The sequence below is a fragment of the Pezoporus flaviventris genome, unplaced genomic scaffold (genome assembly GCF_033815535.1).
Source record: "Pezoporus flaviventris isolate CSIRO_AGI_PZ_B2104156 unplaced genomic scaffold, CSIRO_AGI_Pfla_v1 ptg000013l, whole genome shotgun sequence".
Taxonomy (NCBI): domain Eukaryota; kingdom Metazoa; phylum Chordata; class Aves; order Psittaciformes; family Psittacidae; genus Pezoporus; species Pezoporus flaviventris.
This window is the reverse complement of record NW_026892561.1, coordinates 22,449,553-22,571,448: the sequence shown is the minus strand read 5'-3', so window position 1 is coordinate 22,571,448 and position 121,896 is coordinate 22,449,553. Positions and strand designations below refer to the sequence as shown.

Here is a 121,896-nt window from a genome sequence, read left to right as displayed (position 1 = left end):
ACCGCGAGCTGCGGGAGGGAGGCCGCGGCAGCCCTTCCGCGTTGCAAACCCGCCTCTGCCCGCCCGCGCTCGCCACCCATCGAGTGGGGCTCCCCCCGCCACGGCTGCTACCAGTTCCCCGGAGTAACTCTCCCCGCCTCCCCTCCCTGCGCTGGGGATAAGGGGCGGCCGGTGAGAGTGGGGCGGAGTCTGGGGGACGAGGAAGAAGAAGAAGAAGAAGAAGGAGGAGGAAGAAGAAGAAGAGGACAGCGTGGAGGTCCCTGCACCCTCAGGTGAGGGGTACACGCGTGTACCCGTAGGCGGGGGTAGCGGGGGGCCCCGCTCCGCTCCCCTCCGCGAACTTCCCCTCACGCAGAGGTAAAGTTTCTGGCGGCAGAGGCAGCAGGTTCGATCCCGGCGGGGCACAGCCGGCAGCAGCCTCCGCTCGTCGGCCGGCCGGGAGGAAGCCTGGGGAAGCCCGGCGTCCTCGGGCAGAGAGAGAGGCGCTGCTCCAAGGTGAGAGAGAACTTGCGGGCAGGGGGTGTTGGGAGCGAGAGCCGGGACGGGCGCCCGTGCTCCCGGAGCCGTGCGGTGAAGGACGCGGCCGGTGTGAAGGCAGATGCGAGCCGCAGCGCCGTGGATGCGTGTCTCGCCGCCTGTGCAGCATCCCCGCCAGCGCCGTGCCTCCGCACCCGGGGTGCGGAGCGGTTTGCTTAAATTCTCTCCTTTGGGCTAGGGAGATTTGGATGCTCCGAGCTAGAGCGCTACGTGCACTGACGAATGCAACTTTAACTGTCGTCCGCATCGCAAGCTCGTGAGCTTCTGATACGTGCTCTCTTCCCCTGTTAAACGTGTTTTTTAAATGGAAGAGGGGAGAGGAAGGGATCAGACTTAAGCCACAGCAAGAAAATAAATGGGAAGAGATGCATCCAAGAAAAAAGCTGAAAGTGATTAGGTGCTGGCAGCAAGATGCCTTTTGCAGTGTGTTTGTTGGGGACAGCTGCCCCCTTATGCAAAGCATTTTTTTTTGGGGGGGGGGGGGCGGGGGGGGATATCTGGATGGAAACTGGGCAGTAGGAATGCTTTTCTGGGGAAAAAAAAAAAAAAAAAAAGGTGGGGGGAAGGGCAGAAAAGAGACCACCAGAGCTCCAGTGCTTCAGGTGGCCCTTTTCTGTGCCAGTGTCACTTCCCTTCATTACAGTGGCACTGCTTGTTTCTCAGCCCAGGCTGTTTCTCAGAGTGTGTCTGTGCAGTGCTTGGCACAACAGGATCCTCATCTCGGGGCCTTAGGATGTTTCTGTAAACTGGGTTATAAATACACCCTCTCACACACACTCTCTTCCCATCCCAGCCTCTGCTTTGTGAATAGCTGGTTATAATGTGTGGATAAAAATTCTGGTTTTCTGTACAGATCTTATTTTCTTGTAAAATGATGCTTTTGTTCCATGCATTTAGTTCTGTGTTCCTAGGAAAGGCTTTTTATTCCTGCATTTTGGAGATTGTAGCAAGCTCCTTTTGTAAAAAAAAATATTTGCTATATAATTAAAAAGTACTATTTTCCTGACACTCCGTTTTTAACTGTGGCCCTCTTGGGTAAGCAGGACTGTCACTAAACTTAAACTTCCATACACAGAAGGATTAGGGGTATTATTTATTAACTGTACTGTGGCAAGTCCATATCTCATAACTTAGAAGGCCATTTATAATGCTTTTGGCAGCTCCAGGAGATTTACTTGCTGTCTTGTGTTCCTTGCAGGCAAAGCTTCTCCTATTTGCATGGAAAGCATCACTCCAGCCCAGGGGCTTTCTGTTGGGAGGGCTTGGTGCTGGGAAGGGTCCTGCTTTCTGTCTCCACTGCCTGCCTGTGGTGAGCAGGGGAGGGCAAGCAGAGGGGATTAACCTCCAACACTCACTCTCCTTCCTTGGAAGTAGGTACGAAGTTGTTGCTGCCACTGGGAACACCTTCTCTGTTGGAGCAGTTAAGGATATGGGATAGCAAGGCATGCTGGGAAGGTGGGAGCTGCTGCATGGAGGTGAAGCAGGGGTCTGTGGGGTGGGAGGTTGTGTTTCAAACACAATGCCCTTTGTAAGGAAGAGGACAGGTCTACCTGCACACAGCTTCCCCTCACTGGATGTAGCTTGAGTTAAAGTGGTTATGAATTAGGAAGAACTGTGATTGCTCAAGTCTGCCTATGCCTGGTCCCTCCAGAGTCCGTGAAGGAAAGCTGGGTCTGAACTTCTATGGGATCTCTCCTTTCAGACCTTCATCACTCTGCAGAGGTATCCTGCATCTGAGTATTAGCTAGTGTGCATCAGGGATGAGTACTGAGATGGTCCAGATTTGAGAAAGCTCATGCTCTGGGTCAGGTAGTGCTACTCCAAAGTGCCTGGCAGGAACACATAAATAAGAGACTTCAGAGGTTTGAGAGAGTGATGTGGCAGCATGTTAGATGGTGCCTGGGTACATGGAGGTATGGGAAACACCTCCTTGCTGCCCTCAGTGCTGTAATTTTAAGCTCTGAGGTACATGTATGAGAAGGACGAGCCAGGGAATGTTTGTCCCAGCTTTATTTCATGAGGCCTGCATGTGCCAGCTGCTGGCACTAAGGAAGAAGCATTTCACTCCTTCAGAGTAAGAGGCCAGAACATGTTCTTTATTTCTTTTTCTCACTTATGTTTGGATTTTTATATTGGTTATTTTGGTAGGCACATTATTTATATTAATTTCCCCATCTGTCCTGAGTCCCCCACTGTTGTTAAATGTCCTCCCATTTCAGCAAGACTCCGACTTGCCAAAACCCACTACAGAGATAACCCTTGCAGCTGGCTGTGTGGGAGAGGTGTTTCACCTTGGCTCTCAGAGCACAAGTTGTACTAGCAAGGTGGACAGGCAGGAAGATTATGACCACTTTTGTAATGTGAATGTGTTCATGTATCTGTGAGCATCCGTGCTGTCCAGTCTTTGTTTTCATCATACAGCAACGCGGAATGCTTCAAGAATAAAAATAGATATATGGAAAAGCCTATATAAGCTGAAATCTGTGAACAGTGCCATATTATTTGGGAACTGAAATGCTTTCCACAGTGAAGCTCACAGTTCAGATATTGCCGGCTCTCCTCCTTCCTCCCCTGCCTTTCTCTTGACACAGCTCATGGATGTCACTGTCCAAATAAGCAAAGCCAAGAGCCGTCTCCTCTGTGGTGCCAGGCTGATCCAGCCCGGCTGGTAGCATCTCTGTACCTGCTGTACGAGAGGTGGTGCTCCTCCGGCTGCTTGAGGTGGGCCAGACGTAGAGGCAGAAGGAAGGCCAAGCTGGCTGTTATGTTTGCCTCGCTTGAATGACCCCCTGTTCTTGCACAAGCTTGGCAGTCTGGGTGTAGCTTGGGGGCCATGCACAGGCAGGTTTCTTTCCCTCCAGGGTTTGTAACTGCTTTGTTCTGTTCCACCATCAGCAGAATGTATGGCTGAGATCTGGTAACTGCTAAACTGCAACTAAACTGCTTCTTCTGGGAGGTATTTTAGGATTTCTCCCCACACCCCAATGTTTTCACGGAGCAGGCTTATCTCACGTTTCTCAGCCCCAGTGTTATATGCAGGGCTTTTGCATGTGACAGATCCATGTGTATCCTTAGAGAGTGTAAAATGGAAACTGATTTGGGGAAATTAGTTCAAATTCTGCCTACGCTTTTGGGAATTTTTATCTTAGCCAGTGCACTTGCTACCTTCAACCTCGGAGGTCCCAATGAGACACATGCACAGATCATTATGTTCATAAATTCAGAGTCTTATTTAACAGAAAATAAAATAGAGGAACCTGAATATACAAGTGTATGTATTTTGTTATAGGGTTCCTAAAAATAGTTGCTGGTAAAACAAGATTTCTACTGCAAGCCAAGAATTGTATTTAGTCAGTCCTTTGTTAATTTAGCAACTCTCAGTTTCATTAGATGGGGGCTTTATCCCCAGGGATTCCTCTTGACACCAGTTTCTCCCAAGTCTGGATGATTATCCAATTACAATTGTAAGATAATTACAGCAAAGAGAACTGGCTAAAGATAGAACTCTCTGAGAGTGTTGGGGAAAGAGAAGGAAGGAGTGTGAAAGAGTGAGAGCTTCACTTTCTCATATAAGAGACTAAAATGAGGAGCATTTTACCAGTCCTTAACTTTTGCAGTGAGTGGAATCAAGGTCCCAGGTGTTGGCTTTGGACTTTCTTGCTTTCCTTTTTTCTTTCTTTCTACTTTTCTGTCTTTTGTTATATTCCGACTCCACATTTATATGAGAAAGTTTTATTGATTCTAATGGAGTCTTTTTAGATTTACATGTGTTAACAAAAAGGGATTGTTAACTTAAAATTTCTGTGTGGGGCAAGGAATAAGAGATTGCTGTGAATTCTGAGCTGAGTCAGGGGAGTGGAAGGTGGCTTCTCCTGCGAACAGCCAGAGAACCATTACCCTGGAAATCCCACCCAGAGTAGTGTCATTAAGAGCTACCAGCTATCTCTAGGTGGCCACAGAAGAAGATCATATTGTCATGCCTGGAAGGAGAGCTAGATGCACTCCCATCCCATGCCCATCACGGGTATTAGCAACCCTGAGCTGGTGTGAGAGACTGTCTAGTTGATTCAGAAGCATTTGACATTGCCCTCAAGCCCATTTACTCTTCTTTATTGCTAACAGCTCGCTTAAATGGGACTGGGCAAGCTTTAGTGTTTAACCTTTGCAGCTTTGGATCTGGCTTCAGCCAGCGTGGCCACAGGGCAGCGGGTTGTCTGGGTGCAAGCTGCATTGCAGCCTGGAAATACCGCGGTAAAATGCTGGTAGCTTTGCACGAAGCTCCTTGGGCAGTTTTATTGTGTGACTGAAAGGCAAAGATACAACAGGAATCATGCACTTGCACAAATACTTAAGGAGCCTCTTCAGCTTTACTGAGGCAAGGCGTTATCAGAATTAGAAGACTTTAAAAAAGGAAAAAGTAAGTGTTAATACCTCTCTGCCTCTTTACCTAGAAAAGCTGCTGTGTGAGGTTTTTGTTTGTTTGGTCTTTTCTCCTCTCCTGGTTTTGCTTAATCCCTTGCATGACTGAAATTAAAGTGTAATGGAACATCTTGACTCTCTTAGGCCTGATGCTGTCCACTTCCAGCAATGTGATATTTTCAGATGTTCCGAATGTAATTCTTATCTATTCGATCAACTTGTGTATAAAAGCTTGTGAAAGTGTGACCTAAATGCTTATCCTTAGTGCTGACAGGATGCTGTGGAGCTGTTTAACTATGTATTTATAACAGTTATGCTGCTTGGTGAGAAAGACATGACGTTTTCCTCTCTGAGGGGTTGTTTTTTTGTTTGGGTTTTTTTTTTTTTCCTTTTGCCTTTTCCTGCCTGTGATTTGTGGTTATAGTTGCCTTTCTTTATCATTTTACCTTTGTCCTAAAAGTAAATAAAGAGCAAATTACAGTTAATCTCAGTGCAGAGGAGTGAATCTTTTAGAGTGAAAAATAACTCCCATCTGTTACATTTGCAGTAGCGTTTGGGGTTTGCCTTCTACTTGGAAGGAAGCCAAAACTTATCTTGCTCAATTTAAAGTTTTCCTTGGTAATATTTAAACTGGATTTTCAATAATTTAAAAAAACAAACAGAAATGGAAATAGCTTTTCAAATTATGTTTGGCCACGTTCTTAATGTGCTGGTTGCTAAAACCTGAACAGCTTTGTCGTATTCCTGCTGATATGAGTTGAAATCCCATTACCAGATTCTATAGGAACAGGTTTATGACCTTATTATGGAAAAGCATCTATTTTTCATAGTAGTTTATTGCATTTCTGTGTTTCCTGCCACTGGGGCTCCGTGTGCCCAGCCAACCAGGCCAAAAATGACTTGTTCCGAGCAAACTGCTGCTTAAGTAGTTACTATTTAAGACAGGCTCAAAGCCGAAGTTCTGCGTGGTGGGTGTGTGGTACATTTAGCCCCATCAGCTCCAGTGACTGCTGAGCTCAGGGAATTAATCTATACTTTGCACTCATATGTTATCTTTCATCTTGGAATCTCCAAGCACTTTAGAGACATTAAGATGCACAGCTGTGGTGTGAGGTGGAGAGAGGCTGTTATAAGTGTGGCTGGGGAAACAGATTTTAGAAACCTGTACTAATGCTCTCAGTTCAAGGGACAGCCATTTATAAGCTCTCTGACTCCTGATTATCAGCGAGGCACTACAGTTTTTCATGCACTACCATTGGTGATTGATGCCTCTGTAGGTTTCATGTAGATTAACCAGAAACTCATGTTGCTATCCTAAACTACTAGACTGTTTTAAAATCTTCAACCTTAGAGACTTACAGGAACATAGTAAATGGCAGTGGCAGGAGCCCAAATTTCTAGCTGTTTTTTTTTGCAGAGGTTAGCCTTGTTGTAAAAAGCAAATCCCACAGGGAACCAAAAGTAAAACAATCTTAGATCTGTCCCAGCATAGTAACATCCAGGGCCCCACCTACATAGATTTACCCGCAATCTGTTGATCCGGAGCTCTGTGATCTATAAAATACTTATTCTGACAGTAACATCCTTATAAATCCACTGTAATACAAATAGTTGGATTTGTTCTGTTGAGAAAAACTGCCTCCCTTCAAGAAATAGCTGCCTCCCTCGTCTTCCTTCAAGAACAGACACCTCTCAGCCCTTGTTTATAAGGAGGGATCCAGATAGCGGGAGGAGGATGTAGGTGTTGCTGCCCAGTGCAATAACATCATGATGTGAAGGTCTTGTAGGCATCCAACCTGTTTCAATGAGCACAGATGTGCTGCTGGATCTCAGAATGTGTTGCTCTAGCAAACTGTGCTGGTTGCATTTGATCAGGACAGGGCTGATGTGTTGAGGTGATTGATGAATGTTGCTAAACTTGGACTCCACTGGAGTAACATCACCATGGACTGGGTTGTCTTTCACCCTCATCCATTCTCCTGCAAAAATAGCCATAGCCTCAGTGCATTTACCTTTCTTCACCTTCCGTTGCTCTCTTTCATGTTGCTATGTGGACTTTATGGAGGCTCTGTTGCACACACACAGATACCCTTGACCTAAACCCATGGAGAGGTGAAAAAGCTTTTCTTGAGGTTTACTGTATTCTCTTCACATTGCACAGGGAATGTGCATCTAGGCATTTCTTGGCTGCTGAATAGCCCTGGTTTGTGGCTACCCAGGAAGGCAATGTTTTCCCCTTTCTAAGGTCCCCTCCATGGCCCTTGTCTGCAGGTGTAATGACTCTGTAGTTGGTGACAAGAAGTTTCAAAGAGCAAGAGGGAAACTCAACCCACCTTTCTAAAGACACTTGGTGATTGCTTCCTCTTAATGCAAAGAGGTGAGCCAGCCGAAGGCTAGAGTCAGTGCCTATTTGAGAATATGAAGGCTTCTGCTTCCTGGCACTGAAAGTATTCAGAAATGGAAATTTTTGAGACTTTTCAGATTTTTGTCCCTTTGTAGCAGGTTTTTACCACAGTGCGGTTTCCTCCTGTTGCTGCTCCTTGTAGCCCTTGGAAATGTCAGCAGTGCATATATTGCCTTTTGTTTGTCATTCAGCTGAAGAAAGGAATTCATTGCCCTCATGAGATCAATCTTATTCTCCCCAAATAATTAATATTGATGACAGTCACAGCATACTGCTGCCTGCAGCTCTCTCTCAAGCTTACCACTGTGTAGGTGCTGTGGGTCACAGAGCAGACCTTCTTGTAGGAGGCTCCTGGGCTTGAAAATTCGGGGTGCCATTTTTCAAAGGTTGAATTTAGAGCTGCAGTGATGGGATCAGTGCAGGCAGAGCCTGAGCAAGTTCCCTGTCATGGTGCAACCTAATATTTGCAGAAGGAAATGTTAGAGATGTGGGGAGCAAATGCGATACACATGACATGGGAAGGATTGTCTTGTTCTGTTCCTCTTTTCTTCCTTTTCTCTGTTTGTACCCAGCTTTTTCTAGTTCCCTTTTCAGACCACAGCTGTACTGTGCTGACCAGGAAGGGGCAGGCATGCAGAAAATTGCTCTGATAGTGACCAGTAGGACCAAGGTTAGGAATGTGGGGGTTTGAAAGGACCTCTGGATACCTGCTTGTAGGTGGCGTGTTGTCCTGGGCTTTCAGTGCCTTTGCTGTTCCTTCTTTGATTGCTTTAAATTTTGCAGTGGATTGATGTGTAAAGCACACTTACAGAGCAGCCTCAGCTGGAGGAGGGGGAATGAAGCATCCTCACATCTTATTCTTGTTTACTTTTTCTCATAAGGCTAAATGTGATTAGATTAACATGATTAATAAAAATGTTAGGTGTGGAAACACTGTGTGGCCCTAACTTGAAAAAGGAAAAAACTTGACTGACTTGCTTTTACCCCTGAATGTGTTGCTTATTCCAGGATACCTGGAGTCACTTGAGGAAATCCTCCTCTTATGCCACAAGGAGAGTTGGGGATCAGGCTTTCATTACTTGGCAGCAGCATGGGTAAACCTGCCAGCGGTGCTGAAGACATTGCAGTCTGCCTGGGGATTTTGTGGCAATGGCACAGTAAAAGAGATGCTTGGAAAGGGGAATGAAAGACAGTGGTGTTGTGCTTTGGAGCACAATTGTGCTTGGAGGCTTTTTTTCCTGCTGTGTCCCTCTCTAGGGGAAGAAGAAGGAGAAGGTGTTGTTTGAATACAGAGCAGCCACCCTGGGAAGCGTGTTTGCAAGCACTGAGGGCTGTAAAGGGGGGGAGATGAAGTGAAAGAGCAGGTATGTAGCTGGCAGAAACGGCTTGAACTTAAGGAAAGTAACTCTTGGAACTGAGAGCCTATAGCAGCTGGTGCTCAGCAAGGCCGGGTGCAGCCTTTGTGGCAATAGGGATGTGCAATGGGGCTGCAGAGCACTGGCTGTGCCAGGCTTGGCTTGTGAAGAGATGCCTCTCCTGGGAAAGCTGCTCTTGGGGTTAAGAGTCTCAGGTGAGTCCTGTGAAAGGCAGTAAGCCCAGGTGATAACTCTGCTCGAGTCTGCATTGTATTCTCTGGATTTAGTGACTTGGGCTGATCTAGCCTGGGGTTGCTGCTGTGCAATCTGTTGCACAATGTGGATGTGCTGATATGTCCACAGAGACAGTGGAATAACCTCATAGGGAGGGCATTAGAGTTGCTTACATCTAAAAGCTATTAAGGTTGGGAGGCAGAGTGTATGAATTAAATGCTTGTTCTCAGATGTCTCCAGGGACTCCATGAAAGCTAATCAGAACTCTTCCAGCTAGGGAGGAATCTTACTCTGGATTCCTTAAGTCTCCTCAGGTCTTTTGAGCCATGTTGGTTGCAGATTTCTTTTTTTTTTTCTAATCAAAGATTAGTTTGTCAGTTTATTTCCCGGTAGCACAATATGTGGGTATTTCTCAGAGCTCTCCTTTCACTCTAACATTGCCGTCCAAAATAGAAGTATTGTGTTTGGCTTCGTGGAAGGTCTCAGCTCTCTTTGAAGCTCTGTTGGAAGCTTTTCATTCCCTGGCTTATTCAGACTTAAAAAATAGACTGTCTTGGTTGGATACCTTTTTCTTGAGCACAGAAGTGCTCTTGTAGACTGGTGTTTGAACTGCTTGGTGGCCAGCATGTATGCATTTGTAATCTGTGCTGTTTGATTTCTTAGCTCTGGCTCTACCTGCCCCTCTTTAGCCCACTTCACAGATCTCTTGGTGGCAGTCCCAGTGGTTTATTTGTCTTGTCCAGGTGTGCATATATTTTGGAGAGGTGACAGATTATTGAGGTAGTGTATTTTAAATGCATGAAATGCAGCATGTTCTGCCTGCTGCCAGAGTATAATCAGCAGTACACTGGGCTCCAGCAGAGCAGTGTGCAAGATCTGTAGCATTTCTGCTTTGCCAAGCCCCGAGAAGACTGCAGGAGAACTGCAAAGGGAAGGAGGGGGAATACTGACTTTCTTCAGATATATTTTCAAGCTCCCCCGTCCTCTTCTTTCCACATGTCTATATGGTGCTTTTTGCTTTTCTCTTGATAGGGGCAAAAAATAGCTGCTTCTTCTAAATTCTGATTGTTAGTGTTAAATCTGTTGAGCGAAAAGGATGCCAGTGCTGTAGCTCCCCAGTGCTAGGAGCCAGCGCTTTCAGGTCCTGTGTGATGGTGGCCTGGAGAAGGAAGCTCTGGCAAATTAAGACAGAAGGTGCTTTGTGTTAAATGATGACTCCATCTGACTCCCACTAGTTATTTCCACCCCCTACAAAAGAAAGTGTTTAATAGATGCTGTGATTCTAAATGGCGAAAAAGTTTCAGTTTGCTCAAATGTAAATGTTTCCTTTGAATCTGATTATAGAAATTACTTTTATAATAGAGATGCTTCAGATCAAAAGCTTTTCGGCCTCCTGTCATTGGGCATGAGACAGCCTGATGAGTGCAGTCACCCTGGCAAAAGTAGGACTGACCATCCATCTTGCAGGTTTGTGCCTTGGTTGTGTCTCCATTAGATGCGCTGACTGCGTGGCATTCATGGCTCCTGTGATATCCCTGATTACAGGCCAGGCTTCAGCCCTGGCTGATTCCTGATGAAATGTGCCTGGCTGTTATGAAGCTGCTGCCAAGAGAAATTGGGCTCCCTGCTCTTAGGAGAGATGCGAGTGTTTTAACAAGGACAGCGCTGGGGACTCTTGTTTGGTCAGCATGTCTGCGTTTGAAGTGGTGAGCGTGGCATAGTGTGCACTACGGCAACGAAAGTGCTCTGAGCTGCTTATGACATTCATCATCAAATTGTCATTGGTTTCCACCCCATTCTGTTCCTGGAAGCTGCCTGGGAAGGAAATCTTTAATGAATGTGCTAATTCCTCCTAGGGGGAAAAGGCTGGACTGCTGAAACTTCTCGCCTGCCTTTCTACCCTGTCTCCAGGGATTTTGGTGTAACGCTGTGTTGCTCAGGAGGGCTGTCTGCAGGACTGGCCAGCTCAAAGCAGGAGTGGCCCTGCTCCAGGCAGGGATGCAAGTGGAAATGCTGAGGCTGCAGTGAAAAGCAGTGCCACATGGTACCCACACAGCCTCTGGAGGAGAGGCAGGTCAGAGAGATGCTGCGCAAATCCTGGCCAAGTGCCACCAAGATGGTTTATGCTACAGTAATTCCTTCTTTTGTCTGAATTACTCCTGCACATACTGAAAAGCAAAAGTGTTTCCTGGAGGGCTGAAGGGCCTTTTCCCACTTCCCATTAGTGTTTTTGCTATTACTTTTCTGCAGCTACTTTTGCAGGCTGCTCTTTGTCTGCCTTTTGGATTCTTTGAATTTACTTGGACTGTACATGCATTTTCTCCTTAATAAAACCCAGCAAACTCGCAGAGCAGCTTTCTCCAGTGCTGCTGTGTGATGATGCAGGAACCCAGGGCTCATGGGCATGCAGCAGTATGGGAGTAGAGAAGCTGTGCTCCTCTCCTGAACACCAGCCTTGTTCTACAGCCCTTCAGCTCTGTTCAGTGCCCTTCAATGCAGCATTGAAGCAAAGCATTTCTTAAGCTAAGGTTTCTGCTAACCTTCCTGTGTCTGCATCTTTTTCCTGAGGCCAGTCCTGTGCTCTTGAATGCTTTTGACTCAGAGGGCTTGGTACAGAATTACGTAAAGAAAATTATATGTAAACCCAGCTCTGGCTGATGTTATTTTTTTCCTCTTTCTGAAACTGCTTTATTTTAAATGTTCTTTCAGCCAGAGTACTTACTGGCAAGGTTTTGAAGGGGGCTTTTGTTCTACATGCTGTAGCATGACTTCTCACTGAAAAGCAAAAAACCTGTCAGCTCTCCCTAGGTGCTGGCGGTTAGGAGGGACAAAGGCATTTTCTTGGAAAATGCGGCTGTGTTCTCTAGAATTGGTACCGTGACTTTGAGAATAGGTGTACAGGAGTTACTTTGAGTGCAGCTCTCCTCCTTATTTATTTGGCATCTGTCTTGGTTTTTATAATTGCTTGGAAAGTGCGTAGGCTTTGTGGGGTCCATGCTGCTAAAGGCAGGAGTGAACAATTCCTTGCCTAGGTCTGCTTGGGATGGGTGTCTTATTAAAAGATGGTTTTTTATGAAAATGCTCATGACCTTTTCTGACATAAAGGCCACTTCTGGCCAGTATCAAATGAAAGCCCAAACTTTTCCACAGCCTCTGCTTTTAAGAGCATGAGACACTTCCATGGCTGTGTTTCCCTCCACCCTGCTTTTCTTCGCTGCCCAATATACAGAAGGTGAAAGTTTGAAGCATAAAATGCTCAGAAATGAAAAGGAAAGAATTTCTGATCTGAGGAAAAAGATAGCAAACAAAAAAGCAACACCCTCCCCCCCCCAAAAAAACCCACCCAACCAACCAAAAATAACCACCAAAAAACCCCACCACCAAACTAACAACAAAAACCATTTCAAATAAGTTCCTTAAAAAATTTCTAGCAACAGCACAACACCAGTGATGGATTGTTTTCCCTAACTGCTCTATGAATTATTGTTGGAATGTTAATTTATGGAGACATTAAGAACACTTCGGAGCGTACTAGTCTTGTGAGAAGTTTCTGGAGTGCTGAGGATGTATTGGAGCACTCACAGCCTTCTGGCTGCTCTGATTGCCTGCTTTTTAGACATGGTGGGATTTCTGAGCTGTTATGCTCCTCTGCTCTTTGATTTTATTCCTGGTTCCCTTTAGCGTTTACTTTTTATTTCATTTGCTTGTGTACTAGAGGTGAGGTCTGTGACCTTTTTGTGTGGATGCAGCTGTGTGAAACACTCCAGTGCAGATTGGGGTTTGCAGTCTCTTTGGTTGCAGCTAGGGGTACTCGAGTTTCAGTGCAGTGATACTCACTTGTGCAGGAAGTTAATCAGACACCACTGGAATTGCATTATATACAGACAAAATGCTTTCTGATGTCCCAGACAAAGAAGCAGGTTGCTGGAAAAGGTTGAGAAAACTTCTGTTCCTGGCAAGACTGGGGTGGGCTGTAGTCTTGTGGCATCAGGTTCTTACATGCATTGCAAAACCCACCCCACCTCTCTGTGGCTGAATGGATGCAATGCTCTTTACCTGGTGTCACTGGCAGAATCACATAATCTTCCTTGGGAGAAATGATGACATTATGTGACCACAGGGCTTCTGTGGAAAGACCTTTCTTTTGGGGGATATAGCACAGATTTTTGGGCCATTTAAAGCAAAGCTTCCTAGTAGCAGCAGCACTAGTGCATAAGAATTGGTCCCCCTGCTGTGTTAGTAGTACAAACCATCAGATCTTGTGGAAGTAATTGATTTGTTTTTTGAATAACCATGTGCTACAGGAACAAAGCTGGATGCAGAAGTCATCCTGCAGGAGCCATCCTGCCTTACAGTCCCCTTTATCTTCTTCATTGTGTGTACAACCTCACAATTTCTTTACCCAAGGGGAAAATCCTCTTCCTTCACCTTGCCTGGCAAATATTGGCATGGTCAGGGCATCCAGGAGGTTGTGGTGGCTCCCCTTGACCAGCCCTTGACTCTGTGCAGCATGCCTTCCATGGCCCCTTTTATTTTGTATAGCTGTGGTCAGCTGAGTCCCATTCCTATAGCAGAGAAATTGCTGTAACCTGACAGGCTCTGTGCCTGCCTAGCTCCACTGGAAACATCTCTGGGGAGCCTGGAATGAACCAGAAGTGAATCACACTGTTTAGAGCTTTTGATTTTATAGCTGGGTAGAGCAAGAAACAAGAATATTCCTACTAGCAGGCAAAGCATGGAACAAGAATATTCCTACTAGCAGGCAAAGCATGGAACTTTAGGATACCTTCCTTGTGGGAAGAGAAGCCTGGTGGCTCTTTGAGACAGTTGAGAGAAGCATATTCCTATGAGCATAGTTAATGGCTGTAAATATTAGCTGACTGCAGAGTTCATGTATCGCAGGGTAAAGCATAGTAGTTTATTTTGGCCTGGGGCCATGTAAATGGCCTTGCTCTAATCAAGAGAAACTCATCCAAAGTCAGTAGTTGTTCCTGCTTGCTTCAGGGCTGAATTCACTCCTATTTGTGCAAAATGCAGGAGAGAATCACTGGAAAATAAGGGCGAGTTAGGACATACTGTGCATTTATCTAATGACAAATGGAGAGGGACCCATGACAGATTTTTATGCTTACGCTCCTTCTCTTCTAGCATTTGAATTCTCAAAAGTTCCTAAATTCTTACCCAAAGTGTAGCGTGTTGGTTCTCTCTACCCGATCTGATGGCATAAAGAACTATCTTCAGCATTTTCAGAGTGTAGGAGTACTAAACCAAACAAATTTTATTACCTCCCTATGAAGTCTTCTTCAGTGATATTGAGAGCTGGTTGTAGATAGCAATAGAGAAAGGTTTGGTTAGCAGCTGGCACTTTGGTTTGGATGAAGGAGGTAGGAGACAAGCAGCCCTTTCAGCTGGAGCCCAGAAAGAAAACTCGTGTTCTTCCTAGTTTCTTGCCCATTTCTGAAGGCTGATGGCTTCTGCGGCAGTCTGCAGCCCTTTGTGTGGCCTGTGCAAAGAAGAACAGGCTTGCTCCGGGTTTCCTTTGTCTCTTTGAGATGAGCCCAGCAGAGGGAAAGCATCATACAAAGGCCTTTCAGAAGCAAGCATTGAAAAGGAAGGATTCAATATCCGCTGCGGGATTTTGAGTAGTGCAGTTCACATCTCCCATTCTTGTTAATCTCTGCAATTTTAGGTGCTCTCTGCTTATGCTCAAAGCCCTTCTATGTAATGCATATGTTATGGGCAGGTTTATAAGGGACATGATTAAGAGGGCTCTGTTACTTCTTTCCCCACCATTTTAGCTCATCCTGGTGGAGCAGATTCCCTCATGAGTCTGTATAGCAGCATCATGAGTGCACTCCTGACAGTATCACCATGCTTGTTACTGCATCTGCCTGTCAGAGCTAAGGTGCTTTAATGAAGTTCAGCCTTTTAACCATCTCTTCTCCCATCTCTGACAGCATCCAGGAATATGAAATGCAACCTTCACCCCATTAATGACACCATCTAGTAAATGTCAGCTTTCATGACTACTGGCTTATAAGTTGCATCCTGGAAAATCTAGAAACACAGGAAAATTTAATTCCAGTGTGTGAATGGCTGTGAGAGCTGAATGCCAGGTACCAGAGTGGATGGCGAGTAAAACTCTGGCAGTGTTCATTTATCCTGAATTTCAGAAAGCTGTGCTCTGTAGTCAGCATAGGGAAGTCTGGGATTGTTGTTTGTCTATCAGTGCCACTTTGAAAGCACAAACTTTTATTCAGATCATTTCCAAAAAGCGTACAAATCTGGCGATAGTTTACTCCTGTAAGGTGGCTGTTTGAAGGAGGGTTTGCCTGGAAAGAGCCGTGTCCTGCCTGCAGGTATGGGGTGAAGCAATCAGGACTCTGGCAGCAGGTCACCAGCAGCAGACGTTGTAAATTCAGACTGTACCAGCATGGTTGTCATGCTGAACTGTCAGATATGTGTTCAGTGCAAATGTTCTTCAGCTGCCCTGCCATTTGCCATTGTGCATACTTTCTGCACTCCTTCTCAGAAACCAGCAGAATGAGGTCTTGGCAAAGGACCTTGGTGTTTTGGAAGTAAAAGCTTGTGATTTCTAGCCTGCAAGTATCTACCTTACTCCTTGTGCTCATGGATATATAGGCTATTCCAGTGACTTAAGTCAATTAACTTGTTCTTTTTGGAGCCACTGCCTGCCAGGACTGTAGAGTGCATGCAGCTGCCTGCAGGCAGAGTGACTCTGCCATACAGACGCTGTTCTTAAGGAATATTAATGAAATACAAAAAGAACATACAAGAATTAAAGGATTACTGGGTGGAGGAATAAACAGATAAACTCAAAATTAAAAAGCTGTCTGCAGTGATGAAATAATAGAGGTTCTGGTTATTTGACGCTGTGTACTTTGTCTCAGCAGGATGAAGATGGTCAGTGTCATGCTGGTTGTGCTCTGGCTGTGGATGGTCACCTTTGGCAGCGGTTCTGGTAAGGACCTGGCATGCAATGGGTCTGCTCACTTATCATGGGAAGAGCTGGTCTGAGGCCAGAGAAAGAAAACTGGCTACAGTGATATTTTAGCATTTAAAATATTCCTGGATGAAATGTTCATGTATAAAACACTTCAGCAGAATGCATGAACATGATGTTAATTCTGTGTGGGTTTTGTATAATGCTCACCTATATAAGCATGGTGTAAATGGGTACGTTACCAAGTAGCAGTAAGTACCTCCTCAACCTAAAAGTACTTTGCAAATTCAAGCTGCCCACTTGGTCAGTGTTGTTATTCCCCTTCTGTGAGGGGTGAAACCAGGGCTTAGCAGGTGGTGCTGCTTTGTCACTGAGTTGCAAATAGGACCGCGGCTTGAACCTGAACTCTGCTATTCCTGCTTGGATCTGGAGGGGACTGAGATTCCAGCTCTTGATTCTGACTCATGCCTCAGCCATGCAAGGGGAGAGAGGAACTTCTCATAAGGCGAGCTCTCATACCCATCTCACTGAGTCACTTTCCTGACAGGAAATATGTTGTCATGCTTGCAGCTCCTCTGGCACACGTTCAGCCCAGCTCTTGTAAAGAGGCAGATTGTGCACGTCTCTGCTCTGGACTTCCTATTTGGGGGTGGAAAGAGACAGCATGATTTACAGGAGGCAAGTGGAAAGGGGGAGGGAGGAAAGAACAGACACAGGCTTTATAAGGGGAAATGTCGAAATAAGGGTTGTGCAGGGGATTGACAAGCTCCCCCATGAGCCTTTGCCCCTCTGCAGTGCTGGCAAACAAGCAGTTTTAATACCCTGAGCAGATGAACAGCTCTTGTATCATTATCTCTTGGACCACACTGAATATTTGGGCCAGATTCACAACATGCACTTCAGCAAGGTTCATCTCAGTGCAGGACTCATTGCAGAGGCTCAAGCCTGGGAGTCTTTTCTCCTTGTGTTGCCCAAGGGCTGCAGAATGCCCAAGGGCTGTGGAATGCCCAAGGCATTCACAGTAGGCTGTAGCGTTCAGTAGGGGATGTCCCATCCCGTCTGAAAGCGGCCTGGTGGAAATGATGAACAATGGGGAAGCAGCAAAGACCAGGTCTCCTTCACTAAGCCCTAGGTAGTAGGAGTTCTTGCCATTAATCACTGGGAAAATCCCTGCTTTGCATGTATCTCTGGATGTGCTGTTCCGCTCTCCACCAACGCAATATCCTCCTCCTGCTGAGGCAGCGTTACAACACCCCACTTTCAGTCATCTTGGACTTCTTCAGAAATGGGAGGTAGGTGCAATTGAATCAGGATTGCCTGGGAAATGTTAGAGCAACTCTGAAAGCTGAGTGTGTCAGCTGGGAGCTGTGAAAAGGGAACTCTGGTGGTTGGGTCACACTGGCTTGTGCCAGCTGATCAGGCAGAACCCTCCATGCATTTCTGTGAGGTATTTAATGCTTTTAAAATATCCTTTAGGGGAGTTCTTCTCTATGGTTAGAGCCCTTCTAGAGTGCCCCAAGAATGTAAGTGTCAAAGTGTGGCACATGGGACATTTGGTGAGTTAAAGTACATTTCTTCTGCAAATCCACTCTAGTGTATGTATTTCATTTCTGCAGGTCTACAGGCAACAGACTCACTTTTCAGTTCAGAGCTCCTTTTTTGTTCCATGGACATCATAAACCACTTTGGACTGTCAAAATGTCTTTTGTTATTCATGACAGACTTGGATGGCTAGTTTGTACTTGGATGGAGAGGCAACCGTCTGTGCAGCCCTCTGTTACACTGCAGGGTTTCCTGAGACTGGTACCAAAATGCAACTGCAGCTTGTTTCACCCTTACAAAGTTGTAAATACAGAGCTGTGTGGGAGACTGGACATGCTCTGATAATGTTACAGCACCTGTAACGTAACTTGCTTTTTCTTCTTGGAGCAGGGAGTGAAGGTGGAGGAAACACAACAGAGGTTATTTGGAGTGAATATACACAGTCTGTAGCTGCCACAGTGATCTCCTGACAATGTGTGAGGCAATGGGTATGCGGAGCTCTCACTAGGGAACCTGGCTCCTGGGATAGTTAAGATGTGTAACTTGGTAGGGATTTGTCATTTCAGCTGTGTCTTTTTCTGTGATTTGCTATTAGAGACATCTAATGCTGTATTGTCAGGACCAATTCTCTCTTCAGCCCAGGCTGGCAGGGGACTGGGGAAGACTGGAGCCAGAGGCACGAGACCTGTCATGGTTTGCTGTCCCTTTTCCTGCCTGCCCCTGCAGCCCTTCCCAGGGCAGCAGCATGATCAGCAACACTGACCAGGGACCACCCAAGCCAGGGGTACTGGCTTGGCTGAATCCCAAGCTCTCAGAGTTTACAGAGGGGATGAGGAGCCAACACTCGATAAAATCCAGCTATAAAACACCAGCACTGCTCCGGCTCTAATGCAGATGGCCTTTCCGTCCAGTTCAGCCAGTATGACAATCTCCCTGGCAGTGTGTCAGAAAGCTCCAGCATTGCACTTCACCCTATTTCTTCTTACTGAAGAGACAAATCTGCAAACTTTATTTGCCCCCTGCAGATTTTGCCAACAGCACTGTGGTTGTAAACATCTGGTCTTTGGGCTCTGCTGTCTATGGAGGCTGGTGCTGAAAGAAAGTCATTTGCTGCAAGGGAGCCACAAGCTGGAAGAGGAAAGAAATGTGGTCTGAGTAGTGTAGAGTAAGAGACTTGAGAATGAATTTGTGCCAGAGTCTGCTACTCACTCCTGTTTTATGCAAGGCCAAATCTTTTCTGGTCTTGAGAGTATACGTGATATGCAGGTACTGGGTTTGAATGCCTTTCTTGTGACCTTTGGGAGTTTGTTTGCAATGATACTTGGGGTCTTCTGCTTTCCTTCCTTCAGCTAAGCCATCCTTAAGATGGAAAATAAAGCCTAGGTCTCTGCACTTGTGTTGTAGGATGCTTAATCAACCCAGCTGTTCTGATACCCATTGAAGGATAGCAAGGCCTGATAGATCCAGTTTTGGTCTTAAAATGATTTCATTGGCACTGCTGAGGTAATATAAATATACAGTGGCTCAAAAGAGACTAAAAACCAGTTAGACAAAAAAAAACCCACCAAAACACAAACGTAATGTTATCTTGTTTCCAAATAAAGCTGGCCTATGTTAGATACTGACTTACATAGAAGATGTAGCTGTAGTTGTGCACCTTGTTTCATTTTTCCCTTTCTGCTAATCAGGCTGCTCTCTCTTTGTGTAAGAGCTTCCAGCTTTTGAAGGGTGAGTGCTGGGAAGAGTACTGTCTTAGGGAGTTAGAAAAGCAGAAAGATATTGCTGCCAGGAGAGGAGGAGCAGCCTCATGCTGATTATCTGAAGGACCCACCTAGTGTGAACAGGTAACTGCTGCGCATAAATAGCCCTTTGGTGGGAGGCAGCATCATGTTTGCATAGGAAACTCCTCTGACAGCTCCCTTGAGGGCTATCAGACAGGCTGTGTGGTATGATGAGCCTGGGACTGGGGCCAGCTTCTGCCCAGAGTGACGCCCCAGCATGGCAGGCAGTGTCTGGAAGGCCCCCAGGAGCCTCTGTCCTGGGGATTTTATTTCAGGCTTTGCTGTTGTTTGCTGGATTGTGAGAATGTCTCTTACACTCCCCTGTACCAGAGGCTTTCAGATACTGCTGTTGTCCCCCTTGAAGTCAGCTCCAGAGTGCTGGATGTCACCAGTGCTTCTGGATTCAGGTGGTGGCTGGAGCTACAAAGTGACTGCAGTGAGTCAGAAACTGAAGTCTGGCTCTGGAGGTCAGAGCTACTGCCAGCACCCCCAAGTGCTGATCTGAGCTGCGTGTCTTGTGCTTAGCAGAGAGGCAGAGCATTTGCTTATGGCCAGGGGAAATTTGCAGATTAAAAAAGTACTGTCTGTAAAACACTTTGAAGATGGAAAGCACTGCACACCTCCTCAAGATTATTACTGTATAGCTCTTATTCTACTGATGGGGTTCCAGTGGCCTTATTTTCCTTATGATTTGTGACAGCTCCAGAAGCTGAGAAGCTTATTTTAGTGTGTAAAGTGGAAAGAAAAATAGATTAAACTGCATTATTGTTTTCTGAAAAGACTAAATCCCTCCCCCATCATCTTCTGGGATTTCCTGACTTTCTCCTACTCTTCCAATCTCAGGTCCTAGTTTAGGACATGATTTCATAGCCATCCTTACCCTGTAAGTTACTGTGGTTGCAGAAGTTTATGGTGCTTGTGGGCATGAAGTTACTCAACACTGAGGGTGCTGAAAGGCTTGTAACCCTGAAGCAAATAGCGATAAAACCAGCAGAGCAGAGTTGGCCTGGGTGCAGATGTGTAACCGCAGCCACCAGTGTCCCTCTGTGCCAGCCAGAATTGTGCCCACTAAGGTGATAACACCTCATGTCTGCTTCTTGTCAGCTGAGGAAATAGGTTGTGAGAGGTGAGTTTTGAGCAGGTGTCAATATGATGTGACCCAACTGTACTGAAGTGCAGAAACATGTGGAGGAAAGCAGCTCATTTTGAGTATGTTGTTGATGTGCTATTGGATGGTCACTTTTGCTCCTCTGTGTGTATCAAATAGGGGGTCAGGGGACACTGGAGGTGTGTCTCCTACCTTCCTTATCCATCACGTCTCATTGCTGCACCTGCTGCTGCACAGTCGTGTGCTCAAGTCTCGTATGTTTTATTGCATACAAGTGATTGCTGCCAGGCTTACAGGCTTGTAGACCCTTATGGGGCATTTTACTGCTTGTTCTATTTTTTCAGTTCCTGCCTTCATCCAACAATGCTGCAGTGCTTGGGGTATTTTTTTGTTTGTGTGTTTGTTTGGGGTTTTGGTTGGCTTTTTTTGGTGGTTTTTTTTTTTTTGTTGTTGTTGTTTGTTTGTGGCTTTTTTTGGTTTTTTTTTTTGTATGCAGACATCCCTGTGGATGCTTGTGGTGGGCAGTGCAGAATTGTTGACTGTATTTTAAAGCAGGCAACAGAGACCCTGGCTAAGTACAATAACTGGTCTGCATGGCTTTAACTAAGCAAGCCTGTGGCAGAGCCAAGAGTTGAGTCTGGACCTTTTCAAGTCCCAGTGTGATATCTTAGACACACAGAAGAGGCCCTGCCAGCTTGAGAACAGGTCTGCGCTGGTGCTAGTCAGATGAACCTCCTTTTCGTGCTGCCTCTCCTACAGATGATTTTGCAATAGGCTGTTCTGTTTTCTGTCCCTCTCTCTCTTCCTCCTGTGCTGCTCTGCTTTGCTTTATGCAGCAGTTTCCTCGGTGAAGTGGGGTAGAAAGCAGCTACTTGCTCCTTTTCTCCTTCAGGCTTTGAAGCAGTTTTTATCCCTACCTTTTTTGTTTTGATCTCAATTTAACAAAAAAACCAAAAACAAAACAAACAAAAAAAAACTAAAAAACCCAAACAACCTCCAGGCAAACATGTCAAGCTTGATAGAGAAAAACAGATAACTTTTTTTTTTTGGCCCAGTTGCTGGAGGGTACCAAAATGCTCTGTGCCACATACAGTAAACAGTTTTACACACAGATAAAGAGTGAAGGCATGGAGCTCACTGTGGAGTTTTAAAAAACCCTTTCCCATGTTACAGGCTGTGCTCGATTAGATAATGAAACTTGGAGTCAGGAGACATGGGTTCCATTACAGAGTCATCGTTTTTGGATGTTTTGCCTTGGCTGCTGCTTCTGAAGTCAACAGAAGTTTACACAGTCAGCTTGTTTTTTGTGAATTTGGCAGAGAGGCAGACCATCTCACCTGTTTAAACTAGACTTTTTATTATCTGAACTTACACAACCACAGTGTGTAAATGCTTCTGGAAATGATGAGCTGTTCTGCAACAGAAAGCCCTTTTCCTTCTTCCTTTCTTGGCTGTTCTATCTATTTAAATGACAAAAGTAGTTGAAGAGAGTGAGACAGACACTTCATCCTCAGGTACAGTAACTAGTGGGTCTCCTCCATGGAAGCATCACAGCTCAGTGTCAACACAGGATGAATATGGTGAGACTTGGGAGAAGCGTGAAACCGCATTGCCAGTGCCATTGTAGCAGAGCCACGTGAATAGGACTGGGCTGTGTGCTGTATGTCAGAGCTGGTCACAGGGAGGTTTGTCCCAGGACCACTTCAATTTACTTGCTGTATTGGGAGGAAAGCAATGAGGGTAGGACAGGGTTTTTTTGATGTATTTCCACTGGAAGTAAGATTATAAATTCCTGCAGAGTTCATGCAGCTTCCAGACTGAGCCTCCAAGACAGCAATGGGCTACAACCAGTTTTTAGGCATTCTCTGACCACTGTTGCTGCTGTAGAGATAGCAAATAGTGAGAGCTAGCTTATCTTGGCTAGGGCTAACCCAAGTTCTCTGTCATTTGCACCAATTTCAGTGCATTTGCATCTGTGCCTCTTCTCCCAGTTCAGGAAAGATGTTCTCATTTGTTTCATTCCATGCTATGTTCCCTTTGCTGTATTGTACAGTCAGATGGGATACAGACTTCATGGGAACCACTGCCCTGCTCTGCTGAGTAAAGTACACAGCCTCACAGCACAGGGTGGTCTTGTGCAAGGTGCATATGTGACAGCACAAACAGTGGAAGAGTGGGTGCTCCTGGAACTGGTATTAATGGGAATCTGTGTGTGGCTGCTGGTACCTCCCATGCTCAGTGCAACTCCTCTATTCAGCCTGGCTTCCTCTGCTTCCTTCTCACTGACTGCTGTGATCTTGAAAGACAGTGGGGGGAATTTTTTTTAAGGTAGTAATGATTAATTCTCACTTAATCACTTTGCGTGACCAGCTTTTTCTGCCTTATTGATGCCGATTCTTGCATCAAGCTAACCACTGGCCTGTCTGCACTCCCTGAGTGGAGGCTGACTCATACCAGCTTTGCTTTAAGATAATGCAGCAGGGGTGGCCGAAGAAAGTAGGAAGCTGTTGAGATTGTGCAACCCCATCTGATGTTGCTGCTGAAAGTGGATGGGGAAGAGGGGTCTGCCATGTCGTTCAACCAGCATTCAGGGTTGAGTTGCAGCATTGGTGGTTTTGTGTCCTCCTGTGTCTGCATGGTCTCAGCCTGTGTGCAAGGCAGGTCCCCTCCCAAATTTAGAGGCAATAGAGAAGGGCACATCAATTTGCAAATGGTGGGATAATTTGTGCCAGCATGACAGATGGCTTCTCCTAAGGATGACTTTTCATTATTTCTTCACAGAAATTTCAACTAGGGGAAACCTTTGTTTGTAGCCTCAGGGGAGGGAAGGGCTGGAGGCAGTGCGGAGCTGGTAGAGTTCTGGTACTTGAGATATTATTATTATTTTTCTTTTAAATGGCGTTATTTAAAATAGCTATGTAGAAATGCCAAACTGTTGACAAAATGGAATGGCATTTCTTGATGTGGCCTTACTCTAGTTTTCTTTTTTGATCCATGGTTTAAGCAGTTTGTCTCTTCTTGAAAAATGCAAATAATTGCACCAATCTAATCTCTGTTTTGGCTGTGTGGGTGTTTGTAATGGGTGTTGCAGATGCATCTCAAGAGCATTACAGATGTGTGTATTCAGAGCTCTTTTCAAAAGGGCATAAATCAGTGCAAGAAGTGAAAGGTTTGGAAAGGTTTCCAGAAATGCCTGGTTTCACCTTTATGCAACTGCACCACTGTCCTGGGTTCAGCAGTAGTAGTCATTTTTCTCCTCCTTGGTAGCTGGTGCAGTGCAGTGTTTTGACTTTCGGCCTGGGAACAGAGCTGATAACAAGGATGTTTTGGTTTGGCCAAGGACTTTGTGAGCCTCATGCTCTGCCAGGGAGGAGGGAAAGCCGGGAGGAAGCAGAGACAGGACACCTGACCCAAGCTAGCCAAAGAGGTATTCCATACCACAGCACGTCATGCCCAGGATGTAACTGGGAGTTAGGCAGAAGGGCTGGTAGACTGCGGGGTTGGAGGAGGTATGGGTCGGTGCTTGGTCAGGCTGGGGGGGGGCGAGTTATTGGTTGTCTGGTGCTGAGGTGTTGTATTCTCTTCCCTTGTTATTTCCTTTATCATTATTATTATTGGTGGTAGCAGTAGTGATTTGTGTTATACCTTAGTTACTAAACTGTTCTTATCTCAACCCGTGGGAGTTGCATTCTTTTTGACTCTCCTCTCTGTCCCTCTGGGAGTAGGGGGAGGGCAAGAAGGGGGGGGGAAGTGAGTGAACGAGTTGTCTGGTTTGGTTTAAACCATGGCAACCACATAGCTATTTTATTCTTTCCTTTCATTTAATTTTCTACTTTGCATCTAGGGAAGCCACTTTTTTCAGCTTGCTTTGGCTTCTGAGGAGTCTGGTTTGGGGTACCTGGTGTTTAAGGGCATTGCAGCACCAGATTCAGAAATAAGAGACCTGTTTGTATAACAGAAGATGTTTCTGTGCCTTGTATCAGTAGAAAATATCCCTGTGAACAGATTGCAACATACAGTCCAAGCACTGAAGACATTTGGAGTTGACTTTGCCACTCCACTTAGTTCCCAGTGTTCACCAAGGAGGAGAAATAGGGCAGCAGCCCGCTCATATCTTTATCTCAAGGCACACGAAATCAAGATGGGCATCCTTACCCTGACCTTTCCGTCTGTGCTTTCTCTTCCAGTGCTGGAGGTGGGTGCTTCCTTCTACCATGCAGCCTCTCACCAGCATGTATAATCCCTTTTCCTAAGCAGGGCTCTAGAAACAAGACTGTTTCTTGCCTTTTTCCTGCATTGTCAGTCATGGGTAGGTATTATGGGTCGCAGATTGCCTTGCTGTGTGATTACAGAGTAGCAGTAAGAGGGGTCAATTGAGGCATTTACAGTGCGCCTCCTTTGTTATGAGAAAAAGATGGATTATTTCAAAGTGTTTTGCAGAAGCATTTCTAGGAAGATGCATTTGTGGAATGGTGGATTTTTAGAGATTTTTATTGTATACTTTGGTTGTGTGTGTTGTTCCTTTTGCTGTAGCATGGAAGGGACAATGGAGTTGCATATAGCTCCTCATCTCTTTGGTGGTTTCCATTTATTGCTGAACCTCTGAAGTCAGAGCATGAATACTGATTCCACTCAATTTATTCAGAAGCTGCTCTAAACTCCAGCAGCTGTTTTGTGCAGGAAACATTTCAAGAGAAGAAACTCACGTCCTAGGCTTAGCCAGTGAAAACAAGTGTGACTTGCTGCAAATGGACACAGCAAAATTACCACTGTTTCTCACAATTAGAACTAGGTCCTGAAATCTTCTTTCTGCGATGCTTCCTCAAATACTGTTGCTGGAGTCACGATATATCAAGATACGTGTGTACTTTTTCTTTTATAGTGGGAGTTGCTTTATGCCAGTGAGGTTCACTGTGAAGTCATGCCACTTTTTCAGGTTATCTCCAGTTCAGACTGATGTCCAAGTAGTTGCATGCTGCTGTTAGCAGCAAATAGGCTCTGAATATCTAGTAAAGGTTAAAACACTGGAAATAACACAAAAATGTTGCAGGGAGCTGTTGGATGCAAATAAAGTTATAGCAATAATAATGTGAGTATCCCTTCTGCTTTACACACACATGGGGAGTGCAGCTGGCTGTCTGGGCTTGATCTAGCTGCTGGGGTCTGCATTGAAAGGGCACAGGGACAAGAGCCACATCACAGCCAAGGAGGAAGAGGCTCACAAAGGTGTGTGTGAGTATTGTCCTGAAGTTCCCTCACATTCTGTGTCAGGCAGAGACCACCTATCTCATGCATGAGACACCGCCATGGCATGGGGAGGAGGGAAGTTGTGTGAAGCGCCACAACTTCTGTCCTCAGTGTTTTATGCATAAAGGAGGTCTCACTCAGGCCTGTGGCATTTCTGTAGTCTCTGCTGTGAGCAATGGGTTGTGGCTTTGATCCTTGAGCCCTCGAAGCCATGCTGGGCTGGCTTTGCCCTGGAAGCCTAGAGGAGTCTTTGCCAGCAGGGTGGCAAGCACAGCCTGTGATCTCAAGCTGCATGGCTTCTCCTGCAGCGTAGCTGCTCATTACACAGCATGGTTATGTGCTGTGTTTGGGGTTCAGCTCAGAGCACGCAGCACCCCAAGACATGTTGTACATAGGGAACCTTAGCACTAGCTGTTCAGTGTGACAGTGTTCCTGAAGGCAGGTGAATTAGCCAGCTCTGGTACAAAATCTCCATGTACAGATAGTGAAAAAAACAGTAGCAGTTATCTCTTCCCTGGTCAAGAAGACAAAATCTGTACATTGCTTTTGGTTAATCTAGGAAGAAAAAAAAATAAATAGTTTTATTTATTTTCAGTAACTCATTCAGGTAGAACGGGTAAGTAGTTTTAGTGTTGATTTATGAGCTGTTGCAAAATGCAAGAGCTGTTTATGATGGCAAATTTAATTGATCTTGACTCCAAGAATTTCAGTACTGCAGTGTTTTATTACAGAAGAATTTTCTTCATCTTCAGTCCTGCCATTTGAAGTAATAAAGACAGTTCACCTTTATGCAGCCCAAGAGGAGACTGAAAAGTCAGGTGGTGGGAAGAGAACCCAGATGTCCTGATTCACAGTACCAGGTCTGCTCTTCCAGAGGAAAAACCTTTCTTCATTAAAAAAAATAAAAAAATAATAATGCCTCCACCCGTCATGAATAATAATCCATGTTTTATCATGCAAATAGCAAGTAGTGTCTGGTAGGCTCATTTGTCTCATTTACCCCTCCATGGGAATTTGACCATGCCGGTAACTTGACCCCACCAGCCTACAGCAGTATACTTGTCCCAGTGGGCCTTGACCATGGTGCTGACTGGTATCTATGCACCTTCCCATGGTGCAAAGCTTCCAGTAGTATTTTGGTCTTTCAAAACGAGTCTTGGTGCTGGCTGTAATAGCAACTGTACTGGATGATGCAGTCTTGAAAGAAGGATCTGTGTGTTTCTTAGATGTCAAGTGATGACATTCTCCAGTCATTTAGATTTGGGGTTCCCGCTAGCAAATACTTGTACTCTGTGTAGCTTCACTACCTCTTCCTAACCCAGTTCATTCTCTTTCTCCAGAAGTAGCACTCTCATATGGGTGTTTGGCATAGCACAGGAGGAGCAGTGCAGTTTGTGTTTGCATTTATGTGTAAATCCACCAGAAAACCTTTTTATTCTTAACAGTTCAGATTCCTCCTCAGTGCGACTGAGTATTGCTGAACCACAGGATTTAGCATTGCTGCCTTTAAGTGCTGTGGGCCCATTTTCTCAAAGGTTTACTTCTTTGCTTTTTCTAATTAAGTATGAGTTCAGGGCCAAGCTACATCCCACTGTCTATTTAAGAAAGATAAAATGCCAGAAATCCTGCTTTGGGCCTGTGAAGTCAGGTCAGAAGAATAGGGCTCAAAGAACATACTGTATCCTGTTTTTCCTCTCTGAGTGTTTTAATATCTGCAGGCTGGAGAGGCTTTGCAGTGTCATCTCTGGTGTGCTGTGATATGCTGAGACACTGCTCCTGGGCACTGCTGCAGGCAGTATATTCTTCTCCTGTTCAACCCATTTTGGGCTCTTGGACATCAGGCTGCCCTAGCTAATGCCTCTCAGCAGCTACAAGAGATGTGCTGGGAAGCGTGCTGTGCCACACTCTGCCTTGTCAGTGTGGGGAGACAGGAGATGCAGTGACAGTGGCTTCTCTGTGTGTCTCAGCTGGCACTGGAAATGCAGGTTGCTCTTACATTTGCTGACATGCTGGTACCATGTTTTGCTTGCACCAAGTCCCTTCATGACTAGGCATTTTGATGGTAGGAGGAATGGAGTGGAAAGGAGCACTCGGAAGGAAGGTTTCAACTGTGCTCTTTGTACTGAAACTATTCACTAATGACAAGAAAAAAATAATAATAATAAAAAAGAAAGCACAAGGCACCACATAGCTTTTTCCACACAGCTCAGTTTCTGTGTCAGCCTGGGTGTGCTGTGAGTCACACTGCGCCTGTTGACTGTACTTGGGAATTGTGCCTGGGAGCTGCCCAGGGATCCCCAAGAGAACCTGCTGCTGCTGCCACTTCTTCCATACTGTCTGTTCTGCCCCTCAGCCTTCCTTCCCCAACTTCACTGCAAACAGTCACTCTGTGTCAATTATTACTGCTTGTGCTCTTTGTGTTATTATGCCTCTGCACAGGCGACACATGAATCCATCACAGCAAAGACGGTCCTCACTTCCCAAAACCCACAGTCCAGCTGCTTCTTGCAGTGTCAATAGTCTGTAGCTCTAAGGGAGGATTGATGTTTGCTTTGGTTTTCTTTTTTTATCTCTTATTTAGACACCTCTATCTTTCTTGTCACTGTGTGGGGATGCACATGCACCTCTAGCAGTGTTTTCATCCAAATTTTATCTTCCCACACAAGATTTGAGGGTTGAATTTTCTTGGAGCTCTCTAGGAAGCCTGGTGTTGTGCAGGAATATCATATCCTATTGTCCTAATGGGAGATAAATAGCTTAGAAGAAATGTAAAAGGTATACAAATGAAAGCAGAAGTTTGCAGGTTCTCTAGAAATGGATATAGAATTCTTGCCCTCCTTTATAAAACTATAGTTTGCTTCCACTGAAAACTACGTTTTTTCCTCTGATTTTAATGGAGGCAGGACCAAGGGCTGTGGAGAGCAGAACTTATTTTCTCCTTCAGACTTGCAGGCTAAGTTACCTTTTTCTTTCTGGCTGCAGAACGCTGTGATGACTGGGGTGTGGACACCATGAAGCAGATCCAGATTTATGAAGGGGAACCTGCCAAGATCAAATGCCCACTTTTTGAGACCTTCTTAAAGTACAACTACAGCACAGCCCATTCTGCAGGCTTAACCCTGATCTGGTACAGGATTGCACAGGACCGGGATCTGGAGGAGCCCATTAATTTTCGTCTCCCAGACAATCACATAAGTAAGGAGAAAGACACCCTTTGGTTCTGGCCTGCTCTTCTCAATGACACTGGGAATTATACATGCATGCTCAGGTAGGTTGTATGGTGCAGCTTCTATAAGTCTCCAGTGTAACTGAAGGAAGCAGGAAAATTATGCTGTTAGCACCAGATCTTTCTACAGGGAGAAGACCATTTACAAAAGCATTAATGGGGAAAGAATGTTACAATTATGAGACCACTCAGTGTTGAGCCAATTTACTTTGTAATAATGCTTGGAGCTTTGCAAACACTAATGAGCATGCCTCTCCTTGCTAGCTGCAAGTGTCCGTGAAAATATTATTGCTGAGCTCATGGCAAATTCCACAGGCACTCACCATTAAGAAGTGATCTGTATGTCTAGAGTAAAAATAGCTTCAGATGCAGGGGTAATGTTTTGACTGCATGCTAATTTGGCTAAGATTTATAAGGTTCAGACTTCTAGGAAATTAAGTGTCTCTAAGTGTGGTACAAGACGAACATAGCATCTGCTATGCAACTGAGCATAAGAGCTCTTTTTGATCTTCGTCACGTTGTCTCTTGTTCATTGTATCTTTGACCTTATTATCTGCTTTACCAGTAGGGGAGTGGATGTTGCTTCTTAGTCATCTTTATAGGCTTTTCTGAGCTGTGTGGCCATCTCTGATGGCGTTTTTTCCCATATATAAATGAGTCAACTGAAGTTGTATATACCGTATCAGCACTATGATGCTCATTATTGCAGATGTGATTTTTAGTTCATTGAACTGCTATAGGAATAAACAAGTTTTAGCTGATCATCAGCCCTATTTATTCTCCTCTGTCCTTAGAAATACAACCTACTGCAGCAAAGTTGCATTTCCCTTGGAGGTTGTTCCGAAAGACCAAAACTCTTGTGTGAGCCATTCAATAAAACCCATTGAGGAGATGTTCTACTTGGAGCATACCAATGAGATCATATGTCCAGACATCGATGGGTTTTACCCCGCTAGTGTAACACCAACTGTCAAGTGGTACTTGGTAAGAAAGACTTATTTGGTCAGTTGGGGAGTGCAGAGTTACATCTGAAAAAGCAATGGCTGTCATGAGGATTATAGAGCTAAGTTTTAGAGCCTCCACAGTGACAAAGCTGTTAATGAAGCTTTGTAATTTTAAGAACTTTTTTTTTTTCTATTGAGTTCAAGAGTAAAACTGCTCTTGGATGGGAGTTGAGAGCTATCACTGAAACCTTTTTGACCAGCATGAATAAGTGGAGAATAGCAGGAATTTAGATACCTCAGTTCAGCTGTGGGCAGTATATCTAACCTGTTGTATGAGCCAGTGGCTATCCCTGTAAAGGACACTGTGATTCATATTCCCACTTCTGTAAAAACACAAAACTAGTGAAAATCGCATTCTTTCCAAAATTTCAAAATCTCCAAGGTCAGGAAATGAAGTTTGTACATCAGGCTGCTGCAAGGACCATAAGTGCCTATTTGACACAATTCAGCAAACCTCTTTTCTGAAGATTGAGACATTCCTGGCCCACCCTCCGTACTGCTCTGGTAATTAGGCTGTCTCCAGTCATCCTCAGACTCTTGCCTAAAGAATCACTGCTCAATGTTATTAAATTTTGATTTCAGCATTTTTCTCTAGGTGGATGCCTTTGGTCAAGAGAGAATAAGAATTCTCAGGGGATGTGCAGCCAGAGGGTTATGGGTCTCAATTCTCTATCCACTTTTAAAGAGCTTCTGGAATTCTAGATAGAAGGTTCTTTATGAGTGGATTTAATTATAAAGGATGTTGACAACAAGTATATCTTCTGATTAGAAAAAAAAACAAACCAACAAAACACACACACACAAAAACCAGATAAAATGCCGAACAAAAACAACAACAAAACACAACAAACCAACCAAACAAAAAACTCCAACCACCCCAAAAGAATAAAAACAATTCTAAAACCTTTCAAGAAAAAGTTCCTTTTGTATCCAAGTGGAGCACTTTCACTCCAATAGTTGAAATCCTTTACTTGTCCCATTCAGTGAAATTCACATCTCAGCAGTCAATTAGCAGGATGAAACAAAAAGCCCCAAGGAAGTAATTTTTCAGGCAGCAAGTCATCCCATGCCTAATAAAAATCATTAAAAATGGTATATGACCCCTGTCTTAAACTGCACCATTAGGATGTATCTGATTTAGAAATGTACCATTCAGAAATAATCTCTTATAAAATATGCACATCTTTGGGTTTTACGACAATCAAGATGTCATCTACGTAATCCCTTCTGAAAAGAGATCTCTAGCTTGGTATTTGGCAGAGGTTTCCTGCCTCACCTGACAGAAAGAGAAGAGTTATTAAAGTTTTGGTGCTACAGATTCTCATTTGCCAGTTGCCTCACCTGACAGAAAGAGAAGAGTTATTAAAGTTTTGGTGCTACAGATTCTCATTTGCCAGTTGCCAATTTTGGGGCCTCATCCTCAGCTAAAGTCAGTCAGGGTAGCTTGATTAGTCCCGAAAGACTGACATCAACAGGGGACATGTCCTTTAGTCTTAGTATCCATTTGTGAATGCATCATCATTTTCTTCCACTCTCTTCTTACTTTCATTCTGCTGAGGTGCTCACCTTGACTGCAAATGTACTTCTGAATCAGAGATCTGTCTTTTATAAAATTGTCTGTATTTGAGGTGGGATAAAACTATTAGGGTCATCTGTTTCTTCACCTCATTTTCAAGGTGAATACCAGTTTGTATTCCAACAGGCCTAAGTATTTAGGTCTGACCTACAACACAATCCCAAGTATCATATTCATAGTTTAAAAAATATCTTTGTAGTAGTGTTTAAGCCAATATATTTACTTTTGGATCCCAAAACTCAAGTATTTTTCTATCTGACTCCAGAACTGCAACTTGGTGGATGGCTTCTATGAGCGATACCCTCAAGGGACAAGGCTTGTCATCGGCATTGTCCGCAGTGTGTATAGAGGGAATTACACTTGTATTGTGACATTCAAGGACCACGGAAGAACCTATAATCTCACCAGAACCATAAACATGAAGGTGGTGGGTAAGAATGTTTTTATAATGTGTAAAATGCAGGTGGACAACTGCAGAAGTGGTGAAAACAGCTGGAAGAATCTGTCACAGGATCCATTTGTAGTTGTGCTCAATCTGCATTACCCAACTGACCTGGTATATTTTTGCTTGTTGGGGTCAGCCTTGTGTTACTGCCCATAGCATGTTGCATTGGAGGTCCTACCCACCACCATGTCTAAAGCCCCAAGAGACACAGCTTGTGACCAGGCTTAGGCTGGTGAGACACAGCCCATGAGATGGCCAGGGGTACCCTCTGCTGGCATATGAATGCGTAACCCAGGCATTTTTGCTCAGTTTTTGTCTCCAGTGCCCTTTTCTTATCATTATTTGTGAGATTGTTCCATTATAGCCACCTTGCCTTGGTTTTCTTGGAATCCCCAAGCTTTATGTGCTGCGGCCGAGATTGTAAATTGGCCAGGCAGGGCTCCAGTTACCCAGCCCAGTGTCTAGACAGACATATCCCAGGCACAAGGGCTCAGCCAACCTGCCAGGGAATTGTAGACAGAATTTAAAAACCTAGGGAACAGTAGAGCACCTGCTGAGTCCCATGGCAACTGCTCCTTTAATAGCTGAATTAAATACTTGCAACAGGAAGTGATGAATTTATTCTGTTTTTCAGAAGCACCAGTAAAAAGAAACCAATACAGGTTGTGCCTTATGGGAGATGAGATGGTTGTGGAGCTCTTCTGATGTCAAAGGCACAAAAACTTGTATATAGACTTACCTAAAATTTGGTGGAGCCTCAAAATCTGGGTCTGGCCAAGTCTGGGGACTAGGATTAGATTTCTCTTTGCACAGAACTCTGCAGCAGGATGATATCACAGGCTGAATTGGAGCGTGTGGAGTGGGGTGCAAAGCCGTCATGAGTGAGGCTGCAAGGACACCAGGTTCTCATGAAGTCCGATTCCCCATGGAGGGCTCTCTGTTCTCTCCTGCAGGATCTCCAAACAAGGCTTTGCCACCACAATTTGTCTCTCCAAATGAGAAAGTTGTCTACGAACTGGAAGCAGGTAAATTACAATGCTTGCTGCCTTCTGCTGTTGTTCTGGCAGCCTGCCTGCTGGGACAGGATGGGAAGACCCAGCCAGGCACAGAAGCTCTGTCCTTCCCCTGCATCCCCAGTGCTTTTGCTTTGCAGGGCACATGAACTGCCACAAAGATGCCTGACAGACAGGGTGGTGTGCCAGTTCTCGGTGCCAGAATAGGAAAGCTTTAAAAGTTTCTTTTTGCAAGAATAAATAAACAGCCATGGAGATGCAGGACTGCAGCTTTGGAGGTGGATGAAATGGGGATCCTCAGCTGCTTAAAGAAATTCCTGTAGGAGCATTTCTGAGCCCTGTCCCTGGATGTACTTTGCTCCAATCCTCCCTCATTCAGTCCCACAGTGGCTCCAGCATCCTGGCCACATCTTGCTCATCTCCTCTCCCTCTTCGGCAATTACTTCCCAACTAATGACAGCTCTCCTTTTGCTGGCCTCACAGCATTGTGTAATGGGGTACCACACCACTTCCCCCACCCCATCAGTTTATACTGATAGCTCTTTGGAGCAATTCCCTTTGGAGCAGTGTCCCGTTACACTGCTGTAATAAATGTGGTGCCAATGATGGTTAACAGCACTCTTCACTTTAAAGCACAGGTTTTTTTTGCTTAGGTCAGACTTCTTCTGTAGCATTGTGTAAGATAAAATCACTTATGGGGTGATCATAAAGATATTCATGCTCCCAGGCATGGTCTTGAAGTAAAGTTAAATGGCTGAACAAGTGTTCCCATACCAAAATGTTTTTGTGGAGCTGGATCCTTTGCCTTATGGCATCTGTCTCATGTGCAGTGGGGATGATTAACACTGCCTGGCTTTCGAAGGAAGTGGTTGGCATGGAGCACCTCCCTTCAGATGTGTCACTTGGTGCTGTCAAGGAATTTGTAACACATTTGAGAAGGCAGAATATTTTCTCCTATTTATTTAACAGTTTAACACCCTGTACATGTTGATTTATCAGATGTCTGAAGGTGGATGCTGCCCTCATTCCCCTATAAAGAGAGGCAGAGCTCAGGATGGTAGGACCATTGGAAACCACAAAAGTCAGCTTGATGCTGTTCCTGCTTTGCCATATCACACCGTTTTCCTTTCTTCCCAGGAGATGACCTTGTTCTGTCCTGTGAGGTCTTCTTCACCTTCCTGAAGGAATCCCGGACTGAGGTGTGGTGGACCATAGATGGGAAAAACACAGGTGACATCACGGACCCGAAGATAAAAGTCACACAAAGGTAACACAGTAATGTGAGCCTTCATTTGTATCTAAACCTCTCTTGGGTCCTGCCAAGGGGAATGGACACAGACATGTGACGGTCCCATTTTCCCTTGCAAGGGAGTATGGGGTCCCCCAGTTCCCTGTTAATCAGAAACCCTTGAGCTTGCACTGTGCCGTGATGAGCCAGGAGCTCCAGGGAGGAGGCCTGCAGACCTGGATAGTGTCATGTCTTACAGAAGAATTTGAGGGAACTTTGTTTACCGATTCACATCCTTGTCCAGGTCTTGGTAGTGGTGCCAACAGCTTGTGCTATTGTGGAACTGCTAAAACAGGAGCAGACACTATTTTATTTAGAGAAATGTTCCCAAATAGCTTTAATTATAAAAAGGTTTCAAAAAACAGAGGCTGAAAACAGAAATGTAGTATTATAGATAGTATTGATTAGAAGGAATAGGGATTCATTTATATGAAGAACTCATATGAGGTTCAGAATCCCATTTGCTGTGTGCTGAATTACAAGTGGATGGCAGTTTTTGCGCCAACAGGTTTGCAAACCTATGTAGAAAAAAGAAAGGCAAAAGTAAATACTATTATCCCCATCTTGCAGATGAACAATTCAGGCAGAGAGACACAAACTGACTCATTCAGGATTGCACAGGGAATGTGATGTGGGCTCTAAATCCTGAGTTCACAAGATCTTGTTGCTTTGCAAGCAAGAAATTCCTTTCTCTAAAATGCAACGTGACACAGCTGCAATGAGAAAATTGAGGGGCAAAATAAATATTAAGGCAAATCAGATAAAGAAACAGCCCCAGCTCTGTTAAAATCTGAAGTGTGTATCAGTTCATAAGTATCAGTTTAGGTGGTTTGTGGTTTTGGGGTTTTTTTTGGTTTGTTTTTGTTTTTGAAAGAAAGAATTGGGTTACCTGAAGGAAAGGAGTGTTTGTCACTAAGAACATGCTGCACTTTCACATATGTAATGCTCCAGTTTTTCTCTTACAGTGAAATTACTAGAGATTTTGAAGACAAAACTATCATAAGGACTCTAACAGTTGCAAAAGCCACACCAGAGGACTTGAAACGGAATTATACTTGTTATGCCAGAAATGCCAAAGGCGAGGACCGCAGCCAGGCCATAGTGCGCATGAAAGGTAAAATACATGCAGATCATGGGTGTGAAATGAGGCATGCTCAAAAGCCATTGGTTCTGCCTTGAGCCTTACCTTGCAAAACAGCAGGGGAACAAATAATTCCATGAGGCCTTTTTCCCCAGCACACTGTTCTGTATGTGCTGCTGTCTTACTGCTGTCATACTGCACCGCTTCTTGGAGGCAGGGAGCCAAGGATGCATGTCACATATACCCTGATGCAGTCAAGTGCGTGGGAAGAGAGAGGGGTGGATAGACCTGTTTCATCCCGTCCATGTACCACAATTGAAGCAGATCTGTGGGGACAGGCTACTTGAAATTATTTTGGGTTACTTGATTGTGTGAGGGTTTTGTGTGACACAACACCAGAAGGCAGACTGCACCCATTGATTTTGCTCAGGGAGTGAGACTGTCTAACCATGATGCTCTGATTTTACTCCTTGCCATGATGATGCTCCAGTCTAGATACTGTCATCTCAGCATGGATGGTATGGACTGATACAGGTGGACTGATTCAGTGTGGGGTTTTCCCTACATCTTTCATCAAAGATTTTGTTCCTGTTTCCCAGGCCACTTCTCAGTAATAAAAACTGAGTCTTCACTATAGATATGTGAGGTTTCCTGATAAAGGTGGATACTTCTACCTCCTTATCAACCTCATCAGAGCTTCCATACTTGCTTGCTGTAGGTTGAACCTCCCCTCTCCCATAAGGGATGTTGCCCTGCCTTGTGTACCTTCTTCCCCTGACTCTGCCTTATTAACATGGGAAGGCTTACAAAGAGATCTTTCTCTTCCTTCTTGGTACCTGTCTTTCTTCCTTTTTAGTCCCATTCTGTTGATACAAAACTTTTCTGGATCATTAGCAAGGAACAACAGAACAAACACAACTGAGTCTGAAACCATCTGACAGTGTATTCATCCTACAAATGTAATTAATCTGGGATGTTGTTTATGCATGTAGCAGAAGTGAATCTAAAAACTTCAGATTCTTTCTCTATACACCACTGCCTAAATGCTGTTTTCTAGTGGGCTGATCTGTACTCTCTTCTTCCACTGTCGAGTGGGTTTGCTCTGAGCAGACCTGGTTACTCACCATGCCTCCTTTCTGCTCTGTTCTACAGCAAAATCTAAGAACAATCCCTAACCACTGCTGGCAGGGCAACCTTAAACTAAGTTCACTGTAGACCATCCCACAGTACACAAGAACATCAAGCATGCCAGAACCTAACCCCTTAGCACTTGTCTTCCAGGTTTTAGTGAGTAACTGTATATATTTTCTGTATATAACTATATATATTATATAGTATATATTATAGTATATTCTGTATATATATATATATATATATATACATACACAAGAACAGGAAAATGGATGACCTGGGAAATTACAGACTAGTCAGTCTCACCTCCATGCCTGACAAAATCTTGGAGCAGATTCTCTTGGAAGGCATGCTAAGGCACATGAAAAACAACAAGGTGCTTGGTGACAGCCAGCATGGCTTCACTAAGGGGAAATCCTGCCTGACCAATTTGGTGGCCTTCTGTGATAGGGCTACAGAACTGATGGACAGGGGTAGAGCAGTTGATGTCATCTATCTGGACTTGTGCAAAGCGTTCGACACTGTCCCACACAACATCCTTGTCTCTAAATTGGAGAGATATCAATTTGATAGGTGGACCACTTTATCCACCACAGTGGATAAAGAACTGGCTGGATGGCCGCATGCAAAGAGTTGTGGTCAATGTCCAGCTGGAGACCAGTAATGTGTGGTGTCCTTCAGGGATTGGTGTTGGGACCGGTCTTGTTCAACATCTTTGTCGCTGACATGGACAGTGGGATTGAGTGCGCCCTCAGCAGGTTTGCTGATGACACCAAGCTGTGTGGTTTGGTTGATACGCTGGAGGGAAGGAATGCCATCCAGAGGGACCTTGACACACTTGTGAGGTGGGCTGATGCCAACCTCATGAAGTTTAACCATGCCAAGTGCAAGGTCCTGCACCTGGGTTGAAGCAATCCCAGGCACAGCTACAGGTTGGGCAGAGAAGAGATTCAGAGCAGCACTGCAGAGAAGGACTTGGGGGTGCTGGTCGATGAGAAAATGAACATGAGCCAGCAGTGTGCGCTTGCAGCCCAGAAAGCCAGCCGTATCCTGGGCTGCATCAAAAGGAGTGTGACCAGCAGATAGAAGGAGGTGATCCTGCCTCTCTACTCTGCTCTCGTGAGACCTCACCTGGAGTATTGTGTGCAGTTCTGGTGTCCTCAACATAAGAAGGACGTGGAACTGTTGGAACAAGTCCAGAGAAGGGCCATGAGGATGATCAGGGGACTGGAGCACCTCCCGTATGAAGACAGGCTGAGAAAGTTGGGGCTGTTCAGCCTGGAGAAGAGAAGACTGCGTGGAGACCTCATAGCAGCCTTCCAGTATCTGAAGGGGGGCTATAGGGATGCTGAGGATGGACTCTTCATTAGGGACTGTACTGACAGGACAAGGGATAATGGGTTAAAACTTAAACAGGGAAAGTTTAGATTGGATATAAGGAAGAAATTCTTTCCTGTTAGGGTGGTGAGGCACTGGAATGGGTCGCCCAGGGACGTTGTGAATGCTCCATCCCTGGCGGTGTTCAAGGCCAGGTTGCACGAAGCCTTGGGTGAGATGGTTTAGTGTGAGGTGTCCCTGCCTGTGGCAGGGGGTTGGAACTAGATGATCTTGAGGTCCTTTCCAACCCTAACTATTCTATGATTCTATGATTGGCTCCAACTCCTTCATTAATTGGGTTATATAAGTTTCCTGCTTTTTCTGGATTAACTTCCCTCTTTCTCATGTACTTCTGCTGCTCATCACCTGTTGAAAGTTTCTTCCTTTCCTCCTAAATTTCTTCCATTTTCTTTCTTGTAATCCAGTTTCTAACAAAACTTATTAAATCTTGGAATTTGGTGGTTTCTAGTCACTGCTGTTCTTTTATCATGTAGTTTGCCAGTATGCATGTCAGCTGCCATCTGAATTGCCATAAAAACAGAGTTGCCCAGGGATACAGTTAGAAGAGTTGTTTTCTGTCCTTAACACAAAGAAGCAGCAGTGGTGTAATAGACACTGTATGAGTTGAAGGGGGGCCTGTAATGTTCTGGCTTGACGTCCACAGGTTTTCCTATTTATTTTGAAATATTTCAGCTTTTCTGTCATGAACTCTGATTCATCTTTCCTGGTAGAAAACAATCAGACTGTAGCTAGTTACATCCTTGCTGTCAGTCTGAGACAAGCTACAAGAACTTTATGGCTTTGATGGGCTAAGAAAATGGTGGCCATTGCCTTCGTTTTACAGCAAGTCAGCTTTGGCTGGCTGTCCTATAAGTAAGTGCTGTAGTGTTGTCCCAGGGGTTTGCATGTACTGCTGAGAAGGTTATGTTCACCAACTGGCTTTGGACCATGCAAGTGGTTTCCATCAACAGATCATTCTACCATCTGGCTGCTCGCATGGTCTTGCTCAGAGACAGAAGTCCAGCCTGTGCTTTGCCTTGCTCTGCCAGGCCAACCAGACCTAGTAACCCCAAATGGGGACTCCAACACTGCCGTCCATTATGTCCTGCCAGAAAAGTCTTGGCTTGGCCAGCTTGACTCCTGTCTGTTCCTCTGTGGTGTTTGGCTACATGTGACACAAGCGTTCTCCTGCTTAGCTGAAGGCCTAACCTGCTCTGTAAACCATACCTCCTATTTGTTTTTGAACCCAGCTGTAGCACCGAAGTACACCGTGGAGCTGGCCTGTGGACTGGGAGCAACCATCCTGCTCATTGTGGTACTTATAGTCATCTATCACGTTTATTGGCTTGAAATGGTCCTCTTCTATCGGGCTCATTTTGGAACAGATGAAACCATTCTAGGTAAGGAGCTAAAGGGCTTGCATTTATTTTACCCTGCTACAGGCCAGACCCTTTGTTTTCATAAAGAAGTGTTCATATAAGCTATTTTTAACCCTTTTCACAGCATAATGACATTTTGACCTTCTATTTCTATACCTGTATTCATCTGTGTGGGTCATTTTAGAGCAAGAGAAGTCAGGTTTGGGTCAGGGGAAAGGAGAGAGAAGTCCTCTGTATTCCCTGCAGTGGTAAAGCATGGATGTATCAGGCTCCCTGGGGCACTGCCCTGCTGATGGCTAGCTGTTTCATCTGATCTAGATCTATCTGATCAAATAAGTTGACAAGTTTCAGTAAGTCCCTGGTTTCTTTGATGAAAGGATTCTTTGAAATCCAGGATTTGCTTTAAAATGTGAGAAGGCATCCAAAGGGATGGATCTGGAATAACTTTTCTGTCCTCAGTTCTTCCACAGCTTCCCTGTGTTGCTGGGAGTTCATCTCTTAGGACTCAGAGCTGAGATTTCTGACTCTGTAGGATAAGGAGGGTGTTCAATTCCTTGCAGCTTGGGGTGTGAACCTGCCATGGGGGCGCTTGGAGGGTGTAGGCAGGGTGCAAGTCTCTGTCTGATGGAACTGCTCATGTGGATAGACAGCAGTGAGAAAAAGCAATGTCAGAGATGTCAAAAGACAAAAGGACCCTGAACAGAATGTGTTAGTCATCTTGCTGTGGTCTCATGCCTTCAGTGACCCATCAGAGTCTGAGTACCTGCATGTTCATGGGGGGTAGTTAAAGAGGCAGTGCTGCTGCCTTGTAACTATGTGTCTTAATGTAAGGTGCCCAGGCTTAAAGTGAGCCTTCATATATTTAGTGAGTTTTTACTGCTTTTCCCATGAAACAAGTCAAAGGCTCAGCATGTGCAGTATTACAGGTGTATCTTCTGCTATTTGTGTTTCTCTGCACTTCCAATGCTCAGACGGGAAGGAGTATGATGTGTACGTGTCCTACGCACGCAATGCTGAGGAGGAGGAATTTGTGCTGCTGACACTGCGGGGAGTCTTGGAGAATGAGTTTGGGTACAAGCTGTGTATCTTTGACAGAGACAGCCTCCCCGGGGGAAGTGAGTATTTCACAGGAGCTGTGCTCCATGCACACCCTCTCTTTATTGTTCTTTGATGTACTGAAAACTGATAGGAACTGGCCTATCCAGATTAATTTTATTCTTTATTTTTTTCCCCATCTCTATTAATGATCTCTTTTTGATATCTTCTAATGTGTTTGCTTCACGTGACAATGTTGCAGATGCTCCAGACCACCAAAAAGGCTGTGGTGGGCAAGTGGTGGTGGTTAGTTGTTTTAGTTGCTCTTCCCAGGAGTGATGTGCAGGAGTGATTTATCTATCAGCATGAGGGGATCAGACCACTGACCATGCAAACCGCTGATCTGCCTTAAAAAAAGGGAATAAGGTCAAAGCTAGAAAGGAGGCTGGGGATGTGTGATACTGACCAGACTGGTAGCTCACAGAGTGCCTGCAAAACCCAGGAATGTCTGTTTCAGGAAGGTGTGGAAAGCACCTTGCCAACATCAGTGGCAAGATAAAATGCCCTCCCAGAAGGCCTCCTACTCAATTTCATTAGAGAGTCTATATCTTGACATGGCATACAATTGAGTTGCTATGATTAAGAGTACTTTGCAGGTAGTGAGATTCATCTCTTCACTAAGATGTAGGATTTTCACTGTTTCAAGCTAAATCGTACAAGCTTCTGGGCACAGCATCTCCTCAAGGGGTGCAGGGAATCACCAAGAATGGAAGTTTGTGAAGCTCTCCAGATATGCATACAGTTACACAGGTGACACAGAAAGGGCACAAATCTAGCCAAGACTCTCAGTTTCCAGTGTCCTGACTGTATTATCCCTGATGCCTACTAAAAATTCAAAACCCGAGCTTTTGCCAGTGCAGACTGCCCTACTTTGAATTCATGTGCTTTGGGTCAGGTCCCCACAGATGACAACCTGTGCTGATAAAGTTCACTGGGGTCCCTTTTGGGTAGGACAGGGGGACTGCTGGGAGTCCCAACCCAGCTGTGTGACAGAGGGAGCAGAATCAGTCTGGGATCTGCGATCTGTTATCTATCTCCTAGACTGTTGCCAGGACACAGCATCTCTAAGTTTGAAGGAAAATAAATATATGTGCCTCAGGGGACAGGCACACAGCTGCAGTCCTGGTAGTGTTCCTTCTAGCGAGAGCCTGGACGACATGGCAGGGCACCCTCCAGGCTCTATTTGCTTGATGCCAAGGTCAGGCTCAGAGCCAGTGAGCTGTTCTCACAAATTCCTCCTCAAGTCATACATCTCCCTCCTGTTCTTTTTGCCACTTCTTGCCATCCTTCCCTTCTCTCTTTGTAGAGTCTCCTTTTCCTCCCAGTGCATCATTTCTGGGTTCCCTGCCCTTCAGCCTCACCCCTGGAGACTCCCACCCCTGATCAGTGGCAGTGACTGCCAGTCTCAATCCAGCACCAGCCCTCCAGGGCACTGCAGGGGTGGCTTGTCATTGCACTGCCATTTGCAACACTGCTGGGGGTTTCCCATTGCTTCTTAGCTAGGATTTGACTCATTTTCTTGGGGAAGCATGGTGGCCAGGAAATAAATAGCTTTTGGCAGCCGGTGTCATGCCTCCAGAGTGTGCATCTGTGTCACAGGAAGAGCTATGTTGTCATTGATGAAGAAACAGTGGGAAATGGATTATCCTGCAAGTTTGCTAATGGGAACTAATCAAACTTGCTTGACAGCTAAATGAAGTTGCCTGTCAGCGTTATTCTATTCTTCATTGTATTTTCTAATCAGTCAAGAGCGTTCCCTTGTCAATGAAGTGTGGGAGATCCTGCAGCAAAGAGTGCAAAGAGGATTTGCACTTGAAAGGGATTTTCACATTAATTATGGAAAAGTGCCTAAGGACAGTCTACCTGCTGATGTTAGAAAATCCAAGAGGATCCACAGTTACCATGACATGTGTCCAGCTTGAACGGTGTCATTTTTGGGACACTTTATTAACAGTCCTCAGAGCTTCTAGCAACTTCTCACTTCTAGCAACACTCAAATCTGCGTTCATCAGTGATAGCAACAGGAACAGCTGGATGAGTAGCAGGAGTTAGGATGGTAGTATTTCCAAAGCAAATTAACCCATGAGGGCACTCAGGGAGGGTGTGAATACTTAGAGTTTGGTGTGGGTAAACCGAGGCAAGATGAGTGAAGGGAGAACCCAGAGTCATTCTGGACATCTGCCAGAGAAGGATATAAGTAGGCATTTGGGCTTCCTGATGCCTCTTCAGGCCGAGTCTTTTCCAGCTGGCATTTTTTCTGTTTTGCTTCAGAACCTCTTTTTCTACTCTCACTACAAGGAAGCTAAATCTGAGCCTACCAGAGCAGCCCTCTTGGCCCCATAGCATTCTTGTAGCATTGGGTAGTGTCATTGATGCATAGCTACATCTAAAAGGTACTGTTCTATCTCAGGCATCTGTGTGGCATGGGGGGAAAGAAACACATATGCAGGCAGCCTGGGGCTGGGAGTAGAAGATGTTGTTGAAGATGTCACTGTATGGGGCAGTGGGTACCAGTGATGGTGTAGGAGGCCCTACCTGGAATCACTTGCAGGGCTGGGAAACACCAGTATAGTATCTAGAGAGTGCCTCCAAGGGACTTGATTTTCGTCTTCAAGAGACAACCGGGGTGACACTAGCAGCTCAGCAGCATGTTCTCATCCATCACTAACCACCTCAATGTTTCTTTCTCCCAGTTGTCACAGATGAAACCCTGAGCTTCATCCAGAAAAGTCGACGTCTGCTTGTTGTCCTGAGCCCCAACTACGTCTTGCAGGGAACACAGGCCCTGCTGGAGCTTAAAGCTGGTCTAGAGAATATGGCCTCCAAGGGCAACATCAAAGTCATTCTAGTGCAGTACAAAGCCATCAAGCAAAGCAAAGTGAAGGAGCTGAAGAAGGCCATGGCAGCCTTGACTGTCATTAAATGGAAAGGCGAGAAATCCAAATTCCCAAAGGGCAGGTTCTGGAATCAGTTGTGGGTGGAAATGCCAGTGACAAAAATTAGCAGGAGTCTGAGCCTTGATGGGCTCATCTGTACCCCTGAAAAATGTTTGACACCATCAGAAATCAAAACAAAACAAACCCCAGAAATCCACAAGTTAGGCCAGGGAGTGCAAAGGAACTCAGCCTTTTTCCCATAAAGGACTGCCCCGAAGCATTTCAGAGGATAGTTGTGCCTCCCTGCAGCTCTTCTACTGCCCTGACAGTAGAGACACCAAAGATACATACACCTCCTCTCTGCAAATGCATGTCCTTGTCATTAACCACAAAAGCCCTCAGCTCAGGGTTGAAATTTGGGCTGTCCAGGTGGGATGCAGTCAGCACCTTGTGACAGCATGGTATTTGTATAGGCCAGTGCTCCTAGATCCAAATCCTATGGGACCTTCATTAGCCTCCAGGACAGAACTCCTTTTTTCTCTGAAGTGGCTTCACTCTGTCCTGGTCTTTGGTCCCTGTTGCAGAGGCTAGGGAGAACAGTTTGAAAGGTGGCTCCAGTATAGAGCCTTTCATACATGTCCCAGCTATATAGTCCTGATTACTGTGAGATCACAGTTCCACTTCAGTGGCAGGATTGCAGACTCTTGAGGCTCCTTATCTTTGCTCCTCACATTTCTGAAGGAGCAGGTGCATTCAGATAGTTTGGCAATCTGAAATGGCTGTTACAAATGCATTTAAAAAACAAAACCCAAAAAAAAGCTCTGTACTGTAGCATTTCTACTAGTAAGTGGTCAGTCTCTGTGGCTCTGCAGTCTCCCGAGTATCTCACATCTTTCAGAGCTGTAATGCTCAGAATCCAGGGGAAATTTCTTGTTAGTACAAACCATGGAGCATGTCTAAGGCGTGCATCTTTGTAGAGTAAACTCAGGGATTTCACAGGCACTGTAAGGAACTCCCATTTACTACTTGCCCACTGTCCCTGTGCAGCTGGCTGGGGGAAAGCATCATGCAAGGTGCTGCCAAGGCCTCTGGGATGGCACTGGTATGTGTCCAACTCCCCAGGAGACCCTAAAAACTTATTTGAACTTACTAAAAACTACACTAGCTCTATCCAGCTGGGTAAGACTATGAAGAAAAGCTGAGAGAGCTGGGGTTGTTCAGCCTGGAGAGGTCCAGAGACCTTATTGTGGTCTTTCAGTACTTAAATGGGGCTTATAAGAAAGATGGGCATACACTTTTTAGTGGGGCCTGTTCCAATAAGACAAGGGGTAGAGGTTTAAACTGAAAGAGAGGAGATTCAGACTAGATTTAAGGAAGAAAATTTTACAGTGAGGGTAGTGAAACACTGGCACAGGTTGTCCAGAGAGGTGGTAGTTGCCTCATCCCTGGAAACATTCAAGGTTAGGTTGGATGAGACTCTAAGCAATGCAGTGATCTAGTTGTCCCTGCTCATTGTAGGGTGGTTGGACTAGATAACCTTTGAAAGTCCCTTCCAACCCAAACTATTTTATGATTCTGTGATGATTTGGTGTTCTCTGCCTGCATATGAAAAACATCACCATTCCTAATGCAGGGCTCAGGTTTAACCTATACTTAGCTTTACAAAGTAAGTCTCCACCTATCCTATTTCAAGCCCAGAGTAGCAGAATAGAGGATGTATCTCAGTTTCATTAATCTTTGCACAAAACACAAATATGAAAGTCACTGAGTACCAGTCCTTGCTTCAATGGGAGGCAGCAGGCACAGGAGGGGATCTAGTGAGTTAACCCTGCAAGACCAAGGAAGGAAGTGTCCCTTCCCCTGTAGGACAGACAAAGCACAGCGGGATCCTGACATTGTCTGGTACTGTTGTTGACAATGTTTTCACATAAAACTATAAGCTCTGGGGGTGTCTCCATACTCCTACAGCTCCCAATGCAAGGTCCTGCCCACTTAACTGTGAATTTAGTATTACGCACACTAAGTCCATGCTTTTTTTTTATTGATAATGATTGCTCCTGAGTCACCTCTGACTCATGCTTTCACTCTGTTGGTGTCTGTCAGGTGAAGCATATCCATTCATAATGGCATTAAAAAAGCACTATGATTTGCAATCTACATGTTATTCGCCCAGCTGAGCAGGAAGGTTTGAGGGCATCCCCATAAACAGCCCAGTCTTAAAGGTGTGGGCTGGATCCTGACATCAGTGAAGCCTCTTGCTCTTAGCATCTTATGATTATAATGTTATTCCAGGGCACCAGGGAGCTGCCATTGGGCAAGTACTGTACAAATATGGAAAAATAGGGCTTCTTTCTCACCTTCTTCATCCTCCCCACCCCAAGTAAGCTTTGCTTTAAGCAGGTTAAATTGCAGTTAGCTTCACTGAAGGCAGTGGAGCTTCTCATCTGCTCAGAGATGCTTGAAAGCTTTGCTGTTACAAGCTTTTCTACTATGTCTGTGGAGGGACAGAGATGCCTCCCACACTCCAGAAAGCTTCATTTGTATTAGATAACACCCAAAACCATGCTCAGTTTTATGAATCCCTTGCAACATGTCATTTTGCCCAGCTTCCCCTTTTTTGTGTTTTCAGCATCTCTGTGATCGGCTGCCCAGTCTGCAGGCAGAGGGAACGCCCTGAGGCTAAAGCAGAACTGTGTTAGATTCCAATTTGATTTTTAAAAAATTGTCACAAAAATACGCATGAATTCAATTAACATCCCAGACCTCACCACATCACATCTCATTTGTGGCTGAGTTACCAAGAGAACTGCTGATGTTTTAGTAAGTCTGATTATTTTAGGAAGTTAAATCCACCTCATTTGTTTGGCTGATTTTATTCAAGGGATTTTCCAAATAAGTAGTAGACCAGGATTTTCTCCAGCATACGTTGCTTTGGTCCTTGGTGCCATTGCAACCCCAGAACAGGATTACTGAGAGGCATCAGAAGAGCACCCAGAAGGCAAAAGGTGTGATGGTCTTAAGGGAGCCTGAGAGGTCCAGAGGGAGCAGCATAGAAGGAATACCACTGGAGCAGGCTCTGCTCCCTGGAAGCTTTACCTCTGGCTTTTCTGGGAGCTGTCAAGCCAAGGGTACAGCCCAGTCCCAGCTGTAACGCAGATCTGCAAAGCACCTCATATATGCTTGCCGTTTCATTGTATGCCATGTATGGTTTCCATTGTGGGATTCTGTCACAGCATGTTTACTTCAGTTGATTCATTCGAATTCCTGTGCTCTAATCTAACGTTTATCAATATGCAGCTCATACAAAGTTCCTCATTGTTATTTCATGGGGAAGCAGCGTGGCATAAATTGCAAAAAATACTTTCCCCATGCCATTTGATGTTGTACAGATGTTCCAGAGTTTTCCATTCCATTTCTGTATGTTTTTGCCTTTTTGTTATTTGGTCTCTGACGTGTCAGTATTATAGAATCATAGAACAGTTAAGGTTGGAAAGGACCTCAAGATCATCTACTTCCAGCCCCCCTGCCACGTGCAGGGACACCTCACAATAAAGCATGCCACGCAAGGCATCGTGCAACCTGGTCTTGAACACCGCCAGGGATGGAGCATTCACAACGTCCCTGAGCAACCCATTCCAGTGCCTCACCACCCTAACAGGAAAGAATTTCTTCCTTATATCCAATCTAAACTTCCCCTGTTTAAGTTTGAACCCATTATCCCTTGTCCTGTGTCCCTAATGAAGAGTCCCTCCCCAGCATCCTTATAGCCCCCCTTCAGATACTGGAAGGCTGCTATGAGGTCTCCACGCAGTCTTCTCTTCTCCAGGCTGAACAGCCCCAACTTTCTCAGCCTGTCTTCATATGGGAGGTGCTCCAGTCCCCTGATCATCCTCATGGCCCTCCTCTGGACTTGTTCGAACAGTTCCACGTCCCTTTTATGTTGAGGACACCAGAACTGCACACAATACTCCAGGTGAGGTCTCATGAGAGCAGAGTAAAGGGGCAGGATCACCTCCTTCTATCTGCTGGTCACACTCCTTTTGATGCAGCCCAGGATACAGTTGGCTTTCTGGGCTGCAATGCAAGCGCGCACTGCTGGCTCATGTTCATTTTCTCATCAACCACCACCCCCAAGTCCTTCTCCGCAGGGCTGCTCTGAATCTCTTCTCTGCCCAACCTGTAGCTGTGCCTGGGATTGCTCCTACCCAGGTGTAGGACCTTGCACTTGGCATAGTTAAACTTCATGAGGTTGGCATCAGCCCACCTCACAAGCGTGTCAAGGTCCCTCTGGATGGCATTCCTTCCCTCCAGCATATCAACCAAACCACACAGCTTGGTGTCATCAGCAAACCTGCTGAGGGCGCACTCAATCCCACTGTCCATGTCAGCGACAAAAATGTTAAACAAGACCTGTCCCATCACCGATCCCTGAGGGACACCACTCTTTACTGTTATTATTTTATTTTGCTTTATAATAATTTTATATAATATACATAATTTTTTATTATTATTATTTTTATATTTTATTTTGTTTTTCAATAAAACATTTCCACTTTTGCATTTCATTCCTTGTGCATTTCTCATAATTTTCCTCCCCATTATGTTTGCAAAAGGCCATTAAAGAAAGATGACTCTGTAGTCCAAGCATCAGGATCATTTGGGGACACCTCCTTAGTGATGGGGCATTTTCTTGTCTGTTTCATAGTGTGCCTGCAGATATCCTGAGGCACCGCCACTTCTACCAAGGCCATACAAGTGGAAACACAATGACACACATTATTCAACTGTCACCCAACAGTGGACATGCACACACAAAAAGCCACTGACCCATAGAGTGCTCCCGTGGCAATCACAAGATAGAAAGATGGGAAGGAAACACCATCCCTTTGCTTGGGAAACCAAGCCAGAAACTTTGACCAGAAATCTTGGAAAACTGCCCTAACCACAGAAATCAAACTCGCTCTTCAATCGCTTTGCCCACCACCTTTCAGGCAGTTGGGTAGAAAAGGTTCATTCAGCTTTGTATTTTCTCATCAAAGCCACTTTCTGAGATTTTTCCTTGTTTATGTGCTAGCAGGTACATTGGGAGAGAGCCTAACACTTCTAGACCACTAACAAAATGAATACTTGAGGCAATCTATGGATCTGGGGTCTACAGGGTATGAATATGGGGCCTGTGAGTCCCTAGCTTTTATTGGGCTGGGACAGAAGTATAGCTCTTACAATCTTGTGTTAGATCTCTGGGGTGCACTAGGCGAGACACAAATAAACAGACAAAAATATGCACTGATTTTGTAACCATGTAGTAAACATGGGAGTTTTTCAGGATAAAGCAGATACCCAAGAGTATCAGATTCCAAGCTCTGTTGGTACCCAAATCCCCACCTGTTCCATCTTGTGCTGTTGGTGTCACTGGGAGGGACCATCCTCCCTGCACACTGTGAAGTGGCCACTCAGGATTTTACATGAGCTGGAATTACATTGAAAACTGAACATCTCAAGCTATTCTGGCCAGCCAAGTCTAAATGCATCTCATTCTCAGACATAAAATCTATCTTTGGGAACTTGAGCGTTTTCCCTGCCAAAAAAATGTCAAATCTCAGAAAGTGTTGCAAATTTAAAATTGATGAAAGAAAACTGTCACTGTCAGCTCAATCAAAACATTTCATTTCAGCAGTGTTGGGATCATTTGCATTAATTGAACTTGTGCTTTTTGTGCAGGCAGGTACAATAGGTGACTTCCCAGGGGCTGCTCCTGACTACGTTGCACTGTGATTTCTGTGATTCCAGTTTCAAAAAGGAACCTTTCAAACCAGGAAAAACCTTTTTCTTTCAAAAAATGTTGAAGCTTGGCTGATTTCAAAATAGATCTCAGCCAGTTATAGAAAGTTTTGAATGAGGTCTGGACTCAGTAGATTAGGAGATTGCTGCCAATTCTTTGTGCCTTTGAAGCAGAGTGGTAAGAATGATTCACGATGTTAAGTGACAATTCTGACAGAACTGACTTTATCTTCTACTTTTGGCTTCAATGAATCAGTGTTTTCATGCGTGTGGTGGGGGAAATATGCCCAAGTCTTGTGTACAAGATAAAATGCTCCAAATAGTTTGATTTAATTTCCAGTATTATGTTAAAGAGCCAAACAGTGCCTTACTTGCTCTATTCCACTGCCACTCACCATCCATCTCCGGGGATATTACTGTACAGTCATTTTTCCTATCCCAAGTTCTTGATCCCCAAATAATCTAGTGACAGTGAGTTTTACAGCTAGTCACATGCCTTTTAAAAAAAAAATATATTGCTCTTTATAATATTAAAATAAGATGCATCTAGCCGCAACACAGTGCACATTCTGCTGTGAGATGAGGAAAAAGGCAGTCAAGTGCTGGAATAATAAGAGGCGTTGCCATTGTAGAAAGGGAGCAGTATTTTTCACTGATACAAAAGAGCAGTGTTTCATTGGCAGGGAAGGAAATGAGTCTCCAGATTGAGGAATCAAGGCTTTAGCTTTTAGTGTGAAAGGCAATGGAAGCAGCAGGTAGCCCTTCTCCCCAGGACAGCTTTTTGCAAGACATTCTACAGAGAGGTTTTTCTCTCTGAGTGTGCAAGAGCTCTTATTCTGATGATCCCTGTCTTGCTTGAACCACCTTGTCCTCAGGTCCCCTCCATCTTAGTAGGCACCAGCATTCAGTAAGTAGGTGCGTTTTTTAAGCTCTTACAGTTCTGTTAATTAGCTTGAGTTAATTTGCTGAGCCCCACAACCCTATTAATTCACATCCTTTCCAGTGTTCATCCATTAGCTGTAACATCTTCAATATGCTCACTGCAGCTCAAGCCATAGATAGAAGTCCAAGGTCATCCTTCAGGTTTTCTGCTTTTCAACATTCATAATAAAAGAGATGCTGCCCTTGCCTGGCACCATTTCAACTAAGCATCTTGCTGAGCTTTACAAACTGCAATTAATCCCAAGACATGCTTTTGAAGGATGGTATTTTCACCCCCCATGATGGCTAGGGGAACTGGTGGAGAGACTTACAGCTGACTTTTGCTTTGTAAGCTTGGAGGCTTCCATTTCTAGATGAGAGAGCACGAGAGGGAGAGTGGTGGGACTCAGCAGTGCAAACTGGCATGATGACTAGATTGCTTCACTTGCTTCCCCCCATGCAAAGGGCTGCTAGAGCTGTGGGCGGGTGGTTCCCGAACAAGACCTGCCCTTTATCAAATGCCTGCACTTCCCTGGTCAGGAGTGATGCTGTGCACGGCAGAAGTCAAGAGTATGTCTTGGCATATTCTACCATCCTTGCTTCTTATTTACCACTGCAGCCTTCTCAAAAACACATTGCAAAGCAAAAATGCTGCTTATTGCTCCTGACAGCAGGATCATGGACGAGTTGAAAGTCACTGGACTTGTGCCAGGTTTCCCCTCTGTGGGAAGGGGGGAATCTGTGCAAGCATGCCACAAAAACTTTCCTTCAGCTTTTCTCTCCCTGCTCCTTCCCCCTTGTGCACCCCAATTCCTCTGCCCTTGCACTTTTAGATACCACTGAAGCTGTGTTTGACTTCATCCAGAGGAGCCGAAGGATGATCGTGGTCCTGAGTCCCGATTACTTGACAGAGAAGAGCATCAGCCTTTTGGAGTTCAAGCTGGGCATCATGTGCCAGAATGCCATCGCCACCAAGCTTATCGTGGTGGAATACAGGCCACTGCAGTGCACCCACCCCAGTATCCTCCAGCTGAAGGAGTCCGTCTCCTTTGTCACCTGGAAGGGAGAGAAGTCCAAGCGATCTGGCTCCCAGTTCTGGAAGGCATTACGGCTTGCCCTGCCTCTGCGCAGCTTGAATGCCGGCACCGGCTGGAATGAGAGCTGCTCCTCCCAGTCGGACATCAGCCTGGACCCCATACAGAGGAAAAGGAGCCGGTTGAAAGGGCAGCCTAACCCACGGGGTGCCACAGCAGTGACTCTTGCTCCCGGAGGGACAGCCACAGCCCCCAAGTCAAAGGCCAGACATGGAGCCAAGCACTTCTTGATGTGCCGGTGTTGTGGGACCTATTGCAATGGTGGCAGCAGACTCAAGCGCAAGCATCGGGCTGTGGCTGAGCACAGGTGGGACACTCAACTCTGCAAGTCGGGTTCAGGCAGACCCACAGCACAGGGGGTTCAGGGCAGAAGTCGACCTGACCCCCCATCAGCACAGGCTCCTGGTCTTGCCCTATGCCATTACAGTGACCTGTCAAACAACAATGACTTCTATGTACTTTAGCCAAGTGGCTGATGGCACAGCAGGTTCTGGGCAGCAAAAAGAACTCACTGCAGCCTCAGCTAAGATTATTTTATGACATGGTGTTTTTCACCACCAATGTCAGCATGAGGACTGCAGCAATATCACCAGTGCTGGTGATCTGAGCCAGGGACCTGCAGCCACACAGAGCAGTGGCTGCGGGCTGCCTGCCTAGGTCCCTCTCCTTTATTTAAATTGTAAAGTGGAGCTGAAAATGTGTTTCTCTGGCACTGCTTTTCCCAGCTGTGGTTGTGTTTGCCTCAGGACTGCTGCTGGGGTCAGCTGTGGGAGGGCAGGTCTCCAGATCAGGGGTCAGAAAGGAGGAGGTGAAAGAAGCTGTGCTCCTGGAAGTAACCTCTGGAGAAGGGAGTGCAAGCCTGCATTTTGCAAAGGATAAAACTGTGCTAATGAAGGCAGGAGTGCACTGTGCAGTATGGTGTGTTATCCGCTGTTGTTTAAAACAACTTAGTCAAAAGTTTAAAGACAAGTCCCTTCTCTCTAAATAAAACTGATTTCTTTAACTTGTTGTTGTTACAAGTACCATCAGAACTGGTAAATGTTGGAACCATATTCATCAGGCAGTGCCTGGGGAGGTGGTTTGCCCAAGCTGGCCGAGGTCCCCTCCTGTTCCCAGTGCTTGCAGTGGGCTCCTGGGCTCGGTCCCTCTCCCAGCTTCACCATATGATGAATTTGTTCTGTCAGTTGCATGACCTTTCAAGCAGCAAGAAAGAAAACCATTACAAACCTAGGGAAATAGGATTTTAAAAATTCTCCAAGTAGTCAGTGAGCTCAGGGATAGGAACAAGACCTCAAATGCTCACAGAAAACCTGAGGGGCTGAAGCTGAGGGGGTCAAAACTCAACTACACTTCATTAAAAACCAGAAAGAGTCTTTGAAGAGTCTCCCTGGGGCTGCTGTTTCATCAGCCCATTGAGATGGCTGTCTGCAGTGTTTGCCACTCTTCACCCGCAATGAAAACTTCATTGCTTCATTCTGCTTTGTACAATGACTTCTCTCCCCACCAAGGAAGGGAGCTAATCCTGGGAGTCAGCCACTTGCCTTTATTGATGCTCAGACATGCCAAACAGGGCAGTACACTGCATTTGTTTTCCTGAGACAAAAAAAAGGGTCTCCTTCACCACTCTGTTCAGTCTAGTTGTTGCCTCTCAGGCTGGCAAGTAATTATTTTACTTCTGCCTTGGAAATATGAACTGAGCCCTGGGGTACAAGGTCTGTGGCCTCCAGGACACACCCTTATCTGATGTCCTTAGGTGCAGCCCAAGTGAATCTGCTGGACATCTTGCTCATTTTAATATTGCTGAAGCCCAGTTATAACTCACACATTGCTTTCCTTCCCACAACAGCCCCTCTTCCCTAGGATTGCCCAGACTTTCTTGAACCTTCTCAGATCAAGTACAGCTGATGGCTCTCCTATGCTGCAACAGACCAAGAAAACAGGAACCAAAACCACTACTGTTGGGTTGATATAGATAAAACAAGGGTAAACACCCCCCACCCCCACCCCCCCCCCCCCATGTCATAGGAATTAGAAATTTATACTCCAGAGAACTCTCCAGGAGTGAATTTCTCCATAATCGCAAGCAGACAGATTGTAAATTGCTCAGGAAAATTTTGCCCGTATGTGGCCAGTCTCAGTGATCAAAGAGAAGCAGAAATGAGATATTTGGGAAGTAAACTGATGAATTGTAGAACGCTTTGTGAGAAGTAATATAAATACCATTAAACGGTTAAATGGTTCCTGTTGCTTACAACTAGACATGGCACGATACTCATTCTGGTAGAGCTGAAAACACAAGCTACAAAATACAAATACTTTGCAATCAGCCATCCTCCAGAGTCAGCATATGTGTTATTTGTTGGCATTTAAACAGCTTTTATTTACAGACTTTGCCCTTCTTTGACTGTGTTGTTGTCTCAGTCAACTACAGCAAACCAAAGATGCAGGAAGCAACAGCTGGAGCTTCTAACAGATATACAGAATGCGCAAATCCAGCCTTTTGGCACAAACTGTCATCTCTTCATGAAAGAGCAAATGTAAACTGGCAAGGACCTTTGCTTCTCCTGTTGCTTCAATATAGCTAGTACAATTTTACTACCCCTTTCCTAGACACCAGATGGACCCAGAGCTTTGGTTGCTCTTGTAACAAATACTGAGACATGGTGGATTTCAGTGTGTGCAGAGACTTTGCCCCCTGAGGCCAATGTCCCAGAGCCCAAAGGCACACCATACTGGGTGGGATGTTGCAGCAAGAACACACAGACCAAACATGAGAAACCTTCCGTTTTATTTGTCTCTCATCCTAAGCATGTTGCTTAGAAATATCTACGAATGCCAGCATGAGCTCCTGCTTTAAGACCAGAACAAACTCTTCAGAGACTTGAATTCTGTTCTCTGAAAATCAGTTACAACTTGTTCATGTCTCATCTGACACTAGCTGGTGGAGATGGACTGTAGTTACTGCTTTCTTCTCTGGTATACATGTATTTGTCAGTTGTATAAATAAAAATGCAATCATCTCCAAAGTTAACAGTCAGAACAATATTATAATCCCCTTCACCCCACCCATACCTCTCTAGAGAACTGTTCAGAGGGGAGCAGAGATAGTATATATGGAGAAATTCTACTCTACCCTAATATACCCTAAATACCCATGCAACTTTGTATATTCTGCTTAAGGCATGTACAAGACAAGCAGGTCATAATGTGCACAGCAATTTGTGCAATATTTCCACTGTCACCTAGATGGTTTTAATCCGTGAAAGGCTGGTGGTGTAATGAAGACACTGAACAGTTAGGGAACACAGGCAAGTTAGTCCATCTCAACATCGACCTCTCTTTGCCTCAGTGACTGCAAAGCTCTGGTACCCAGGAGGTGTCTCCCTAGGAAGTTCCACTGGACATGCTAATAATGGGCTGCTCCTCACATCTTAAATGTTGGACGAATCACTAACCTGCAAGAACTTAATAAAATTTTCTTCCTAACATCAACAAGATCTTTATTTTCCCCTATTACACTAGATGCTGATTTTAGAGCATCTGATTGAAGAGTATTTATAACATACATTTTCCCAAATAATGACAAGATTGTGAAGAAACCAACAGATTCCAGAAATAGGGAAAAATGTTTCAGACCTTTAATCCTAGATCCACATCTATTTATTTATTTATTTATTTCTCCCATGATCAATTCAGCATAATACCTGTGAAGGGAGGCAACACCGCTAGGATAGTGTCTGCCCAGTTAGGATAGTGTCTGCCCAGCGTGACAGACTCAGTGTAAGAGTATTACCCAGATACCCACGTCAAACAGGCAAGGGTACGCAAGAGGGTACACCTACAGCACAGAGCTGCAGCCTGGGGGACGTAAGCCTGCTCACCACCACTTGGCTTCAGCTGGCATCTAGTAAAATGTGTTGCTGTTCTGGAAATGCATGAGCTAACCCACTGCGGCAGGAGTAAGGAGAAACATCAGTGAATGATCCCATAGCTGCCTACTCAAATCCATGTGAAAGAGGCAAGGCTGGATTCTTGTTCATGTTATATACCGTTACTGATCAGTCCAGGGAGACGCTGCAGCTTTAAAACAACATAATAACTGCATCACTTAGGCCCCTTTTGCAAAGGTGTTAATGAGATATATAAATGTTGCAGAATGGTTTCTAGAGTAATATGACTTTAATTCTTCATAATAGCAGACACGGTAATGGCCAGACATCAGGCAACACAACATTTACACTGATCTGCCTGTAATTAGGCTAATGATTTTTACCTTACTAAAACATATCTGCCACAAAGTTATTTGGCTTGGAAACATCAAAGTGGTTTCCCACTCATCACTATTTGTTCAAGTGAATAATCAGCCTCATCCTTAATATCATGCCTGATTGTTTTTTTGCCTGGCTTTTGCTTCCGAACAGAGCTCTTGTTCTACCTTTCTCTGCTACAGGAAAGAGTCTTCTCACGTATTTTAATGTGGCAATTCATTGCCTGTGATAGGATTGTTCTCAAGTTTTCCAAAAGGTTCTTTTCCTTTGCTGTCATTTTCAGACCACGGGTGCCAGAGATGTCTCCTGTTGCCTGGGCTGCACAAGGAGGGGAAGTCCCTGACCCATGGTTATTGACTGCTTCCCACTGACTTTTTCCTTTATGCCACCACACCTCAGTGGGAAACCAGACTTCATTGCTCATCCATTCCAACACGTTTCCAAGGAGGTGCTATGGCTGTGGTGCCTCCCAGCACTCTGCTGGCATAATCTTAGAGACGAATATATTGTTACACTGCAGTGTATCTGCTTGGGGCCAGTTCATCAGGCAATCCAGATCACGTTGCACGCTTGGTGAAGCGGGAAATAGCGATAACAGACAATCTTTGTGCCATCTGCCACGGTTGTTAGCTAATGATGTTTTATTTATCTCTAGATCAGCCATGAAGACACTGACTCCCACTAGAAACATGTTCAATGACATGTTCTCATCTTTTGAGATCTACAGGTTAATGAATGAAGAACCAAAACTTTGCTGCTGATGTGCACAATGGAGTGCTTACAAAACTCTACTACATCTAAATACCCAGAGTTATTATTGATGGAAAAATGTCATTTGGGAATATCTGCTCCCATCAAGCTATCAAGTTGACTGGCTACCGATTAATTATACTGGCACTTTGAAGTTCTACATGTAGGCAATTCCATATTGACCCATCTGAAAATGAGCCTGCAGTAACACATACAGATGCAGAAAGAACCTTAGTTTCCCATTCAAAAGAAATCACACTATTTTGTTTTGGTTTTTTGTTTGTTTTTTTCTCCTCTCTTCTCATCAAACAGAACACAAAGAGCACAAGATGACATCAGAATTTTCCATGAAATTTTCTTGGCAATCTATATCCACAGCAAATGAAAAATGTTTGATTCTCATTTTAGCTTCTATTTTCTATAACTTACTCAAACATGTTTTGAAAATTTTTTTAAACAAAGCTAAAAATGTGCTATGCCAAGAGTGTTAAAAACATGTTGGTATTTCACTTCTGTTTTGCTTACAGCATGCTTTGTTAAGACTAATCCCTTCTAAAACATTTAAACTTAAATGAAAACAGTGTTTTCCTTTGAAAAGCAGCTTTCATTTTAAACACACCATCAGATCTGAATTGGTTATCAAGCTTGCCTGTTTCTGCATATTAGCCCAGCACTCTCAGTTTTCAGTATTTACAGTTTCCCAGTCCTCTAAGATTTATTAAAGAATTAGGTCAGTGATACCATGAGCTTCACAACCAGCCCTCTAGCAATTGAAAAGCCTCCAACTGTATTCTTACAGCTAGCTGGAAAAAATCAACATGTTTGCATATCAGATCGCATCAGCAACTCAAATCTCACTCATGTTTGTGTATCAGGACCCAGAACTTGGCTGTGGATAATGCCTTACTACCTCTTTCCTCCTATATGTTGCCAACACAAATGGAGATGTCTCTGAAGACAGTAATCCCCGCCTTCTGCTTTTCTCATGCTCTTTTGATGCACACTGTTGCCAGTTAAAGAAATTTCTGCTCCATTCATGCTTCCTTTTTAATTGCATGCCCCTTTCTGGAGGCAGGCAAGAGTAACATCTATTATTTTGTTTCACATCTTTGCCTTGAAAGCATCTGCTCTACTCGCGGTGCGCAAGAGAGCAGCTGCTTGCTCCCATTCAGTGTCAGCCTCACTGGCACATGTTCATTTACCTGCATATAACATCCTGATGGAGTCAGACAGTATTTCAGACTCAGTCATTATACCCTTCAGACTGGCACACATAAAACAAAAACTGAAAATCCCAAACCTCACAAAACCAAATATTTGCCTATTGTCCCCTCATATCCACATCTGTTTTGAATGGTTTCATCCACTCCACCAGCACAATCCTGCCAGAGTTCTAGTTCACCCAAAGAACTGTAAATGCTTTTGCCTATCATTTGGGCACAAAGCTGGACCTGAATAGGGAAAAATGAAGACATCTGGGTTATATTAACATCTAGTTACCACCCAGCTCCTCAAATAACCATCAGAGCTCATATAGGGCTGCTCTATTAATACTGGGTGCTACCTTTCTGCTTGCTTGACTTCATGCTTCCTTCCCCCTTGAGGTCCTTAAGGATATAGTTTAATAAATGCCAATAATGTCAGCAGAATCCATTCATATCACCGTAATTTTAAGTATTTATTATAGCTTTTTTTTTGGATGTATAGAAATAGACCCAAGTAACTAGGCTAAATTACCTTTTCCCTGGGGACACCTTGCACTTCTGTTTTGCTTTGCTCTTATCAGTAAGCCAGACCTCTCCCCCATGCTCCCTCTCACTCTTACACACAAATGTCATTGGGAAGATGCCCAGAGCTTACTTCAAACTTAATGCTTTGCCCAGTGTGGCTCAACTGCTTGCAATTCCTCTTACATGAATGACCCAAGGTAAACTAGATCAAGATGATTTAGCTTCCTATCCTAATTTCTAATTTAAATACACCTCTTTCTTGCTGGCCTGTATCTGTGTATTGTCATGCACACAAGCAGCAACCAGGTATTTCCAGCTGCTCTGCACACCTGTTTATTACCGGGAGACAGACTTAGCAGGTGATTGGAGCTCACCATCCAGCTGTACTCCAGCCTACCTGCTTGCTTGCTTGCTTGCTTTCTGTCACTGAAAAATACAGCAGCTTACCTCCTGTCCTTATACCCCTCTGCCATGACAGTATCTGGACAACTCTACTTCCAGCATATTCTTCCTTTCCATCTTCACAGGTAAGGAAGTGTGTGCCAGGTGCTACACAGATATCAGAAGACACCTTTTGCTCTAATGAGGCTCTATGCTTATTTTGTATCATCCTGGATGCCATACATAGCATGACAGCAAACCTCCTGAAGGTATACTAAGTCTCCCCAGTTTGGCCCTGCATACAGTGAAGGGGTCAACACAACAGATGCTTTTGAGCAGTGGCTTCATCAACAAGCATGGTCCAAATCTGTGTACAAATGCCCACCTGCCAGTTACCAGATTAATGCTGGAGCATCTAGATCCGAGCAGCCTGCAGGGTGTCACTTCTTGTCACCAACTGTTTCAGTTTGGTGGGTAGTTTATATTTAGTCTCTAGTAGGTGATGTTATGAAAGGAGATGGAACAAGGAAAAATGTGGCAGAGAAAATAGATGACATGATTACAATAAAAAAAAGTATTCATCCTGGCATTTTCAATTGAATTTTATGACAGAGTTAACTTTTCTTGAGGGCATGATGAATACAGTACTTGGCAGGCAAATAGAAGCTCTCCATTATAGTACTACAAAGTGAAACTGTGGCCACTCATTTCACAGGCTAAAGACCCTTTTTTTCTCTTTTTAGCCAATGCTTTTAAGAAACACTAACATAAGAGAGAAACTTGTCCAAAAGCAAGGACTATTGTTGAGAATTCACAGCTCCCTGGCTGACACCTTAGAAGCATTCACCATTAGCTGCTGCCACCTTTATCACTCAACTGGAGCAACTACTGCATTGCTTGATATTCATTTCTCTCCTCTCAGGTTGGTGTTCGGCCTTTCTTTTTAAATACCAGGTACTGTAACCTCCCTCCCCCTAACTAGGGGTAGTCAGAAACTCTTCCTACCTCTCATCCCTGGTTGCAAAAGCAGAAGAGACAGGATTAATACTAGAATAGTTACACTAAAATTTTCCTTCACTTCTGAAAGTTAGAAAGCACCAAATAATTGAGTAGCATTGTGAACAGGAGGTAGGTAGAAACCTTGCAGTAAGTCCCACCTGAAGCAACTCCTTTGTTGCCTCAAGCAATTGCCTTAAGGGTCACTAATCAGGCAATGCTTATAATTACATCAGCTGTGTCTGAGGTATATAGCTAGGCAAGCAAGCCTTCAAAGAAATTATTGAGATGCAGGGTTGTTTGAAGGGTATCACCATATGTTTGCTTTGGAAGTAGAAGTTGAAGGCCACCAGAAATCAGTTTTCCTGTGGGTTGCTATGGTAAAGTATGACTTATTGTCTTCCTTCAAGAAATAGAATGAGAAGTGGGCATCTGAGTGCTTCCAGATGCCTTACTCTAGATAATTGCCTCTGGTTACATAGAGATTTCATTACAGAGCAGAGAGCCAAATTTTGCTGCTATTAGGCTTAGTCTGCTTAGTTGAAATATAGGGTTTGCATTGTCTCTATGGAAAAACTGTAAGGAAATGTGTTGCTGCTTCTCTGCTCTGTTCAAAATTAGCTCCTTTAGGTTTTGGGATCCAGATTCCCAGTACTTGCAAAGCTGGCTAGACGAGACTGCTCTCTCCTGTGTATCTTCATGTCCTGTTATGTGCCAAATGGATGTTTTGACTAGTGAGCTCAGTAGTCTCTAATGTTTGTTCTCCCTTTCCATGTTTTTGTGAAGTTGGCTTTTTATATGAAGCTCCCCTAGACCAGCTGTTGCAATGCGCAGGCTATTCTGAACAATCTCAGTCTTTTTCAAACCACGCTATATATTTTTTCCTTTTATTTTTTTTTTCTTTTTCCCTGAGTGTTCACTGCTTCTCTGCTGGCCCATTTGGTTTTGAAGAGATGAACACAGAATCTTACAAATGCCTGAAACTGTTTTCATGACTTGCTCTGTGTAGAAGTAGTTGGATAATCAGTAATGATAAATATGTGACATCCATAACCAGTTTGTACCTTTCCCAGTGTGGAATCAGCTGTAGCTCTCTGATTCACAAACCGGGAGTGGATCACACCTTTCTGGAGTGCCTGTAGAGAGCGTGTGTGTAGGAGGGCAAGGTGGAGGTAAGCAATGTGAGTAGGCTATTTTGTCCCGATCTGTATTTTCAGAGATGCTTGGGCTTCCAATAGATGACCTCATATACGAGGGTGAAGGTTCTGTGGCTTTTTTTCCCTTTTAGTTGGAACCTTCTAGCAACTGTGCATCCCTGTTAACTCTTGCTGTGTTTCCAAGGCTGGACAATCATCTACAGAGACTAGTGGTGTTTTCTGTAGATGGAGTCACAGTGCCCTTCAGGTGCAGCCTAAAAGGCAGGTTATCCTCATAGGAAATGCAACCAGCAGTTTGCACTTCTCTCTGCATCAAGCACATGCCAGGAAGATCAGTAGATGGCTGGTAGGGGCCCTTTAGGTAGTATGGCAGCATTCGGCTTGGCTGTGGATTGTCCTGCTTGGAGTACAGAGAGATGGCATTCACCTCTCATGGGCACTGGGTTCATTCACATCTCTGCCACAGGATGACACACACTGCCATCTCAATAAGGCAGCTCTTTTGAGATGTTTTGCTTGCCCTGGATGCTCCTGCATAGAGGCGTCGGCTCCTATTGTGTTAATGTGCATCTCAAGAGTGCTGTGATATTTACTCTGTGCTCAGGATGGGAGCTCTTCTAGCTTCCCCCACCTACTTCACATGCAGATGCATACACTTCAAGCTGTCCAGTGTATCTCAAGAGTGAAAAGTATTTGCTAAAAATATTTATGCAGAAGTTATTTATGGCCTGGCCCACATCAACCCTGTGGCAGCCGTTACACAATGTCACACAAAAAAGCCCTTATCTGGAGGAGCACACATCCAGTTTTACAGCCCACAAGTTACCAAGAGGCAATCCTACTGACTTTTTAATCAAAACCAAGGAATCTGGGGCCTGGACATTCAATTTAGGTGTCAAAACTCACCAAGCAGGCTCTGCCAAGCTGCTTTCTCATGCCTCCCAATTCAGAGGGGAATCTAGTAGAGAGGATCAGAAAACATTGCACTACTCCAAGACATGATACTTTTCTCCCAGAAAGCTGGGGGTAGGCAAAGCACATATTCGTAGCTGGAATTTAGCTCAAGGTTAGAATTATTTATCTGTATGTTGTAGAAAGCACTGCAATAATCTGTGGAAGGGGAAGGAGACTTGCTCCTCCTCTGATGCTGGGCACAGAAATCAGATTTGGATCACAAATGCACTTCACTGCTAGAGGTCACATCTAACCTAGATGGTGTTTGGCTCAAGCTAGTAAGGTATGGAGAGTCTATAAAAATCTATAAGAAAAAAATTATTCAAAATTCAGTGCAAGGGAGGTCCAGCCTTTTGTTCTGGACCATCTCCACCTTCATATAGCTCTTCTGAGTACATTTATGGTCTTCAGCGGCCTCATGGGTGCTGATCTTTAAAGGTCTGTACTGAAGTTTCCAGCTTTGCCTATTATGGCAAGGACATAAGAAGTGAGCTTATGCAGGTAAGAAAGCAGAAGATGCTCTCAATGTAATGACACTGGTGGGATGCAAATGTGCTACAGGAATGGCAGGAATATTAGCACTTCCCTTCCCAGATGCTCAGTACCAGTGCTCATGAGTCAGTGGTGGTTAGAACATAATTCCTCAGTTTGCTTATGAGATGGCAGAAGGGGGGAAAAGCATTGAAAGCCTTACTGATCTCAAGCTAGGATTGCGCACATGGGTTTCCCCTTCTTCATCAGGCTACTTGCCTTCTCCAAGAATTCAGATTGGTTTGACATCCTTGTTTTCATTAAATCCCTGGCGGCAGGTCCTTATCATTTCATTACGTTTGGTACTAATGACTGGATACTCAGTAATACCTTGCATGTCCTGGCTTCTGGAAAGGCTAGTCCCCAGAGCATCTCTCTGCCCTCTTCTTAAGATACTGTGTCCTTTTTCACTCCTTTAAGACTCTGCTGTCGTCTTCGCTTCCTGGAATGCAATCACTAATGGTTCAGAGATTTAGTTCAGCTAATTCTTTGAACACTCTAAGGGGAATTGCAGTAGCCCTTGACAGCTGGAATACATGTTTTTTTTAAGTCTGGATGTTTCTGTAAATCATTCTTCCACTATGATCTTTCAGAGTAACCTATTCCCTTAATACAGATAGCCATCTTAATTGCTTATTAGAATTTACTTGTTTGTGAAAAATATTCATTTTGAGTACTTTAGCTTTGTCATCGTGGGTATGTTTGGTTTTGGGGGTTTTTCTTGTGGGCTTTTTTTTGTTTGTTTGTGGGGTTTTTGTGTGTATGTTTTTGTTTGCTTTCTTTTTTTTTTTTAATTTTTGTTTGTTTGTATGTTTGGTTTTTTGAAGGTTTTTTTTTTTTCCTTGTTTGCTTCTTTTCCCCATTAAGATGTTGAGATGTTGGTAACACCTTTTGTCACAGCCGGTTCCTCTTTGTCGTCTTGCACTTCCACCTCCCTTCTTGTGGATGGCCAAACCAAAGTGCTGCTTCCTCAGGACTCCTTATAAAAAAAAAAGGACAAAGAAACCTTCAGGAATGGAGAATCAGGTGGGATATACATGCTGGTAACACCTGCTCTTGGAAGAATCTTCATGGGACTGTGGGACTTAATCAGCAGCACTTGGGTGCAGATGGACAGCTCTGAAAGAAGCTTGTGCCCTGTTATACATTTGCTAATTTTAGTACTGTTAGATCTGCCTTGGGCAGATTACAGCAGTGCTCAGCCAAACCTGTCTCTGTGTTATCTGGGTCCTCCAGGCTGAGGACAGCAGCATTTGTGGAACTCCCACCAAAGAGCCAAAGTAGCCTCATGCTGCCCCAGCTGTGACCAAGCCTACACTGCAGCCCTGCATAGCTGGGTCTGCCTAGTAGTAACACTTGGTTATTATCAGAAGCAAGACATTGAACACTTGGTTATGGAACAGCCGCTTCTATGTCTCTAAAGGGTAAAAAAAAACAAGAAAATGTTTTAAAAATCCTCAAAATCATAGTTTTAGCTTATCTGATTTTGGAAGGATTGTCTACATTAGTTTACAGTCCTTGGGATAGTAAAGCCAAGTGTGGATAGAAATCCATATGCACTGTAATTGACAGTGAATGCAGGTAAATGGAGTTTGCCCATATAAGAGCAGCCCATGTCTTGCAGATACCTTATGGTTGTATCTACCTGTCTTTAAAACTAACCTAGCAAGAGCAGGGCCATGCTCAAGCCAAACTGCCTCTGTCTCACACTGCTGGATGCTATCTCTAGTGGCTGCTGGGGCCAGGAGCTCTTAGACAAAAGCACAAAATTTATACAGCAACCAGTCTTTTGCGATGCACGCACTGCGAGTAATGGTTATTCGTGGTGTCATAAAGTTAGAAATCACGTAAGACCACTCCTAATCATCTGCTGCTCTTCATCAAGTCGCTGAATCCATGGAAGAGCCCAGTACAGACATGGCCCAGCAGAGTTTGGAGAGCTGTAGCCGAGAAAAGCCCAGCAGGAAACAATTTCTGAAAGTGAATTTTGTGTAGAAAACCACAGAAAAGGAGCATCCTTAAAAAAAAAGCAGCTGCTAATAAACACTCGATATCCAGCATGGATATGGAGCTGGCAACCAGAGAGCGGTTTCAGACATAGCTACAAACTTCATGTCTTCCCCAGTTTCTTCCAAATCCTTCTGCAGAAAGTATAGGTGATCTAACAATCGGAGCCAAACTTGTCTCTCCCTACCAACAATATCCCAGGTAATGACACCGATTTGAAGAAAATCCTAATTAAGACTGAGTTCTTAGATGCAGTTGTAGGCATTGGAATATCCAAATAAAATAGGTTTTGAAATCAGTAACTGAGCAAGCCCTTTAATGCAGTCTCACCTTTTTCACAAGTCAGTTGGGATGGATTTTTGTTTGTTTGTTTTGTGTGTTGTGGTTTTTACTCATTCTACTCAGTGGTGTGAACGAGTGGCTTCCAGCCTGCCTGGAACATTCTTTGTTAATCTTTGCACAGATGCTCAAGACTATTTATAGGCTTCAGTTTTCCTTTAAAATTCATTTATGGTTCCAAATTATTTTTTTAGTTAACATTACTATTCAAAGTGTCTTTCCTGATGTTCTTTTCTGAGTACTTGAGAAAATGCTAATACTTACTTATCAAACCATCTAGATGGATTTTGAGTTTCTGTAAAATATTTTATATATAAAACCAGAAAAAAAACATTTTTCTATCACTTGATCAGAACCCTATTTTCTGACCACAACAGTTGACCATCTAAGAGTTTCCAAATGGAAATTTGATTTCATTTCTGTGATACTAAGGAATTAAACTCCATTTGCTTTCTTGGATTATCTTGGATTTTAGCAAAAGTTTCTCAAATTTAGCAAAGATGGACTAGCATTTTAGAACTATAAGATATTAATATATTTTCTTAAGCTTAAAGGAATAAAACTATATAGTGTTTTCAAAGGTTTTGCTTTCCATACAGCTCAGCAATTGCAAATATCTAGATATCTCTGTTCCCTTGCTACTGTTTAAACAAAGACCTGTGTTGTTATTAGTTTTCCAACTAAGAGCTCTTTTAATAGTCACTTACACAGGCCATAGATCACAAAATATGAGCTCATATGCTGATGAATCGTTGATTGTTTCCAAAGAGTTTGTAGGCAACACAGCTTTAGAAAGGAATGTGGAGCAACTATTTTTGCTTCCATTATTCATCCATTTCTTTTTCCCCCAAATAGCCTCTTTTCAGTTCCAAGGCATGTGCAGACTAGAAATAGCATCAGCCCTGGGGAGGATTTTCCTTTACAATTCACTCAGACATTGATTCCCCAGTTTAGGGTGTCTGTTCTCAGCTTTTCAGAATAGCATCTCCTTCCCTTGCTCCATCCTACATGCCTCTGAGACAGTGGTGACCAGGAGAGGGATATTCTCAATTAGGCCAAACACAGTCAGAACAACCCCACTGCTTGTCTTCCAGCCAGCAGATATAGCAGGACTGGATTTTTATTGATTGGGATAGTGCAATATTCCTTGCTTTATGCTTAGTAGTCACTAGGGGGCAAAGCAAGTCTCTGTAGAACAATCCTGCAGCCCAAAGGGAGATTACCTTGCTCTTGCCTTTGGCTCCTGAGGATCTGGTGTGGAGTACTGTCTGCAGGAATAGAGCTGACAGTCCCAGCCTGATTGCTGATTTACCAGGTTTGGGACACAGTTAAGTTTGCCCAGAGACAGCAGTTCTCATGTAGTTCTGCTTTTGGAACACAGAGTTGGAATCTTTGATACTATTTTGCTTGTAAAAAAACGTGTTATAAGGTCAGGGTTTTTGTAGTCCAGAATCCATCCAGTCATGCATCTTGCTGCTAGGGGATGCCAAGGAAAAAAATACATTAGGCTGTTTTACCCAGAATATCCTTCCAGTCACCTGTGGATCACATAGCTCAAGATGCAGAGCTCAGACCTTTGTAGATAATATGTAATTTTCTTGAATTTCTGATTGTTTTTTGCATCCCAGTAGCTCTTATGGATCTGCAGTGCTCTTGCACAGAAGGCCCAGAGTTTATTTGGCCATTGCAAGGAAAAAATACCTCCTTTTATCTCTCTCAAGCACACTGCTGGGCTGCTTCATACCATGCCCCTCCAAGCTGATTCCAGAGGCAGCAAGCTGAAGCCACTTTACATCCTTGACAAGCTCACTGTGAGTTCTAGTAGCTCTGCCATGTTCTCACTTTTATTTTCACACACTCCTTCTCCTGGGGTGAAAATCCCTAATGTATGCAGTGGTTCTGGCACTTATTAAGTCATACATCCTGTGTGGTAGATCAGGAACCACCCCTTGAATCCACTGTGAAGCTAACCAGGGAAAAATTGACTGAGAAGGCAGAAGGTGGCATTGAGAGTATGAAATTTAGAGATGACAACTGCAGGGCAACACATTTTTATTCGCATGGCTGTGTCCTCAACATATAGAGAAAGTGCACCTAAGCCAGGATAATAAAAGGTGCCAATGAAGCCTTAAGTATCTCGTGTGTAGGGGTAAAAACTGTTGATGCTGTCCCCAAGTTGTTTTCATGTTAGTGGATACTAAAATACCTTTGGAGAGTACTTAGGTAGCAAGCAGCCTTGACTCTGTAAACTTTAGATTTGTGTTGCTGGACTTCCTGATTCTTGGCATCTTGATGAATATCCTGAAATTAGGAGCAGAAATGTCCAAGCATTTCTAAAATAAGTGGTAGACTTCAAGATCTGCTGACCAAAAGAAACTCCAATCCAGAATGTTCCATTTATTACTGAAATGTTTTAAAAAGCCTTTTGTTACTCTTCACAGACCTGAAAACCCATTTTTTTTTTTAATTCTCTATTTTTTCCCTGATCAATTTGTCTAGAGGTTTTTGAGTACCAAGATTCACGGCAATGTCTGCAGTGAGTCTCCACTGCTCCATGCTCTGCTCCTAGTAAGTCCTGCTCGCATGGAAGTGAAGTCACTGAGCCAGCTTATGTATCAGAAACACTTCGGCTGTTGGCAGGTATGCCTGGTGCCATGGAGGTGGATTGAGCTCCAGGTGGGAAGAGCCTGATCTGACAAGGGATTTCATGAGCAGTAAGGTTTCCCTTTCTAGAGTGCCAGTATATTTTTCCCTGTATGGGAAAGGCTTTTCAGTCCATAAGGCTTTAACCTGAGATGGCGAATCAGCTCACAAGTGGCACCTCGGGCAAATTGGTATATCCAACCCTAGGCTAAAATCAACAAAGCCTGTGCTCAGGCCTTGCTGCTGAGAAGTGATAATTGCTTTTTGAGTTGTGCAAATATCCCACATAGAACTATTTAGCTGAGATTTTTCTTTTGTTACCATGAAATCCCTGAAAGGAACATGGTGCATGTAATGGTCACAACAGAAAGGAGGTTGTAAATGTCAGGACTTTCCAGATAATGGGATTGCAGATTTGCATCCGTGGGCATCTAGCTCCACTTGGCACTCTCAGCAGAGACTGGTGAACTATCTGTGGGCAGCATATGATGCCCATGTGATGCAGTGTGGTGCCAGAGAATGCAGCAGTTGCTGAGCCCCTGGCTAGAGCTACTCTGCTTTTAGGAAAGACCAACTCTTCCAGTCCACTCTAGGAGTCCCACGAAAGTCAATGGGACAATGCGTTTTATTTTGATGTATCCACATTTGACCTTACTACAGGAAGAACAAGGATCTGAAACAATTTTAATTTATTTTATTTTTTTACATTTAAAATTAGGCATCTGAATGCCTGCTCTGGACTTTTTGATTGCTAAGCAGCCACAGCTCACACTGAGCATGGGGGTAACTAAGTTCTCATCACTTCTGGAAAATGGGCCATTAAATAGGTCATTAAGTATAGCATTAGCTGTCTCATTTCAGCTACCCAGGCTGAAGAAATTTGGCTGTTGAAAGGCAGACAGAGGCTCAGATTAGCTCTGGGCACAGGCTGGCTGATAATACTGTTGTTTCCTGCTGCACCACAACAGCACAGGCAGCCCGGGAGCCTTCAAAAACATACCATGAAGTCCTCACTGGCATTTAATAATCCCCCTTCTCAGGGGGTAACAGAACTTTTCTTAAATCATGTTTCTAGAACACAGAGGAGATCCACAGTTCCATAGGATGTCTGAAAGTGGAAATCAAAGTTTTATATTTTCAGATCATAGAATGGTTTCGGTTAGACAGGTTAGCCCTGTACAACCTGGCCTTGAACACTTCTGGAGAATGGGGCACTGGTCACTGACTTGTGCCTCGTTCAGGTTGGAAGGTCATTCAGACAGTGGTTCTTGGTGTCCTGCTGTGAAATGAGCTGACTGCTATGCCTTTAGGAGCTTGCCTGTCCACAGGAGAAGGACCTTGGTTCCCCACAGATGCGATCTCCTGTGAATGTTAGAACAGCCATACTGCCTCAGTCTGAAGGTCCATCTAGACCAATAGGCTGTCTCTAGCAGTGATAAAAGCAATGCACACTAAAACATGTGAGAAGTTGGCAAGGATGTATGACTCTTCTTAATGCAACTATTTTCTGCTCAGGAACTGCCAGAGCCAGAAAGTTTCTTTGTCTTCAGTAACTCAATGCATTTTTCTTTCATGAATTTTCTCTGTCTTCCTGGCCCTCATATAGGCTTGTAGCTATCCACAGCATCCTTACACAGGGATAGGCTAAGTGAGTCTTAGAAGTGAATTGGAGAGAATGGATATGAGAAACAGTTGGAAGCAGCAGCAGAAGGAAAGACAGCTCTATTCTGGCTTGATTTCTCCTTGATGCAGCTGTAAGGAGGCCTTTTTCAAACATGCTGAGTCTTTGACACAGCTTTGGATTTGCTGAACCAGTTTTTGAAGAATCGGGAACATACAGAAAAAAATAACACATTAGTAAGGTATTTAGCATGCATGGAACTATGGGATGACCCCACCCAAACCCACATATGTTCTGTAGGTCCTGGAAAAAAAGTGAGGGCTCAAACAGCATCATTGTACTGCAGTGAGCTTGCTTTTTTGAAACATTTAATGATAAATGTTTAAACAGCTGCCCTCATAGGATTCAGGAAAGGAGAGCAGTAAGGCATTGTCTTGTATTAAAACCACAACTGGACCCTGGCCAGAGCTGAAGAATTTGTAGGTGACATGAGTACGTTTTTCATGCGTTTTGCTGAATCCCCTGCATGGCAGAACTTTCTCTGTGGGAGATTTAGCCAAACAGTCTGAAGAAAAGAAAGAAATGTGGACAAACCAGCTTCTGTGATTTATTGCCTCAAAGCCATTCAGTAGAGAGTGTCGCAGCTGGTCATAAACTACATACTTCCTACTTCAGTGGAGGGGAAGAAGGGTAATGGATGCACATTTTGCCCAGATAGAGATCTCTATTCTTTAATTCATCTCGCACACTTAGGACAAATGAATAGTAGTGTTGATCTTATCCCACGTATAATTTCTTGTTTATTTTTATTTTTTTTTTTTCTCAGTCTTCCCCCCCCCTTTTTTTTTCCACTCCCTCCCAGGTCAGGTGAGGTTTACAGAAAGAGAAATAGGCCCATCCCATACTCAGCAAGATGGGAAGTTTCTCATATTAGCTTTATGTGTGGCTGGAGTGTTGATAAAACTTACAAATCAACAACCTTGGAGATCAAGGCAGAGCAAACCTTATTCATCTCATATCCTTAGTAACCGTAATGCCTTAGCTGGTGTGATCCCAGATAATGCAAATACTTGAGGAGTACTGAGTCCTTATCTTTTACTCTTAGTACTGCTGTGACTTTTCCTCCTAAATATGAATTGAGATTACAGATCCATTAATTAAAACAGTTGTGAAGACCTGAGTGTCTGTATTAGTGTTTCAGTTCAGCTCATGAGCTCGCTTTAGAAAGTTGGTTTGCACTGTGGTGCCATCTTAAGGATGCTTGAATTAGTGTCCCTTTGGAAGAAATTTATCTGGAATAGGCCTCCCTTAATCCATTCCAGTCGCTACTGGGAAATCAGTCCCCTAGGACCAGACTGTGGATCACGTAAATTGAAAATAATAAAATACATACCCAAACAAAACTAAAAATACAACAAAACCCCAAAACAATCCAACAGTGAAATGCATTTACTGTGAATGTCAAGTCCTCAGCAAAAGTTTTCCTGGTCCGTGGCTCTGCTCCTCTTAGTCGATCCTACTTGCTAATGCAGACATAGTCATAGAAAATCCACAGGTGATCCTCAGTGAATTTGAAGGCTTCATGGCTAAGCAATTCCAGCATAAACCGTAAAGTGACAGTATGAAATTAAAATGAGTCAGAGGCCAGGTGTGTTGTCTGTCACCTGTCTGCCCTCGAGCCATATGAAATGCAACTTTTTGTGTTATGACAGGTAGGAATTGTGTAAAATACAGATAGTCTTTTTGTATTTCCATGTAAATAAATGCTTATTTGTACAATATGTTGATTGTTGGGTTTGGGAAACCCTCCTTGAAAAGGAAGCAAACTTGGATTTCCTCTGGTGGACCTGTATGTGCCACAGGACTTGAAAAGCAGCTTTGCATTGTACAAAATTTCCTGCCAAAACATTTTCCACATGTCCAGAAAACCATTTATCATGGATACATTCATCCTTTGGGGTGTGATCCTGCCCATCTGCAGCACCAGCATCTCAGCATTGCTGATGGCTTGTCCTTCAGCATTGGGGAAAACAACCCACCAAGCATCACACAAGTGCAAATCCCCACGTCTCCTCACCTCCCACACCCTTCAGCTCCTCTGCCCATTCGGATGACTGTAATTACATCCTTCATTCGTCAGAGCTGCCTATGGTACAGTAATTGTAGCATTACGGGGGCAGAGGGGTGCAGCATGAGGGAGGCTGCACTGTCGGGAGTAAGATTAAGTGCTCCTCACCATTGCAGCTGGAAGTCTCTGCACCAACCCCACACTCTGACTGAGTGCACACACTTTGCTGTTTTCTGGTGACAAAGAAATCAAGTAAAATAAGCTGAGACTGATTCTTTAGAGAAGGAGAGAGGAGAAAGCAAAAGGGATGGGCTGACACGTCTGATCCTCACATGGCTGCTGTGTAGGCTGATGGACAGGTAGCAATGCCAAGCAGCATGTCCTGCTTGGAGTTAAGTCAGAGGATGTGGAGCTAAAAAGTCAGATACTGCCTTTGTCACCTCGCTAACTCCAAGGATTAAATGTCCTCCAGAAGTGAGCTGGGGGATCATTTTGTTCAAGTGTTGGCAAGGTCTCTGAGTTTACAGTACCAGATTGCGAAAGGGTTATTGATTTATTCCTTGGGACTTTCCATAAAACTACTGAATGCAAACTTCTCTCCCTTCAGAAACATGTGCACAGGTGCTAACACCCCACCTGATGTCAACCACCATTTCAGTAATGAGAGAATCATTTTATCCTCAATTTTTTCACCCGTAAGCAACCCAGTCACCATGAATGCTTAGAAGGTGGTTTGTGATGGTGCTGAAAATCAGAGCAAAGTTTGATTTCTAGCTCTGCTATGCTTTTTTTTTTTGTTAAAATATTTTATAATTAAAAAAAAAAGAAAAAATTATGGAAAAGGTCAATAGTTCTGATTTTTTGCCAAAACCTCTTGGTTGAAAGTTTACTTTCAATTAACATACGTTACTTCTTCAATAACCCACAGTTTTAAATGTTGTTTTTGCAGGACTTTTAAAGGAAATTATGGGCAATTAAAATGTAAAGGATTGTTAACAACTCTGACAAAATAATAACCTACCAGATATACCCTGTTCTATTTAATTTTTAAATCTGTGAACCCTGATACACTGGAGTGCTGTGCTACCAGCACGCAAGAAACCCATGCTCTACCCTCTCAGGTGTAATCTGCAGAGGCTGATGTGTGTAACTGTAGTTGGGTTTTGGCAGACATCTGACTTTAGAGGTCTACCCTTTTCCAAACAGCCTTGGTAGAAGCTTTGCCCTCTTCTTGTCCATTGGTTTCCCAGGGCTTTCATGGAAGAAAAACTGATGCAGAGAGAGAATTAATCATCCAGTTTTCCCTATGGACATGAGATCTGCATGTGGAAATTCCGTACAAACACAGCCCTTGAAACTCACCACACAGCCTTGGGATTTAACGACACATTTGTACTTAGCAAAAATAAGCAACTCAGTGAATATGAATAGTCATGGACTACTGATTTGCAACTTACATACCACTTCAGCAAACACAGTGGTTCATAACTGAAAGCAGAAATATGTTTTGCAACCCCTGCCAACTTCTACAGCCTAGGTGGTTTCCCACCTGAGTGCCTCACTGAGCTGTTTTTATGCTGTGAAGAGGTTACAGCACCATGCTGGCCATTATTTCCTTTACCTAACAGGTGCTGGTGATACTTTATTTTGCAAATGAGGCATTTCATGAACTATCATGAGAATAAAGAAGTACTACAGCTGAGGGAGGGGTAAAGTGGAAAGAATGGAGGGAGGGAAGGAGGGAGAGAGGGCAGAGAATTACTTTGCCGACAAATCCTCCACACTATTGAATCTTTGCTAGCATAGAAAAGAAATAAACACCAGAAAAGTCACGCTTCAATTCCCCACCATTGCATTATCTTTTTCCTTTTCTTTTGCTTGTTCAAAATGCCTACAAGTATGCTGCCCTCCTTGAAGCAGCCTCCTTGAAAATTCAGTGTACATTTCAAAGACCGTGCACAATATAACCCTTCGTGTTCGGCTTGGAGAAATATTTGTTGGGTGGAAAGGAAAAAGGAATTTATGCAGCTGATAGTAAGCAAATGTTTCACCACTGCCTGGTTAAAACACATGGAAAGTAAGGACAGGTCTTGATCTTGCTGGACAGGAGTTGCATCTTGTGACCTTAGAAGAGAATGGGAGCTGTTGACAGAGCATTGCAAAAAAAATCAAACACCCCAAAACCTGTTAGACGTATCCACAGATGGGTACGTTCACAATTGTGAGTGTGACAGTGCATGGAGATGGCGGTGAGGACAGATTGCTTCAGCATCTGTTTCTAGTCCTGGGCAGGGGTTCTGAGCTCCCTGTGCACAGTTGTGCTGCTGTTCCTAGCTAGTTTAAAGTGCTCATATGCAGCAACAGCAAAAATATCTCATGTTGTCTGATAACATCCCCTTCCTGCTCCCTTTCTTTAACCTCCTTATCCTCTCCAAACCTCTGAGAGTTAGGAAAATGCTCGTACATATGGGCACCCAAGGCCCAGACAGAGAGAACTAGAAACTGCTCAGATACTGCTGCCAGTTTGTGTTACAAGTTTGCTTCACTACACCCAGTGAAGTTACCACTGATGAAAGAACAAGAGGTTGTGTTTTTTTTCATTCCAAACTTGGTGACTTGATATTAAGTCACTTTTTTTTCCTTGGTTCCACACTCAACACAAATGCTTCTAGGACAGCGCTTCTGGTGAGCTGGCAGGAGAAATTATGATGAACTCACCACCCAGGTGACATGCTCTACCTGCTCTACATTCCTCAGGCAAATCAGATCAGGGAGGACAGCTGATGTGAATTGCCTTTTGTTTGCTGAGCAATGTACAGATGGGACGATTAGCTCAAATGAGTGGGTAGGACTGAACTTTCTTAACATACATTTGTTCTGTCCTCACTTCTTTTTATATGTTCTCAGGTGCCAAAGCACATTACCATAATGCTGAATATACAAAGTCTTAGAAAATTAGGATTAAATATGTGTATTTTTTGTAAGTTGAGACATCGTATAAAAGGGGACTCTAAGTTTAGTGTAAATAGCTATCAACCTACTTCTGTTTGTTTTTCTGTCCAATTGTCTAAGGGTGCTATGTTTCGTGTTTTAAAATAATACTCACGCTGATCTGATGCCAGGCGGCATCTCTGTTCTCAACGTACCCAAGTAGCATGTACTCATCTGAGGAGAACAAGACAGGTGCTTAAGTCTGGTGTTGCCTGAAGCTTCGATGTGCTACTTACTCAACATTCTGCCACTTTATGGCTAGGCCAGGGATGAAACACATCTGGATTTAGTTTCTTGCTTGGGCACTACCCAGACCAACTGGAAAGTTTTGCCATGCTCTTGTGGTTGGTTTTTTTTGGTGGGTTGTTTTGGTTTGGTTTGTTTTTTTTGTGGTGGGGGGATGTTGTTTATTGGTTGGGGGGGGGGTGTGGTTTGGGTTCTTTTTTGTTGTTGTTGTTTGTTTGTTTGTCTTTGTGTTTGTGTTTGGTTTTCAATTTCCAAACTGCCATAATTCTCTGAGTTAGCAATTTCCTGGGCATAATAGCTTAATAAATTTGAGTTTGCTTGACCCAGGACTTCAATTCTTCCATCTACATTCAGAGAAGATGGAAGACTTTCCCTAATTAAGTTTATTTGAAACCTCAATTTCATGCAAAACCTTACAATATACTCAGATTTATACATGTAGAAGAGGTACCTCAATTAGTGCTTGAAATAATTTCTAGGGAATGCTAATTCCTCACAATTTGTGTGACAAACTGAAACTTCTCCAGTTTTTGACTGATTCAGGCCTGAAGCTGTCCCACAGTAATAATTTCCTCATATTCTGAACTTCAGACTAAAATCAAATGTGACTTCCCTTGAAAAAAGTAAAAAAAAAAAATCCAATTATTAGTTCATTTTGAAAGATCACATGGAAATAAAAATATGGAAACATTGTTTAAATGGTTTAGAAAAACACCATTCTATTTTTGGCTTTACTAAACTGCTTTTCCATTTAGATGGAAACAATGTTTTGGTTCACAAGTAGTTCAGTTAAAATCTTCCTTTCAGCTGTCTTTGTGCTCCTCTCTGTACAAGACAAGCTCAGCAGAGGTTACAGAAACAAGATGAAAATCTACCACCATCTTGATCTGGGCAGGCAAAGCCTGCATCCTCAATTCATACTCTGAAAGATGTGCAGCTCCTGGCATCAAACTGCTCCTTTCTTTGATAGCCATTATCAGGAGCTGCCAGCTGATAAAAGAATAGCAGTTTTCCTGTCCAGGAACCTCTGAGGTAAGGTATTCATTACTTGCTTCCATGGGGAATAAATAGAGGAAGAGATGGCTGATTAAATAAAAAATGCAAGTTCAATACCAATTAAAACTATGCTTTCCATTCCAGGTACAATCAGGGAATTCAGTGTTATTTTACATCATTTTCGTCAAGAACATCACAATAGGCATAAAAAGTCTTGGACCTGAGATGAATGTATTTGTATCTCTACATGTACATACACACATATCTCCAAAGTTATTGTAAGTAATTCTAATATATGTGCATGCAACATTAAACCTTCTGTGTTTGTCCCACAAAGATATTTAGACCCTAATCTGTACTTAGGACCTAAGTTCCCATTGAAATCTAGAAGCATAGATAGGCTGCTTTCCAAATCCTTCTCTTGTCCTGCTATGGTGTGTGCATCATTCCAGCTCAATTAATCTGACCTGAGTGCTGCAGCTCCAAGCAGTGGTCTGCTGAGCCAGTCTCTGTGCTCTTTGAGATGAAAATGTGTAAGCAAAAAACCTGTCCCACCTTAGGATGGGCTCATATTCGGGTGGAGGAGGGCCAGGCTGCCTACACATGCCCATAAGGCAGCAGCTTCCAGTGGAGTTCAGGTACCTGGGACCTGACAGGCATTGTATGAGCATGTCCGAATTGCAAGTTTCGAAGCCATTGGAAAGCAGCGAGTCAGTGGAGGAAGAAGGAAAGGATCTGATAAATTCTTTATTAAAGGCTTGTTCCAGTTCTAATTAATCACATTCAATAACAATTCAATTAGTGCCATGAGTTAAAAATTACCAAGTTAACTGCATATACTGAGACGGACACATTCAAGGCTGCGACAAAAATAGGCTGGCAGAAATGAGAGACATTGAACATGGTAATGATCTCCTGGGATATTTCTGGAAATTGTTCATAGCTATTTTCCATGTCCTCATTCTCCAGATGCTTCTAGTATCAATTTCCTTCTCTGACCTAGGCTCTCCATGGCATTTCTCTCACTCATTTTCTAAGGAGCAGAGTGAAGAATACTGGTATGAGCGTGCTGGTGTGGTTAGTCAAGCAGACTGGAGCCTCTCTGAGAAACCCACTCTGTTTAGAGCTTTCTCTACACAGAACAGAAAAAAAACCAAATACTGGAGAAACCCTGGGAAGTGAAATACAGATAAAACAACAAGCAAAAGGCATATGATTAAATAGGATCAGTCTCTCTGAAAGTCAATGGTTCCAGCAGTTCAGGTGTCAGGCTTCAGGCTGCTGGATACCACAGTCATGTTTACCAATAGGAAATACACTGTACAGCATCTTCCCTTTGACTTCTATAAGCCATTTCTTTATGTAGTTCACCTCTTTTAGCTTTTACAGTTCTTTGAGTGTATTCACTGTTTATATTGCATTAAATACAACAGGAGTATGACTTGGCTTGTTGGATAGTAAAGTAGGAGGTCAAGCAAAAGTCATCATCCCAGGCTTTGGAGCATTAAAAAAATTAGTGACATAAGTATACTTGAGCAGAGAAACTGTTTTACAAAGGGGAAACAAGAAATATCAGACTAAAAATTCTCAGTGGTTCAATAAGAAAATAAAAATTAAACAATGGAAATAACCTGCAAGCCAGGACCATATTCTGCCCTGCATCTTTGAGATTAAACGGTTTTTGGTTGCTTTGCAAGGCATTTGTTCCTCTTTTTTCCACTTCGTAAGCTCCTTTGGGATGTGTCAGAGATGTTTCACCAGAGGAAAAGGGAGCACAGTCAGAATATTGTGGAAATATGACTTGTGTGCACACGTACACACGCACTAAGATATCCATGCCCGCATACCAGCAATGTGTCATTGCTGTCTCTAAATGTATCAGGCCGGTGGAGGTACAGATCCTGTTCCACTTGAAAGGTGACCTGTGGAGAAGATTCATTTCTTCTTGGCTTGCTGAGTCAGTTTTTCTTTACTCTGGTAGTGCCATCATGAAGATTCTTCATTCAGGTTCCACCATTTCTTTTAATTTCCAGAATCAAAACCACTGTTTTGTTTCAAAACAAGCTCGTCTTTCCTTTACCTGAACTCAGATGTCACTGCTCAAACAATATCTTACAGGAATGTAGACAGTCACCATTGTATTCAGTGCATCTCCATGTGGCACTTCATCAGTAAGACAATATTGACCTCTAATCTCATTTTGCATTGAAAAGTATGAACAAATTGCAGTTGAAATCAACCAGGACAATATATACAACATATACTATTTTGTGTAAATTAATCAGAGCTGTTTTCCCATATGTCACCAACCAGGAGACAGCTGGAGCAGTGTTAGTGATGGGGTTAATGTGCAACATGGGTATACCTACTGAAACAGGGTCTTTGGAGAGGAAAAGTGGAAAAATAAACCTTTAACCCTGCAGACAGATGAATGGTGGGAATAATTTCTTCAGCAGTGTCCCTGTGGCCCCCAGCACAATAGGTGCTGATGTGTTGTTATGTGATGATTCAATGTCCGTTCACCACAGGAAAGGAGTTTCTTATTAAGTTTTTTCTATTTGTCTTACAGAGGCAACTGCTAACTTGTTCAAGTCACAGCTGCATAAGCCTCTCTCTAGGATGAACTATTATTTTAAGGGGTGGGCACCAAGCAAGAAGGAGGCTGCAGAGATTCTCAAGGATCCTGGAGTAATTTAATCACTTTCTTCTAATGGCTAATAGGACTGCTGACACATGTGCAATCATAGCCTTAAAGATGGTGCTTCTGCACATGGGCTGGGGCCCTGACAGCACTAATAGCTCTTAATTGAGATCAGCCTCACCTGGGACCTCCACTTTCAGCCCTTGCTCTCTGGCACATGGATCTTATTTAAGCTCAGCCCAGCCTCTTCAGTTTTGGATTGAGCTATGCTGCAGATGAATGGTGGGTTATAGTTTGGCTATGGCTTTTCCTGGCAGTGAGCCCCACTGATCCAGATCCCAATTCATAGACTGGCTTCCTAGCCTGATACTGGGTATGTCTTGCTGCTGTAGACTTGCTTGGCTATTGCTGTATCTGACCTGTGGATTGGCTTCCTGGTTTGACTTCAAATCTGCCCCATCATCATAGATTTCTCTAGTGATCTGGATTTTTAGCTGAACCTGGCTGCTTTCCATGGCCTGCCTCGCTTTGGTGTTGTTCATGGGGTCCTGGTTGGTGAGACCCCTGTGCTACCAGCTGGTTCTCACAAATATGCATGATGTCTTGGATGCGGAGATCTCTATGCAGTAGTTGAAGACATTACATCTACTGTTTAAGCCATGGAATTGTCCAAGCAGTCTTCAAAGTGGGTGTGTTAAAAATATGCCTTTACTTTCAAGATTTTCTTTTTATTGTGATAAAAGTGGGTTAAGGCATATACCATTCCTGCATGCCATGCAGACTTTGTTTTAAGAAGTAGTTGCAGCAGCCTATTCTCAGCTGCTACCTCCTCCACATGCTCTTTAGCTGGGTGTAGTGCAGGAATTTGGCCCTTGACAGCAGTCTGCATTCACTGAAGCCAGCCTTGGCAGAGGGAGGATCAGGTCTGTGATCTTTACAAATGTTAATAGTACCTGAACAGGCTTAACCAAGACCCCATAGTATGCCAAGGCTATAAACCCTTTTTGGCAAGGAATACCTTTTTAGTGTGTATAGAGCACCTACCTTTGTGTGGTTCTGGTCATGTTTCCAGGTGCTGCTGTAATGTAAATACTTACTAGAGTAATATTCAACCTGCAGATGCCTTTGTTTTGCTTTTCATAAGCTCACATTCCAGAGAAGGCTGGAATTCAGGAGTTACCAATAATAGACCCTGTTCTAAAGGTGATCTGTTGTCACTGGCAGTACATAAAGATGGGCGAGGTATGTTGGCAGGTAGCAGACATGGTTGTTCTTGGGAATATTTAGCTAGGGTTGCTTCTGTGACTACCTGGAGAATTGTTTAACCCACAGTACCTGTCCTGCTTGTTGAAAATACTTAGAACTATTCACTAGTTCAGGAGGAACTTGCTCTCTGCACTTTTCATCTCAGACCTAAAAAATTACCTGGTTTTGGTGAGAAAATAGTGTCCTTTGCTTCCTACCTCTTTATAGTACAGTTTCTCTCCAACTCTTCAATACACCAGACAGTCTTTTGAGGCTGTTCAATATTAGCAATTAATGACCGGTGCAGCTGAAAATGGGCACCTCTGGCATTTGGGTTTTGAAGTTGAAATTTGTTCCTTGACTACTTCTTCTGATGAAAAGCCTCAGATCAATTTGATACATATTTTGTAGCTGTTTAATCAGTGCTTACTATATTATCACGCAGAAGGGACTTCCATCTCTGTTTACATGCTGTCAAATATATTTCACTACTTCTATATATACTCACCACAATATATACATAGATAGTACCCTGCAAATATGCTTACTCTTGGTTGCAGGTATTTTCCTGTTCTTGTAAATGGCACTGTTTGGGTGAATAAGCATTTGCAAGATCAAATACCACATGTATGTGTGTATATATGTGTAAGCTTTTGATATCAGTCTCAATCAGAAATGTAGGGACCAAGAGCTTCCTCTGATAAACAGCAACTTATTTGAAGGTGTTTTAGCAGTTGCATTAGTTCCAGTGGGAAAGACACAGTGGTGGAGTGGGAACAGAGCCCAGTGATTGCAGAACATGTTGGCCAAGTTTCTAGTTTTTGGAAGTGCTGTGGGATTTGAAAAACTAGTTTTTGTTTCAAAAATCTATTTTGTCAATTGATGTAGATGAGTTATTTCAACCTATTATGTTTTGAGACAAAAGAAGAGTCTTTGCTGTGCAAACAATAGAGGCTGGAGTGCCAGCATCTCCCTTGCCTCAGCTTCAGTAGTCCCCACACTCCTTTATATCACTTGACCAGAATATAATCCTTCATGTTTGAGTGTTTGAAACAAGCCAGTTAAAATTGTCTGAGATCAGAGCACAAGGCTAAGGATGGTAGGCCTTGATGGAGAGGGATGAATAATGGGTTTCATTGTGTCTGTTGGCTTTGGTAACAGTTCACACATCGGTATCATAGAATTCATCAGTGTGCTCCTTCAGGCAATGCTTATGCAGACATCCAAGGGGATTCTAGTCCATAATTCAGTATCAAACAGCCTAATACCTAAATTTGTAGTGTCTCAGTTTGCTCTGTTTTGTGCTGCATCTTTGCCATACCCACTGCTGTCTGTAAGGCACAGCTCTTTGCCTCCTTATGTTCTTCACCTTGCACAGGCAGTAGCACCCGATGATGCAAAATGTTACTAGTAGGACAGATACAGAAATCTTAGACCTAGCTGTTAAGTGCTTGGATGTGGTCTTACAGCAGTTTTGCACACAAATTATGCAATGGAGCCTAAAAATGCGAGTACAATGAAAGTAGCAGATGGGAACAATTATAGTGCTGTGAAGTGGTGTTTTGTAAGCAGTCTCCTGGCAAGGTACCCTCCTGTGTGGGCTTTTATGCAGCAATTTCCATTTCCCTTTTATTAATTGTTGCTAATTATGTTTTCATTGTGAATTATCCATTAACTAGAATACCATGGAAGAGTTGAACAAGAAAAAAATTCACTTGCTCAGGGGATAAGTAGAAAAAGCAAGAATACCTCTTGGGCAGGTGTCTCACTGCTTCTTGGTTTCTTCAGACATATTTCTTACCGCTGTTTATTGGCTTTTAGACTCAGTGGACTGTACAGCTTGTAAAAGGAGCATGCAGGTGATATCTGTTCCTTCTTTCTAGTGCAAGTGATTTAAGGTCCAAGTTTTTTAATTTAAAAAATACAAGCTTTTACTACATGTAAAAGCCTATTAGTGGTGGCTAAGATGTGGTCTGAATGCTTTAACCAGTAACACTGGCTGTGAAACTTAAACAATGTCATCAATCATAACAGATGCGATACACTTGGAAAGTGGCATTGCTTCTAATCAAATCTGGACACAATTGTTTCTTGAGATACCTGTGAGGGAGCTCCTGCATGTTTTCATCTTCTGAATAAGTTTTAACAGCATGGATTGAATAGCAAGTGTTTGCTCTATGGGACGTGAATACCAATGCTTATCCAGAAAAGCAGGGCCACTAGTGTGCAAAAAGAAGTTTAATGGAGGACTGATGTCTGTAGAAGCATGTATAGAGATAGAACTAATCTGATTGTGGATGCAACCTGGTTTCAACACCCTAATAGTATTCTGCAATACTTATTGAGTAAATCAGATAGAATCTATAAACAAATTAACCATATATTTGGATACTCCACCTCTTTGTCTACTAAGCAGTTTAAACAAGAGGGAATCCGAAAGGAGTAGGGATTTATCAGGCTGCTTGCTTGTAAAGCAGTAAGATACAATTAGATATTGTGAAGATCCCAGGTTCAGAAAATGAGTCTTTGAAAATGTCATAGTAAAAGACCCTGTAATCCTAGTGTTAACCATGTAACGTTCTGAAACTATTACAAACAGGAAGTGAAAAGAAACAGTCTGCTGTTCGGACTACCAACAGAACTGGGAAAAGAGCAGTCAGACAGAGGCTATCAGCACTGTCACAGGAACACACAAATAATAACCCAGGAGTTGGAGAAGACCTGCACTAGCTTCATCCTCACTGCCTGTACATGATGGTGCTTCAGCCGAAAGACTCTCCTGAAACATCTCCAGAGAGAACAGGGAAAATAGAGCAGTGTGAAAAGGATCTGGGAAATCATGAGCAAAATGCCCATGTAGTGCTGCTCTGGGCAGGAATTACAGACTGCCACAGTACACCTGCAGCAGCTCTCTGGCACTGTCCCATGCCTTGACTCATCAGGTGTATTTCTGCAGGAGGAGCAGGGAACTTGGTTACTGTAAATACCTACTGGTTTGATGTTTGTGGTTTTCCTTCTTTATCCTATTATATTTTATTCTCTTTGGTTAAACTTATTTTTGTTGTTTGCCCTTTTCTTGTTGTTTTAAATTCATAGTTAAACCCTCCATCTTGTTTATCTAAAGGCTAAAGAGTGCAGAGGTTAGGGATTGGCCAAAAGTTGTCAAAATTCTTATAGGTTCAAGACATGTGACGTGTAAATATTCAACTGCTTCCTCATTGGAGTGTGACTCATGGCCACAGGGCAGGTGCTCCCCAACAAAGGTGAAAGAAAAGTATAGGGCATCCAGATTTCTCCTTTGCCTTCCAGTCTGCAGGTAGAGTTGGGCAAAAGCTCTATGGGCTGACTAACTTTCTGGAAATCTGGAGGAATTTTTGTGTAAATGAGCTGCAGGTGAAGGTGTGTGGAATGCTGTATTCAGGATGGGGATAATGAGAAAGCTGATCTTGAGCAAAGCTTTTCCACAGTGACAGAGAAAATGGGTCTTTTCAGTTTAGACAAAGGAGCCTTACTTTGTGCAGATGGTTCCAAAAGCAGAAAGGACCAAGGAGATGGACAGTCACTTCCCATCCAGGTGTCAGGGTCAGATTGACAGTGAACACAACTTCTCATATCTGTGTCTATTTGATGCAAAAGCATAAATTTACAGGTTGACCAGGGCTGCAACTCTGAATATTGGGGCAATGGGTATGCAATCAGATCTCCACAAGCTATGTATTGCATATATTCAAGTTTATTTTGCATCTGAATTGGAAGTATATGGTTTGTCAATGCAAGTATCATCTGTTGAATTTAGATTTTCAGTTTGTATTACCGTGGCCCCAAAGATTAAAGTTTGTGGATACTGATGTGGAACAGATCAGACTAACTATAAAGTGAGTCTATTATTTCTTTACTAAGCATGATGAGGGTGCTTAAATGATTGATAACCATTTTAATTGATAACTATTTTAATATAACTGAAGTATGGGATAGAACTTGGAGTATAAATGCTCTAAGTTCCAAGAGAAAGCTTTCAGTGAACTTTGCTTTCAAATGCTTTCATATTTTTTCACAGAATCACTTTTCAAGCAGCTGTTACAAATGGCTGCTGGATTCCAGATAGCTGTTTTCATGCCCTTCCTGCACCCTAGCACATCACTGCAGCTTAACTGGAGTTGCACTTGTGAACTTGCATCTCTGTGCCCTATATTGCAACTTGTTTTAGCAAGAAAATACAGTACACAATTCTGACCAGAAGATGGCAATGAGAAATGAGGTTTTAAACTTTTTCTTTATCAAGCATTGATCAGTGATGCTTCGGGCTTATAACAGTTCATGTATCAAAGGCTTTCAGACAGATTCTTTTGAATAATTAAACAAAAGCAGTTTTACCTCTACATGTATGAGCTGTCAGTGGGTTGTGTCTGGGGACATCCAGCAGCAGGGATGTAGGTGGCAGTTTAAAATCAATTTTCCTATAATTACTTTTTCATAGCTGGCTTCCATGGACTGCACAGTGGTTGAAAAACCCAGAAGCATTCAGCAGCTGATTCTTGAGTGGCTTAGGAACACCTAATAGGTGAAGCTTCACCTGGGCACTGAGGCCCCAGTGTACCTACTGCCTCAGGGTTTCACTGCCTTGTTTCCCAGGTGTTTGCTGGGAATTTTTAATAGTGCAAGGAGGATTTGTTTAAAAATGTTTAATTTCTTAAGTTTCTGGCATTCAGTAGGAATATACCTGTTCTAACACAGGGCTCATTGTCACAGGTTGCTCAGTACAACTGGAAACAAAGCTGTGTGGTCACCCCTCAGGAGCTGTATGCATGGAAGACCTATTTCTCCCCTGCTTCAGGGACATGAGGGTGTTGTTTCCTGTGTGGCTGTGAACCTGGTGTGAGCTTTGACTCCATCACTAGATGTAACCCCCCAGACCACTTTGTGCTGTGTTTCTTTTGGTTTTACTCTCACTTTTGGAAAGCCCTGATTCTTGGCACAGGATGGGAAACTTGTGGGAATCTTCAAAACTGTTTCCCACTGGTCTGTTGTTTTTATCACACTGATTCCTAATATACACCAGGTGTAGCACAGTGGAGATGGCAGAGGCATATTCACAGCGGTAGAACAAGAAATCTCCTCCCTTAGTATTTTTTTGACTGAAAACAGTGTGCATCATGTACACAGATATTCTGTATGGGTTTTACTAGTGGTAAGTAACTTTTAAGTGAGCAGTTCCTCTGACCTATGTGAATGACCAGTCCTTTCAAACTTTCAAACAGGAAACAAAATTGATAAAAACAGTGTTTGGAATCTTTGCTAGCTATCTTTTGCTGATCCCCAGAAACTGAGATCTATTTCCAGTGGGAAAAGAAACAGCAGGAAACAGCCTGAACATTGAAGGGATCAGACAGAAAAGTAAAGCCATGAAGGGAAGAAGGGCAGAAGTTAGTGTCAGAGCCAGGCTGAGAGCTTGCCTTAGTGTCTAACCCCTGCTGATTCCTCAGTTGATGTCCCTTGAGATGAGGAGCTCATACACCACAATTTCACAGTCCTGCTGAGCCTGTTCTTTGGTTCCTCCTTACCTACAGAAGCTGAATGTAGCTCCTGGACTTGCTGTTCTGTAGTTCCTTTTTGAGGAAGGACAGCATTTGAGGTTCTCTCTCAAATGTAGAGTAGGATAAGGGGGCAAGTCTGTGGTGCATGTTTTGCACAGTGGTGGCAATTTGTGTGCCAGTGATTTGTTTTGGCTTCTTTGTTTGTATTCATTTCAGCTATTATAATGAATAATCTCCAGTACCCTCTGCTGTTTTTTAACAGCTCAACCAGACCTAGTGTCAGTAAGGAAGCAGCTAACCAAAAACTGCTGTCATAAATGATCAGATCCATGATAACACAATTAATGCGCATGCCTCCACAAGTGTCCCTTCCCCACTCTGTTTGTCTTTCCTTGGTTTTGCATTAACCTGGCACTGCCATCTTCCTTCTCTATGGGCTAATGATCACAACTCTGTCATTTGATGAGACTGCATACATGGAAGTATCTGGGTGCATACTTTTCTCCCCTTGTTCTTGTTTGCTGGAGCTGTGAATTGGCTTTCTTAAGAGGCAGTCTGCAGAGGCTATGTCTGGTTAAATAGTCCAAGTTTGGATTTTTTCTTTCATGAGGCATATTCTGACATGCTAATTCATGCTCAGGTGGGCTTGACTGCAGTGGCTTATGGCAGGATGCAACACGAATGAGTTCATTCTATTCTCCAGGTTGAATTCTGGTTTACCTGGAATTATTCTGTTACTCTACCTGCTCAGTATGCACTGCTCAATACACTGATTGTGGTGAGGGCTCAGCCAGCAGGCTGATGGATGTGGGGCAGAAGCTAAGCCTTTACTGCAATGATAGAATTGCAGAATGGTTGGAGTCAGAAGGGACATTAAAGATCATCTAGTTCCTACCCCTCTGCCATAGGCAGGGACAGCTTCCACTGAACCAGATTGCTCAAAGCCCCATCCAACCTGTCCCTCTCTGTCAGTGGCAAGGATGACCATCTTGCTTTGGTTGGAATGGGGGTAACAGTTGGACAAGAATGTAAAATCAGAGGCTTGTGTATTTTTAACATGTGTGTTCAAGATCCTGTGTGCTTCTGCGTGGACAACGATTGTCCCTATCTTTGACTTTGGTGCATTTTAGCTGTAGATTGTGTGCCAGTGGGCTGACTTTCCTAGCTTGAGGCTACAGTGAGGGAAATCTGATCATGGAATTTCTCTGCTAAAGAGAAGTGAGCAAAATCAGAAGCAAGTGCAGAATGCAGAGCTCAAAGTTTTTTTGATAGGAAAATACAACAGAAAGGCAAAATAATCAATCAGTTCTTCCTCATCACCTTCTCCTATGGTCTTTTTTTTGGTTGGTTGTTTTTTTTAGGTTGGCTTTTTTGGGGGGGTTGATTGGGGTTTTTGTTTTTTTGTTTTGTTTTGTTTTTTTTTTTCCCTCTCTCTAGTTTCTGCTTCTTTTCTGCTTATATACCTAGTTCTAGCCTTTCACATGCAAAATGTGTTTTGGCAGTCGGCATAGAGACTCCAATCTGACATTAGTCTCAGTCTAGCAGGGCACCTGCTGGGACTGCTAGGTTGCCTAAAGTTGAGTCTGCAAAAGTGAGTATCTGAAGATTTAGCTGTACAAGGCATGCAGAGAAGCATCACAGCTAGATGCTCTTTTTGGTTGCATTTTTGGTTGTGTTTTTTATGACAGAAGAAGAGGTGCCAAGCAATCAAAACCTTTTTACACCATTGCAAGTAATAAATCAAGGCTCTGATATTTTAAGCAGTAGGTTGTGCAACATTTCTGAAAGGAAGAATGAGAGTTATACTGGCCATGCTAGTTATTCATCATCTCCATCAGTTTAGCCAGTGTCAGGTATTCAAGTTGTTCTTTCCCTCCTTTTATTTCTTATTAAGAATTATTTTATTTTCTAGGGAGCACAGAAACAAGAATAGAGAATGAACATGATAATGACAAATGGTTACTTTGGCCTTCTCTGGAAAGACTGTGATAACCTAGGTCTGGTCTTTGTGTGTGTGTTCCTTCTGCCTCACAGTATGAGTTCACTGAGGTGGCCCTGGACTGGCAGGCCTCCAAATTGGCGTGTGCCTGACATTGTTCAGTGGGAACACTCTGTGCAGACCCAGGCATGCTCCTCTCCTTGGCATCAGAGGAAAGAAAACAAAAGACCTGGGCCTCAAGTTCTTTGGCTTTATCAGGACACATTATGGTTGCCTCCTCCATCTTCAAAAAGCTGTTGTAACCCCCAAATCTGATTATTGGTGCTATCTGACAAATCCCTCTTCATTTGCCAGTCATAGACAACTGGCTTGCTTGGAGCTGATGAGTAACGCTTCCCCACCTCACGCTGCTTACGAGCACAGAGGAATGGCTGAACATCAATAAATCACTAATTACTGTCTCCCTGTCTACCTCTTTGTTCAGCTTAAGCTTAATTTTGGTGCAGAACTGATTTCACCAGGGCCTCTGTGGGCAGCTTGGTCTCCCACACTGAAAAAGTTTGCAATAGATGGTTCTGTTTTCCCTGTTCCATCTTGGACTTCAAAGCTGCAGGAGGCTTTCCAGGGAAAATTTGAGTAGAACTCTTTTCCATCCGAAAACACAGTTCTCAATTTAAAATATTTCAATAAATACTAATGATTTTGAGGAGATTTACACTTCAGTCAGAAAATGCATCCAAATGTGTTGTACTTCAAAGTTTTGGATGTAACTTTTTAATTTTACTTTCCTATTTTTCCAAAACGAAAACTAAGCCTATAATATCAGCGCTCAACAAAATGGAATTGCCAGTTTTCAGCTTAGCTTTAGGGAGAATCAAACTGTAGTTGTAAAGATTGTGATCAGACTTCCCAGGTTGATATAAGGGATGAATTACTGTAGAAATGCAAAGCAATCTCTTACAGCTGATTTTTAAATTGAATTTGAAGTTAGGATGTAAAACTGCTTTTAGTAAGACTAAGTGCAACTCTCCACTCCTGAGCAAAGAGCTGAACTTGGTTTCCCACCTCTAGTTCTGGTCATGTAACCGTGAGGGAGTGTGAGGGTGGGAGTGGCTAAGGGGAATATTGTTGGAATAGTTATTTGCCAATATTAATAACAGCTTGATCCTATTACTAAAGTGTAATGAATGAAAGGTGGTATGGGAAGTGCTGGTTGTGACATCTCTCCTTCTCACTTCATCCTCTGCTAAGGAAAACTTACCACCTCTACTGTAGCAGCAATCTGAGCACCATCTCCTCAAGCTGCAGCTCTTCCCATCTGTCTGGGAAGGATAGAAGCTTTTGTCCAAAGCAGTGCTTGTGCTCATACAGCTGAGCCCCAGTGCCGAGCTGTTTTCTCTCCTTAGGTTTTCACTTGGAATTTCTCCTCTGAAATGTAATGATGTAAGTTCATGATGGACTCAGCCTACTTGAAGGCAAGCATGTACATAACAACCTGAGGGGACTTCTACTCCAGAGCAAAAATCCCGCATGTCATCTGGGCTAAGTGACACACCACACTGTTGTAAAAGTTGCAATATAGAGTCTTTATGCCAACCTTTTACACAGGGCTAACCAGGAGAGAGCAAACTCCTGCCCTGGGACTCTGAACTATGATGCAGTCTCAAGAGGGGCTTGCATCTGTGCTTAGTTAGTGGCCTGTTAGAAACAGTGTGAGAGAAGATGCTTCCACTTGTACAGGCTGGACCTATTGGTTTGGTGACCAATGGGGAAGTATTAAGTGGAATCTAAGCAGCTCTGATCTGTGTTAATGAGGGATAACATGAGACAAACAATTATTCCACTCATATTAAACATTAAACATGAAAGAGTTGCATTAAAATGCCCTAGGAGAAATGAATTAATTGAGTCTTTTTGATCTGAGGGTATTTCTTCTAGAAGATTTGGCCTTGGCATGTGTCTGACTTGGTTCCCTAGTTATATTTTAAACAACAATAGGGGCTGAATTATCTTTTTGCAAGAGAATGAGCACACGGCTAGGGTTAATACAGTAGCTGCCATAAATGTCTGTCCTTTGATATTACTAGGGGAAGGGTTAGAGTGGATAGTTGCAATTTCTGTATTCTGCTTCTAGATTCATTTGGACAGGAGGAACAAAGTGTCAGGTTATAAGGAAAAATCCATGGCCTGTATTATAGGGGGGGGAAAGGAAAGGGATGAATCATGTTTTAGCTAATGATGCTAGTCCAAGAAAGGTAAGTACTGACTGATTTTTACCTGCAGGTAGATAGTACACAAAGAGATGGCTGAACACATGTGGATTTGGAATCACTGAAATATTGAAAATCTGAGGTAGAAGATGACCTATAAAGGTTTTCTGGTTCAACCTCTAGCTCAAAGCAGGGATGACTTTGAAGTTGAGTTGGGTTTCTTAGTTAGAAGGTGGCTAGATGTATCTGAAGATGGACATCACCTACATGAGTCCTTGCAGCAGTATTTGCTTTGACTGTAAGGAGTTGTGTCCTTATCTAGAAATATATATATCCTTAGTTGTCTCCACTTAACATAAAGATAATGGAAAGACAAAGGCCAACATAAATATATCTGAGGGTTTCCTAAAAGAGACTGGGAACCACTCAGGAGAGGAAAGACAACTGATGAGTGACTGGTGGTGCTCAGGAGGTAAGCTTTAGCTTCAGGGCAAATAAGAACCAAAGGGAAAGATGTTCCTCTCTTGTAGCTAGATCAAAGAGAGCTTAAGAAACCAAGAAAGCCAAAGGAAAATAATCATCATGTGCTTCTTGCCATTCATTGTCCTTTTTCTTCCATGAGCATTACCCCCTTGCTTCCCTGTCTCTTGGTTTCCTGTTGCCTTAGAGTCAGAGAAGAGAGGTCTTAGGCAAGCACAGCAATTCCTTTCTCTACTTCAGGGCCTGCCAGGGAAGGCAATGAGCGTCCAGTTGCCTTGGACAAGCATGGTTTGCTGATCCTACGGGCTAGTGGCCAGTACATTTGCTTTGTTTGTTATAGCCTCCATTGGGATGCAAAGAGAGTGCCAGCCACAAATTTCATTAATTCCACCATCAGTAGGTCTGAATTCATTGCCACTAATACAATGCCTTTTTCTATGTGCTGTGCCAGGGGTATTTTTTTTGACACCATGTGTGACCTCCTGTTATTTCTCAACAAATGTTGGCAGGCACAACACAGCTGGCAGAGCAAAACAGCACAGTGTGTCACAAACTGCTGAGTGCATCCATGCTGAAATGAGCAGCCAATTCCAGAGTGGGCTAAAAATTAAATCAAGAAACACATAAAATGTTGCTCCCCTTTCAGTCCACCTTTGACTGCTGCTTCCCTTTGCACATGTTATCTCTCCTGACTTGGTTTCAGGCAACAGCCAGAGCAAGGTTATTTCATTTCTGTTCTAACCTTCTAAAACTTCCCTGTACAAACTGCTGTAAACATGTGCTTCTGAACTATTCCTAAGCAATTTCTCAATTAATTCCTTCCTCTTACTGATGTTCATACTATGCTTTTTTTCCTTTTACAGGAGGGTTTAAATTACTCAAACAATATATTACAAATTATTATGATAAATACTGGTTGTTTCCATCAATAGATAACCCAGTTCTTGCTCTCCTCTTTTCTTTTTGCTCCCTGTTGCTGCATGTGTGCCTGTTGCCTGGATGAGGAGAGCAGAGTGAAGGGCTGTGGTTAGTCATAGGCAGCCTGAGCTTTTCTAGTGACAGAAATAGTTGTGAAGGGTTAACTGCTCAGATGCAGGAACAGAAGACTGCAGCACTGCAGTGAGTGCATGGTTGCTGGGAGCACTGGGTTTGCTTCTTTGCTCCAATCTGTACTAAGGAGCAGCTGTGTCATCCTAGGAACTCCCACTGCCCCAGTCATGCTGCAGCATCTCTCCCCTCTGCTCAAGCCCATGCATCATTGTAATCAGCCCAGGGCTCTGGCTGCTGTGACTCACTCAGCCCTAAAGGTTGGTGTTCAGCCTTGTCCTTCCGAGTGGCTAACATGCAAACTCATTTGGGCTCCTGTCTTCTGACAGGTTTTTATTTAGAAGCTGTCAGTTATGGTGCAATGAATTTGATCTGTCTTAGGATGACCATGGCAGGAGACGAGTGTCCATGAAGCAAATCCATGCTGGGTCACCCTCTGCACTCTGTCATGTGCATGCATATATTTTTGTGTGCTCAGTACGGTGCACTGGTCTTGGGAGTTTGGAGACATGTTCCCTTGCCAACATGCTTTTCAAGAAGGCAAGGCAAAAAGAAATAGCTTCAATACAACCATCCTGCAGGCCTGGTTCTGCAGAGAATTGTCATTTTTTTGGCACCAAGGGGAGCATTTTAAGCTGATGAGAAAATGCAATAGACTGATTTACTTGGATGCTTTCAGTGTTTCTTTGACTTTAGCCAGGGGAGGCCATAAGAGGGGTAGAGAAAACCAAAATATAATGCTCCACAAGGCTTGTTTGTATGCACTGGGGCTTGCAGGCACTTGCTAAACTTGTACCTGCACGTGGGCCAAGTGGAAAAGGAGGTCAGGCAAAGGGAATTTTCTTTCTAATCAGACCTTGCAGAAGCAGATTAACTTCCATCGTGAAGCAGCCCCAAGGGAGGCCATGCAGCTTGGACAGGTTTTGAAGAAAAGTGGGGTTGCACCTACCACATCTGCAGCCATGCTCTCTTGCAGAAGATTTCCGTTGTTCCAGGCCTTCTGGGTGCACCCTCCTTTTCCTCCTCATGGGTGCAGACACGTAGAGCCAGGGCCCACCAGGTGGCACTGGCGAGATGAAGGATCCTGCAAGCAGGGAGGATAAACCCCAAGCCATAAAAAAATGGAAATAACCCCATTTCTCATTTTTTGTGAGGAAGCCTTGTTTCTGTTGAAGTGCCTATTCCAGAGTGAAACAAACGGTAAGCAGAGGCCCTGAGTGAGGTGCCCTGGAGCAACATGCTGCTGGTAGGACATGCTTTTCTGGGAGGAGCCTCTTATTTCTATTCTAGATTCTGAAGATGGCTGATTTGTTGGCTCCTTGGTGTCCCTTTCCAGGCTGCAGCAAGGCTCTGCAAGATACTGGGGTGACACTAATTGTTTCTCTGGCTGAAGTGTTTTGATGGCAGAGGATGACACATGCAGAAATGAGGATGTGAGGATAAAGTCCTGACAGAGAGCACTGCCCAACGATAGTATTAGGTACCTCTTAAAAGTGGGGCAGTGTGACCCATAGTCCTGGCCCCAGGTCTGGCACAAATATTTGTACAACAGAAAGCAAAAAAGGGTACTGCAGGGAAAGCTTGCTGGGGAATGGTGATGGTGGCTCAGCTCTTGGTGGCAGTTGCTAAAGCTGAGCATAAGCCTACACATTTGCAATTATTACTTTTGTAGAAGAGAACGTGTTCTAGGAGACTTTGACTTTCAATTGGCGGTGCATTTAGGGTGTGAGGTACAATAAAACTCATGCCCCTGTTGTGATGTGGAGCCCAGCACCATATCTCTGGAGTAGCAGCACAAAACTACTGTTCCAGTTGTGGCTCCTGTGAACCTTTGTTATAGCATGGAAACCTGAGTCTTGGGGGCTCACTGGTCTTGTGTTTCATCATGTTGCCTCTAATTATACTCAGACCTGATTGCCTATTCCAGAAACTGAATAAGACCAGAATTTACTGGACAATCCTTTTCTCTGTTGCCTGTGTCATTAGTGTCCAGGGGCTCAAACTCAACTGTACCTGTTTTTCCAGGTCTTTCATGTGTTCTGGTCACATCTTCTGGAGAACTAGTCTAAAGGTTGCATGCTGGTAGCTTCTCCCTTCCTGGCTGATACAGTAAAAATGTCTGTGGTATACTGCTCCAGAGTCTTCCCCCTATGAATTGTGAATTAATTAGGACTTGCTTTACAGGAAAATTTAGATAATGTCTGCTTGTGTTCACAGCTCAGTTCTTTGGGTGTAGCCCAGTAGTCTGAATAGCCTGTGATTTACTGCCACCAGTGGAATGAAACAGAATCACTTTCTCTGATTTATATCCTCTATTGTAGTTAAATATTTACACAGTATCAAGATCTTAGTAATTGAATGGCTAACAGATAAGTAGCAAATGTTTATATACTTCTGAAATGGCCACAGGGCCACTGAGGTAATGAGACTTCATTCTGATAAAAGATCTTTCAGTAAGAAGAAACTTAAAGCTCTTTCAGCTCCATTTTGTTCTCAGGGGTAGTACTAGCTCATGCTGATTTCAGTGGGTTAGTTCAATTCTATAGATTACAAAAATGACCATTTCAGAAAAATACTCTTGTTGAAATGAAGCAATCACTGTGGAGGTACACAACATCTTGCACACAGCAGTATTGTTGGTTGCTTTGGGTAAGAAAAAATACCAGGCTAATATCAATCTTTGAAGGAAACTGAAGCTGGCAGGTTTAAACAATACCTACCAGTATTAAATCAAGACTTCTCCATTCACATGCAGAAAGGTACCATTAAATATTTCATGACCCATAAGTAATCAAAATTAGCCCTGTTTCCTGAAGCAAGAAGGAATCCTGTCATTCCTACTTATTAATTCTTTGTCCAGCTGAGGTAACTGGAATTCAAAGTAGGTGCAACAGCTATAACTGACAGTGAGTACTATTGAGCTGAAATCTTTTTACAGTAATATTTGAAGCTTGGAACTGAGCTGACCTGGGTTACACTATTGTCAAGTTTGGGTTTTGTTTAGGTTTGGCCAGGGTGTGTATTTCTTAGAGGAGTTTCTTTTACCTTGGAACTGTGTGGTTTTATAACCAAAACAGATGTCAACTTTTCTTAAAAACTGAATCTTATAAAGCTTGCTATTGACATAGATTTTTTTTTTTTATTACTGTTTGAAATTATCAGATAATTTTGTACTGCTGGGTTTTGAATGGGACTGGACAGGCAATGAAGAGGAGAGCAGCAGCAAGACAATTTTTATGATTTTCTATCTCTTGATTACTGAAAATCATTTTAGCAGATCTATGATGTAATTCCAGAGTGAATGTTGGGGAAAAGAGCAACACTATATGTTTCAGTCCCACTTATAATAGTGTGATTTAAAAAAAAACCTCTTTAGAAAAGAGGGAGACTATTTGGGATCCTAGACAGTGGAAATGAAAACAGAATTCATTACACTCACTGCAGAGCAGTTAAGATTTTTTAATACAATTTCCAATATAATAGAACCCATATCTCTATCTGAATAGTCTACATAATCCTGTAACAGAGTAATGATTATTTTAATTCTTTAGTAATAAATGTTTTTGTAGTATTAAGCTTAATACCTGGAGCTTTACACTCAACAGACATGCAAGGCTTCAGAGGTTACAAAGGATGTTACTGCTCAAAGGTCTTGGGGATTTCTTGGATTCTCTGACCTAGATGAGAGGCAGTTGATATCTTCCTTCTGTATCTGGAATAAACTGCAGTTCATGACTGGTAGAGGGAACTTTCCAGTTTACAGTTTCTCTGCTTCCAATGATATGTAGTAGGGTACTTGGCCATTCATGCAGCCTCTTAAATGCGCCTGCCTGTGACCCAGCTACCTTGTAGCCTGGACAGAGAAGCCCTGCACAGTTTGTACCTATAAACTGTCGGTTATGTTTACCAGGGTTACAGTCCTGGGCACACAGTATTTCTCTCCTGTTACTTAACCCCACTCATGTCATCAAGCAGATATTACTTCGAGATTTAAGAAAGGTCATTCTTCTAACCAAAGGCCATCATGTGTGACAGGGTCTTTCTAGTGCTGGTAACGGAACAAAGATGTTCTGCCCACCTTAGTTCGGTTCCGATGTCGCAGGATCTCTCTGTACTGGGGGACGCTTGCTCGCTCGCCCGCCCTGGTGCTCTCGCACCTTCGCGCCCGCACTGCTCTCGTGAGCCGGGGCGCCGCGGCCACTTCAGCACCCTGGCCAGAGCCCCGAGGCGGGGCCGCAGCTGAGCCCCTGAGCTCTGAGAGCTTTGGGCTCTGCCTCGCCAGTGGGCATCACTGGGGCCTGGGGCCTGGCTGCTGCTATTTGCACAGCTGAGGTGACGGTGGCACATTTTGGGCATTGACTGTGCATGTTGGCTCTCTGATGTGCTTCAGCCTGCAGTGCTTCAGGCCTTCAGTCTGCACAGCTGTGAGCTAGGATTCCTGGCCTGCATTCCAGCTCATCTGGTGACATGTATTGTACCTCTGAAAGTGTCATACAGTTCCACACTCCCAGTTTCCGACCCTGTGTTCTGTGATCATTAACAAGGAATAATGTGGTGTTGCAAGATGTTATATGTGCAAACACTGTTTAGTAAATGAATATTTAGAGAGTGTTCTTTGACAGCTTCTGAGGCAGTTCTTGGGAGTTTCAGCTAACCGTACCCCTATTACAGCTACAGTTTGAGAGTGGGATATTTTAACAAATCGGGGAAAAATAAGGACCTCAGACCTCCTATGTCTTCATGCACTACTGTTTTTATAGTCTGTTGCTCATGCACCATTATTATACTGATTTCTTGGGCTGCACTGCATGTAAATACTTAGCCTTGAAATAATTTAATGATGCACAACTAATGACGTGGAGGAATGACTGGAGAGGTGGCATTTTAGGTGAATCACAGCTTATTCTACAAATTATTTATAGACTGCTGTCTCTTTCTGACTGGATGTCAGCTACCTGGCAACAAGCCAGAGTGCTTCTGAATCATCTAGTATAGTTGTTACGGCTTTCAGAGGAGGGCAAAAGAGATTAAGGAAGGCTCACTTTGTATCTTTTAATAAGCAATAAACAGTCCAATGAAAAAGGGATTTCTCTGGTCCCAGTTGATGCATGGTTAACTAATAAACCTGGCTGTGATCAGAAAAGAAAGTGCAGTAGCACAGCTTTACTTCTGTGGTCAAATATAGCTGACTAAATAGAGATATGAAGTCTTTACTTGTTTTCTCTCTCATCTTCAGTTTCTTTACACAACACCTTAGTGTTATTTTACAGTTCAACATTTCAGAGTCATAATTAGAAGTACTCAGAGTACTATGATGAATCAGGATGCTCATCTGCCTAATTAAGAAGGTATATGTCTATTAAGTAAGAGAAACTGATGTTGCAAAAGTAACAGAAGAAATACACAATAACTGTCCTAGTATTTTTGTAGCATGGGATCTATTTCTAAGTTAAAACAATAATGGATCACTGCAATATGCTATGCAAGCCTGAAATGAGCATTCCTGTGGCTGTTACATCTTTACCTCTGTTATATTATGACCACACATTGTACCTCCTTGTGTGGATGGATGCCTGTGCTTGCAAGAAATAAAGGTCCCTTTCAAGCCTCTGGAGAGGTGTGTAGGTGCCAGGTATGGTGCTGAGAAACAGCTGCATTTTTTAATAGATGCTGAAGTGGGCAGAAATAATTGCATCAATTAGATGTTAAGTTTTATTAGATATAATGCCACTGGTAAGATTGACATTTACATGTAATCATGGCCTTTTTAGTCACAAAAATCATGAATGTCAACATATTAAGTGTTAAATTAACTTCCATTTCTACTAGCATGTCTTTCTAAAAACATGGATTGTTTTAAGGTGTGCAGCTGCATGTGTTGCATTCACATGATAAGGCAAACAAATGTCAAATAAAAAAATAAAACAAATATGTTAATACCAGGTAGATATTTACAGACAATGAAGTTCACTGCTGCTCAAAGAACTTCCTAGGGCCCCTGGGCCATTCAAGTAGTACTTCGCCATCCTGGAGGTATATGAGCCTGGTACTGATCCTTGGTAAAAGGGAACTTCTCACACAATTTGCAGCAGCAAGAATCATGTTTTCTGGTTAAATTGCTATGAACTGGTCTAGTGGTGGGTTCCATAGAAACCAAAGTACAGAAACAAAATGTAATACCAGAGGCAATATTGGAACTCAGAACTTCTACCTCCTGCTCTTCTATTCCAGCTGCTTAACTTGTTTTTGAAGTTAGAAGTACAGTACTAAGCTGAAACTCTTTATCTCTACAATCCCCTGGCTACCTAGTTGTGATGGCTTTGTGAAGAACTGTATTTCACTTTTTGTTTTCATTCCTATTGAGGTCTAGCTACTTCTGTGGCATGGTTATGTGACATAGGCTTCCCTGGGCTTTACCTCACACTTTCCATGAGCAGCAGGGCGGCTTTAGCTCTGTTTTAGTACTGAGAGTGGGATACAAAAGGACAAACAGGAAGCATCAGGCACAAATCAGGACTGAATCTCCATCTTGAAACCTACTTTAGGCTTTGGACAGGCAAGATCTCCTCCCCCATGTCTTTGCAGGCCAAAAAACTGTGCAAACTGGACAGTAATTAAAAGCAAATAAGCATTTCCAGATTTTATTTTATGAAGGAAAAAAAAAAAGGCGTGTTTAGGCTCCAGTTTCATGGCTGACTTTTAAAAGTTCAGTGTAGGGTGCGTCTACTGTGCGCCTACACACTGAGGAGCTAGATTCAGGCTCACTAGTATCAAGTTAGTAGCAGTTTTGCTGCTGCAGCCCCAGCCTGCACCTAAGGTCATAGGCCCTTCTGGGAGGTAAAGGCAAATGAGCTGGAAGCAGTGCCTTATTAAAGCAGCTTTACTGCTTTCAGGCTCAAGGAAGTCACAGGGACAGAGCATGTCAAATCAACATGTCAAACCAGCACCAGCCCAGGCAGTAATCATCCTCTATATCCCACCATTTGTCTGCAATCTACCGTAAGATTTCCACATCTGTTATATCTGCATGGATGCGGGATTTTCAGAAGAACCAGGTGGTTTTAGAGTGTGGTATGCTGAGTAAAAGCTTGCTTCTGGCATTAGGAGCAATATTTTTCTAAATGAATGGTTTGGTCACTGGGATTTGTCCTCAGTGAGAATTGCACTACTGAACTTATCAGGAACATTACAGAGAAACTAAAAAGCAGAAGAGTCTCATTCCTCACCTTGGGGCTAACTTGCTTGCTGTGGGTTGGTGTTAGACATAGAATGGCTTGTTTCTGTTGTTCTTCATAATAACTCATGAAATACTATTTTTTTAATAACTTATTTTCTATGAGAGAAGGGGCTTAGTCATCCCTTTACAAAAGGCCGGTGAAGGTTCAAGCATCACTTTGTTCCTACTGAAATCCCTTTGAGATTGTACCAAAGATCTGGCACTTTTGTCCTGGCTCTCTGCAGGGGAAGTTCCTGCATGCAGTGGTATAAAAATGATAGGACAAATGTACTTATTACTGCTGCTGACTTCATAGCATTGAAAAACATAAGTAATAGCACTCAAAAGTGATAGAAAACACAAACAGATCTTCCTCTGCTTATATTCTACAGCTGTTTTGAAAGATGTGGCATCTATAGCTGTGCTGGGTGTAATCTTCTGGCCACACTGCCTACTCCTGGCATGCTGTTCATCCCACGCACCATGCTCTCCAGGGTCTCCTATCAGGTATCCATGTTAAAGTCAAGCATTTTCTACACTACCACATGCATCAATATACATTCCAGTGACAGGAGTATTTTCTTCAATGCTATCTTATATAGTAGGGCATGGGAAGATTAATAGAAAAGAAGTGCTTTGAGAAATAAATTAGCTGTTTGTAGGACAGGATTTTTCTTCTGATTGAAAAGCTGAAAAGTACTATAGAAACAGTGGTCTTGTCTGACCAGTCTTTATCAGCTGCCCACATTTTTATTGATCACAACAAAACCTTCAAATACTTGCATTTATTCTATGTGCATTGGTTTTGTTTGTTTGGTTTTGTGAGGTTTTTTTTTATATCCAGTGCAATAATGCCTACAATCAATCCTTTCAAATTGCCTATTCTGGAAGTCTGCCCCATAACTGACTTTAAAGTAACTACCCAGAAATACAGAATTTGTTTATTTAAAAGTCTTCTAGGGAATCTAAATATTATATATAGAATCCCAAATATTGCAATTCCATATTAAGTATAGTTTCTATATTAAATATGTATTAAATGCAGAATCCCAAATACTGTAATTCTAAGGCACAGGAGGCTATTCAGGAGATATTTTTATCCTCTAAAAATAAAGAAATATCCAGTTTTCTATAGGAAAATAAGCCACTTGAAGGAAATCCTCTATTACAATAATTTTTACTTAAGTACTTCCTTAATGTCCCTGGGACAATTCTGAAAGGAAAAATAACCAAATCATTGTATTTCCAATACTTAGGCATCAAACTACTTTAAAGCAGAGAACAAAGGTAACATAAAACATTACTAGTGAGTTTACTTCATGTCAGTTAACTTCATATCATTAGTAGTGTTACTAAAACTCAAGTCCTGCACAGTGCTAGAGCACCTTCTCTGCAGAGGTTTTTAAAGCATTCTCAAGCTAGCAGTGGTCTTAGCTTCAGCCCACCACTGCCTGGCAGAGACATGGGTAGGGAAGAGCTGGTGTTGAAGGCTGTGGTTCTGAAATGCTCACTCTGCCTCCAAGCAATACTGCCTCCCCAATCAGAAGAAACATTCCCATAGAAGTGTGTGGTTATGGGAGGAGCAAGAAGTAGCCCTGACTCTGGGCTGATGTTGATTGCAGATAGATCTGTGTGTGATCTCAGAGATCAGGACAAAAAGGTCAAGAAGTTGTTCCCTAGAAAGAAAATCTCTGGTTTCACAAGGCAGCTCTCGATATTGTAAAAAAAGCCCCACTGGAGCCACAGAAATTGCTTATGAACCCAGGAGTGGTTCTCTTTCATGAGGGCTTCCAAAATCCTTCGTGATTAGGCAGATAAACACAGACTAAAATCCATCAAAATATTAGCGGGATGTTGGAGACAACAGGAATGAATCCTTCACAGAAGAAAGAAGAGCTCTAAGTGTACATTATCCACAGATGAGACAATTTCTCCCACAAATATACTGGGCCAGGGACTTGGCCGGTGGTGATAGTGTTATTACAGAATTTCCAATTCCAGTTCCTGTTCCAGGGCTCAAATTTAAACTCCTTTTATCTGACAGGTAAAATACCTTTAAAGCACAATGCAGTAAACTTTAATCTCTTGATCACACTTTAAGAAAATCCCCTGAACTTGCTGAATCACTTGTAATTAAGTAGCCTTCAGGCAATAGAAGAAATCCTGTTCATTTTAAGGCATCATCAAAGAATGTGACAGCACCATGCGACTGCAGGTAGGTCAGCCTAGTGTAGCACATTAAAAACACCCGTGACTGCCTTAATCCAAGGCAATCTGTGTAGCCAGGAGAGACATAAATCACTTAGAAACTGCTGATCCTCAACCTACGCCTCCTTTGTCATCTGTGGATATCTGAGAAAAATGCCATTTCCAAACTGTATTCCCCAAATGCTTTCAATCTTCAAAGCTGAAAGCACTCCAACCTTGTTAACTACCAGTTAACAAGGAGTATCTGATGATAGAAAAAACATGAAACAAGTAAAACCAGGTATCTCAACAGAGGCACAAGAGAAGTGTACATCTGGCCTGGGGCAGATAATTGTCCAAGTGCAATATCAAACCACACCTGTAAGTATCTGGAAGGGAATGAGGAGTACACGTATATGACATGTACGTAAAGAAATATCCAGTACAGTACATGACAGAGGAGCATGTATCAGAGCCCAGAAGGGCTCATTTTTGATGCATGAATCTGTCTCAAGCACAAGATTAAGTGTCTGTCTTCTTCATCCCCTACGGCTGACCCTCAGTGCAGGTGCATTATTCAGCCTGCTTGGGCACCCAGGTGAATCTCCATCCTCCATCATCATCCCTGCACACAAAGGCTTGTCCTTGGTGGAAGGTGTGTGTTCTCACATTGCGGTGAGGACTTAGTGATGTTGTGAAGGCCATTTCTGTTTTGTTGGGTGACAAATTGGCAGTCAAATAAGGCAACCCATAGGCTGGGAGGGAGGAAATGCTTGGCACGGATGAGACACATTCTGCTGAAGAAAACTGAGGAAGGAAGTCCTCACTGCATGGATGGGTGCTGTTGTTAGCTGAAGGCAGGTGGCTGCAGCTATATGCTGCTGATGCTCCTTCACTGTGGTCATAGTCTGTTGCTTCACCAGCGCTTAGGCAGTACATGTCTTTTCCAAGGTCTGAGGAGAGGGCACTGTAGTTAGCTGAAGTTTCATCAATGGTGTTCACATCTTTTAATCCTAAAGTCTGCAAGACCCAGCTGTCTACAGCAGGGCTGGCTTGCTCTTCACAGGCAGTGAATTCATTAAAGAGGCTCCTTCTGGCTTTGGAAGCATGAGGAGATTCTTGAGGAGCAAAGCAGTGGTACTCTTTTAATTTCCTCTTGGTGCTTTTAAGAATAGCACAGTTTTTTTGGCCATGGCAGGAAAGCAGTTTCTATCAGGGAAAAAAAAAAAATAAAATAAAGGTGAGACAGAAGATTGAAATCTGAATTTCCAGTTATCTGGAAGCAACATGTTTCTGATCTTGGCTTTTAGATGGGCAAGACTGTTACTACTGTTCTTACAAAAGATACTTTTTCTTCCACCCTGTGGAACATATGGATATGACTATTTTGTGTCTTACAGTCTCTGCAACAGTCAAGTCCTTGAGAAAGAATCTGACAATGTCAACAAGGCCTGTGCTTTGATCGCATTCTCACTCAGTACAGCATGAAATGAGAGCTCCTGCCTGGCTGTATGGCACTCCTCTGTGCTGCTGCTGCCAGCAGCACTTGGCAGGTGAGCAGGGTAAGAGGGGGAAATGTGGCAATCTGGCACAAAGGGAGGATATGAAGGTAAGTCATATTGGGGCAGGTTTGATCCTGGCCAAGGAGTGCTCAGAGCAGCAGACTGAGTGGCTTAAGCCCATTAATCCACCTCGGTTGTCATTATCCCAGAACAAGGGCCCTTCAGGCATCCAAGGACAGTCAAAGGAAGGCAGGAACAACAAGGAAGCTTCCCCACCATCTCATGAATTCATTGCTCAGACACTTCCTGTGATGGTTTCATTCTGGACCCTCCTCCACATGACATAGAGGGGTGTCCATATCTGCCTGCTGTGCCCAGTGAAGGAGACATTTTCTACTGCCAGGAGCCAGGTTTTGGCATGGAAGGACATGCCACACTGTCAACACAGAACAGGATGGAAAAGGAAAGTCTGCTATTTTTTTACAGGCTTTTTTACTTCATGCACAATCTACAGAGCTGAGGAAATAATAAATAGTTCAGTTTCATGAGGCTGGAATAGCAAAAAATTTCTTTAAACCAACAAGAAACAATTATCTTCTGGACTAGAAAGAGAGAATCAAAATATTTAATAAAAACCCCAACCTATTCACACTTAGTTTAACAAAATGTTTCATCCAACCTGAAGTGCTTAATTTGGTATTTCATCTTAAAGAAAGAAAAAAAACCCAAACCAAAACCAAAACCCACACAACTTTTTAATTAAATAACTTTGAAACCATTAGAAGATCAGTACTCTAATGTAAATAAATAAAATGTATCATTGAAGATGACAAAATAAAACATAAACCAGAAAGCATCCAAAACATAAAAAAAATAATCCTTATCAAAAGGGGTAATTGACAAAATGGACACATTAGAGAAATATATGTTCAAATTTGAATTTTTCACTGAAAAAGAAGGTTAGATAGGATAACTTTTGCCTTGCTTATAAACTTAACTTACTTATAGCTAACTTACTCATTAACTAAACTTAATTATGCCATGGGCTATACTGTCTCCACAATTGATATGATGCCATTCCTGGGGGAAACTGTCACCTTAGATCCATGACTAGCAATTTGGCAGCTCTATGAAGTTAAACAGATCTCACACTGCAGGTTGACTACACTCTCAGACTTTACATGTATTTTAATAGCATGTGCCTGTTTCAACCTATTCAACCTGTTTCTTTTGCACATGTCTATACAACAGGTTTGGACACAATACCTTGGCTTTTTCTTCTAAACACTTAATCAGGGCAGAATTCAGGTATTGTCGGAGGTTATTATTTTCTTCATGTAACCTAGCAAGTTCCTCTTCCTTCTGAAGCAAAGTATCTTGAAGCTGTGAAACAGAGATATTGATGAATAGATGTTGACTCTGTAACTTAATAGCAATTGCCCTATGGTGCAGGCTGCTTGGATTTGATGATCTGGGTGTTTGCTTTGTGAACTCAACCTAGCCTTCCAGCCTCTTGTCTCTGTAAAACTAAGTGGCACAACTGTTCACTTTCCACTTTTGACTTTTGACTTCTTTTATTCTTTAGTGAGTGTTTGAGATTAGTCTGAAAAAAAAAAAAAGTAACCACGGAATAATAACAGACAAGAATTACAGGTAGCCCTGTGAACAGCCAGAAACCAATATGGGCATGGCAGCAGCTACCAGATCTCCAGAGCAGCAGTAAGCATCCCTTTGCACCACTCTCATTCCAATTTATCGTTGGCTGGTAGGGAAAAGGAGAAGGTGGAACTGCAGGCTAACAATTTATGGCAGTAGTGTGCAGAAGGAAAATGCAGCTGCCATTCTTTATGATACAGAAGTACCCAGTGACCTCTTCAATCCTAGGCTCTACTGTGCCAGTCCCAGCACAAGTATAGAGCTGCAATAATCCCTGGTCCCAAGAGCTGAACAGGTAGGTTTTGATTTGTCTACACCTGACACTTTTTTATGGGAAGTTCTATGTATATGCAGAGAGATTTTTGCCTCCTGATCATAGTTCTGAAGACTCCTTCAGAGGGACAAAGAATCTTCTGCCAAGGATCTCAGGCACCTGCTGACCACAGGCTGAAAAGCAGAGCTTTAAATGACTGAGGTAGAGCCAAAGGAAGAAATACACTGATGCCTGGAACTAGGGATAGATTCCAGGGACCTTGAAGTTAGTAAATGAACTCTATCAACTCCACTGTGTTAAAATGTCATTTCACAATCGCAGCCCAGAAAGCCAACCGTATCTTGGCTGCATCAAAAGGAGTGTGACCAGCAGGTTGAAGGAGGTGATCCTGCCCCTCTACTCTGCTCTCATGAGACCTCACTTGGAGTATTGTGTGCAGTTCTGGTGTTCTCAACATAAAAAGAACTTGGAACTGTTGGAACAAGTCCAGAGGAGGGCCACGAGGATGATCAGGGGACTGGAGCACCTCCCGTATGAAACTGAGAAACTTCTCCAGGCTGAGAAACTTGGGGCTGTTCAGCCTGGAGAAGAGAAGGCTGTGTGGAGACCTCATAGCAGCCTTCCAGTATCTGAAGGGGGCCTATAAGGATGTTGGGGAGGGACTCTTCATTAGGTAGTGACAGGACAAGGGGTAACAGGTTCAAACTTAAACAGGGGAAGTTTAGATTGGATATCAGGAAGAAGTTCTTTACTGTGAGGGTGGTGAGACACTAGAATAGGCTGCCCAGGGAAGCTGTGAATGCTCCATCCCTGGAGGTGTTCAAGGCCAGGTTGGACACAGCCTTGGGTAACATGGTTTAGTGTGAGGTGTCACTGCCCATGGCAGGGGGGTTGGAACTTGATAATCTTAAGGTACTTTCCAATCCTAACTATCCTATGATTCTATGATTTCAGATACTTGGAGTGATCTTTCTGGGGTTCCTTCATCCAGGACTGTTCAGAGTTTCTCCTTTCCCCTTGATGGGATTTACAAGAAAAAAAAAAAAGGCAAGAAAAGAGAAAACAAAGTAAACAAGGAAATGTTTGTTGGTCAAAAACGTTGATCATTCATATCAGTAGGTAATTCTGGTGGAATCATTTGTCAGGACTCAGGAGGACACGCACCATGTATTTTTTTGTCAACAGCATAAGGCTCTGCATCATCAGAACCTGAGGTTCTCCCTGGTCATGCCCCTGGGTCCTCTCTACTGCCAAGGCAGCTGGTGCAATATTCTGTTAGGATGAACAGGGAACCAACCCCTTGCAGGACAAATACTTTCTACAAAACCCACCAACATAAAAGCAGTTTGCCACCGTTTCCTCTATCTGTACCAGTGAGAGATGCCATAAACCAACCCAGAAGGTGCAATACATAACACAAAGTTCATGAACCTCGTGGGGTGAAAGTGAAGTTTCTGGGGGGCGCGGAGCCTTTACCTGTTTGTTCCTGTAGAGCTGGGAGGACAGCTGGTCTCCCTGCCATGCCGCGTCCTGAGCACCGAGCTGAGAGCTGCAGAACTGCCCTGGAGCGGAGCACACCGAGGGGTTAGCCCGCTCCCACTTCCTCTCCCAGCCCGGCAGCGGGGCCGTGGCCGGGCCCACCCCCCTTCCCGGCGGCGGGAGCGCACTCACCCGGCGTTTCCCCCCGGCCCCGGCTCGGGGGCGGCTCCGCGGTGCAGGCGGCAGCCCAGGTCTCCTTGGAAACACCAGCTGGGACAGACCAGGGGCAGGCGCAGCCCGGGACCCCGGCGAACCCTGGCTCCGGGCACGGCCGGCCGGTGCTCTGTGGAGGCAATGGACCATGGCGATGGGGCGCTCGGCAGACTGTTATCCCCTCCCGCCCGGCCAGCCCCCGGGCTGCAGCGGGCCCCGAGGGGAGGCGGTGTCAGCCCCGTTCCTGCCCCACCGCATCCCGGCGAGAGGCACCCCTGCGCTGCGGGCTGGTCCCTGCTCTCCGCCTGCTCCTGTCCCAGCCGGGGTTTGCTCTGGTACCTGCCGCAGGACAGCCCCGCAGCCCCGGCTGCCTCTGCCAGGCGCGGGAGCTCCCAGCCCTGACCAGGCTGCCCGCTCTCCCCCCTCACCCTCCGCCCGGTGGCACCGTATCTCCCTGCTGCCTCCGCTGGGCGTTGGGCAGTGCTCCCCCCGCCGGAGACCCCCGCCACAGAGGGGCTCCAATTAAAGGTATGCCAGGAAGGTGGCTGAGTTTCCTGCAATCCCTTGGGAAATACTACGGTCCTGAGTGGGTTTAAGAGGAAGGGAGGACCCAGGCTGTCCTTGGCCAGGGCGTTCCTCCCACCTTAGGGGCTTGATTCAGTTTTGAAGCAGCACAAAGCCAGCAGTGTCACCTCCAAGGCTGCTCGTACTCTCTTCTGCCCCTGCAGTTCTGCAGGAGTCCTAGCCCGTACAGTGGCAAACCCTGAATTGTCTCTGGATTCACCCTTTTCCCTTCTCCCAATAAACCCGATCTGCACCAGCTCTAAGTCTCTGCAAGGCAACGGCAGAGCCTGGAACCTCAAGCAGGGAATCTGCTCACCCATGGGAAGGCACAGCAGCAGAAACTGCTCTTGCAGGTAGAGGAGAACCGTCTTCCTTCACCATCTTAAAGAAGGCATAAAACCTAGTGCAAGCCCACAAGGCGAAGAGACCATCTTCTCCTTTCCTGCCTACAGGTCGAGAGAAATGCAAAGAGCACTTACCATGTTAGTGGCAGAATGAAATGCAGGTCTTGGAAGCACGTTTCTGTTAAAGCCCCAGAGAGGTTTAAATGGCTCTGAAGGAGGGGGAGAGGGGGGAAACCACGGAGGCGAGTTTAATCTAAAGGAGCTCCCAGTGACGCCTCAGAGCTCTCCTGAAACCCAGCAATCTGATTTGGTGTAAAGCTGTCAAACTTGTGACGTGAATAAACAGCAAACTTGCTGAAATCAAAGTCATTCTGGCCCCACAAATCAACACAAGGAAGGAGGGAAAAGAAAAGAAGGAGAGAGAGAGGAAAAATAAAACCCTCCACACACTTCAGGACAGCCCTGAAGTGGTGTGTCTGAGTTTCCCTCCAGGAAATGAGCAGGGATCCAGGGAAGCATCCCACATGTTCAGAGAAGGGCTGCTGGTGTTACTGATGAATTTTTTGTTTTGTTTTCAAGCTTTGTCTGCGCTTGTAAAATCCAGCAGGAAGAAGCAAGTTTGTCCAATATGCCTGGCTAAGAGAGTGGGTTTTCCACAGCTTCCCAGGAGTGTGTGGATGCAAATAGGATTCAGAGCACTTCTGTGGACAGTTCTGAGGAAGAAAGTGCAAGTTTCAGAACAATACAGTCTGCAACAAGTTCCCGCAAATGTCTCACAATGTTGGAACTGGTCTCCTGTCAAGCCCCAGGCTTCCAGAAAAATATCTCAGGATATAAATGCTTTGACAGATTTACTATCATAAAGGGTAATGTTGCAAAAGCCATATGCAAGTGAATGAAAGATGTAGATTGTCTGCATAAAGTTACCTCTAATTCGCATCAGATCTCCATAGCAATTAAAATCCATAGATAGGCTTGTGTTTTTTCTCAGGGAAATAAATAAAATCTAAACAACTCTTCACTAAGGGTCCATTTTTTAATAGTGTAGGGGATGGTGGGACTGAATCTAACAGCAGAGCAATTGTTCAGCCATGATCCTGCCTCCTGCCATGGCAAGGGCTATACAAGGAGGTAACCTGACCTGCCTGCGGACACAATCCACAGCCAGCCAAGGGTGAGGCCGGGCCGAAGGCAGGCCGTGCTGGCATATGGGATGGTCTTTTATTTCTCTCTCAGAGGATGTTCAGTGTTGTTACTTCATTAGCAAGGCTCAGGGACAATACAAACCAAGAGGGCCATTTACCTTCCATTGTTACTGGAGTATTTTCCTAGGTTGCTGCCCAAAGTACACTTGCAGCTATACCAAATTAAATCAGTGCCATCTCCCTTTGCATTACATTTTTTCCAACAGAGACATTTTAGAAAGGGCTCATGCTCCACACACTGCACCCAGCTTTATGTCACCCTTTAGCTCTTCAAACACCAGCATTGTGCAGTACATTTGACAACTGCTGTGATAACCTATACTCTCCAGCTGCCAATCTGTCTCCTGCATGGAGCATAGGGGGGCACTTGTTGGCTAGCATGAAACACAAGCTCCATGAAACTCAGCAAATGCCAAGCCCCAGCACAGGCATCCTTGGCTTGGTTTAGTCCCTTTGCCCCTTACTGGGCTGTCTCAGGGTGCTTTCCTGGGTGCTGTGGCAGCGGTGACTCCCTCACCCAGGGTACACACTCCACGCAAGCACTGCTACCGTTGAGGGTCAGTATACCACCAGGAAAGGCCCGGGGGAGGCCACAGCCCCGAGGCGCCGTCGCTGGCAGCAGAGGCTCTGGGCCGGGCAGCCTCTGTAACGTTGTGCGGTGAGGCAGTCAACCCGGCGTAGGCGGCAGAAGCCCTCTGAGCCCGGAGCAACCCCCTGAAAGATGCAAGGCCCGCACGGCACCCTCCCAGACCAGAAAGCCCATCCTGACACCGCGGCCTCGGGCTCTGACTTCCCGACACAGCGGCCATCTTGGAACTGCCTCAGAGGCGCGGGAGCGCTGGGCCCGGCCATTGGGGGAGGCGAGCGGCCCCTGCGACGTCATCACACCGCGCCCGCCGCAGGAGGGGATGGTGACCGCGGGGAGGGGACAGTCCGAAGCGTCCGTCCCGCCTGGGCCGTGCATTCCCTGTGCCTCTCGTTTCCTGGACTCATGGTCCCGCTGCTGGCATCCCCTGGGGATAGGCAGGAGCAGTGGGGAGGCCTGGTGAGTGCCAGGCTGCCCCTTATAGCACCCCTGGATCATCTCATCGCTTGTGTGTCAGGGGACAGAGGTTACCTGCAGAGAAAGCAGAGTTGAGCATCTAAGCAACACATTTAGGGAGGGACAATGTGTGGGCAAGGTTTCCTTCCCGCTTTGTGTGGATGTGGGCGTGGAGAGAAGCATTGCTGGCTCCTGGCTGCTCCTAGACAGGGCCCTTTGCCTGGTACAATGCTGGTGGCTTTCTCTCTGCTTCCTCTTGGCAGAGAACTGTATGCTCAGGCATGCTGTTTGCCTCTGAGATGTGGTGGGAGGAGTATGGGCATACTCTTGGAGTGAAAGCAGGTATGAAAAAAACCCTGTGGTCACTCCATTGTTGCTTTTGCACAGTTGGTACCATGTTGGTTTGGGTTTTGAGACAGCTTTGATTACTGAACTCAAGGAATTCATGTCAGCTCACTGTACCGTGGTTTCTGTGTTGGGGAGTGAAAGAAGGCACATGGGTAAAAGGCCACCAGATCAGAGGGCATGAACCCTGTAGGTTCAGGGACTTAACTTTTGGGTCCCTATCAAGGAAAGACAAATGCTGCTTATGTAGGATAGTTAATTTTGCAAAGTCATGCATGGATGTCACACACAATGGTAGGTCTTCAAATCATAGTAGCAATTGCACATCATGCGTAGTGTAAAACAAACCCAAGTAACAACCATCTCCTAATTCTTTTCCTGTTCATCAGAGTCAGCTCCTCTCAGAACTCTTACTTATTACAGTTATTGATGCACTTTCATTGGAAATAAAGTTCAGGGATGAAATATATATCAAGACTACAGTACTGCTTCAGTGGAGATAGGATTTCATTTCAGTGTTACAGGAGCTCCTTTCTGAAGGTGGAGAACACCATAACATGCACTGCAGTGTGTCAATTCCCATGTGTTCTTTGTACCTATGTTTCTTTTGTCACGTCAATGATTTTTCATGTTTAAATGACAGTGGTGAAGCTAATCCTTCAGATTAAAAAAAACCCACCCTAAACCAACCAAATATCAAACTTGGATTTTTTTGTTTGACTTATTTTTATGTAGAAATGGCTCTAAAATTGCATTTCAACCGTTGTGAACTGGCTGTCAGAAGAGATGGCACACAGAAGAAAAATAATATTTACAAATAGTTTAATTCAACTTTTATACCAGACTTAGTACAATGTGTTACTTTTCATGCTAACACTGGCACAGGGGTCCAAACCCACCCCAAATCTTCACTTACCCTGCCATATTGCTGTTGCATTGCTTCTTACCCCTCTTAAGAAAGATTGTATATCAGTGGTAAAATAGAGGCTTACTTAATAACTGCAGATATTAATCCATAGTCTGGCACACACAGGTAACTGCCACTTGCATAAATCTCTAATAACATTTGTGATCTAAAGGTGTGATTAGTTAAATTTGATGAGACTAATTTGCAAGAATGTTTCTGAATGGAAATTCATGCAGATACAGGTTCTGGTTTTCTCTGATAGTCTTCCTGCTTGAATGCAGGACTATAAGGCACTTCCCAAATCCAGTCCCCTGCTGTTGAGATATTCTTAAACTTTTCAGTCTCCCTCTTAAAACTAATTAGGTTATTTTCCTTCTGTTATTCCTACTGTGAGGCTACACCATACTCTGAGCTCTGACAGCTAGACACTTTCTAGTTTCCAGTCTGAATGTATTCATAGCAGGTATAATCCCTTTTGGCATTGTGCCAAACTCTTGTTTTACTTTAGATACTTCTCCCTCTAGCATTTAGCCTTGAAATCACATATTGTCTTTTCCTTTGCTTTGTAGGTCAAAAAAAGGCAGATTCTTTTTCAATCTTCCCTAATGTAAGGACTACAGGAACCCATCTCAGAGAATATTTCACCTGACATTAACCTGTTTTTCCGATGGATGACCAAAGTTACTGGATTTGCTGTGTAGTGCACTAATGTTTTAGAGAAAAGTACTGGCCAATCTTTATTTCTTTTATCTTTTCCTAGTACATTTTAGGGTAATGTTTACCTTTTCTGTCACTCTGTCACACCAGTTACTAGTTCTGAAATCGCTGCCAGCTGGCAGTAAATACACCTGTGGACTTCATTTGCTGTGAAATGCAGTCAGTCAAACTTGGTCTTCAATGCTGTTGGGCTCCAGCTTTCTTATGCTGACACTGTCTACTGTGGAGTTTCAGAGGTATTAAGGAGCAAAGAAAAAAATGACTTAAAGCTGGAAAAACTATACTAGACCCTTCTGGGTTTAACTGCAATTTCTCACTGCAAGAGTGGTGAGTCAATGGATAGAGGACATCCTACCTTGGTGTGATTCTCATGGTGACTTCAGTGTTTTCTTCTAGCCTGCAGTGAAGGCATGCGATGTAGTTAAGTATATGTGATTTTGTTCCTGTGTTTTCTGTTATACACTGGACGAGATTTATGCCTCATGGACATCTAGAAGAGAATTTGGTATTATTAGTGCTCAATAGTCTGTTCAGAAAAGAGTTGTTTTTTTCAAGGAAATAAGTTGTGTTTTAGTAGCAGTATGGAAAAGGGTAATAGGGTGATCTGGAAACTTAATTTGAGTACTGAATGTTGCCTCTTGGATTTGTGTGTGTGATACTATGTAGGCTCAAATTAAACAGTGTAGATAGAAATTAGTATCTGTCGCAATCTGTCACATCCATTTAATCTTGAGTTGCTTTGAAACTATTTGTGGGGTTTTAGAAAATGTCTTAGAGCGTTCAGGGTGCTGAGAAATTATACTCCTTCAGATCTGTGGTCATCTTCCACATTTATCCTCTGGGTAGCAACTGTGCAAGGAACTCATTATCTCCCCATGCAGCCATTAAGATTTTGAAGAGATAGTGTTTATTGGACATGATTAATTTTGAATTGGTCTATCATGTTAAAATCACATCATATTTTCTTGTGAAAATGGAGTTCCGTAGATTTGCAGCTGTCTTCTGATATGCCTGAAGAGGTTTGTTTTATACATAAGTAGTGACCCTAGAATATCCTTGTAGATGAAATATGTAAGGAGTATGGTTGAATAATTTGTGTGCCATGTATTGTGTGCAAGGGTGCTCACCCATCTGTCATTACTCCTGTTCCTTTAACAGCTAAGCTTGATTCTGTCCTATGGATGAAACTATTGTTTCTCAAAGGACAGAAGATTCCTTCTTCAAAGGGAAATCTGCTAGGTAAAGCACAAATAATTACTCATGAAAATCTAGGACTAGAAGGGACTTCTGGGTTGTCTTGTCCCATCTTCTACTTTAGTTAGGCAGTCGGTTCAAAAACTTCAATGCCAGACCTCCAGTGCTTTCTCTTGTGACGCAGGTACTGCTGCTTCCTACTCCTCAAATGTTCAAAGTATTACTCTAAATTCTGATCTAAATTTATTCATGAAGAGATGGGGAGTTTGTGCCATTTTTGGATTTTAGCTTTTTCATTTTATCCTGTGTGCTTGCCATTTTGATATAGAAGCACTCTAATGCTGGTTTTGTCTGGTTTTGTAATTACAAATTTTGTAATTTCTATTTTTCTGCCTGAGGAGCATTTAACACACCTCTGGTAGATAAACCTCTTTCATCAGTGTGGGTGACTTTATTTTTTCACAGCCCTCTAGATTGCAGTTCATTATACCCCCAGACACAGTAATGAGGAATCATCGGAAAAGGAAGCACAAATGGAGAAAGTGACGGGTTTATGTAGCACAGACTATTTATGGAATTCACTACTACAGAATGCCATCAAGAGTGAGAATATTGTAGTATTAATGTTATTTATCATTCTGGGGTTTTATTTTGAATGTTTTTGTTAATTCTACTGGGTATTTGATCCTCTGTCTGAAGAGGACACCAATTGCACTGGTTTATGGGCATGTCATCGCAGAATGCATCCTAGTCCATAAGTATGGCATGTGTCTTACCCTTTCCTTTTGAGTGGCTGGAATTGTATCATAAAAAATATTGAGGTCCTAAGGAGATACGGATCTCGGGTCTGGCTTTTAACAGGATGACAGTTTCTCTTTGAAACTTCAGGTGGGAATCTTACTATTGCAATCTGATTGGTGTGTGGAGGAGAAGTGTGTTCTCCTCCTGGGTCTGATGTTTTACAGTTTTATAGCAGCACTTAAATATAAGGTCTGAAACTTCAGAATGTCACCTATTTACTATATAGGCCCAAACTGATCTCTGCGTCTTTGTGTTTAAGTTCCTCATCTGTTAATCAGGAGTGGTGTGCCTGCTTAGATTTCACACTGCTGTAATAAAAAATGTACTTGCATAGCCCCTGGTCAAATGCATCCCTTTGTTCTTGTCTGTGACCACTGAGCTCCACAGAAGGAATATTAATTGTGAGCAGAAAGCTTTCCATGAGTTTTAGGGGCTAATTGGATGGGATATTTAACATAAACCTTGATGTTGTTTTGGAACCAAAGCTTATTCTTGGTCAGCACACTTGTACATTGATTTTTCTCCATCCAGAGGTTACCAGCCAACTGAGTCGGCACGCTGCAGCTAAGAAAGCTTTTCATCACAGAATAGTGATTCAGTTGTGTAAACAAATGCACTGAGGTAGTCCCATGGTTAAATAACAGATGCTGAAAACGGTTTCTCTTGACTGCGTTATTAATGTTGACCGTCATGGTTTGGGGGCAATTGCTGACTCTATGAGCGAAAGACTGATGTGCTGAAAAGCCATATTTTTCTCCATGGTGTTTTCTATTGAAGTCAAACTATTTTGCAGGGAGACCTGCCAGAGAAGCTTAGCTCACGGGTTTCGTCCAAATCAGGATGAATTTGCATGGGACCAGATACAGAGCTGAATGGGGCCCTGTGTCTAATCAGCCCCTGATGTAAGCATCTGCTGCTTTGTAACCTGTACTGTGAGCTTCTCGAGCATACACTCTGCTACCGATACCTATGTACTGGGCTTCACCTATTTAATAGTGCTTTTCCTCTTGGCTGGTGCTCAGGAGTTGGTAGTCTGGCTCCCCTCCATCTCTCTTTGGGTGTAGAGCTGTGCACTTTCCATTCTTGGCTGGCAGTTGGGAGCTTTGGCAGGGATCTCTGATCTGAGTAAATATATGAGAGGGCATCTCTCCATTGCAGAGCTGTATGGCATTGCTTTCCCTAATCAATAATGAAAGAAAGATTGTAGGATGTGTGGAAATGTGTCGGGGGTCAGAAGGTGAAGGATGTTGTTGTCAGAAGCTGAGAAAGACATCAGGATTTTTGTGCACACTATTGAAAGGTTGAGTTAAAACAGTAAGTCACTAGGGTGATAGTCTAGTGAAACAGATCTGTCTGTATACATAAAATTTCCAGCTCCTAGTCCATGTAGGTAGTGTTCGATGAACTGTTGATGAAAGGAATTAGTTGGCTGGTAATTCATCTAAAAGATTGGCAGAGGATTTTGCAGGCTTACACCAGAGCTGGCCGGAGACAATAATCTCTTTTCTTGAAGAATGCTGAGGTCCTGACGCCCAGCTCGTTGGAATGAAACCTGAATGCTTTTTAATTCTTTGTGAGAGATTTTTTTTCACCCCCTCTTTGGTTTTTGTTTTTAGGAAGGAACAAAATGTTTCATTGTAATTTTGTCAATGATTCTGATATAATGGATTAAAAGAGTAAATGTCTTCCAAATCCCAAAGCCTTTTAAAAGAAGAATTCCATTCAAAACACATTAGAGCTGTTTTCTCCCCTGAATTTTTGCTGGAATTTAATTTTAAGCAAAAGTTTACACACTTCAGTGGCAGTGTGGGTTCCCTTGCAGCAGTGATATGCAGTGGAGAATAACTGTGAACAGGATTTTTTTTGGTCACGTTATATTTTATGCTATCCTGGAGGTGAAAGGGGTTGGTGGGAGGTTTACATCCACTTGGTAGCCTTGTACTGTGCCAAAGCAATGTAAAAAGGCCTTGGAGTGAATAAGTAACAAGAGAAGTCTTTGGTTTTTAACTGCCGCTGGATGAGAGAGCAGGATTCATCGATGCCTTACTGTATTTTTACAATTCCATTGCAAACTGTAATAGGACAGCAGGGGAAGAAAGAAGAGGTTAGTACAGTGCAACAGAGTAGGCTTCAGAGAGGAGACATTTTCTCTTGGCTCAAGGTTCTTGTGTCCTAGCCTCCTGGTGTGACTTGAAGGAACAGAGACTTAAATGGCAGCTATAGATTTGCCCAGAAGCTCCCATGGCTTCCATTTCATCTTCCTTTCCTCTTTCTAGTCAGACAGAAATGTGATCTCTTGACATCCACAGAACCCCCAATGACTTGTGTGTCATCCATGGCTAGCACTGAAGCTCAGTAGTCTCCTGACATGCATGTTGGGACCCTTTTTGGTCAGCCTTCACCGACCTCCCTCTTAGAGGTGGAAATGTGTACCTTTGTTTAAAAAGCAGCATGTTCATCTGAAGTTAACTAATTTTATCTGGGATGCCACTATTAGCTATTGGATGTTGTTTTGTGACTTCTCACATTTCAAGGGAGCTTGTGTTCAGTGATAGGATTTAGGCCTACCTGTAATCTGCAGCACCCTGTAATCAGCAGTTGTATTAGGAGATACAAACCTACAAGGAAGGTTCTGGGGAAGCACACTGGTACATCAGGCAGAAAGGAGCTGTGACCCCATGGAACAAACTACTTCACTGGGAAACTGAAAGGCTCTACAGTGCTCATTTCTGGGTTGGCTGCTGCCCTGCAAAATGGCCTTCGATAATTCACTTTTATCTCTGTGTTTACCCCAAATGTGTGATGAAGATACTGTGTTAGAAGTTGTCCTCAGTAGTTGCTGGTGGTTTTAGTTTCAAGAGTAACACTCATTGTAGACTATTCTTTCAAAGATGTGGTTTGGTGCCATGAATTTGGAGGGGTAGCTTACTGCTGAAAACATTTTGGTTTTCATGCATTTCTGGATGTCAGCGTGTTTTATAGAAGCATGCAGGAGGTGAGCACTAGCTAGCATCCCTCCCTCTGGTCCCACCTGTGCAGAACAATAAGGTTGTTCAGTAGAGTAAATCAGGGAGCCTTCACTCAGGTTCTTACAGTTGTATTTAAGTTTGGAGGGGGGTACTGAGAAACATAGAGGCATAAGGCTCTGCTCACCCTCCATCTCAGATGGTGCTGGGTAAGAAAATTCAGGTAATTCCAAATACTAAAGCTGGGATAAAGGCTAGTTTGGCTTTGGGAACAGCACACAATTATCTTAATTTATCCACAGAGCACAACTATTCACCAGATTATTGCCCTCAATAAGCGCAGGACTATACTTTTTACTATTTTTTTTTCCCTATTTGCCCCCAGCTTATGCTCTTCCGCCAGCATTTTCCAAATCTGAAAGAATTGGTTAATTTTGTCTAATGGTGTAAATCTGTGCGTTTACCCTCACTGTAGCAGGGTTGCTGTCAGCTTATTTTTTGAATCAAACCCAGAAAAGTGGTTTAAAGTGGATTGTGGGGTGGTTTTTTTTTTGGTTGTTGTTTTTTCTTTTGTTTGTTTTATGTGTTTATATATATACATATACACTAAAATCAGTATTGTCTATGTAAGGAGTTAAAATAGTACAAATCATAGTCCCTGAATCTTGAATACTATAGAATAATATATATGTTTTAAATTTTATTATTATAGAATAATATACATGAAACTATTGTTAGATGTATGAAAGTTCAAATTTTAAAAGGTTGTATTTTTTTTTCCCTGCCTCTCTGAGACCTTTTAGGGTGGCATTCTTAGGTAAATATTGTCTCAGGAACTAGAGCTTTAAGACAGCTCTTTAATATTCTGAAGTATCTCTACTACAGTATAAAACCACTGTAGCATGGAGGTAGCACAGAGCTGTGTACTCAGATTCTGCAGCCTTGGTCTCTAAAACTAGGTTCCGAAGTGTATATTTTGATAATAAAGATTTACTACTTTTTCAGTCATGTTCTGAAAAACAACTCCATGAAAGTCTATGTCTGCATTTCACTGTCTTCTGAAGCTGCTAGCTGCTACTATTAAGAACTTTGTTTAATGGTTCATTTATAAGTGGCAGTGAAAAAATAAAGACTGATAGGGTGGTTGGGTTTTGTGGTGTTGTTTTTTTGTTTTGTTGTTGTTGTTTCTTCTTTTTTATGTGTGTGTGATTTTATATCAAGATCTCTCCTTCCATTTAAAGATTGGTTTATAGTCTGCAATTAATGATTACTCTGCAACTCTGATGTTAATATCGCCTGTTTACAGCTGCTGTATATTAATATAGTCATTTGGCCATGTTAGCCCTGATATACCTGCTGAGCTATCTTTCAGACTGAGCAGGATGGAGATGCCAACCATCTCTTCCTTAAGGAAAAATCATTATTAGAGGTCGGCTACTCTTGGGATACCAGCATCCCTATTTCCACATGCTTTCCAAACTGTGGTCTAGATGAATTTTTCTCTGAGGAACTAAAAATTTGTGTTTATTGCTGAAGAGCAAGCAGACACTGTATCACAGGGCAGGAAAGCAGAACATCTGCAGCTGGAACGTGTACGCATTGAAACAATGTTTTTTTTTGAGCATGGGATTTTGGCTGTGATTATCAGGTTTAACGTTTTCCTTCATCGTTGTTTCTCTTTGGGGCTTTGTTTTGTTTTACCTACAGGGGCAAGAGGCCTTTGACAAGACTTCTTAATATGTAACAAAAAGATAAGGAACACCATTAGAATCAACAGTGTCTCTTACATTTTTTTGTGTTTTTTTAGAAGACTGATTTTTTTACTTATGTCCAAGTTTCTAAAATTCAGCCTTTTTCAGGAAAAAAAGAATAAAATCTGTTTGATTTGAATTTGGGCATGTAAGTGACAGAAGAGATTGGGTTAGAGAAGGAATTGGTGTTGGTGAGGTGGCAATGAGAAGCAGTGAGGAAAAAAGTTCTGAAATAATTTTTACCTTTCCTTGGACTGAACTAGAAATTCAGTAACTACATTTGACAGATAATCTAAAATTTAGAAGTTTTTGCTAAAATTGTTTAGGTTTGGGGTGGGAGTTTTGGGTTGCTTTTTGAATGCATCAAAATGAAGTAGAAGAGGAAAGAGGGAATACTCAAACTAGGACGAGGGCTTCAGCCTGTGCTCTCAGAGCACCTGTCTGGGAGAGAGGGACTGGGCTTTTCTTCTGCAGTAGCAGCAGTTTGTGGGTTTTATCCAGTGAAAGTTCACTATAAAATCCAAACCAGCTGGACAGAGGACAGGAGTTCTGTCTTTCTCTATTCCTCCGGGTGTTGTATCCTGACCACTGGGCTGTGAAATTATTCTTGCTCTCTTTTTGCTGTAAAGTATCTTGAATTCCTTCTTCTACAGCCTCTGAAAGAGATTTTTGAGGCATGAGTATAGCTTTGCAGCTAGGAGCACTAATGAATCCTGAAAATGTACTTGTGGAGTCGAATATTTCCAAGATTAGGCAGCAGCTCACAAGCCTTTTCAGAGTACAGGCTGGGCTGGTCACACATCTTTCATACAGAATTCAGAGCCTCAGTTGCCCCTCAGGCATGTTTTGTTTTCATGGGATTTGTGTCTGCACATACACAGTAGACACCCGGCAAATCTGAGCATCTCTATTGCAGAGGTGCAGTGGCAAAGTGACTCCACAGTGATGGAGAGTAGGCTGAGAAGAGAGAAGCTTGCTAGCCAGAGTAGCCAGTTCCTCTTGCAAAGGGGACTAGAGGAGCCAGGGCAAAACCAAGTTTTCTTAGAGGGTGGAGCAGTTAAGGAAGGTAGCAAGAAAGCAGGAGGGATAAGCACAGCAGTGAAGCAGCCTGAGAAGGCTGCTGAAGGACCAGGGCTGGCAGAGACAAGAGGCTGGTACTGAAACAGCAGAAACAGGGGAAAGAAATTGTTTCTTAGATGCGTCCTCACAGGTTCCATTGGCCCCAGGAGGACAGCAGCACTTCCTCCAATTTACAGCAACAAACTTTTCAAGTGCATCTAAATAAAAGCTGCCAGAGGAGGCACTGCAAACACAGACTTTGTTTCAGTTAAACCTCCAGGCAGAGTGCTTGCGCTAGCAGTTAACTACAAGCATTTCAACGTTTAGTTGTAGGTGATACTCGGGTTACCTGAGTAACTCTGTAGTCCATGGAGGTGCAGGACCTTAGGATGGGCAAGCTCTGGATTCATGTGTTGTGGATCGCTTTCTAGGGGTCTCCAGCACTCTCCATCGCCTGTAGGGAGCCTGGCTTAATACCAGGTAGTGTGACTATTGCCATGTCCTTTCCCAAATAAGGGGAGATAATTTGATCTCAATCTGGTATCAACATACTGAAAACACAAGAACTTTTTTTTTAGTGTGACATACCTAGTTCTGGACCATCACTGGATTTATTCTAACTTCCTCTTTTCACTCATGTTTAAAAGAAAAAACAAAAAAACCCACAACCCCACAACATACCAAAAAACCCCCCCAAAACATAACCCTGAAAACCAACCCCAAATGCAGTAGGGTTTTCTTTTTTGGTTGGGTTTTTTTTTTGTTTGCTTCTTTTGTAATTTTTTAGCAGCTGCATCTCCTGAGGTTCAGTGGAGCAGGGAGCAGAGGTGACCGCTATGTACTCTTCTGGAGATTGGGTTGTTCGCAAGATATACCCTAGTCATGCCACTATCTGCTAAAGTATGCAATTGAACCCAGTGCTATGTGGAGCATGCTCACTTTGAAATGGTGTTTTAGCTAGCCTGTCTCACCCTGGCACTGTTGGGTTTTGCTCCACATTACCCACTATCTAAGCTGTCACTCAGTATGTTTGACTGGTTTAAAAACAATTATACCACTGGTCCCACCTTAAATGTGTAACCTTTGACCACAACACTGGGGAATAAGAAGCAGAATGGCTTTGAAAGTCAATGTGCTGCCAACAACAAGCCTTGCAGCAGTGGGTTAAGCAGGGCCGTCCCTTAGACTGTCACTCACCAGACTTATTTTTGAGTTGACCTGCTAGGATTTTTCCCTTTTCTCCCACCCCTTCCTCTTCTCTTTTTCCCTCTTTATTCTCTTTCTCAAATCTCTTTTGATTTCATGCTGGCTTTTTAAATTGAGGATAAAGTTAATTCACCACACAATGCCGCAGCTGGAATGAAATACGGCCAGTTGCCCATGTGGAGGGGAGGGCTTTGTGCTGGCTGGGGGTGGCTCGTTGCATCTCCTAAGGCCACTACGGGCTGTCACTGATTTATTGATAGTGCCTCTAGTAACAAAGCAAGAAGTTAACTAATTATGAACATATGGTTCAGCTCATGCTTGACTCAGCAGCCACCTTGTTAGCCTGCAGCTGGCTAGGTGTTCAGAAGCAGGAGAAGAGGAAAGTTTTGGGTGGAAGGTGTGGTCCAAAGTCCCACTGGCAAGCCAGAGGGAGACTTGATTGATCCTAATCTATTCTTTTTTTGTTAGGAGGCAGCATGTTGCTGTCAGGAACAGCTTGGTAATAACAGATTTGTAGCCTCTAAGTCCTTGTGGTTATAGTCAGCATGCGACACTTGGTCGGCTCCTTGTATGCTCTGTACTTAATTGGTCTCAATGGTGGGGTCTGAAATGAGACGGTAGTTCAAGGTGCAACACATGCTATACCTGAAATTGCAGCCTGTGAGTTGCTGCACAGATGTCAGCTTTTTACCAGTGGACTTACCACTGGGGACCCGGAGGGTCCGTTCAGAAAGGCACAAGGGATATCTGAGAGGACCCTGCAGATTTTCAGTGCTTAATATGGAATTAATTAGAGGAAAATTTAGAGAGAGACAGAGAGAGAGTGTGTGGCTGGTGGAGGAACAAGGAGGGGAGACACACAACTTGTTAGGAAGTTATCAAGGTGGATTGCAATTTTGTTTGCATTGAGTGGTCAGCATGCATTGTCTGGACACAGGGGAGTATTTTATGAGAATTGATACCATCTAAAGGGGGGAGGAGGGTGTCTCCTGTCCATCTGTTGGTCTTTCACAAATGAATTGAGCTATGCACAGGATTCAAAACAGTGTAGTTAGAGGCTATTTTTTTTCATGGACAGACATTGTCTCCAGGAGGAGTGAGCTTATTGCTGTCTGGACTCTTAAAACATTTTTTTGGGTTCTTACAGTTTGCTTAACTGGAAGTGCTGAGCATAGAAAGATAGCAATTTTAATAATATGCAGCAGAAAGAACTCCAGGGATGAATGATTTGACAAATTAACAAATGGGTTATTTTATGACTGTCTATACAAAGCAAAATTGGGTTATCTGTATACTGAGATATATTGGCAAGGCCACAGTCAGAAGGTTGAGGGAGATGGTTAGCGACTTCTACTAGGCACTGGTGAAGCAGTGTCTGAAATACTGCATCTAGTTCTGGTCTTCACAATACAAGAAAGTTGTTGACAAACTGGAGAATCTATCAGGAGGGCCATAATGCTGGTCAGGAGGCTGGAGCATGTAAGGACTGGGGAGCTGGTTTTGCTTAGCTTGGGGGAAAGAGCTAAGGGAGTTTGATGGCAATCTTCCACTGACATGGGGAGTATAGAGAGGACAGGACAGCCCTTCAGACATGCAGAGTGAAAGAACTTGGAATGGTCAAAATCTGACACAAGTTATGTTCCAACTAGATATGAAGTGAGGAAAAAAAACCCCACAATCACCTCCCACCCCCCAAACTGCTGAACATGATAAGCTAGGGAGGCTATGGAATAGCTGTGCCTGGAGGTTTTCATAACTTGCCTTGGTTAGATCCTGGGTAGTGTGATGTAAATTCAAAAGGGACTCTTAATTTTTCTGTGACCAAGCTGCAGCTGGAGCACAGCCCAGGGCCTGGAACAGAGTGATATGCTTCACATCTTGTCATGCACTGCTGTGCTGGCTGTCTCGCAGCTCCAGTGTCATACCATGCTGCACATGGCAATTATCATTGTCCCTCCTATAATGAAATGAGTTAGAACAGTTGATTAGTGGGTAAAGTCAGTCTGCACACAACAGTTTGGAATATAATCCCCCAGATACAGCAATAGCTTTGCTTAGAAGAGGCTGTGCTTTAAACCATGGCTGGCTGGTTAGAGCAGAAATGAGTTTTGAGGCTAAGTGCCTGTCCTTCAGCTATTTTTTTATTGCCTCCTGTGAGAAGATGCTGCAGTTGCGTATGAGTTGGGGACCAGAATGTGAGGGACCCTGTAAGACCTTATGCTGCTGCTGAAGGTGGTTTGAGCTCACCTGGTTGACTACACTGCTGCAGGTTGGAAGCACTGATGTAACTTGTACTGGAGATTCAGGATGTTGAGATGTTAATCTCTAATTAAGTCACCTAAAGAAGGTGGAGGGGTAAATTCTCGGGCTATTAAAGCTGCTTTTACAGTAGATTTCTGACTAAAGCCTTGCTTTTTGTTTGCATGCTATGGAACCAAAAAGGGATAGTGACTTTTTAATGATACCCCTGTGTCAGTATCTCTGTTGTGATATACATATTAAACAAAGAACTGAGACTAAATATTTAGACTTAAATTCTCATTTGTGTCACCATAATTGTTTGTGAGAGAAAGATCTGAAGGAAGCAGCACTTAATCCCAGTGTAGCACCTTGTAAGCCTTTCTGTATGGTGCAGATTTGGTGCTTCCCTTTTTCTTCTCAGGATCCATTTCTGATCCATTCTTTATCCAGCGAAGCAGCATGGACCAGTGGAGACCTTTATAAAGCAGTGGCAGCATTCCTTACTGCATGAAACAGGCACTGCTTTGGTCTGTGGCAAGTGCAGGTCATTTCAGAAGATGAGACCGTGTTCTCGAAAATTCAAACGAACTAGGCTGTCTGGATCAGTTGGTGGTTTTATACCTAAGTCCGAAAGAGACATGTGGGTGCAGATTTAAATGATGATCCAAAAATCCTGTAAATACTCAGGAATGTGTGAATTTGAGCCCAATTTCAGATTTGCTGCCAGGGAGATGCATTTCCCCAGTTAGAAGGAGCTTTTCTGACTTCAGTTTGAAGTTATTCCTACAAGACACAGCTGTATCTGAGTAGGAACAGTTAGTTGGTTTAGCTGGTGCCAAATGGGAATTGGGTAGCAGTGATCATAGTTTTCTGGACACCTTATTTTCTCTGGAGTTGGCTGAAAGGGGAAAAAAAGCGAGTAGACGTCCTAGTGCTAATGAATGAGACCAGCACATACAGATCAAAGGCAGAGACTGTAATGAGCCCTTACAAAGTGAAAACCTGTGTTCTCTGCAAGTAACACTGTGTTCTTGCTCAAGCCTGTTGGGGACTTGGAGCTTCTTTACTGCTCCGTTAATGAAATTACTTGTCTACGGGTGCTGATGTTGCACAAATGTTGTTACACCTCTAATTTTATACTCAAAACCTTATTTCTTTCCAGAGAGCATTACATCATTACAAACAAACTCTTAGGGTGTGTTCCCATACAAAATTCAATGGATTTCCCCATCTGCTGATTTCCTTTGGCTTCCCAGCTGCAACCCAGATCTGTGTCACGATGCTCCTGTTGTGACACTGATTGCTGCTCCCTTTCCCGCCAAACGCAGATGTGGTCATTAGGATGACTTGCATCCTGCTGCAAGCAATATGTCCG

General features: G+C 43.6%; 2 protein-coding genes and 2 long non-coding RNA genes across 5 annotated transcripts; 2 read left to right on the top strand and 2 right to left on the bottom strand.

The window, feature by feature from the left end:
* The first annotated feature begins 241 nt into the window (after positions 1–241).
* On the top strand, positions 242–51,881 carry IL1RAP (interleukin 1 receptor accessory protein). Of its 2 annotated transcripts, none has more exons than XM_061452145.1 (11): positions 242–495; positions 15,864–15,931; positions 28,574–28,859; positions 29,612–29,801; positions 31,663–31,828; positions 32,796–32,867; positions 33,993–34,122; positions 35,109–35,257; positions 38,983–39,132; positions 40,083–40,226; positions 50,618–51,881. In XM_061452145.1, the coding sequence occupies exons 2-11, from the start codon at positions 15,865–15,867 to the stop codon at positions 51,340–51,342; spliced, it is 2,079 nt and encodes a 692-aa protein (XP_061308129.1). In that variant the 5' UTR covers positions 242–495; position 15,864; the 3' UTR covers positions 51,343–51,881. The 2 variants fall into 2 exon arrangements, with proteins under 2 accessions (XP_061308129.1, XP_061308130.1); XM_061452146.1 differs by lacking the exon at positions 50,618–51,881 and adding an exon at positions 42,900–45,920 and having other exon boundaries at positions 243–495.
* LOC133268687 (uncharacterized) lies at positions 51,864–58,664 on the bottom strand. The gene is made up of 2 exons (XR_009743140.1): positions 58,393–58,664; positions 51,864–52,071 (listed from the first exon to the last, which is right to left on the bottom strand). It is a non-coding gene; the product is annotated as an uncharacterized LOC133268687 (long non-coding RNA).
* Positions 58,665–59,268: 604 nt separating this feature from the next.
* On the top strand, positions 59,269–94,735 carry LOC133268191 (uncharacterized). The gene is made up of 3 exons (XR_009742982.1): positions 59,269–59,383; positions 93,258–93,390; positions 93,628–94,735. It is a non-coding gene; the product is annotated as an uncharacterized LOC133268191 (long non-coding RNA).
* A 4,773-nt stretch (positions 94,736–99,508) lies between these two features.
* On the bottom strand, positions 99,509–106,838 carry GMNC (geminin coiled-coil domain containing). The gene is made up of 3 exons (XM_061452143.1): positions 103,964–106,838; positions 101,824–101,940; positions 99,509–100,264 (listed from the first exon to the last, which is right to left on the bottom strand). Exons 1-3 carry the CDS (start codon positions 104,327–104,329, stop codon positions 99,629–99,631), a joined length of 1,119 nt encoding a protein of 372 aa, XP_061308127.1. The 5' UTR covers positions 104,330–106,838; the 3' UTR covers positions 99,509–99,628.
* Between the last annotated feature and the right edge of the window lie 15,058 nt (positions 106,839–121,896).

Excerpts from the sequence above, each read along its gene's own strand:
- IL1RAP (XM_061452145.1), top strand. The coding sequence starts at position 15,865 with ATGAAGATGGTCAGTGTCATGCTGGTTGTGCTCTGGCTGTGGATGGTC. Across the intron at positions 32,868-33,992 it reads TGTCTACGAACTGGAAGCAG|GAGATGACCTTGTTCTGTCC; the intron begins GTAAATTACAAT and ends CTTTCTTCCCAG. Across the intron at positions 39,133-40,082 it reads AACAGATGAAACCATTCTAG|ACGGGAAGGAGTATGATGTG; the intron begins GTAAGGAGCTAA and ends TCCAATGCTCAG.
- GMNC (XM_061452143.1), bottom strand. The coding sequence starts at position 104,329 with ATGGTCCATTGCCTCCACAGAGCACCGGCCGGCCGTGCCCGGAGCCAG. Across the intron at positions 101,941-103,963 it reads AGCTCTACAGGAACAAACAG|CTTCAAGATACTTTGCTTCA; the intron begins GTAAAGGCTCCG and ends TCTGTTTCACAG. Across the intron at positions 100,265-101,823 it reads GTTTAGAAGAAAAAGCCAAG|AAACTGCTTTCCTGCCATGG; the intron begins GTATTGTGTCCA and ends TTTCCCTGATAG.